Source organism: Tauraco erythrolophus, chromosome 8 (assembly GCF_009769465.1).
Source record: "Tauraco erythrolophus isolate bTauEry1 chromosome 8, bTauEry1.pri, whole genome shotgun sequence".
Taxonomy (NCBI): domain Eukaryota; kingdom Metazoa; phylum Chordata; class Aves; order Musophagiformes; family Musophagidae; genus Tauraco; species Tauraco erythrolophus.
In genome coordinates this window covers 28,045,770-28,175,808 of record NC_141472.1, presented here as the reverse complement: position 1 = coordinate 28,175,808, position 130,039 = coordinate 28,045,770, and the positions used below count along the sequence as shown (strand labels likewise).

At 50.2% G+C, this 130,039-nt stretch overlaps 2 protein-coding genes across 2 annotated transcripts; one reads left to right on the top strand and one right to left on the bottom strand.

Moving 5' to 3' along the window:
• Positions 1 to 29,953: 29,953 nt before the first annotated feature.
• IGFBP2 (insulin like growth factor binding protein 2) lies at positions 29,954 to 90,824 on the top strand. The gene is made up of 5 exons (XM_086616161.1): positions 29,954 to 30,356; positions 85,592 to 85,815; positions 87,282 to 87,422; positions 89,681 to 89,855; positions 90,805 to 90,824. Exons 1-5 carry the CDS (start codon positions 29,954 to 29,956, stop codon positions 90,822 to 90,824), a joined length of 963 nt encoding a protein of 320 aa, XP_086472287.1.
• A 9,483-nt stretch (positions 90,825 to 100,307) lies between these two features.
• Positions 100,308 to 120,313, bottom strand: IGFBP5 (insulin like growth factor binding protein 5). The gene is made up of 4 exons (XM_086615796.1): positions 119,983 to 120,313; positions 101,141 to 101,367; positions 100,867 to 100,986; positions 100,308 to 100,439 (listed from the first exon to the last, which is right to left on the bottom strand). Exons 1-4 carry the CDS (start codon positions 120,311 to 120,313, stop codon positions 100,308 to 100,310), a joined length of 810 nt encoding a protein of 269 aa, XP_086471922.1.
• Between the last annotated feature and the right edge of the window lie 9,726 nt (positions 120,314 to 130,039).

The following is a 130,039-nucleotide window of genomic DNA, read 5'->3' as shown; positions in this document are numbered from 1 at the left end:
TTTGCTTACCGCATTCAGTATACTTGTTGCTGAGCCTTAGGGACTTGGATAAAGTTGTCTTAGGTGCTGTAGAAGCAAAGTGCTGGCACTTATCTTGGAGAGTGTGAGCTTATGGCAGTGTCTTACCCATCTGACTGCTACAACTATGGGAACTAGAGGAAGATTTGATGGAAACAGAGACTTTGAATTTGACTTACTGTTCTGAAGATGTGGCTGATGTTGGTTGCTTTTGAAAAGCAGGTGGGAAGGGGACCTCTTTCTCAGAGTAATCTATCCATCCCACGGGATTTTTATGCTGAATCAAGGATATAACCCAAAGGGATGGTGGCTGTAATCAAAGTGGCATTTCAGGAGCCCAAAGGAACTTGGAAACCAAAGATTGAAAGAGCTCAGGACAACTATCCTCATTCTGATTTCTCTGTTGTTACCATTTACCTGCTTCCAAAAGAAAATAATAGCTTTAGCCTTTCCCTGTTTGCGTTTCCTGCTCACTGACAGCCTGTTTGGTCTGTAGGGGATCATGATATTAAGCCTTGGGAGCACCGTTTGTGTTATGCTACATATTAAAGACTATTGGGGCCTGGGGCTCACAGGGATGAGAAACCTCAGCCACAGGTGTTGATTGTTCCTTCTGTGCAGCCTGACTTAAATTAAGGCAGTGTGGACTGAGCCCAAGTGCAGGTACTCCTTTTTGGCTTTGTGTCTTTCTTAGGGATTTGACTGTAATAGAGCCTGACAGTTATAAGTGATGGGCACCATGTTTTAAGGAACCTAACCCACTGTGATTTTTAACTTCCATGAACAGTGAGTGTCTTGGCCTTACTGTATGGTCAGCTGCCTTCATTGCTGAGCACGGGCAAGGGCTGCCCATTGCCTTCCTGAGCTCCTTCATGCCTCTTCCTTCATGCTGCATTCCAGGGAGATTCCCAACGGCACTTCAGAAACAAGAGTGACCAATGCAGGTGAGTTACCTTCCTGGGGCAGATACACCCTGTCCTGGGAAAATTTTCTAGGCCTTTCCCTAGAAAGAAAGGAGCTTTAGTGATGCAGCTTGTTGCTGGCTTTGCAGCTCAGAGCGTTGGCCAATAAGAGAATCAGCCAGAGCTGGGGTATGGTGTGAGCTCTGCTTGAACGGACTGCAAGTCACCATCTCATTTTATTTATTGTCCCAGCTTCCACCTGCTGCTCATCTCACCTGGATGTTCAGCAGCTCCCTTTGGGGAAACAGAGCATCACAGAGCTGGTGGTCCAGCTCACATGGAAAAAGCGGGCAGGCAACACCTCTCTGCTTCCCGGCAACGCAGCATGGCTCACAGCTTTTCTTGGAGAAATGATTCCTCAAAGGATGCTACAAAGTGATGCACAGTGGCATGAGCCTGTGTATTTCCAGTGGCTCAGGGTAACAGAATCGCATGCTTGAAACTGGCCCCAGTGCTCTGGAAGTGGGCAGTTGCCATCAATAACATATCCTTCCTCCGAGTATTCAGTCCTTAGCGGATGTCTTTTGAGGCATGGAGTGTGGCGGAGTTGTGGATATGCCTCAGGTGCCCTTATTAAATGCCTGGATGCATTTTGAAAATGGCTGCTTAGAAACTGTCTAATTGCTATTCCACATATTCAAAGTGTTTTTTTCTCTTGACAAGCCTTTGGCATGCCTTGGATTGCTAAATATACTTTCCTCTTGCAAATTCTTGGCAGGAATCTGTGTAAGGAATTACGCCAAGCAGTCTCTTCAAATGTTAACAAGCTCATCGGTGTGGCTTTCCCAGCACAGGGTTTGTGCTTTTTTTTTTTTTTCCACCCCCCTTCCCAAAAAAACCCAACCCTTCTCCTTTCTGTACACTGTTGCTCTGAGCATATGAACTATGGCAGCTCTGCAAGAAAGGATTTTTCTAACCGGAGCTGACAAAAGTGCTTGTTTAGTGTTCAGCAGTTAGATGTTACTGCCCTGCTCAGCCTCCCGGGGCTCCTGTTGAGTTGAAAGTGTGGGGTTTGGGGTGCCGGTGGAAAACCTAATCCATTTCCTCTCCTCCTTTGCCCTGTCTTGCTTTTTCCTCTGTTTTTAGCAAGTTGGACTGTATCCTTGCATGGCAATCATAGACTTGATGTCTTTCTTTCACTAGCCTATTAGCAAGTGAATGAGGCTGTCGTGCTCCCTTTTTGTTCCCCCCTTCCCAAGTGCTTACACTGGTGTAGAAGCAGCCCTGGAGCTGGTGCCTACAGCCAGGCAGGGACCCGCAGACACGCAGGTCAGAGCTTCAGGCCTGGGCTGCCTCTGTCCCTCTGCCCCAGGCAAAGGGCAGTGCTGTTCCGGCATCTGAAACTGCCAGAGCAAAGGAAGGGGCGAGAAGCCAACAGCATCACCGAAACCCCCATGTCTCCCTAAAAGAAACCTTCTCCTAGGACTCTGGCATCCGTCGATACATCAGGCTACAAACCTCCCCTGAGCTTCACCGGAGACCATCTTGCATAAGCATTTGGTGAGCCAAAGGGCCGACTTTCCCTCAACCTTTGCCCACCTCTTGTTTCTTCTCTTCTCCTCTATTACTCACCTCCTGACCCAGCGTGTGAGCAGTGTCCCTGTGGGAAGGTGTCCAAGCTTCACAGAGCGCAGCCAGGGGCAGAGGCTGGGGCAGCTGGGGCTTTGCTAGCAGCATGTCTCCACCTGATTTCTCAGGAGGCAAAAAGTGTTGGAGCTGCCCTCACCAGCTCTGCTGTGGTGTGCATGGTCATGGCTGCCCCTTGTCCCTGTGGCAGCAGAGTTTGGCTGGCCTGGGTTTCTTATTTTTGTGCAAGGAGAAGCACAACATTGCTAGGTTAGACCAGCTGAGGCTTCGGGCTGCGCTTTTGAAATGTGAATTCTGTAAAAGATGTCCTGGGCTTTGCTTCCGACTTACTGTCCTGGCCTTCGGTCATCTGATGGACACACCTTGGGAGCAAGTGTTCGTGTTCGGGTTAGAATGTTAGATTCCCCACCCTGTTCTCAGAGTCCTACCTGCTCTTCATGGAAAGAGCTCAGCAGGGGACTCAGGGAAGCTGTTGCAGAGAAACTTGAGTTGTGGGGCTGCAGAGCCTGCGTTCGTCACGTTAGAGCCCGGGATGAGCAGAGGGCTGGAAAGACAAGGGCAGACCTTGGCCCAGAAGAGGCCATACTTGAGACAACTGGAAGCATAGTCCAGGCCAAGAGATGACTCCCCACTTTTCCACTAAGATGCTTCTTGTTCACACTCTCTCTCTGCAGAGTGTTGTGACTTTGGCTCGCTCCTGTGGAATGGGCCCATTAACCTGTAGAGTGGAGAACTGCCTCTCCTGGACCTGGTAGCCCTCTGTTAATGATGACTTCTTTTTTGTATTTTATTCACCAAAATTGAATATTTTCAGCTTTGATTCAGTGGGCTTTTTTGAAGGGACCTCTGTCCACACCAAGGAATATTTATTTATAACTCATGAGTTTGGTTTCAGGAATTTGCTCTGTGACCCCTCTGTTTCTTCGGTTAAATCTCATATCGTAAGAGGAACATTCTATTCTGCAGCCCCTGCCCACCCTGAGACAAATGTCCTGCAAGTCACTGTTTTGCTCTCCCCTTTGGGCAGTTCTGGAATGGCTCCAGTTCTTTGAAAGCGTGGAGAGAGAATATTATTGAAATATTATTTCATGGGAGATGCGAAGTGGTGGAACAAGAGAGCACTTGCCTTTTTTCCCTGAATATAGTTCTTCCAAGTCACCACCTACTTCTGGGCCTCACCTTTGAGGCAAAGCAAGATTGTCTCCAACAACCCAGCTGCGGAGCTGAATTGATTGCTTGAAGATTGGATCTTGGTCTCTATCAATTGTGTCTGTTTCCATTCAAGCTGTTGGATTTGAAACTGATTTTACTGTAACGGATTGGATTTGAGATTAAGGCAAATCTGTAAAGGGAACATTTGAAAAACCCTTAAATGCAGAGTAGACCCAAGTCATGCAAGGGAAGAAGAGGAACAAATAAATAATCTAGGCATTAAACAACTAATTTTTAACCTTAGTCAGCTGAAGATGTGTTCTTCTTTGTGCATGAAGAATAAGAAATAAATAAATGCAACTTCCTGTAGCAAGTGGAGCTGTTTATTCCGCCTCAGACAAAAATGTTGTGTGTTCTGTGACAGTCCTTATGGACCTCAGATGAAGACTATGCTTGTACCTATCAAAACAAAGAAGAAAACAGTCGAAGGAAAAAATAGAAGATGATAAACAATCAGACAGGTATGGAAGCCTAAAGAAACTGGTTTGTGATTTGAGCCCATTAGTAGCCTGGCCATTGCCAAGAGCTTTGGTTTGGATTGTTATTACCAAATCAGCGGTAATTATTGCCTTAAGACAGTGATGGTTTTTACAACATGGACTTTAAGCGCTGATAAGTCATTTCACATTGCTCACTTGGAGAATCCAAGGCTTTAGACATGGTAGTAGAGCTGCCAGTTGCGTTACTGCTTTTGTTTCCAAAGGTTGAAGATCAGTGATCAAAGTGGTTGTATGTGGGGATCAGGCTACTTCATCTGGCCAATGTACTGTCCTCCCCTTTCCTCCTACTTCCCTTCTTTTTTTGTTGTGCTCTCACTGTACACGCACCCTCCTGGATCATGTGAGATCCTTGAGGCGTGAATGCCTTGAGGCATCTTGTTTTGCCCATCTGTGGAGAGCTGAGCACAGAGGACCCTGCATACTGCCTTTTCCCTCTGATGTTCATCTGTAGGATACAAATCACCCAAGCCTTTGAGAATACATTTCAGGAGCATTCCCTGCCATCACTGCAGGAAGATGGTACCTTTGTCACAGGGAGAGCTTGTCGTCACTTGCAGTAAAAGGGATTGCATGGAAATGAGAGACTGTGGGTTGTGGTCTTGCTCTAAATCAGCTGCATTTTTAACATTCACAAGCCAACAAAGATGAAAGACTCCTGGTCAACCTCTCTACTCCCTTGGAAAAAAAAATACAAAGACTTGATAAATATTTTGCATTAATAAATTCCATTTGTCTTATAAAACAAAATTTGCCAACTACCAAAGCAGGGAAAATATTTTACATAACTCTGAGTGCAACATCTAAAAGGTTGCTATGAGCCTGGTTTCAACAACTCTTTCCACAACCCAGAATGTGAAGGAATGCTAAGCCTCACCCAGGGTAGGACTAAGCTTGCTGCCTGTGTCTGTGCCATGGGTTGACTCTGGCTGGATGCCAGGTGTCCACCAAAGCTGCTCTATCACTCCCCTCCCAACTGAACAGGGGGAGAAAAACATGGTGAAAGGCTTGTAGGTTGAGATAAGGACTGGGAGAGATCCCTCACCAACTACTGCCATAGGCAAAATAGACTCAACTTGGGGAAATTAGTTTAATTTATTAGCAATCAAATCAGAGTGGGATAATGAGAAAACAAAACCAAATCTTAAAACCCCTTCCCTCCACCCCTCCCTTCTTCCTGGCTCTACCTCCACCCTGCCAGCGGCACAAGGGGAACAGGAAATGGAGGTTGTGGTCAGTTCATCACATGTCTCTGCTGCTCCTTCCTCCTCAGGAGGAGGACTTCTCACACTCTTCCCCTGTTCCAGCGTGGGGTCCCTCCCATGGGAGACAGTTCTCCATGAACTTCTCCAACATGAGTCCTTCCCATGGGCTGAAGTTCTTTACAAACTGCTCCAGCATGGTCCCTTCCCCGGGGTGCAGTCCTTCAAGAACAGACTGCTCCAGTGTGGGTCCCTCATGGGGTCACAGGTCCTGCCAGCAAACCTGCTCCATCCTGGGCTCCTCTCTCCATAAGGTCACAGGTCCTGCCAGAAGCCTGCTCCAGTGTGGGCTTTCCACGGGGTCACAGCCTCCTGCAGGCATCTACCTGCTCCAGTGTGGGGTCCTCCATGGGCTCCAGGGGCACAGCTTGCCTCAGTACGGTCTTCACCACAGGCTGCAGGGAATCTCTGCTCTGGCACCTGGAGCACCTCCTCCCTCTCCTTCTTCACTGACTTGGATGACTGCAAGGTTGTATCTCTTGCATATTCTCACTCCTCTCTCCGGCTGCAATTTGCACAGGTGGTTTTTTTTCTCCTTCTTAACTACATCATCCCAAAGGTGCTACCACCATGGCTGATGGGCTCAGCCTGGTCAGAGGTGGGTCTGTGTTGGAGCTGGCTGGCATTGGCTCTGCCAGACATAGGAGAAGCTTCTAGCACCTTCTCCCAGCAGCCATCCCCGTAGCCCCCTGCTACCACAACCTTGCCATGCAAACCCAATACAGTCCACATGCCTTTCTGCTGGCTGGTGGGTTTTATTGCAGTGGAAGAGACAGGCTGACTGCCTCCAGCGAACGGAGTCCAGCAGGTGAGAAGTAGGCCATGGAAAAATAGATGAAGGCATGAATGTGACCCAAAAGCTGTTTGTGAACCCAAAACAATGTCCCTCGCTGTGCTGTGGGAATGTGGCTATAAAAGGCAGGAAAAGCACAGCTGTCTGCTATTATTGTTTTGTTATTAAATTTTGAGGGTGATGGTGATTAACCAGTGGAGCAGATTCCTCAGGGATGTTTCTTGGTCTGGACTACTGACGCTTTCTGATTCTCAGGGCAGGGACCGAGCAATGGCTGTTCCTGCGAACCCCGGCATGATGGTTTGCGTCATCCTGCCCTGGCTTCGTGTCGGGCTGTGGCACGGCAGTGATCAGTGCAGCGTCTGGGGGAACTGCCACTTGTGAGGCCGCACCCTCGATCTTGTTTAGCGCTTCCCGGCATACAGAAATACGAATTGTTACGGGTAGCAGAGGGAGGGGATGCCCAAGCCTGAGGTGAGCAGCATGCAGCTGAGATCTGCCTTCAAATGACAGTCCCAGGACCACTCAGGATTTGGCACTTGGAGCACTCCAAGCCAAATGTGCTCTTTTGGCTTTGTAGGATGCGCATCATCACAGATGATTGACCTCCCTCCACACTTCTCACCGGGCCTCTGCCAGTCTTCTCGCAGGTCATCAGCTTGGCTTGCAGGAGCTGGAGTTGTTTCTCTGCTCCGTTTCAGTTCATCTCCTGGTCACCTCAGCCTGCCTCCTTGAAGATGAGCTGATTGCAGCTTTCTACATGCTTACACTTCTTGAGCCTCCCTTTGCCCTGGGCCACCTGCCACCAGCCAACCTCTTGGAGGGGAGGAGGCGACTAAAGGCTCCTAAGTGTCTGTCAGTGCCAAGGCCAGGCAATGCCGTGAGTTAAAACTCGCAGAAAATGAGGGATGCAGCACCTCGGGCTGCACAAGCAAGGTCTGGAGCTTGGCTCCTACAACCATGGAAGCCCTCCAGCCCTGCTGCCTGAAATATGCATGCCAGGAAGATACACCATGGCTAGAGCCACGTGGGAAGTGCCCATTCCTGCTTGGAAAAGCATCTGAAACAGTCGACTACGGATTTATTCTGAATTAGGGTGAAAATTTATTTGTGAGTCCCAAACAATGTCTCTCGCGGAGCTGTGGGAATGTTGCTATAAAAGGCATGAAAGGCCAGGCTGTCTACGATTATTGTTTTGTTGTTAATTTTTAACAATGAGGGTAACTACCCATTGGAACAGATTCCCTCCCCCCCCACACACACCCCCCCCGGGATGTTTGTCGATCTCGAGTATTTAAACTATGAGGTCTTCTGAGCAGAGACGTGTCTAGGGCAAAGTGTGCGTACGGCACCGAGAACCCGTGCCTGCAGCCACGGCTTGTGCAAACCTACTCTCGGTTGCGCTGCAGCAGTCTGGGAGGACACACGTGGCCAGACAGGCTGTCTCAGCAGAGGGGTGTCAGCTCCCGATGGGCTGTCGGTGGCTCTTGGGAAAACCTGGATAGCTGGGTAGCCCTGAGCGACCAAAGTCTTTCTCAATTTCATCAGATCAGTATTTTACAGCAGAACGTCTTCAGTCAGACTATTTCTAGCCAGCCCCTAGCTAAGAACATTTACTATTTGTTTTAATAGCGATCGAGGCTCTTAGGAAAGAGTTTCAACAGCTACAGGATCAGCTCTTGGTTACCCAGGGTGGGGGTTTTTTTTGGTTTTCTCTCCCCCTCTATAGACTGTGCAAGTGCCTCCTCTGTTAGGAATCAGTTCTGGAGCAAATGGAGACTCGTCACTAAATTATATCTCAGGGCAGAAAAGCAATGCCAAGCTGGTCCGTTGATTTTGTAATGTAGGACACAGCCCCCCTTGCCCTGCGTGCAGTCATGCACAGACCCCTTTGACATCTAATTAATAATTTTCAGTTAAGCAGCGGCTACTTCCTTGCATCATTTCAACGCGGTCGCCAAGTGGAAAATTGAAAAGCAAGAGAGAGCCAAAGAAATGACAACAACAACAACAACAAAGGTTTAAAGTTCTAGGAAATTTCACTATGTGAGGTCAAAATTCCTTGTGCGCTCAGGGACTGTGCTGCTGGCTGGCAGGCACCTCCAGTTAACATGGCAAGACTCTTTCTCTTCAAAGCCCTGCTCTCCCAAAGCAGCTCCTGTTTGACCGGAGTTTCTCAGCCCTAAAACGCGAGTGTGTTTGGGGAGAGGAAGGGAGAATGCAGGTCAAGGGCAGGTTGAAGAGAAGTCGAATGAGAGTTTTTCTCATGGTTGGGGAGTTGACAAACTCTCTAGGGGATGAAGATAGGCAAGAAAGGATGGTGAAGCAGAGCTCCCAGGATAGGGCTATGAAGAGGATGGGGTGATGCAGGTAAGGGATTTGCAGAGCAGAGGTTATCCAAGAGTGGTCTTACAGCCAAGAGAGACCTGGTCCTAACTTTTCTGGAGTTTGAGGAACATATCTTGCCATAGGCCTCTCCTCCCAGTCAGTCTCCTCCCGGTCAGCAGTTGGACTGTGTTTGGCCTGTTCGTGGCACAAAAGGGCTTTCCTCCAGGTGGAGGGTTTTTTAGCACGACCCTGTTAAAAGACAATAACAGTCATGTCTCATGAGTTAGGTTTTCCACTCTTTTATGCTGCTAGCCCTGGGGAAGAGCTGGGGCATGCAACATTGTTGGCACAGCGAGAAGTACCACAGCTGTCAGCAGCTGAACTGAGCATTTGGGGGTTTTATGCTTCTCCATGCTCGAGGTTTTCGGAGACGTGAGGAGAAGGGGCCCAAGGGAAGGCTGGTGTTCAGAGATCTGATGAGTTATTTCTGCTTTGCCTGTCTTTCTTATGTCTTCTCCTCTCCATGGAGGAAGCCTGTGGAGGCACGTGCTTCTAAATCTTCCCATTTACAACCACAGTAGTCTTCATGAGGTTGGCAGCTCTGGGATCTGTGTGTCTGGAGACTAACAATTGTCTGGGGGAGGCAGGCATAAAAGATCAGCAGTCTCAAAAACATGACCTATGAGGAAGAGCTGAAGGATCTGAAGAAGGAAAGGCTTTTTGAAAACATTTTTTTAAATACAAAAAAGATTTTGCTGTGAGATGAAGGAGCCTCATTTGTTCTCCATCCATGGCAGATCTGACAAGAAATGATGGTTGAACTTGCAGCAAGAGAGATACAGGTTAGATGTTGGTGGCCAACATCTGGCCAAGTAGATCTGCCGGCCTTACTTTGAGTCGAAGTCGGAGCAGAGACCTCCAGAGGTCCTTTCCAGCTCCAAAATTCTACAGTTCTGTGACAGGAACAACTTCCCTGCAATAAGGAAGGCTATGTAGTGATGAATTGAGGTGGTAGTAATGTCATCTCTGGAAGTTTCAAGTTGGAGATTAGGCAAACACTTGTTAGAAGTGACTTCGGTAGAGCTGACACTGTTTAGAGGAGTGAAAGCAGATTGTCCTTCTGAAGCCCTTTCTGACTTTGGCTTTAAAAACCAGCAGATCCTACCTTTCCAGCACTGAACATCTGAGGGCATCAGGCTATGTATCCTCCGTTTCTGCTTGGAGGCACTTGAGGCTTACAGATACCTGGCACGAGAAAAGATAGGAGTACCTGGGAGGCTGAACGATTTCGTCAAGAAAAATGATGTTCCCTTGTGTTCACCCTCCTGGGTTGGGGGTTTTCTAAAGAGGGAAGGAACCAATGGTGCGGATGACTCAGGGCCTGTTTCTGAAAAACCCAATAATGCTGGGTTGAATCACCGAGCAAACATGAGCAGAGCTGCAAACAATACCCAGAAGTCTTGGCCTCCTTCCTCCGCTCCCATTTCACGATTTTTATTACTAAATCTAAACCTGGGGAGGTATGTTTAACAGCACGCACGTATCATCGGCCAGATCTCTTCCTCTTTGCCCTGAGCCTGTGTACACAAAGCGATGATGGGGGGCCTGTAGCTTCTTGCAGTTTCTTGCTTCTGTGGGATTCCCGGGGGCTGACCGTGACTGAATGGCTGCGGTCCTGCGGATGAGAAATGCCTCACACCCTGCTGGCATCGAAAAAGGATTACTGTTCCCCTGCCTAACGCGGTTGTTTAGTGCCCGTTCCATGAGGCTGTTTCTCAGGCTGTTTTCCTTGCAGGATATGTCTCTGTGTGTGCAATTAGCCAAGAGACATCAGCTTAATGACTTGTGCGTGTCTGAGTTAGGCTCGGCCCCATCTCGATTGCTGCCTTTTCCCTCACCTTTCTCCTGTCTGAAGACTTTTAATTCTCTGCAGCACAAACTGCTCTGTCATGCTCATCCCAAGGGCTGGCTGCAGACAGTGACTCTTGCCGGTCCCCAGCCAAAGAAACCCTGCTATCGCTCTGAATTACCTCCTTGACTCATCATGACTTTTATTGCCCTCCCCCCTGCTTTTTTTTTTTCTTTAATAAGTTCGATTTGCTCTTTCGAAGCTGTTGTTTCCAGCCCTGTATTCCCAGTGGCCCCGGAGGACTGCAGTGTATTCATGCAGGAATTCTTGGGGCGAGCTCTGTGGTCTGTTTTGTGCAAGAGTTCAGACTGAGCGATCGTTTTGGTCTCTTCTGGCTGGTTTCTGAGCTGATAGGTTAGGCAGAGGGAGAGAAATATCTGGCCAGCAAGCTGCATTGTTCAGGAGCCTGATGCTGAAGCAGAGAGTCCTTTACCAAAATGTAGGTCATCAGTTCATTTTGGTGAACTGATTGTCTTGGTCATCTCAAGTGGCCCACAGCAGCTGGCTGAGCAGTGGCTCAGGTAAGATGAAGGGGACACTGATCACCCAGTCTCCTGAGCAGTCCTAGTGCTAGAAGTTTTCAGGACCACGAGAGCAGATCTCATAGGGAAAATCCACCCGTCGTTCTTAACTATCAGAGATGGAGAAGCCATCATAGCTGTCGATGAGTTGTGCCAATGGGCAATTCCTTCTATCGAGCTTATTTCTAGGCTGAATTTGGCTGGTTTTGCTGCTATACCATGGATTGTGTTATGGTGCAGTCTGTCAGGCTAAAGACCCCTCATCTATCTGTTCTTTTCTCCATGTGCATAATTATTGCCTAAACCAAGTCACCCTGGGGTTGTGCCATTGACAGGCTGAATGATTCACGTCACACTTCCAGGTTTGAGGTTACATCTCTGAGCCTTTCCTTCCCCTCCATCTTTTGTTCTCAGTCATTTTCTTTCCCATATGCTTCAGCCCCAGCTCCAAAACTAAACCCAACAAACATGTCTATGAAGGGCACTGGTAAAAGACAGGCTCCTCTTTCTCCGTTCCTGCCTGGAGTGGAGCTTGTGCCGTCTTAGCTGGCTGGCTTCTCCTCTAGGCACACATGGATGAAGTTTCTAGAGCCACAGTGTGGAACTGTTTGCAGTGGTCAGACCTGCACAACAACATTTATGGGAAGAAAGGCAAGCAGATCTGTGTATCTTGTGGGCTTGCTGATAGGTAAAAGCATGGTCAGAGAGTGCTTTTGAACCGGGCATTGTCTGCCTAATGCAACCTCTGGTCTTTTCCTTAAATGTGGGGGAAGGAGGGGTGCTGTAGGTTTTGGACAGCAATAAGTTACTTTATCTGCGTCTCTGGCCTTAGGAAAAGTTTCATTTGGCCTGCAGAAGTGTCAACATTCTTTCCAGTTCCTGCTTCCTCGCTCTCCTACCCATAGGAGAGTCATCACCTGCAGCTCACGCTCAGGAGAGACCTGTACTCACTCCTTTGAAGGGAGCTGAGGAAAAAAGGGGTGTTTGGGTGGACCATGATGGAAGATTTACTTCAAGGATTTCTCTTTGGATAGGATGTGTGTGCCGTAGAGCTAGCTGTTCTGGAGAAGGTAGTTTGTGATCCTGTCTGGAGCAACAGGAAAGTAAGTGAGAAATTCATATCTTTCATTGTTTTTCCTCACCAACTTGCACTTCTATAGTAGATTTGGCAAGGCATCAGCTTCAGACCTGACACCAGGAGGAGCAATCGGAATTAATTTACCTTATCGCTGCTTTAAAAACTCCAAGGTCTGTCAGTTTATTGTCATCCTGGAAAGCACTGTGACATTTATCGTATTGCTGAATACATTGTTCCTGTTAAAAAGTGTCACTCATGACCATTTTTGACATAGATGGATATAAATCGAATGCATTCCTTTCATTGATGCAATTAATGAGCAGAAGGTGTGGGGAAATCGTTAAGCCTTTGAATGCTGCAAACTAAGGCCTTCGAGAACAACAACAAATCCCTGTCTATAATGAAAAGAGCAAAGACATGTCAGTCTTGTTTAGCTACCTGGTTATAGGATGCAACATTTTACTGACAGTTTCAGAAAGAGTATGACAGGGTAGCAGTATAAGAATACCAGATCTAGTAGTTCCTATTGAACTGAACCCATATGAACTATCTCATCAGACATGCTTCTAATTTTCTTACATAAATTGTTTTTCTATGATGAAAACCAGTCCTTTTTGTGAAACTGAGCATTTCAACAGGACACATCTCTGAGGACTTTTTCCCTGAATTTTTCATGGGAAACTGACCAAATAACCCCAACTCGGAGGTTATTTTCTTTTAAAATGAATTTATGTGCCTTTGCTGAAAACCTTGGAGATTTTGTTCTTCATCCTAAACCTGAGAAACATGTTAAAAAGGGGTCGAGGGTAATGACATTTTTTAGCAGGGAAAAGCAACAACTTTTTAACAACATTTCTTCCTGACCATCTTGGCTAATTGTTCATTAAACCACTGTTAAAAGCCTTACAGAAGAACAAAACCACCATGCTTAGGTCCAAAGCCAGCTGCCTGGAAGGTCCCTCTCAAACATCCTGGTGATGGTGCCAAAACCTTGCCAGTCCAAGCTGGCCACCCCAACTAATTTAGCTGCCAACTCCCATGACTCAAACCTTTGGGTTTTGGCCTCAGTGGGATTAATTTGCACAGAGGTGAGAAACCCCAGGTTGCACATGACCTCCAGTTTTTCTGCATCTCCAAGGGAAAGGGGTTGAGGATGGCTCTCCTGGGAGATGGGCAGGGAAGCCACCAGGACCACACAGAGCTAGGACTGGACTCTGATCCTCACTTGCTCTGTGCATCTTCCTCCTGCAGAAGGCATTGAAGGTCATCACCATGCTCACTTCTCAGGGTGTGATTTTTGTTGAGCACATAGGCTTGGGTTTGCTATCTCTGACTCCGCTTGCAGGCTCTCCCTGACCCCTGGACCAAACTCTTTCTGCAAAGAAAAATCCATAAAAGTCCCGTGAAAAGGACTCTTATGTCTTTCCCCTTTTAGCCCTTGAAGACAAAGCTCCATCTGGGCCTGTGGCCATGTTTAAATAATCAGAGTTTTGTCAAAAGCTGGGTACATCCCTTCATTTATCAGACAAAACAGCCTGATCTCTCTGTCTTTCAGGTCTTTCAGTAAAGCTTCACAAGAGTTGGACACGGCTGGCTGAGCTGGCATTGTGCCTGGCCTCACTGCTACCGTGATGTTTTGCGTTATCAGTGAAGAAGTGATAACGTTGGATGCACATGAATGCACCTGCACCCAGCTAATTCCTGCTCCTGCAAACACCACGGGCCAGGTCACCCTGCTACTGCTGGGTTTTCTCTGTCAGGCTCAGATGGATGGAAAGGGTAAAAGGGGTGCCCAGGCTGCAGTGATCCAGGGATGGAGGCCAGCTGTCCCATGCACAGGCCTCCAGGGCTTTAACCTCCAGACCACAGTGCTCAGCTCCTTCTGAAAAAGGACAAAGCTGTTCAGCAAAACTGTGGAACTGGGAGGCTTGAGGGCTGAAACAAGTCCAAAAGACATATTAACAAGCATGAGAGGCCTGTGATGAAATAGCTAAGGTATTAATGCAGCCAGAGGCTGGTAATGAATACGAGAAATGCCCACGTTTACCCAAGAGGTCCCAAAGGTCTCTTGGCCAGAACATTGTGATCCTTAAAGGAATCTTAAGAAAGTTAAACCGGAGGGTTGAGGCTCCAGGAACGAAATCTAGGGTAGTGTGGTCTCTCAGCTGCTCTGACCTCTTGTCTGATGAGACCCTATTTAGGAGCTTTGTGCTTTTTAAAGAGCATGGATACTACCCCCTGGGGCTCTTGTCACCCAGAGCTCTGTCAGGTGCGGGTGCTCCCTTGGCCCTATGGATGGCACAAGTCTTCCACTGTGCCCTGTGGCTGCGATGGAGGTAACAAAGCTTAATTCTCTTTTTTCAGATGAGGCTCTGTCACCCACTGACAGGGCAGTCCTGACACTCAGGTATTACCTAGTGATGTACAAAATGCCCTCCTAGTTCTTCGCTGTCTCTCCCCATCTCTCAGCTGCTGGAGGAAATCTATGGGGTGGAGAGCATGGGCCAGTGCAGGCTAAACTGCCATCATCACATTGTGACCTTCACTTCTCCTTGTTGGCTTGTCACAGTACTTCTCTAATGCGTGGAGGGCCTGGAGGTGGTCCATCAGTGCTGAGCAGAGCTGGGCTGCAAGGAGAGCTGGAGGCTGATGAGAGCAGGCAGTTGCTGGAGGGCTGAGCATCCCTGGTGCTGGATATGATGCAAACACCGAGGCAACGAGGAAGTGAAAGCAGGTTTGATGAATCATCCTCTAAAGTTATTTCCAAAACAGCGCCCATTCAGCCGGGTTTTTGAGGGGCCATTTGCTACAGCTTTTAGGAGTCATTTGCTACAGTTGTGCATCTTTTTGACCCATACAAGGGAGATAGTCCCACCATTGGTGTGGACAGGTCCTGCCTGTCCCCAGGGTGAATTTGTTCTTTTTTTTTGTGCATGTACTGTTTCTCATTCAGGATGCCCCATTGAGGAAGGGCTGGGGAGTGGAGAGCTTGTGGCACAGTACTGGGCCCCTCGGCATGAAAATGTCACCATTCTGTCATTATTTTGTACACCTGATGGGATAGTCCTTACAGCCATTCTTTGCTTCAACCATTTACAAGACCTGATTTTGGACCAAAACAAGCTTCCTTTAAATAAAATAGTCATTTTCCAGTCTTCCTGTAGAAGCCAAAAGTATTTTAAGTTGGAATGGACTGGCCTAAACACAGGGTGGGGAGGAAGTTGGTAGATGGGGGACATTTTAATAATGAAAAGAAGAATGTGAAAGGAAGGATTAAACCCAGTGTTTTATGTGTATTTGTTGAGTCAATTTATAAGGTGCCTTTTGCAAAATATCTTGGGCACTGCGTGAAAAACCACAAAGCAAAATATTTGAAAAATTTGGACATGAAGCCAGAATGTCCCAGCATACAGCCAGGCAGTGGAGGAGAACCTGGCACCAGGAGCAGCTCTCAAATCACCAGGCGCTGGCAGAAGATCTATGTCTGTAGGGCAAGGTGAGCCATCAAGGGAAGGGTCTGCTCCCTGTGGGCCAGCCAGCCACTGTTGGATCTCTGTGGTCAGGCTGGAGGACGGGGTGGCTCAGGCCATCAGATTCTTCTCCAAGTGGAGAGCCCTGGGGTGAAGGACCTTGTTGGAGATGAGGAGACCCTGGCTGAGCTGGGAGGCCTGGAAATGACCCATTGCAAGCCCAGCTGGTGAACACAGAGTCCCCAGGAGTAAGTCTGCGTCAATGGGGAGCACATTGAAGAGTGCAATCCACTGCTACTCCTGTGCTGCATGATCCACGGCACCGCCATGCCTGGACCAGTTTCAGGGAGAGGCCAACTAGCAGCCTGTTACAGTAATTTCACCTGGCCACAGCGAGAGCACAGATGTTTGTGGCACGGTCTCTGTTATGGGATTTTCTTTCTCACAGTTGAAGGTCAGCACAAATGTTGACTCCGGCATGCTGCTATGCTTAATGGCTTTTTCCCATGAGACATCCGGAGCTTCCTCTCCAGCTGCGGACCTCTGCTCAGCCCTGCCAAAGGACGGCCTGGGGGTGGCTGCCTCCCCAAAACCTTTGGGAAGTGTGTGGGACACCTACATGGTGAGGAGCACTACAAAGAAAGCCATTAACAAGAGTGCTTTGCAGTCATGGAGAGCTGGGTAAGCTCTTGAATGGTGGAATGCTTTTGGACAGGCACGTGAAAAATATTCTGTTGAGAATTTAGCTGAATTGAAGAGCAGATAAAGACCTCAGGGCAAAATTTCAGGACCTCTATTGTGCACCTTCCTCAATCTTTTTTAAGGGTTGCAAGGAACTGAAAATGGGTACAGCAGAAAAATGACCATGCTGATTGCTTTGAGCCATACAAGATACATTTTTTAGCATCTGTAGCGTAGTTAATTTCCTGATGTCGTATTTTTCCTGAAAACAGTTTACTATAACAAAAATGAAGAAACACCATGCCCAGAGGACAATGATTAATCTGCTGTACACAAGGACATTTCTTCAGGGGAGGAAGCATACCTACAAGATGAGGTTTCATTGCAGGAAATACTGCTCACCAAAATGCTGAACTAAACAAATTTCAAGAGATAACTTTGTCTTACCCATCAAACTTATACAGTATCTTCTGTGGCTCAGGCTGGGAGAGATGAGTGAGATCAACAAAACATCGTGAGTGGTTGTTTCATCACTTCCTTTGCTACAGTTAATCATTTGCCTTTCTTCCAACGAGGAGGAGAGCAAAATACTTAAAAAACCCAAGAAAAACAGCTTATAAAACTACATCTGTTGTTAGTGGGGCCCAAGATAGGCCTTTGATCTGATTTCAGCTCTTGCTTTTGTCAACTGACTGGAGCTCAATCCACAAAATAGCCCTTTGGGTGCTCGGGATAACTACTACAATTAATAAGGCTTTGTGCAATCTCTGTTGGGAAAGGGGTTTTGGATAGGTGTGCCTTGAGAGTGGTCCAGGGTCCTTCAGGTTGACTTCTCAGTGGAAAGAAGACTGTGGGTGCTCTGATTGTGATCCAATTTACTGACATATATGATCTGCTTGTCCACCTGTCTGTATCAGTCTTGGAAGAGAGGTGATAACAAGAATTATGAAGGTCAAACCTTCTATTGGGATCCTGAGTGAGAAGCTTAGGCTGATGCACTCACATCTCAGAGTGAGAAAGACAACATCACCTGGCTTTCTGTCACATGGTTTTCAGGTATTATTTGGAGACTCTCCTTGCCTTGAGGACTTTACCAGCTAAGAGTGGGGCTGGTTTACAGCCTGATCTTTTTCAGAATTATGTGTGTTCCCAAAGGTGAGAGGCACTTGTGTGGAACATGTTAGAATAGGAGCTAATACTTGACACTGCTGCAAAGCATTGCTGGAGGAGCTGGTTTGCATGCAGGAGGATTTGACCTTGAACTTTCTCCTGCAGTTCAAGCCAATATCCTCTACCCCCTAGGCCTGAAAATGTTCCTCCCCCTTGTTTTAAAAATACATTTGTTATGTCTAATGTTTCTGGCCAGAGCCATGGTACAGACTTTTACCCGCAGAGCTATGCGGGTCAGGGGTAGGGGGTGATGTGATTTGTGAGTGGCTGTAGCTGGGCTCACTGAAGTCCCCAGTGCAGTTACACCAGCAGAGCCGTTCTTTTCTGGGGACAGTTTATTGCTGTCCCAGGGGACAGTGGCTTTATTATCCCAGTGTGCAGTACAGCCCTGCTAGACTTTTTGGGCTCACACAAGCTAGCTGTGGCATCCAGGCTGTCAGTTCAAGAGTGGATTTGAAAGCAGATACCAGAGCTCTGACCTGCTCAAGTTCAAAGGACCTGCCAAAGGGCTCAGGCTCTGGATGTCTGTCCAGGACAGGAGCAGTATCTCTGATCCACCCAAAGCATGTGAACCAAGTGTCCATGTGTGAGTAATTTGGCTAGCAGATGAGTCCCATTTTGGGGACAAGCTCTCAGATAGAGTAGTCATGCCCCTTGTGATCCCACGAATTAGGTACAGAACAAGGCATGGACAGAAGGGGTGATGGAGCGAGTTTGTCTGCCTGTGCTCTCTGAGCTGGGGGCAGAGGTTGCAACCAGACTGCCTGGTCCCCAGCCGGAGCATCTCAGCAGCCAGGACCATCTGCAGACTGGTTTTCCTTGGGATCACGCACACAACCTCCTCCACCCCAGCTGTCGGGTTTCATGGGAGAGAGTGGAGGCCACTGCCAGGTGCCTGAGGTGAGTCACGGAGTGCAACCCCCCCTTCCCCAAGTCAGTCTAGACACAGGGGAAGTCCAGCGGCCTGCAAAAGCCCCATCCCATCAGCTTCCCAGCCAAGCTGCGCTGTCCTGGCTGGCTTGGGTAATTTGGAAGGACTCCAGTGGAGGATTTGGCAGTCTGATCTCTCGCAGCTCTTCCCAGTTCAGACCGATGTGGTGAACTGATTTACCGAGCTCTTCATACCGTTCACCACGCTTTTGCCCTTCTTTGAGTAAGGACTGTGTTTATTGGCAAAACGGCAACATGCACGCAATGACGCCCCTTGTCCTCGTGTGAGAGGTTACTGCCATGCTCGAGTGTGAGCATCTGCTTGCTTTTGCGGGAGAAAAGTGGGTGTAGAGGGCAATCGTGGTGATTTTGCAAGCAGCAGTGTTGGGTATAGGAAGCCACATTGTTGGGTCCCATCTATGCTACCCCAAGGTGGATTTTCCAGTGAATTTCCAGGGAGGGATCTGCGAGATGGCCTGAGAAAGACTGTACCTGTCTGGGAGGATGCAGGTGAAAGAGTGGGTATCATGGTGCCATGTGGATCACGCTGAGCTTGCTATCAAACCTTTCCAGGTGCTTACTACTATTGTTGATTTTTTTTTTTTAATGTGAGTAGTTTGTCTAGAGCTGACATTTTCCCACAGATCATGATTTAAACCTCGTAGGAGCTTGTTTGCAGGCTCTGGTGTTGTATGTATACAGGAATCCTGGCTAGCTCCCATGCCGCTCCATGCCCTGACCTGTCCCATGAAATTAAGGGACATAGAAGCTATTTCCTAGGAGATCTTTTGTGTTTATGCTCTGCTGGGTCAGGCTGGCCCATGAAAGCCACCGGGCTGGGAGTCGTTTCGGCAGTGGGTAAGTGGCTGGAGAAGTTTGAAAGCTGCACGTCTTCCCATAGCTCCAGCCATGCCCCTATCTCCTCTCCGTGGGGCAGGGCAGGTCTGCTTGGACAGAAGGACGGCAATACCTTCCTGACATCCACCTCTTGCTCTTTTAGGCATGTCAATGCAGCACTTAGAAAGCAGTGTTAATCATCTCCTTCAGGAAAACAGACACTCAAATCTTGAGAACCTGAGCTAGAAAAAACTTGTTTCATTGAGACATTGGGCAATTCAGAGAGGTACAAGTGGCAAGAGGAAGATGTTTCTTTTCTTAACTCGCCCTCCATCACTTTCTGTGAAAAAAAAACCCTTTTTTTTTCCCCTCTTCACCTGTCTGCGACTTGCCATGTCTCCTGGTCGGTAACACTGTATCTTATTCTTTCCTAAGATTTGGTGTGCTGATTGGTATCTTATACTCAAACTTTCTAGCTATTTTCCAGCCTTAATAATGTGACCACATACAAGAAGTTTTTTTTTTTTTGTATGTTTTTTTTTTTCCCCTGTGTCTGTTTCCTGCTGTTTTGGAAGACATCTTCCTCTTACATCTTCCTCTTTTCCTCTGTCCATGTTGGAGCACAAGCCCTGGGGTCTTGAAAGCTGATTCCCTGGAAGAGCTGCTGTTTCCCCAGCCTGCCTGCTACAAGCAAGGAGCAGTTCTGCCCAAGGTGTGCACAAACATTGCTCAAATTGTGCTTGCTGTTCCTTTATAGCTATAGTGCATCCAACACATTCACATCATTACCTGTTACTGTTCCAGCTGGCAGGTATACAGTCCCATGTGCTGCAGGACAGGAGAATTTTCCTAATCAAGTTCCTTTCTTTCTGGGGATGTGCACTGTTCACCCTAGGACCTGGCTGAAGCTTAAGATTTAAGATTTAACCAGCAAATTAAAAAAAACCCAAACAACCAAGTTTGAAGTGAAGCAGATATTTCTGTCTTTTTTGTTTGGGGATGGTCTCTTTTTGTTCTCAGGACAAATTAGCGTGTGTGCATCATCAAAGTGATTTAAAATGTGGTTCAATTCTCAAAAGACGCTGTGTAAAACCAGCACCAGTTGTTGTGCATTTGCTTCCTTTGAAGGGTCAGAATTGAGCTGTACTTGCTGCAGGCTGGGAGAGTCAAAAATGCTGGAGGAAATCATATACTCGTTTGCCTTTGAATGCCCGTAGTGCACAGGCTCCTGGTTCTCTTAGGTTTCTCTGACAAATCCCAGCAATGAAGATAAGTAGGCTTCACTCCAGCTCACAGCTGTTCTGATAGGTAAAAAAAGTGAGTAACTGGTTTATTGCCTAAGCCAAGGGCTGTGTTTTCTCTTGATGGCCTCCCCATACCCCCCTGCAGCCACACCAGCTGCACCCGCAGGACAGAGTGACCCACAGGAGAGGCAGATGCTGGAGGAGAAGGATGGATCCAGCCCAGAGCAAGAAAGTAGATAAGCAGGTTCTGGCTGGGTGGATATTCCAAAAGCTAGGATGTTGCACAGGGTTTGGGGAGGTGGATTTGGCCCCTTCGTTTTAGAGTTGGTGGGTGAAGGAGGAAAACCTGTGTTTGCAGAAGGCTCGTCAGAAAACAGCTCTTTTCGGTGGGATGGGTTTCATCTGAAATCTGCGAGAGACAATAAACAGGAAGTCCCGCAATGACATTTTTATAGAGCTGCTCTGCAGAGAGGGGCTGTGCTTAAAATCCAAATTTAGTTTATTTAAGTGGGAGCGTCCTTGGCTTTAATGTCCGCTTACTTTCAAAGCAACATGATAGAGTTGGGCTTATGCAGCTCTGATGTCCAGGCAAACCCATGATCTGAATCCCTCCTGCTATCTTCCTAAAAGCCCTCTGCTCTTTCGTTGAGCTACGTTTACGCTCATGCCTTGAGACGTTAGCTGTAGTTTTTTTTGTGAAGGGTTAATCAGCAAGCTGTATACTGCAGCAGAAATTACTTCATTTTAAGGTTTAAGCAGCTTTGTACATCAGGCCAGTAAAATATCCTTGGAAATAGACACAGAGCTATAAACCTAAAATTGTGCTGTACTGCTGAGTGAGACACCAGAATCTTTAATAAAAGGTCTTGTTAATAACTAGCATGTGATAGCAAGTGACGAGGAGAGGCTGTGGGCTGGGTTTGTTCAACTAGGAGAAGAGAGGGCAAGAGCTAATCGCTATATTTGACTCAAAGGGAGGGTTCAGAGAAGATGCAGCAGGTCTCTTCTCAGAGGGGCACCACGAAAGGACAAGAAGCAACAAGCATAGGTTGCTGCCAGGGAAGTTCTGTCTCGACAAAAAGAAAGTTCACAGTGAGAGTGCTTTAGCCCAGAAAGCCTATGGGATCTCCATCCCTGGAGATATTCAAAACTGGACCGGAACAGACCCTGAGCAACCTTTTCCAGCTCTGAAGGGGACCTCTGGAGGTCTCTAGCCCAACCCTCTGCTTTGCACAACATCCGTTTGCTTGTGGTGGGGGCCCCAGGAGGTACTGGTTTGTGGGGTCACCAGCGGACCTTTTCTTGGGGTGGGAGGAGTATACAGCCTTGGGTAGTGGTGGCCTATCCTTGTTAACTTTTGTAAAGAGTTTTCTTTGGCAGGGTATGTGTCAGCAAGGAAGGGGAGAGCTTGTTAGCCCGGCTCCTTCTGTGTCAGAGGAATCAGCGAGGGTCCAGATGGGCAAGCCAGAAACGAGCAGTGATGCTTGGGCAGAAGGTTTCGGAAGAGGTCTTGCTTGTGGGCTGCATGTCACTGCTTGTGTTCACAGGCTGGTATATAGACATGCTGAAGGAATGCAGAGACTCACTGCTGTGGGAGTGTCCTTCAAGGGGAAACCCACCCACCGGGCTGCCCGGCTGTCTCGGCAGGGCTGCACCAGGGCAGGAGGGCTCACCACGGTACCTTGGAGTGAGATCATCCAGATTACCTCCACCCACACCTGCCTTGACAGGTAGTGTGCTTTAAAGCATATGATTAAATATTCTGAGTCGAGGGCCAACGTTTTTCTGCTGGCTTCTTGGTTAAGTACCGTTATCAGCTGAACGGCTGTGATGCCCACAAGGGATGTTCATCTGTAGCCACTAGCAGAAAAGGACACCTTCATACAGAGTTGGTTCCTCAGTCTTTCTCCTGACCTGTTACTGAGGAGGGCAAGGGGCTGTGTTTGGAGGCAGAAAGGCAGAGCTGGTGGTACTCCAAGAAGCTATACCACTGAGCAGGGACAAAGGTGGGATAGAGCTTGTCTGAGGCCAGGTGAGCTGGGGCTTGAGGACCTGTTTCTGTAAGATGCTCTGTCCCCTCAGCTCTTGGCTCTGTCTCTCTCTGTGTCGGCCACGTCTCCAGAAATGAGTCAGACCCAAGAGAGGTACAGACACAGAACCAGGGAAACAGGACTGGGGAAATTCTTGGTTCACAACTTGGTAGGTGGTCAAAGGCAGCACAGCCCTGCGTGCTCCCTAGTCCTGAAGTAGCTCCTGTTCCCTAACAGCCAGGAGATTGCAGGGGCCTGGGGTTTCCTTTGTGTTAGGGGTAAATATCGGTGCACCTTCGAACACTTCTCTTGCCCTAAGAGACCTCTGTGCTCTGGGTTAAGATCTGAATGGTCTGTCTTGTCCCCTGCCAACACAAGACTGTTCCCTGTATTTTTTCCAGTACTTGTTTTATTTGCCCCATGAGACAAATAAAGTTACTTCCCCTAGGAGGCTTTGACACAGGCAGCTCTAGACCAGCAGCTGGAGTCTTTTCTTGATATGTAGTCGCGCCACACTTTCCTTTCCTTCATCCTGTTCCATCCAAGAACTTTCCGTGGACTCATGTAAGCAATCCCTGCTCCTCCTGGGGCTGCAACCCCTTTCCACTCCATTCCTGCATGCAATGTTGTTACTCAAAGCAGTATCACAGCGTGGTGCCTAGGAAAGAGCTGTTTTCTCTCCTGAGTAGGTTCTCCAAAGCTGTTATTGCTTTTCCAACAGCAAATACAAAGCAAGTGGAAATGTTGGCTGATGCTGCTAATAAAATTCTTGAGCATCTACGTGTGCTTTGAAAAGCTTTCATCCCACTGCCCTGCTCAAGGGGTACCAGACACCAAAGGAAAGCCTGTCAATGTAAATGTCCAAGGGATCTTTGGGTTCTCGTATTTGTCAGGGGGATTCTGCCCATTTCCCATTCCCCTTGTGTCACACGGCTGGGAGGTTGTTCCAGCTCTCTCCAAGGAGCTGGACCCTCTAGCATCTGGGCTTGCTGAAACAAAGGGATTTTGCATCCAATTTTTGTCTGGGGATATAAATTCCCATGGAATCCAAGGAGCACTGTCAGGAGGCTCAGTAGGTGTAAGCAGTGTGGTGAGCTCAGGAGCTCAAGAGCTTGTGAGGGCACTCCTACTACTAATCCTACTACTAATCAGGGTTGAGTGGCCTGAAGAGGGAAGGCCTCTGAGGCCAGAAGAGCAGGTCCTCAATTAAGAAGCTAGGGCTGTTAGCCACCAAACCCAGAAAGTATTAATCCCTGCTCTTGATACGTTCGGGCTGGGACTTTGTGATGTCTGAGAAGGTGCTGAATTTTTAGGGTCTTTGCAAAGAGGTCACTTTCTGTTGATATCCTGAAGACTGCAACTGGGAAACTGTGATACAGAAGCTGTGGGTAGTACCATGTCCTTTAGTCACCTGAGGCCCACTTCAAACAGAGATTTGTTTAAAGTAGGAATATCTCTGCAAAGATGTGCTGCTACCTTGGATTGAGATAAAGGCTCTTCCTTCCCCTCCCTCAGCTACATCTCCTTCATCCTTGCTGGGTCCTCTTCCAAGAGCAATTAACCCCCGTACCTGTTGAAGTCAAGGACATTCTCCGCATGAATCCTCTCTGCTCTTGTTTTATCATCGCTATAAGCTGAGTCATTGTGCCTGACCAGCGTAGGTCAATATTCAACCCTTTTTGCATCACCTCCTCCTGGTCAGTTGCTTGGTTTCAAACTGCTTTGTACACTTGAGATGTAATGAAGGCTTCTTTGAGGGATGGTTAGGGATAAGCAAGGAGTTTGGCTACCAGGGTGTCCAAATCCACAAGCCTCTGCTATATATAGCAACTGCAGATCAGACAAACTCACAGCACCCTGCCTCCCTCCCCTGCACCTTCACCAAAAAGTGGTGGTGCCTGGGAGACAGCCAGGCACGAAACACCTGGCCCCTGAGCCTGAAAACCACCACTGCTTCATGCCTTCCAGCTAATGAGTGGCTTTAGCTCTGCTAATCTCTAATCAGTGCTGGAGAAACCTAAACAAACTAGCCTGGACCACTCCAAAGCACTCATCATTACTGGATCAGGCTCATAGATAATGCATTTAGGGCTGCTCTAAAAACATTTCAGATAGGGTAAACATAAAGAAAGTGGTTTGTAATTGACCTTTCTGCTGACATCTGAACTCTGGCTGGGCTGATGCAGCTGGGGACAACAGTTTGAGGAAGGAGGCGGGGGGGCCTGGGGTGTCAGGCAGGTTCAGACCTACCTCTGAGCGTGACCTGCAGAGCAGCAGAGCAAAGGGTGTGGATGAGAGCAGCAGGAGCTGGCGGGGCACCTGTGCTCCTTGCACCGCAGCCAGCTAAGCTCCAGAGAGCAAGTGCTGAGGGAAGCATGAAATGTGGTGGATGAGTTCTGGTGGGGGAGAAGGACAAGAGGCTGAGGTGTAACCACAGGGCAAACAAGTGAGTCATCACCAGGAGCGAAGACTGGAGGGCAGGGACAGGCTAAGGGTGCGCTGGGGAGACGTGCAACCACCCAGGTGGGGCAGCTCGGTCCCTGCCTCCTGCGGGAGCAGGGGGAGTGCTTGGGGCCCCCTCACTCCTCCAAGTGAGAAAACATGAGCTTCGTTTCAGATGAGAACCATTCCTGCTTCCATGCTCAGCCACTTCTGCTGACTGAGCCTGGCAGGTGGGCAAAATCTGGTCTTGCACCCCATGAGACTTTGCTCTCTCCTGCCTGCCCTGGCAGCACCACGTAGGGTTTGCAGCAAACCTCTGGGCACCTAACCCTGAGGAGGAAGGAGAGCTGATGTTGGCATAGTGTCAACAGAAACAACAGCTGATTTCTGACCATTCTTTTCTTCCCTTGGAAGCCGGTCGTGTTCAGCACGATTGCCTTGGGGAGCAGCTAGTGCCGTGGTCAGGCTGGCTCCAATGGCTCTCACAGTGCCTCCCTCCTGGCAGTGCCCTGCCCAGCTCACTCCCACCACCCCGATTCAGTGGGTGAAGCTGCTGAACTGTGGAGTCTGGAGGCAGGTTAAGTTCCTCCCTCCCTGCCTCTGTGACTGGGGGGGACAAGGTGGCTTGGGGCTCGAACATCTGGGACTTATGGTCCCAGGGATTGTGTAGGAGGGGATAGGGAGACATCTCCTGAATGTCAGCATAGGGAAGGAGAGCTGGGATTGTGGGCAAGGTGGAATGTCCTCTGAGAGCGTGCAAGGTGGGGATCTGGCCCCCAAAGCTCTGGCAGCATGCTTGACCTGCTGCTGGGTGAAAAAAAAAACATCCTGGTTGGCAAGGGCAGGGCATCACCCAAGACCGTGAAAGCACACGTCTCACTAAGAGACTTGGCATCTCTGTAATTGGATTTTAAGGCTATTTTGTTCCTTTTGAGGGGAAGTCGGGGTCCCCCTGCAGAGGACAGAGATCGGGGAAGAGCTCCTTCTGCCCCCGCCACTGACTCACTCTGACCTTGGGCACGATCCCCTGCCACCCCCTGGGGAGGGACAGGGGTGAGGGAGGGCAGACCCCTTGCTGTCCCACCCTGATGCACTGCGCTATGAGTCAGTGGCAATTCCCAGGTCCCAGCCCCTCGGCAAACCTTTACTCCTGGCCAAATTTGCCGATTCTCCAGGGAGAACGCGAGATGCTGGCCACCAAATATTCACATCAGGCCCAGCGCACATCCTCGCAGCCTTCCTCCTTGCAGCCTTCCCTTCCTCATCACCTGCCCCTCACCATGCCAGCTCTGGGACATGGGAGGCTTTCTCCAGCACTCACTGCAAAGCACTTCGTGTCAGTCTGTTGAAATGGAGGCCTTTAAAAATAGTAATACTGTTTTATTTTTCTTTCCTCTTTTTCCGTCCCCCCCCCCCCCCCCCCCCCGCCCCTTACCCACTGAGGTAAAAATGAGGGAAAGAAAAACAGAGGAGGACACATTGTTTGCTTCCCCCACACCCGGAGCTGTAAAATACTTCTTAACCATTGGGAGCAAGAGGATCTCTGTGCTGAGCCTCCACTTTTTGTTTGTGAGTTTATTTTACCTAATTCATCCTTGACAAAGGACAGAGCCATAAAAGAATCGACCAGCACGTCTGTGGGAAAAAACTGCCCTGAAAAGGGTCGGAGGAATACTGTAGCATTTCCAAACAATTCCAAGGGCTAAAGCCTCTGTGAGATGCAGCTTCAGCTATAACTTGCCTTTCTAGGAACAAGCCTACATCTGTTTGGCAATGCCATATTTTGTAGGGTAAAATAAACCCTTGAGAACAAACAGGCCAGCTTATCCGGAGGGGTAAATGCCTGGGAACAGAGCTCACTTGTTAATCCTAAAACTGTCAGCAAAGACCCACTGGAGAAATTATAGCTGGCCACGGGCACTCAAGCTGTTTTCCCTCTGCCTCCCTGCCTCCCCCCATCCCCGCAACAGCTGTAAAATCTTCTTTATTGTTCTGCTCGAGTTGGAGAGCGGCACAGAGAGGTCTCCCGGCCGAGGGCTGCAGCAGCCCGGGCAGGGGGAACATCTAATCCATTGTATCCGCACCGGCGTTATTGCTTCGGTGGCAGACAAAGAAAATGACGGCGATAAAAGAAGGAGAACAGCCCGAGCACCTACTAAAGAGGCATATGAACAGGAAATCCTGGCTCGTTCCCACATCTGAGCCGCGTACGGTTTCTTTCCCTCCAGGATCATTATGTTTAATGTCCTCCTGCAATTCAGGCAGCTGAGCCGATGGAGCCCCTTCCCTCCCCCTCCTCTCTCCCTTCCCTTCTCTCACCAGATTTCGGGCCTTCCCTGTGGAAAATGATTTGTGCACAAGCAGCCTACACAACGGTGCTCAGAAGGAATTTGCCCCTGCCAGGAGTTATTAATAGCACCCCAGTAAATGCCCCCAGCAAAACGGGCCGCTGCAAGCATCAAGTGCGTGTTGAAAAATCGGGTTTAAATCGTCCCTTGGGGAATGACCTATTGGCCACCTAAAAAATGCGGGACTGGTTTGCTGTATAATTAAGTTCAGGCCATCTCTCGTGCTTACACACGCAGAAACCCAGATGTCAGCTTGGTACGAGTCAAAGTGCCGGGCTGCGTTTAAAGCCCCAGCAGAAGACAGACCGTGGGGGCATAACATTTGCCACTGGAAGAATATCTATTTTGAATAGTTGGAATATTTAACTGACTGCAACAGATAATTAGCCAAACCCTCTTACGCCTCCAAATATAGATTCATTAGTCATATGAAAATATCTCATTGGAACCAAATGTGAGTCATTAGTGAAGTCAATGGCAGATCATAAAAAAGGTACCGAGATCCTCCTTCCCCCCATCCCCGAGAAGTCGTGAGTGTGCGGTGAAAATAATTCACTCCATTTTCTATTGAACATCTGCTGGCAAATCTGTTTTAAAGGGAGGCTTCTGAGGGGCTGCTTGTGTGCAGGGCTCTACATCCCGTTTTCCCACTCTGAGATTTGTGGGAGTAATGAATGTAAAGTCTGTGCTGGGATTTTTTCTGGGTTGTTTTTTTTTTTTGTCTTCTTGAAGAGACTTCCTTGAGTCACTCAGGCTAAAATTCAGGTTCTGTAATACAAAAAGTGATTTTGCAACATGAAGTGGAATGAAAATCTCTTTGTTATTTGCTTCTACTTTCAGGTGAACGTTGTTGGCTTGGAGTTTCAGAGTCCCCTACACTCAGAGCAATGAGTGCTGCTGCCACAGGGACCCCAAAACAAACTGGATTCTTCCAGAAGAGATATGGGGATGGTTAAAATCACCGCCCAGCTTGATTGAGGTGCAAACAAGCAATGGTACATTTTTTAAAAGTACCATTTTTTTGGTATTTAAAAAGTAAAGCAAGTGGGCAGCTCTTCCACAACGAGGTATCTGCAGCATGACGACAGTCAGAGAAAGGGACCATGCTTGGTTAAAAATTAAAAACTCTTGTAAAACTTGAGTTATTGCTTGGGAAGACCCAGGGACTGGGATGGGACCACATGCTCGGTGCCAGGATGTATCACGGGGATTTCATGGAGCGTGTTGAACGCCGCAGACCATCGTCCCACCCCACGCTTGTTGATCCCACAAACAAACATGTTGTTGTTGTATAACTCCAGAGCCGTGAGTAATCCTCTGCCGAAAGTTATGCTGCACGAGTCATCAACAACAGCAGCATTTCGCATTTATCTTCATTTGAAAAAAAACAAAACCAAAAGAACAAAAAACTACAGCAGCAAATGTTAACTTTAAGTGCCCCAAAGCTGATGTTCCTGCGGCTGAGGGAACTTGGGCTGCCTCAGTGCTTGACTTTAACCATACAACGCCACGACGATATTAACCAAGTTTTCCAGCTTCATTAGCTTAGTTGCTTTCCCTTGGCTTTGTTGTCATTATTTTTTGTTAGTGAAAAAAGTCACCTCCAGTTAACACCCTTGGTACTTAGAGTCCTCCGCGTAGCCTGTGACAGTCAGGCAGCAGGGAGAGGACTGTGATGGGGTTCGAAATGGGTATTTCACACCAAAACCCCAAAGCCCAGAGACCTCTGCCTCTGCACCGCTGCTTGTACCCCAGCTTTCGGGCACCCTCGCAGGGCAGTGCTGCAGGGGAGGTGCTGAGCCTGCTGCAGGTGGCTTTGATCTGGGGGTGTAAATGCCCTGTGGGGAGCTGGGCTGGAGGTGCGGGCAGCCCTATGGGCACAGAGCCCTGTGTCTCCAAGAGGGCTTACCCAACCTCAGGGTCCTGTCCTCATGGAGGCAGGGTAGCTCCCAGGCCCAGCGTTTGGTGAGGGAGTGGGATGGTGAGACTGTCCCTCAGCCCAGGGGGATGGGACCTGGCCTGAAACATGGCTGCTGGGTGCCTGGCCTGGAACCTGTGGGGCAGCGGGGTGAGAGTGGGCCCCCATCTGCACCCCAGCCTCCTTCTCGGCTCTCTCTGGGGGTGTAGAGACCACACAGCTCCCCTCTCCAGCACTGAGTGTCCCTGTGGGGAAGGACCTCAACCCTCTTGTGGGGAAGGATCTCCGTCCCTCCCTGTACTAGGTGCCTCCACGGGGCAAGTCCCGATCCCTGTAGCGGGACAGGCTCCCTCTGGGCCGGCTCCCCTCTACCCAGCAGGGCAGAACCCTACCCCGGTGGGGCAGACCCTGACTCCCATTGCGGCAGACCCTCGCCCCGTGTTGGTCAGACCCCCCATTTCCCCTTTCGGGCACCCCTAACCCCCTCTGGGGCTGACCTCTTCTCCCCTCCGGGGCAGCCCCGACCCCAGCGGAGGGGCGGGCGCGGGGGCGGCTCTAGGACCCGGCGGCGCCGCGGCGCGCCCGGCCCCGCTCCGCGCCGCTCCGCGCCGCTCCGCTCCGCTCCCCTGCGCGCCGCGCCGCGCCGTGCCGTGCCGCGCCACCGGGGGGCCGAGCGGCGTGTCCACCTGCCGGCCCCGCCGCCCGTCAGTCCCGCCATGGCGCTCGGCGGGGTCGGTCGCGGCGGCGCGGCGCGGGCCGCCTGGCCGCGGCTGCTGGTGGCGGCGGCGGCGGCGGCGCTGGCGCTGGCGGGGCCGGCGCTGCCCGAGGTGCTGTTCCGCTGCCCGCCCTGCACGGCGGAGCGCCTGGCCGCCTGCCCCCCGGCCGCCCGCCCGCCCTGCCCCGAGCTGGTGCGGGAGCCGGGCTGCGGCTGCTGCCCGGTGTGCGCCCGCCTGGAGGCCGAGGCGTGCGGCGTCTACACGCCGCGCTGCGCCGCCGGCTTGCGCTGCTACCCCGACCCCGGCGCCGAGCTGCCCCTCCAAGCCCTGGTGCAGGGGCAGGGCACCTGCGCCCGCCGCCGCGACACGGCCGAGTACGGCGCCAGCGCCGAGCGCCCCGCAGGTGAGCAGCGCCCGGCACCGCGCAGCCGGCACCGGGGACCGCGGGTCAGGCGCGGCGCACGGAGAACCGCGCACCGGGGACGGGGCAGCGAGCGCCCTGCGCGGCGCGCTGCGGGCTCGGGACCGGGCACCGCGCACCGCCACCGCGCTGGGCGCCGGGCACCGGGGACAGTGCGTTGTGCGCCGCGCGCCGGGCATGGGGCGCTGGGCACCCTGGACCCGGGACCGAGCGCTGGGCGCGGGATACCGGGCACCGGGTGGGCTTGGGGTTTAGCGGCGGGGGCAGCGGGGCACCGGCACGTCCAGGAGACAAAGGGATCTTCAAGGGTGTTCTAAAGAGGGTCCTGCCGGAGCAGAGGCGCCCCTCGGGAGGGCAGGGAGGGGGATCCCTACGGGAGAGGAGAGAGAGAGTCCAGGGAGAGACAAAGGGGGCAGAAAGGAGGTGGGGGGGAAGGAGCGGATTGCATCCCGGGAGGAGTGGGGAAAAAGGGATATTTGGGGGTGCAGCTATCTCCGGGGGTAGAGTGTGAGGTTTCCCTGGCACTGCGGCAGGAACTCCAGGGGTGGGGCGTAGCATGGGGGAATGTGAGGACTAACCCGGGGGTCAGGGTGAGGATTGACGTCCTCCAGAGAAGAAAACCCACGGGGGCAGATAAGGGTGAAGTATGGGGAGATGCAGCTAAGGAGGAGTCCTTCAGAGAGCAGAGGGAGGTGGAGGTGCAGGTTTGGGTTTGGTGGGGGAGTAAAAGCACCCTGAGGGGTGACGGATGCCCCAAAGACACGGGGAGAGGCCGTGTGGGAGGACCTTGTGCTGCCCGGTGGGAAGGGGGTGGCTGGGGGGCTGCGGGGACCCTGCTATGTGCAGAGCCCGTTCCCTACGGCCACCTTCCCAGCAGAGCCCACCTTGGAGCTGGGGTGGCCGCTGCCATGGGGGTCCTGGCAAGCGCTGGTTGCCGGGGGAAAGAGGAGCGTCCCCTGAGGACGCAGCCCCGGGGACGGGGACGGCAACAGGTTCCTGACCTGTTGCTGCGGTTGCTGTGGGAGGGAGCGCTCCTGGGGATGCCAATACACCAGAGCTTGCTTTTATTAATGCCCTTGCGATCGGCCGCAAGCTCTTTCCCTTTCCGTGGGATGTTGAAAATTGTCGAATCGGGTCTGGGAGTAGAAACCAGCACTTTCTCCTTTGAAATCGCCCCTCCTTGCTGATTTTGGTCCCCTTTCTACAGGCTCTGACCCTGTTTGCATAACTAGCTCAGCAGCACGACTTTGAAATCTCTCCCTTCCCGCTTCTTGAGTCTTTATTTAAAAGCACTCTGAACCGGGCTGTACCTCTCGGCTTCACTCCTCGGGAGGATGGAGCGCAGCCGGGTTCTTGCACACGCTGCTCCGCTCGAGGGGGAGAGGTGGAGAGGGGGAAACGAAGAAAAACCAGCAGCAGGGAAATCCTTTGCACGTTGCAAGCTGCTGCTTCTGAGCACCGAGACGGCGACTACTGCGGTCACTGCTCCTGTCCCCACTCCTGTCCCCCCTCCTTTGCCCAGTTGCAAGGGGCTGTAGAGAGCCGGGAGTCTGGAGAACATGTTGCTGTGAAATCTTGCTTGACTACAGAATATGAGCATCAAGGGAATGAATTTTACACTCTCCAGAAGAAGCCAAGGGCATTTAGATTTAAGGAATCTAGCGCTGACTTCCAGGCTTATGCTTTTACAAGAAGTTGGGGCGGGAGAGCATTGCAGTGATGGGTCGAGAAGTGATTTTCTGAGTTAATGCTGCTTTTTTTTTTGCTTTTATGGACTTTAGTTCAGAATTTTTATATTACTTCGCTGGATATTTTGCTTGATTTTATTATCCTTATTCTTTTACAATGCATGTGATTTATTTGGCTGTATCTCTGTGTGTAATACGCACACGTGTAAATAGCACAGTTTAAAACACTTTAATGTATGTAGTGCTCTGTAATGTCCATAGGGGGTGAATAATAAAAATACTGGCACATCCTTAACCAGCGTGATGTGAAACATGCAGCTGGAATATTCACAGTCGAGCATGTCTTGGCAGAGGAGCTTGGATATCCAGAAAAGGGTTTGCTCTCTTCAGATTACAAAACTTTTAACAGGTTGTTGTAGCCATTAGAAAAAAAAAAAAAAAGAGAGAGAGAAAACCCAAACCCACAACAAAAACAAGACCCGAATCTGCCAGCTTCCCTTGATACTCTTTTGTTCAGACTCACTTCGTCGCTTCCCTCTGCAGCCTGCCTGCAAAACATAGACGGAGAGATTGCTTTTCGCTGAAAGCAGTGACAGGGAAAGCAGTCTGGCACTCGAAGAGCAGGAACTGGAATTCCCTTTCAAATGCTGATGTCAAGCTAGTTTCAAGAGTCCCCCGCGAGCAGGTTTTTGCCTGCAAAAGGCAGGTGTTGAGGCTTTTTTTTTTCTTTTTCTTTTTTTTTTTTTTAAAATGTGCTTAATGGTATTTGCCCTTTTTCCCCTTTCCAGCTTGAAAAGGCTCCTTTGGCTGATTCAGGGCTGGAATGCAGAGCTCGTGCTATTCCTAAATTAAGAGGTTGGCAAGTTTTTTTGTCCCTGATGAGAGGCTGAAGGATTGCCCAAATGAAACAAGGAATAAAATTCTGCAAATTCTCCTGCTGTGGCTTCAGCCTTGTTTAGTCTTCCACTTAAGTCTGTAAAGCCAATCCTGAAATGGTTGTAGGCGGAAAGTAACATAAACCACCATGTAGCTAGGAAGCAGGGGATGTTGCTCATTGCAAAAGAGGCTTTGGGTATTTTGAAGATGTTGGGAATGTTGGAACAAAATAGCAGCAGTCTGTGAAAATCAGGCTGAGAAGTTCTACCCCCCTCCCCTGGGAAGGCGAGTGCATGAACTCCCACCGATGGTGGGAGTGAGACAAGAGGCTCAGCACCTCCAGGGATCAGGGCCTCTGAAATAGTTTCGATGCCACTGGACCACACTGTTGTGCAGTTTATTTCAGGTCATTGTGTAACAAACTTTACATACTGCTGACTGGAACCGCCTGAGCTGGGGACAGAGGGTTGTTACTGTGCGCGTGAAGCTCACGGAGAGTTCCTGCCAGTCTCGAGTGTGTTTATTCTTTCAGCACCTCAGCAAGATCAGCATGCTGCTTTGCAGATGGACTGAACGACGTGCGAGCAGAGTGAGGACTGTCTGTACATTGTGTTAGCAGTCTGTATCCTGGTAGATGATGTCTCAGTCCCCAATAGCTGTCTTCTCTCCAAGCAGGTCTAGGGCGGCCCATGACCAAATGTGTCCTGGAGACACAACGTGCTTTGAGAGGCGTTTCAGGTAGCATTGGGGTTTTCTCAGCCTCCCTGGTCTCAGCTGGAGGGTGGAGTTGCTGCCTTCTGCTTTGGCCGTCATGAACTGGAATTGGGGGCTTGCATGGTCTTGTCCATCTCTCAGCTGCAACATCTCTCCCCCTTCCTTTGCTGGGTTTGGCTCTCACCTTGTGTCAGAGTAGGCTGGTTCAAGAGCTGATTGTGCAGAAAGCCAACTCCAGGAAACGAGTCAATGGTTTTCTGTCAGATCAACGACCTGAACTGGCTCAAGGTGCAGCAAGGTGCCAGTGCCGCTCCGAGGGGAGAACTTGTGCCAGGAGGTGAAGCAGGGCAGATCTTAGCAATGTCAGCAAATGTCCTAAATTGTCTTGCCTGAGTTATGGGAGCAGCTGAAGAACATCGATTTTCTCCTAATGGAGACAAGGTCCTAGGAATAAAACTTGTTCCACTCAAAAAAAGTTCATGAGCCACTGTTCAAAGCTGACCAGATAAGGGAATTTTTTTTCCCTTTGCCTGCGCAGTTCAGTTGGGTTTGTAGCATTGTTTTATTTTGTTGTTGGGGTATTTGTACTAATTCAGTGGGATATGCCTCAGAACCCACTGCTGGCAATTGAGTCCTGCTTTGGAATCTTACTTCTTCATTAAAACAAATGTGGTTTTTTTATTCCATGCCAGTGCAAAGCAACTTTTCCAAATGGAAAGAGAGCTGTGCAAAGAACGCAGCCCTAGGCAAACTTGAGCTTGCAGGGCTGGGATTGTCTCATTCATCTGGTCAGGGACTCCATTTTGAACTCCCATGGTACAAAACCAGTGTCAAAACAGTTAAGTGTTAAAAACACAGGTCATTTTAGCATCCAACTAAAATCCTTATTTGGGTAGCCCCAAATGCCACACATCCTTCCTTATGGGTCAAATGTCAAAACCTCCATTTCCCCTTGGCAGGCAGCTGCTAAAAGACAGTGTAATGTATTGCTCCAAAACACAGAAGACTCTGAGGTTGGAGGTAGCATAATATAAGTGGAATTTTAACAGCAACTCGAAAACCATGTCAGTAATGCTATGAGTGCATTTTTCACATTCACTGAATGGCCAGGAAGACTTCTGCTTTTCTCCTGCTTTTGTAACGAAATGAAGCATCCATCATGATCTGCATGTGCTTACGTGTATCTGTCCTTCCACTCCCGTGTGTATCTGTCCTTCTTCCCCCACAACTTCTGACCCCCGGGCTGGCCAGATCTAGCACAGCAGTGGAGGTCCTGAAGGCACTGTATTGCTAAAAATTCGGTGAGGGGTAGAGGAGATCCAGGCTATGGGTGTCCCCCTTGTCCCGTGTTAAACACCTTTTGAGGCGGAAGCACATGAGCAAGAGCGAGGTTAGTTACGAGTGCTGCAACCAGACATTCAGCCTGGCTTATACAAGCTTGGACATTACAAGACACCAGAGAAGCCAACTGCAAGAACCAAATCCACAGGAGTGTGTTAATGTGTCTGGAGCCACTATGGCAGCTCTGCCCAGGCTAAACCGAATGTCTGCAGAGCTCCTTGCCATGGAAGAAATGATTAAAAGTGAAATGCAATTAATAACAGCTCTAAGGATGATATGTGAGTGAAAAAACCCCACACAGCTCATCTGTCCTTGCTGCCTCTGGGGCTTTGCCAGTTAGGTAGACCAGGTCTCCAAGCTCCTTCACGGCAGCTGGGTCTGGTCAAAAGCTAACCTGGCCAGGCCATGGGCTGGCTGTCATCTTGAAGTATTAAGACAATAACACCTTGTGGAGCTGCTTCTTGAAAATAATACTACCCCCTGCCCTAGTCCCACTTGAGTTTGCTGTAGGGGGGGTGATGGTGGTGGTGTGAAAATGGTCCTTTGGAGGGAAGGGGAAGCCTGGGAAGATTTCAATGCTCTGGCCCAAAGCAGAAATGTGTTTTCATGCTGTCCCTTGGCAAATGATCCATTTCCTTCTTGCCCTTTGCAGTTGTTTCCTTTCCTCAGGGTTTCAGGCTCTTACTCGCTGAGCATGGTATTTGTCAAGGGAACAGCAAGAAGCCCCGTCTGTGAGAAAGTCCATGTCGTTTGTTTTATCCACATCCAGGAATTGAGCCGAGATAAACAATTCAGGAGGCAAAACAGTGAAAACTGGAATGCGAGAGGTGTGTTTGTGTACGGCTCTGTACTAGACCTGGCTGCAGTATTAGCTGGGGCTAATTTATCTGCCTGAGAAGTGGCTGTTATTGTCATCCACAAGCATGACTCGGTTTGTGAAGACAGGATTTTATCCCAGTGGCCAGCAGTACTCTGGTCCCTGTTTTCCTGGTCTTGTGTTCAGCACCAGGGACCTGGGAGGAACAGCAGGTTTTTTTTTGCGTTTCTGCTTGGATTGGTCAATTCCAGCTTTCTGAGTGTGGTCACAGCTGCTTTCCGTGCTGAGGTTCTTGATTCCTTCAGTCTTTTGCTTTAGGCAAAGAGTAAGAGGAAGGCCAAGGGAAAAGGTAAAGATGCTTTTAAAGCATTTTTGTTACAGGAGGGGGGCTGAGCTTGGTGGTTTCCAGGTGTGGGAATTCCTGTTTTCTTTCCTTGAATCAGGGAAATATGTAACTTCCATCCAGGTGCTTAGCAGACCCTTTCCGTATCAGAGGGTTGCAAACACATTGTCATTGCATGTGCTTCCACTGTCGCTTCCACCCATCTTCACCCCTGGCTCTTCCTTGAGGAGGTGCTTCATAAATCGGTGCATGGGTGACCACTTTTGAGGATATCCTTTAGCAGCACATACCGAACACATGGGCTTGGCTTTCCAACATGTTCTTGCTGAGTGTTTGCATCTGCCAGAAGAGGCAGGTTTGTCCTCAGTGGAAGAGTGAGGTTTTGCCAGATGGCATTAGCCTTGTGGAGAAAGCTGTGTTAGTGCCTGTGTCTGCCTGGGGAAGGGAGTTGTGTTGGGTGTCCCTTCACTGCGTGCCATGCAACGACATGCTGCTTCATGGGTGTCAAGTCTGCTGTGAGATTTGGAGGCTAACTGTGGTGCATGCTCCTGGTGTGGACCTGGGAGAAGGAAAAGTCCTTACTCTGGGTCTTAACATGTTGTGCAGATTATTCTTGGCTGCCTTTCATCCCTGCTGAGCTGATCTCGTGGCAGTCATGCCACACTCCCTCCCTGTCCTAGTGCACATCTTTATGGTCCATCATACAGGTCTTGGTCCTTGTCTGGACACTGGGTGAGCCATGATGGGGAGGTTAACCCAACCAAATCTTCCCTTTTCTGGAATGGTGAGTTTTCTGTCAGTTTAGCAGATTGCAAATCCAGTCCTATTACTATTTCCACAAAGAAAAGCTACCTTCAGCAGACTGAATCGCTGACTGAAACATCTTTGCTCACCTTCAGCAGTCACTGCCAGAAAGCTGGAAGGTGTTTCTCGTTCACAATCTGGCCAAGTGTGACCTCATTAAACATGCAAGTTGACATCTCATTACAAGCAGACGTGATGTGGTGGTTATCCTGGGCAAAGGCTGAAGAGAAAGGAGTTATCGGAGCTTTGCTGCAGTCTAGCATTTAACAGCGTGTTGTAACTGCGTTATTGATTGTCTTCTGTTCGGTGTTTTGCCCCACATGTAATTTTGCTAGATACCAGTGGGGAAGATAAAGTCTCTTGCTGCATCAGCTTATGGTAGAAATAAATTTTTTTAGAAAGGAAAGGGTCAGTAATCACGTGCCTCTCTTACAGACTGGAATACTGGGAAACATCAGGTCACTTTTATAAGCCTTAAACTATCCTTTGACATTGCAGCTTTTATTCTGAAGAAAGCTGCACTGTGCCTCTTGGCTGGTAAGGGAACAAGTTCACTGCCTGGTGCTCTGTGTAGTCAAAGATCCCATTAATTCTGCCGGCCGCGAGGAACGATTTCTTGGTATTTCATTCTGGACTGTAATTGAGAGTGACACAAAGCGCTGGTGGGAATTGGACCATGTTGAAATCCCTGCTTTTCCTTACAGTTCTCTGCAGATAAATCAGCTCAGGTGGGATGAGGGGATTGCTAATGCTCTGCCCTTGAAACTAATCATGTCTCCCACACCTTACTGGCTGGAGGTGACTTTAGAAAGGAGTTTGTGCCTCCTTGCAGCTTGTCCTTGTAGCCAGGTGATGTGAGGTATCTACAACAGTGACATGCTGTTGCAGTCACTTGCATGGCATTGTCCATGGGAGAGTCTTATAGTCCTATAATGTCGGGAAAATTCACAAAGCTTTGCCCAGTATTTCTGCTCAAGACAACAGCAAGACTTCGTTGTAAGATCTTGCTTTTCAGACTTCAGCCGGGGCAGTCTGTTCTCAGCTCTTCTGGCTAATTGTAGAAGATCCAATCCATGCTAATGGACTTCTCTTGGCTAGGTGAGGAAGTTGTCTGATGACCCTCCCACGTTTTCCTCTTGCTGTTTTGAAACTAGAAAAGGGTGAGCACCTGATATCCATGTCCCACGAGTGCTTGATGTTCAGTTTGGGGGGACTGGTGGGTGCAGTGAGTTGTTGAAGGGGTTTTTTTTGTAGTTTTGTGTGTCCTCCAAGACATTTTTGGTACCTCCGAAGATCAAGTGTGTGTCCCTCAGTGTGGCCTGTCTTCTGTAAGGTAGGGAGTGCTTTTTATTTTAGAAGTCCCAGATTTTGCTCTTGAGGGGAGCAGGACAGATCCTGAGCAGCTCTAGTGAAGGCAGAAGAGCAGAAGCAGTGAAACTGGCCAGAATCTGATCTTTTTTTTGCATTTGGAAAGCTGCTTGGGGATCATTTTCTGTTTGAATCCAGGAGGTTTTGTCTGTGGTGCTTGGTGCGCCGTTGGGCTGGGAGCTTGCGCCCAGCACAATGGCAGCCCTCCCACATAGCCCATGTGGAAACGCTCGCCTCCAGTTGCTTTCATCAGGTGAGTGGCTTGCCTCCATCTGGGTCTGTTTCATCTGGCACTTCAAAAGCAAGCAGAAACGGGGAGGGGAACTCAGGTTTAGTGAAAAGGAATGGCAAGAGGAGGAAGAGCAGGAGGGGTGGCCGGCGTGGGGCTCCATCCTCCCGCACCATGTGTAGCCCAAGGCTGGCATGACGGCTCTGCCTTATAGCCCCGGCAGGGATGTGGAGCTACTGAGGGTGTGGATAATCAGGGGTGCCTGGCCTGTGGCCCCGCAAGGTGTCTGGTTTGTGTCCTCTGGGTCCTGGCTGCTGTGAGAGTTCAGTGTGAGGGTTGTAGGGTCAGGATGGTTGGCCATTATGGTGTTTCTGTTTGCAGTGAGGCTCACCCAGCAGCTCCAGGGCTTTCCGTGGCTATTTTCTGTTCCTCCTTGTCCTCTTTGCTCAACCTGCAGTGCTTTTGCTAAAGACAAATTCCCGGTATGCTGGTGACATTTGTTAAAGACAAATTCCCATCTTGCTTCTTTGAGACACTTGTCAGGGATGCTGCAGTCCATCCTCCACACAGTGGCTAGTTTGCTCTTGCTAGGTTTGCAGCTGAACCAGTCTTACCACTGCTTCTGAAGTTTGGAAGAACTGCTCCAGGCTCCATCCCAGGCTCTGGCAAGGCATCTCTTAGTCCAGCTGGTCAAGGACAACGTTCCTGTGGTGGAACCTTCTCTGTCTGCACTACTGGGCTCCAACAGCCATTCTTTTTCTAGCACGGTACCCACCACTGACCAAGGTCCGTGGGTTTGATACAATCCCTGATGTGTAGAGGGCACTTTCCATTTTTCTGAACATCATATGAACTGGATTGATGTAATGGCAGGGAAATCACTGCAGCACCGTCTTGACCTGACGATGGTGTGAATGGACAGATAAATCATCTGCCATGATGGAAGCTGGGATGAGGTGGCCTAAAGCAATGGGTGACTGTAGTAGGGGACATTTTCTTTAGGCCATGGTGAACAGCGCTGCCTCCATGGTTTGTGCAGAGGTGGTTTTGGGAGGATTTTGTTTAGACTGTTAGAAATCCAGGTTGGTACAGGTAGTCCATTACACAGGACATCTGGGGCAGAAGGTCTGGATTTGTAGTGGTGTTCAGAGAATATGGCCATTTCTGGGACTGGATGGTGAGACAATACTAGAGGTACTGTTTTGAGGGTAACCTTCTAACTCATCATTGAATTTAAAGAGCAGTCCAGAATTGGGGGAGAAAAATGAGACTATGGCAAAACGGTGCCTTCTTACACAATAGGTTGGCTCCCTGTGGGTATTCTGAGTAATTTTGTTGTTGATTTTAGTGACTAAAATAAGTTTATTCCATGCTTTTTTTCCCTGCCAGGCCCTGCAGACCCTGTCACCCCCAGCTTGCAGGCAGAGAGACAGATTCCATTAATTCTTGTGCATTATTGAGGGATTTCGGTCGATGAGATTCTTGCCTGGAATTTCTCTGTGAAGGAGTCCAGCTTCCCACTGCCTGCAGATGGGACCCAAAAAGCTCAGCCTCCGAGCACGCCCAGCTGGGTTGGAGGAGTACAACTTCTGACATCTCCAGGACAAATTCAGTACCCTACTCCCCTCCGGGCACCTGCCACTGAGGGCATCACCAGGGCTGGGCAGGTGAAAACAGCTGGTCTGCAGAGCTTTGAATAACGCAAAAATGCCTGATTTGGGCTGATTTTGGAGGTCTGGACCTCTGTGCACATGACTGGGGTATGCTTGGTCTGGGGGCACTGGGAGGAATTTGGCATGGAGCCCTCTGAAGCAACTGGTTTGTTTAGTAAAACTTGGGCTGTGGGAGTCGGTGTGAGGAAATAACAACATCCACTTTGGTTTCGGCAGTCTCTGTCCCGGGGGCTGGTTGGGTGTTGCAGGAGGCCACAGGAATCCTGCTTGTGACCACAGCCAGATTAATGGCTGTTTTGGCAGCTTTTCAGGAGCGAGGAATTTGGCCACTTTCACAATAATGGCTAGAAATTCCACATGAATTAATTAGTTTTATTACGGGACATGTCCTTCCTGCTCCTCCAGGGCTGCCTGAAACACTGAACTCATTACATGAAGAGATGAAAATAGTACTAAAAATAAGAACTGGTATCCCAAGCCTGTGTGAGGAAACATGCAGAATATACTGACATCCTTCACCAGACGCGCTTCCTAAGCCGTGGCTTTTGGCCAGATGAGATCTAAACCCGAGTTTTAGATCAATTGCAGCCACTAAAACGCCCCAGCCTGCTCCACGAGGGTGTCTTCTGTCAGCCTCTTAGCCCTGGCTCGGCTTGAGCCATCCATCTAGGCTTCTTAATTACTCCCACAGTTCGGTGCACTGTTCAGATCTGTACCTTGGATGTTGCACAGTGGAGGCTGCACACCTTCAGCCTCCTATCCCCATAGGATGGGTTTCCATAGGGCTGTTCCTACCTTGCAAGGATGCTGTTTGCTCCTATGGTAGTAAAGTGCTTGGAAATGCCCTTGGGAAAGAGTGCTCTGCATTTGAGTTTTGGTCAAGGTATGCTATAAAAATGATAGCATGGGACTTTGGAAAAATCTGCTTGAGAGTAGTCAGAATAACATTAGATTGAGTAAATATTTTGGGAGCCCAGAACTGATAACTTTCCCTTGCTTACGTTTGTGAGGAGTCACCTTGTAGAAACTTATTGCCTCTCACGTGGCTTTTAAACAAAGGTTGTCTGTGGACTCAGTGTGCTTTTATTTTAATCTCCTTTTAGAAGCACTGATGTTTTGAAATTTACCTGCTGGTAAGGGACAGGTGTGCAAAATGCACACTGCTTGCCAGTCATTCCAGTGTTTGCTTTGCGAATATTGCTTCGGATAATTGTGTTTGGACAGGGAGTTCTCCTTTTGAGTCTAACCTCTCTTTTCTGCTCAACGCCACCTTTGTGAACCAGGGCTTGACTTGTTTGCTTTTCTTTCTCCTTGTTTTGGATGAAGGGAGCTCAACAATGGCAAAGCTGACCAGGGAGGTCATAAGGTTCCTGCAGGTCCTACTGCAGAAAGCGTGGTTTGGTTGGTGCTCAGCCCTCTCGGGAACTGTGACCCTCACGCTACAGGGACTAAAGCCAGCTGAGCTGACAAAGGGCTGAAACACTAAATTTTCAGCATTAACAAAATGTGCCTGCTAAAAAAGAGTGAAAAATTATAATGCAGACGTAGATTCTTCTAATCTCAGACAGTTGGAAAGCTTCTGTCTTTCTAGTAATGTTTGTTATTGATTTCAGTCATTGCTTTCCTCCATTTTTCTGTTTATTCTTTTTATCAGGCTGGTTTCAAGGATTTGTTACCTTAACCCCTGGCCATTAGGCTGGTCCCGCACCTGCTGAAACCGACCTTTGCGAATTCAGACCACACTGAAAGCACTTGGGCAGTGCGGATATGACCGGGCAGCAGACCAACCTGGCCAAAGGTCCATCGAGTGCGTAATCCTGCTTAGGTGGTAGCCAGCAGAGCAGAAATTGAGAATTTATGAAAAGAGTGTGGAGCAAGCCTTGCGAGGTAGGAACAGTGCTGCGGAAACCCATCACGCTGCTGACACTGCTCAGCCCGCAATTTCAGGGTTTTCCAAAGCACGGTGGGGTCTGCCGGCTGCTCATACAGGTACCATCTTCGTTGCGTGAGCTGCCCTGCCGACTTCTAGCAGCAGGGATTCAAGTGCTGGGGGGAACAAGGAAACCGTTGTCTGTGTACATCACTGCGGCATCTTGAGACTTCGGGACAGGAGATGTCCATGTACAAGACCAATTTGGAGTTGCTCTTACAAATACAGTTTGCTACCTATTCCCTTCTCCTGGGGAGAAGGGAGGTCTCATCCCTTGGGCTGTGCCCAGTGGAAGCCCAGCCCTGCCCAGGTCTGTTTTTCCCCCTGAGTTATGTGCTAGGACAGTTCAGCCACTGCGTTGTGGTTGTCAGCAGCGTCCCATTCCCTGGAACTGATCTGTCCTAGCAGAGCTGAAATGTCCCTGCTGACCTAAAAAAACCACTTGCAATTGAAACGCAGTGGCCCTCTATAAATATTTAACTGAGTCTGTGTTTTTTGTTTGTTTTTTGTTTTTTTCTCCAGTTCTTCTGTTTTCCCTGCTTATGCAGGGATAGTCAACTGAATGCACGTCCCCTCCATGGCATCTTGTGATGAAGCTGTGTTTTTGGCAGTTAAATTATGCATCTTGCTTGTCTCCTGTCATCATGACTCGTGTTCAGGACTGACATCGAGCTCAGTATTAAGTGTGTGAATGCTCGTGCGGGGGTGTTTACAACCAACCCACTATGGGCTGCCCACTGCCATATAAATTACATCCTGAGAAACTCTGCAGAGCCTGCACTAAGCTTTTGAAGCTCTTCTCTTTTGAAGCTCTTCTCTTCTCTGACTCCCATCAGATTTACGAATATTTTTAATGGGGGAAGTTCCCAAAATTTTGTCCAAGAAAGAGCTGTGAGTGGGTGCCCAACGCAGCCCAATGTGTAGCAAATGCAATGTCCCCATCATGACGGTGGAGAATGGTTGCGTTTCAGAGCCGGAGATGTAGCGTTGGTTCTCCTCCGCTCCGCACCTGACCTTGCGCAGCACAGGGGCTGGTGCGGCGCCGCGCTGCTGTCGTGTGCCGGCTTGCACGTCGGTCGCTGGGAGCAGCTGGTGAGTCAGACTCTGAGCGGCCTGGGGCCAGGGTTGTAGGTTTGCTCTTTTTCCAGCTAGGCACTTGCCTCTGTTTTAAGGCAGCCAAGACAAAACTGAACCTCCCTGAAAACCCCGCAGCTGCCCAAGGAGCCAGCACGGGGACCTCGGAGCGGGTTTGGACACCAACGTTTGGGCCAACACACATTGCAATGCTGCCCAGAGACGCTTCTGTCCAGGGGCTTTCCTGTAGAGAGACATAACCGGGAAGCAGAAATAGCAAGTGACTAAACGTCACGGTTACATTCCTGCCATCTGAAAAGAACTCCCTATTTTCTTTTGGCTGTGAAAATTAACTTCCCTTTTTTCATCCCCGAGCGGGCGAGCTGGCTCCCGGCGGCCGTGCCCTCGCGGCGGATGCACAGGACGGTCCAGGTCAGGCTGAAAGGAAAGCTCTCCTACTGGAGACTTTTCACTGTTGTGTTCCTCTCTAAAGAAAATGCGCAGGACTTTTCCTGGCCTTTGTGAAGGCCAAGATGCAGGTCCATAGCTGGAATTGGGTAAGACTGGCCTCATTTGAGAGCTCGTCTGGGTTTTGAGCCGCTCGCTTCCCTCCCGCATGCCCTGTGCTGCTGTCTGAGCTGCGTGGGGTCGGGGCTGCCATCCGACTGTTTGCTATTCATGTAACTAATCTCATCTCTCCCTGACTTGTGCTTCTGCTGCCCCCAGGCACAGACTGGCCTAAAGCCCCACCTGGAAATCAAGAAAGCTGAGGCAAATACTGCTGGGTGCGTTGTTCTTGGGGATACTTATCCTTTCTCCTGGAATACCCAGTGGTGAGATGGTTGTATCTCAGGAGAGATACTTTCTTAGACTGAACAGCTTGCTAGTTGCTCCAGTGATGAACAGTACAGGAACCATGATGGTGCCACATGTCGCCTAGTTTGAAGATGCCAGGGTGAGGAAAACACTGAAAAGGCTCCAATGCAAAATCCCCTGGGATTTTTTCAAGTTTATTTTATTATTCTTTCCAACAGCAGAAGCTTGGACTTTTGTGGGATGAGAGCCTGATGGGTAAGGAATGATCCAGCAGCCGCTGAACCGAGGAGAAGTGAGGAGCTTGGTCCCGATTTGCAAAAAGCTTTTGGGGGCCCTCTGGGATTTCCTGGGTGCCAAGAAGAAAATAGGCACTGTTATACCCGTGCTGACTGTGTGCATTCAGACCAGGGTGTTCATCCCAGCCCCTCTTGCCGCCTCCTTTGCACTGTTTTTTCCCTAGAGCCCTATACGTTTTTCCCATTGTGGTTTTTGGTCAGCAGGTTTATTTTTTTCCTGCTCTAAAGCCCCGTGCTCTCTTTTGTCCTCTTGTTTTCTCCTGTTGCATTTCTGCCAGCCTCACCTTCTCTCCCCGTGCCTGCTCTCAGGTTTACTTTGCATATTTTCAGCAGGGTGCTAGCAGGCTGATTTTGACCTGTCTGGCTTGGTGAAGACCTGCTGAAACCTGCCATTGCTCCAGAGAGAGCAGCCGTCAGGGGCTATCCCGCCGGGGTGGGAGGGTCAGGCGCAGAGCTCTGCGTGAGCACGTTTGGGAGCTGTGGAGGTGACACGCTCTGGGTTTGGAGTACGATGGAGTCCAGATGTTGGTTCCTGCTTGGGGTGATCATTTCCATTTGGCTGCCAAACCATTGAAAAAAAAAAAAAAGACGAAAAAAAGAGCCAAGTCTAGGGTTTTATTCAGGTAGCTTTGAAATATTGGCATTTCTTCTTGGGAGCACAAAGGAACCTCAAAATAAGCTTGCAAAGATGTTGAGGGAGACAAGCACTAAAAAAGTTTCCCATTTGAGCGTTTCTAAAGAGAGCAAAGGGAACAAATAGCAAGGACTCTCAAGAGCGGCCCTGAAGAGCATGACACCAGTTTACCCAGTGACCCAAAACAGGCAAAAAGCGGCCCCAATCTCTTCCTTTGCTCAAGACATGAACACAGGCGGTCTGGGCTCCCGCACCCTAACACTTGGGTCTTTTCAAACAATGGCATTTCAGTCCATGTAAGCAGCTGATGGTGTTTGCGGAAGAGATTGGAGGCGCGCAGTGATCCCGCTTGGCTTGGTGAGCCTCCTGGGCAGGAGCGGCAGGAGCCCCAGGATCTCTGGCTCAGTGGGTGTGGAAGAGTTTAGTCTCAAACGGCTGGGCTCTTGGTGGCTTGTGTTTTCATTGCTTTTCCAGTTCTTGCTGAAATTGTGCCATAAACGTACCTCTTCAGTGGAGCTGCTGGTACACGGGCTCCCCTCCACCCAACCAGCCCTGGTACTGACCACAATCTTCTGTTTCTTTTTCTTATAAAAGGACTGAAAGGAAGCCTTGGACTTGACCATAAGTAGACCTTTTTGACTTGGTTGCTGTCACTGCTGTGCGTAAACCTAAACAGAACCAAAACCTGGAATGTTTTCTATATGTCTGGTTGTATTTCCTTTTTTCCAGGTCATTAGCCAAACCAAAAGGCCCCAGACAGACCCCAGGTGTTTGCACAACCTTGCTTTTCACAGAAACACACAGTTGCTTTGTAAAAACGTGAGCATGACTTTGAACTACTTGCTCTCTTTCTCAAGGGCATTTGGAGAGAGCTTCTCTTCTCTGTTGCAGCTGTACTCAGGGGTTTTAGTCCTGGCTCAGGAAGCCATCAAGAAGCTATGGAGAGGGCAGCATGACTGTGAAGCCAAGTGGCCCTTGGAGGCAATGGAGCAAAGCCCTACAAGTAGGTTTTCTTGGAGGTGTCATTGACCCTCTGGATGGGTTAAATGTCAGCATCTCTAGTCACCCCTTTTCCTCCCACCTGCAAACTGAACAGGGCTTTCCTGGAAGCCCATCCCAAAGCTGGGGCTAGTGGCTGGCTGTCACGTAGAGCGGCACAAATCCAGCGCCTGGACTGCACTTGGACTGGTGCCTGTCCGGTTTCCAGAGGGTGGGGGGCAACCTCGCAAGGAAAGTTTTCCCAGGTTTCTGTGAGTCGAGTGACCATCAGGGCACGCAGGCTGAGACGCATGTGGACCTTCATCTCTTAGCTCTTTTCTTCCCTGTTACCTGAGGCGCTGTCTGTCTCCTCAGCATGCAAATTCCTCTCTGCTTTGCATTGCCCGTAATTCAAACCGGTGCAAAATGCTTTCCTCCGCCGCTGGTCTCTGTTTTCTGACTTGGCGTTTCTGCTGTCGTTGAGTTTTGGCCTTCACCCTTTGGGGGCTGGCACCCACTGAACCCAGCTGAGAATGTGGCCCTTTGTGCGGGAGCCGGGGAGCTTTGCCTTCCCCTGCTGCGAGCCTTTTTGGCTGGCGAACGTGTGCCCTTTTCTGGTGGGGAGGGATTTAGGGGTGAGGGGGAGGTGAGAGCGCTCCTTGTGCTGGAAGAAAAATGATGAATGACTCTCTTGTGCTTCTGAACAAAACCAGGAAATCAGAGGGGGGGGAAAAAAAGCAAAAAAGGAGGAAATGAGAAACAGTAAAGAGGCCTCCCCCGCCTTCATATAAGCAATCACTCCACAGCATCTGGAGCCCAGTAAAAGGGCCGTTCCCAGGAGACCTCGCACTCGCCAGCCACACAGATCTCCTTTATTGCAAACTCCCGGGGCTTGCACCCCCACCTCCTCCACACTGGCTCGAAGAGCAGCCCCGTACCCAAAAACGGCTTAACGAGGGCAAACCAAAGCTCGGTTCCCATGGCTGTCGGCACTGGAGATGCGCGTGTCCTGCTCGGCTGATGGGCTACGGCCGGGATCCGTCCTGAGGACACGGTTGCGTTGCTGTCGAAGCAGCCGGAGCACCCGGCACAGTGTTTGTGCTGGCACGCTGCCGTGCAGCGGCGGGGCTGACGGAACCTTACTGGCATCACGTTTCAGCGGTGCAGACGATGCAATACTCTATCCAGCGTGAAATCTGCTGGCACGGATTCGCCCTCCTGCCCTCTCCTCCAAAATTGTTTTGGACGTATTAGATGCAGCAGGGATGAGGGCGGAGCGAGTCGCTGGCTGTCGTGATTTGGATCTGATTTTAAGCACCTTCAGGATGGAGACAGCATCTTGAGAAACCCCGGTATAAGCTATTTAGTTAAAATGATGCAGGAATGGTGGGGCTGGAGGTGATGGCACTCCAGCATGAGCTGAGGCCAATGAGGTCTCCATGCAGAGAGCGGTCCAGCAAAGCTCTGCTGTGGCTTGTTTGGATGTAGCCACATCCACCTCCATCCCTGTGAGGCGTTCAAAGCACTGGTGACTCAGTTTAACGAAGCTCCTGTGCTGTTAAGAAGCATATCTGGTAGAGACCTTAACAGGCGAAACTCTTCCTTAGTGTAACCTCACTGGTGTTACTGGTTTACTTGCTATGGAGCGGGCATGTTGGCAGTGGGAAAGCTGTTCCTGAGCATAGCTTTAAAACCATAATGCTGGTTTCAGAAATGGAGACCCTGTGAAGGAAGTGGCTCCCACCTCTTTCCAGCTGGAGATGATCATGGTTGGAGCAGCTGAGCATCCTCATCATCCTGGCCCAAACACCAGCTACTAATTTGATTGTAGCTCTTCTTCCTCTGTTGTTTCTATTAAGTCCCACCTGAAATTAAATGTTAGGTGGAAGTGAGCAGAAGTGCTGTTTGTTTTTTCCTTCCCAGGCTCAGAGGAGCTCTTTGTCTTCTGTGTGCAGGTCTGTTAGGTGTGGTTTATCAACTGTCGTCCTCTGGTATGAGGATGATGAGTGTTCCTGACGTGGTGTTTGAGTCCTGCCTGAGGGTTTTCAGTATTCAGGGCTCTGTAGGAGAGTTGTTGGTAACAGCAGTAATGCAGATGCTGTAGACCCTCTGTGCTGATGGATGCTTTTTTTCTTATATCCAGAGATTATATTTTCAGCCAGGGCTTAGCACAATGGTTGTTGCCTGCTCATATGACCCTACTTTCATTCTCAGAAATCTAGAGGATATGGTGCGTGTCTGAAAAATACATTTGCTGTCCTCTGTGGTCATGGGGAGAGAAAGTTTCCTCTTGTGAAAAGGTCAGTCTAAATCTTGGATATTTGCAGCTACTTGTGCAGTGCTCTCTTACCACCTTGTGAGCAGAAGGGATCCTTGTCCCATTTCACAAATGCAGTGTCCTCAACATGTAGCTCTGCGTGGTACGTTCCCAAAGGAGCTTCCTCGGGAGAGCGATGGCTGGGCTCGGGGAAAGGGTTCCTCACACAGAGGAAAGGCAGAAACACCCTAATTGCAGAGGAGTCACGGACACCCTGCTGCTGTGGGGAAAGGCAGTGAATAAGATCGGGTTGCATCCTTGGAAAGTGTTGTCCTCAGGTTGCATCCTCGCAGAGCGTCTTGTGATGTTTTCCCTGACTATTTAGTGGTGGGGTTGGAGGTGATGCTAGGGTTTTGGGCTTTTCAGCTGGGCTCAAGAGGAAAACCACCATTGCTCTTTAGTTTAGAGCAGCTCCCAGCGTTGCTTAGTCTCTGGAGGTGGTGTGCTAAGAGGGACGATATTGTAAAAACCCTCAGCTCTTCTGCGTGCTACCCCCAGGTTAGTGCATTCCTGAACTTACTCACCCCCTCCCCTTGTGTCCTCAGCTCTGTGCACTCAAGGAGGGTTGTGGGAAGCCAGACAGTGCCTCCACTCTTTCCACGGCCTGTGTGGACCCCAGGGTCGGCTTTGGAGTGACCCCTGAATTGCACAGATTTGGGGGCCGTGGTCAGAAAAGGCACCCTAAGCCCTGCACGCGAGGTCTGAGCCGTGCCGCTGTGGGCTCCTTCCCTGCAGTGGGGCGGGTGGCATGGCTGAGTTCTGTGTTTCCTTTAGTTGGGAGGTGGGCGGTCTCTTTCTTTACAGCAGTTACATTAAAATGTGTGAGGAAAATACAGGTCTTTCTCCTTGTGCTAGGAGTGCCCATAGGAGTCCGGTGAGGAGTGTCTGGTCCCTAGAGGAGGACGGCTTATAATTCACCCCGTGCCACCTCTTGGGTTTGTACCAGTGATGCTTTCCAAGCAGGGTGCTTGGGTGGCCAGGGAGAAGGGTGTGCTGGGTCAGTGCTCCTTCTTGGTGCTGCATCAGACCCCAGGCAGGGATGTGAAGTTTTGGGGAAGCTCTGGAGCATCGCAGCCTCCTCTGCTGGCCACCCCTGTGTGAAGGGACCCTGCGCTCTCATTAGCGCTGGCACAGACGGGCGGCATTTAAGCCTGGAGAGTTTACTTTCTCTGGAAGTCACTTGATCGGAAACCCTGGGCTGGTTGGCTGAGTGACTGCTGTATTTTGGTTCCAAACTCTTCAAATTAGCTGGGTCCACTCAAAGGGTGAGAAATCTTTGGGCCCATCTTCCTTGGGAAAAAGCTCCTGAGGGAAGTCTGACTCCTCTGTGGTTTCCATAACACCACAATGAGGTGTCTGCGCGTCCTGATGTCTTACTAATTTGCCAGTGATGATTTTTTTGGAGTTATTTTTAACAGGCGCATTGTGCAACTAATGGGCTTTTTATTGGTGGTAAACAAGCCGAGCGAGGCAGGAATGCTGCCGAGGCTAGACTGGCAGACTTGCCTCCCAGTGCTGTAGAAATAGCTTGTTCACTTTTTTCCTTTTTTTTTTAAAAAAAAAAACAAAACACAACGAAAAAAAGAGAAAAACCTGTGGCTCTCCTGCTGTCCAATGTTGCTGCTCCCACCTGCCTTCCCTGGTGGAAGCAGCAGCATTGCAGCCAAGGTGTCTACTCTGCACCTCGTGGCCTGATTTTTGAGTCTAAAACTGCTCTTTAAGGGGCTGTAGCCTCTGGCGGGGAGGTAATGGCTTTGCCTGCCACAACTGGATTGCGCAGGGCACAATTTTGCCTTGGTACAAAGGCCAGGCTGCAGCTGGGATGCTCGGGGATAAACGTGTGGAGCTGGTGGGTCTTGGCGGGTTCTGCGGAAACCCAGTATTCCTTACCGTGCATCTTGCTGATAACCTCAGAACTGACCGTGGATGTACACTATGCCAGAACCCTCCTGGGACACAAATCGTATCAGGAACTCGTACAATCAGGGGAAATGCAGGTATGGCTGTGAAGCGTGCAGCCATCGCCTTGGGCGTGCTGGGCGATGCTCGGTGTGTGAGCCCCGACCCGTCACCACGGGGCTGTGCCGGGGGTACGGGGGCTCGCGCTGAGCTGGGAGCTGCCCATGGGCTCAGCCTCGGTCCCTGCAGCGCGTGTGCCGCCACTGTCCAGGCTAACCTCAAGTGGAAAGTATCAAACTTCAGTGGCCAAGAAAAGAGTGCTGACCTATTTTGGACACTTATTTATATTCAAGTTGCTTCTCTCTGTCTCTGTGAAAAAGCTGTTGTGACTCCAGTACTTTTTTAAAAGTTTTTTCCCCTCCCGTAGCTTTTGTTTTCGACAGGATATAATCTAAGACTAACATCTGTATTTTCCAGTAGTCGGAATAAATGTCTTTTTATCTTCTAGTTTTCTTGCTGAAACAACACTTTCACAGAGCAAAGCCAGCTCTGTAGTACAGCTAAGCCTTTGGTTACATTGTGTCTCAATTTTTGCAGGTTCTCTTTTTATTTAAAGTCTTTGCTACAATTCAGTTTTCAGACCAAAATGGGAAAAAAATTGAAATTATTTCACTGCTGTCTCTGAAAAGTCATCTAATGTAGAGTCACAGAAATTATAGAAAGCTCACATTTTTTGTTTCTGTTTTTTTTTAAGTACAATTTCCTTCTATCACTTACTGGCTGTATCACTTTGCTGAAATCTTGGTCTTCTCCTGAAAGATCTTCCTGGTGAAAATGTGACTTGGTTTCTTTTTGTCTTGTTTTGACAGCTAGCTATTCTCTGGCTTTACATGCTGCAGTTCACAGCTAATTTCTGACATCTTTTAAATTGAAACTGTAGTGTCTATGACAAAATTGTATTGTTGGAATAGTCATAAAATTTGAGCAGCTCGGTCAGTGCAGCCATGTGCACTGACCCTAGCTGGGTACTTGTCATCCTGCGTATTTTAGGATTTGCATTTATTACTGTCAACAGTAGGATTATAAGTGGGATATTTAACCAGCAAGAAAAACAAAGACAAACACTACAGATATGTCATCCGCATGTGCGATGTTTTAGTGACGGTTGTTTTGGTTCATTCTACTCCATGATTTTTCCTACTTTAATGTAGGAGCTTTTTGTGTGTATCTGTTTTCTTTTTTTTTTTGTCTTTAAGACCTGGAAGAGCAAGAGTGAAAAAACTGGGAGCGGCTTGATTTGTGGAAATTGCAAACCCTTTGGCTTCACTAGCCAAGCTTGCAAATTCACTGAATGTATCAGCCTTATGGTTAACTGGCTGTGCCCTACACCAGTGCATCTACATGAAGATCATATCCAACTCCCAGAAGGTCAGTGGGAGCCTTTCCATCGTCCTTGCCTGCAGTTGGATTTGACCTAAAGTATATCTGAGAAGGATAAGGGAAGTTTCTTTGTTGACAGTTGTGATATGTGACTTTTGTGTCTGTCATACCTGTGCTCCTGTTTTCAGAGTGTCTGTCACAAAATTGCCAGTGTCATGTGCCCAGGCAGACACACAGCCACCTATACTCACATGTGCACTGAGATGACTCTGTGCATCAGTGTGGCTGGAATTCAGACTATGCTATTGCACTGTGGCAGAAAGGCTGTGCTGGTTGGTGTCCTAGAAAGTGCTGGTCCCATGGGCTCCCAAAGCTGATGGCTCTGTGGTTATCATCAAACATAGTTGCTCCCTGAGTGTGGCCAGGGTAAAGTTGTCCTCTGCTCACAGGGCTGATCCTGTGCAAGGCTTTGGAGAGGTGGACTGGAGCCTGCCTTGGCCATACATGCTATCAAAAGAACTTTTTCCTCAATGTTGCTCTTTGGGCAGCAAGATGCTGTAATGCAGTCTTGGGGTGCTGAGTCTGTGGATCATCATCCAAAGTCACCAGGGAGTGGAGAGCTGTAGACAGACGACTCATGATACAGCAAGGGAGAGTTTTCTAACTTCTTTCAAAGAGGAACAGCAGTTGAGGTCTGTAGCCTCTGGTCTTCATGGTGCTGATGGTGTTGCGTGCGCGTGTGTTGGCTCCACACCTTACACATCAACAGGGTAGATTTTTGATAAATTTACCAAGGGAAAACTTCTGGTATTCTGGATTGTCAGTTTCTTGGAGAGGTTTGGATCCAAATGTGAGGCTTAGGTGTTCTCCTTTCCCTGTATTGCTGCTGCCGTATTTGTCTCTAAGCAGGAAGACTGATTAAATCACAGTGCACCTCTGTTAACGTGCAAGTATGGCAGCTCCCTTAAGTTCCTTATTAGTTTTATTTTTCATGTGGTGAGTAATCATGCTCACACATCTAGAGGGTTAAGGAAAGAGCAGTGCACAGCAATTGCTGGATATGCATTTCAAAATTCCCTGTGGAAGACTGTCTAATTAGATTTAATGAGCTGGCTGGTGAGCATGCATGTGCGTGTGTGCGTTCACCGCCTCTCTCTCGCTAACAAGATCAGAAGTGCTCATGTGTGTCCGAGGTAAATTGGATGAGTACGTGGGAGAGATGGTTTTGCACTTGCAGAGCCCAGGTTTGAAGCAGACTTTACCTGTGCCGTCATGAGAGACTTCCGTCGTGGAGGTGAAGTGTTTGGTGATGCACATGGTAAATTGGAAGTGAGGTTCGCTGTGTTCGCTGCTCAGGTGAGGAGCGATGGGAGCAGAGCGGCTTTGATAGTTGGTATCCCGTCCTCCGTAATGCATTCCGCAGAGCCATTGGTGCCAGGGGTGGCAGAGTGAACAGCGGCTCACGGGATGTGTGCCACCAAGCTACCAGGGAAGGTTTGATTTAACATTTAGCTAGAGACAAACGGTCAGTGAGGCTGGGGTTTCAGTCAGTGGGGTGGATAACAACCATCGGGTCTGCACCTTGCTGCGTCCCGGTTGTGCTGTGCAGGCTGCTTTCCCACCCCTCCATCACTGGAGGAAGCCCTGAGTTTGCTGTGTGTAATTTGGCTTTTTTGCAGGGGTCATGGCCATGGGTCAGTGCTCCGCTTCCAGGAAGGACCGGTCTGGGTAGAGAGCTGTGCTGAGAGGGTGGCCATTTTAATGAGGGATTTCTCTTTGTGTTTTTTCTTTTTTTATTAATTAACCTTTGTTTTCTGTCAAGAAAGCTGTCCCGAGGCACGACTTAGTGAGGCAAACATGCCTGGACAAAGGGAGCATTAAGCCTGCACAGAGGGAGGGGAGAGGGTTACACCTCTAATTACTTTGTGTGCATGTAATTCCCCCCCCCTCTGGTGACTGATGGGTCTTGAAAGGACTTGCCGGGGTTTAGCGCATGATTCACTGGGGCAGAGCCTGTTCTGGGCTGAAGCTGTGGGCTGTCTGGGTCCTGTATGCTGAGGGCAGGTGATGCCCTCGTGCCTGAGTCAGCCAGTGTTGGTGCAGCACAGCTGCTCCCAAGCCAGGGGTCAGGCTGTGGGTTTCACTGCTGGTGCCCCAGCCGAGCTGGATGGGAGGATGGAGAGGCTTGGTTCTGCCGTGCGAACGCTGCCTTGAGTGGAGTGGTTTGGGAACATGTGGAGTGGCATCTCCTGGTAGCGACGTACCTTTGTAGGTGCTCAGAGCCATCCTGGGCAGATCTGAAGCGCTGAGCTGCAAAACTGCCTCTGCCAGCCTCAGGGCCATAGGAGGAGACAGTTTTGAACCTCTTTCATGCATCTCTACCCCCAAACAGAAACACAAGGAAGGAAAAAAGGGATTAGTGCTCTCTCACCCTCCCAATGAGCAGCAGCCTCCAAACTGCCTGGCCTGCCATCCTGTCCCTGTCTCTGATCTTCATGCCTGGCCCTGGAGCTCATAATAGACAGTCAGGCTCTCCTGAAGAAAATGGGACATGGGTTTGGTCAGGCAGGGAGTTAGAGCTCATGATGTTCATGTGGAAAGCAAAAAGAGGGAGGAAGGGGAACTGGGGTGGAGATGGAAAATGGTGAATAAGCAGTTGTGGGGCTGGTGTTCAGGGAAGAGGAGAAGTGGGGACTGCCCAGGAGCAGGGATGAGGAGGAACTTGTGGAGTGGGCTGCAATCTTGACCTCGAATCTGGTGGGTGATGAGGGCTTGGTAGGCAGTTTGGGATCTGGTTTTAGGCAAATAGTGTAAAATATGATGTGGAATTCAAGGAGGGAGCTCCAAAGCCAGTGGTCTTGGCTCCTAAAGATCTCACTGGAGGGAATGCATTTTAGCCTGATTTCTATAAAGGTTTTCCCTTTCCCACTAGTTTTTGGATCCATTGACCTGGAGGTGAGGTGGTGCAGAGGTCTGGCTGATTATTTCCTTCCTGGAAGTTTGGCTGGGTAGAGAAGGAAAGTTAGTGCTAGTGCCTGCTTGGAAAGGAAGGCTGTAGTGTGGGTTCAACTACCATATTAGACATCAGGGCATCTACGTGGGTGCTAGTGCCCAAGATGCACTCATGGGTCACATTGCTTCTCAGATGGCTGGCTCTCCCTTTGGGAAACAATGCACTTTCTGTGCCAAGATCATGGAATCAGTTAGGTTGGCAAAGACCCTTAAGATCATTGAGTTAAAACGTAAACCTAATGCTGCCAAGTCCACCAGTAAACCATGTCCCTAAACGCCACGTCTACGTGTCTTTTAAATATCTCCAGGGATGGTGACTCAACCACTTTCCTGGGCAGCCTGTTCCGGTGCTCGATAACCCATTCAGTGAAGAAAATTTTCATAATATCCAATCTAAACCTCCCCTGGTGCAACTTGAGGCTGTTTCCTCTTGTCCTATCACTTTTTACTTGGGAATAAACAGTCACTTTGCTACAACCTCCTTTCTGGTAGTTGTAGAGAGGAATAAGGTCTCCCCTCAGTTGAGGGATGGCCTCTACCCCCTTCTTCTACCTCCCAATTTCCTATAGTCACCAAGTGAAATGCTTTGGACTCCCCCTCCTCCCTTCTTGGGGATGCTGCCTTTGAAGAAGGGTCATTTTGGTTGTGGCTGAGAGGATACTGTCAGCCCCAGTTTGGGCTTTGGGGAGGCTGTTGGTCTTGCATCAGTTGGCCCTGATAGGAGACAGGATGCAGGGCAAAAATGGAACTTTGGTCAGAGTCAGTCTGTCTGCTTTTAGGGTTGTTTGGTAATATAGTGAGACCACTATCTCTTGGAGGCGATGTGGCCAGAAGAGATTATTGCAGGGTTAGATTTTGCATATGGAAAAGCCTAACCCTGCTGTGGCAGCTGGGAAATGCAGGGGAGGGGGCCCTTCCTCCTGCTAGGTGGTTCCAGGTTTGCATCCTATAGCTTTAGAGATGGGGCTTCCCCACTTCTGGGCATGCCACTCAATAACTTGAGTAGATCTTGCTGCTGGGACTATTTTTTTGTCCCTGCTTTTCCAGCCTTCCCTTCTTCATTTCCTCTTTCAGTTCCTCTTTCCTGCTGAGAGGAGATCCCATGCTTTAATAAATCGCAGTGCTTTACAGAAACTTTTTGTCAGCAGGTTTTTTTACCCCCTCTCCTACGAATATCTCTTACGTTGGTTTCATTAATGAAAAATTGTCTCTAGCAAAAGGCAGAGAGCATGTTTGCCATTTCCTGCAAGTTTCTTGTCCAGCCAGGGTGGGGAAATCTGTCTCCAGTGTTCCTTGTTTAGTTCTCCCAGCTCTTCTCTGCTGATGGAAGATCAGTTGCATCTTAGAGCTTGCGACAGAGTTATAAGCATTTTTATTTTGGGGGAGAACCAACCACCCAACTATCTGGGGGTTCTTTCATTAAGTGGAGCCAAGGGACTGCTGCAAACTACCTCTTTTGCAGGAATCCCTTTGGGCTTGAAAGGAATTATTCATACAGTTATGAAATCCATGTTGAATTTTCAATTCGTCACAGTTTTCCCCTGCCCCCTCCCTTTTGTCCACCATCCCAACTAGGCTCCTGCTGAGTCTCTTCATTGACTGACGTGCTTTAGAAAGAGTCCTAATGTGTAGGTGCAGTCCTGATCTGGCAGCCCTCCGTACTCTGAGATCTCTGCTTGGAGCAAGCGGCTGTGGTGCAGAATATGGCCTAGACCCTAGAACCTAACATAAGGTTACTCCCGCTGGGAGGGAAAGCCGTCATTTTTCATCACAAATTCTTTTCTGAGAGGCTGTGGTTGCCTGGTGTCTCAGCTTCCCTCCCTGCATCCGTGTGGGAAAGCCGCTGGTGTTTCCGAGTGGTTCACATTCCTTACGGGAAGAAATCTCAGAAGCAGAGGACTGCATGATTCTCTGCAGCCGTGACCTGAATGTGTTCCCAGCACAAAGGTATTGGGAAAAGCTCAGGAGCCTTCACTTCAGTGATATCGGCTCAGACAGGCAGTGGCTGAGCTCAGTGTTTTACTTTGCTCAAACAATTTCAAATGCAGGATAGAGGTGTCCACTGCTTATCCTGATGTAGGAGAGCTCCACCATTTGCAGTAGGAACCTGAGCTGCTGCTGGAACCTGTTAAATCTCAAATAGGAGCCTACCTGTGCTACACATCAGTTTAAAATCATAGTTTGGCGTGGATTATTGCTTCGTTAGTTCTTTGTAAAAATAATCCTGTTTCCAGGGAATTTGTGTGGGGCTTGAGTCTGTGTAGGCATGAACATCAGCACCTTGCGGGGCAGAGGTTTGTCCTGTTGGCAGAAGCAGGGCCGTTGGGCACAAGCCTGCTCTTCCTCCACTCCAGCTGTGAAACAAAATGGCTTAGCCTAGATCACCCCAGATGCTTGAGTTCCTTATGATCTGGCTGAAGTGGTGGTGAGAGGCCGGGTGTGTTGAGGCTCCTGGGAGCACTCCATGCGGGTGGCTGCCATGGCTCAGCTGGTGGCCCAGGAGGCTGCTGTGAGCAGGGTGCGAGTGCCCTGTGCTGCCCCAAACGTGCTTGCACCAGTGCTGCCTTCGGGTCAGGGGGATCCCCTGCATGTGCACCTTGGTGGGATGGTGGGGAAGGCTCCTCCTGTGCCCTTGCTCTTGCTGCAGGGCCCGATGGTTGCAGAGTATCTGCAACAGGAAAATGGGAATGGGGTTGCCCTGGGAAAATGGTGAGCGTGGCTCCTGATCACCCTCACTCCCACGTGCTTCCCTTCTGGAGGAGAGGGGCTCTGAGCTGTGGGGCTGAAGGAGCCATACAGCCAGCGATGCCTGGGCAGCACCGACGTGCACGTTGGCTCTAATTCACAGTGGCGATGCGAATGTCTGTGGGGTGTGGGCTGGAGCAGAACTGCTGTGAGATGGGGGAACGGGGCTTATTTTTTTCATTTTACTCCTCCCGTTCAATACTTTGCAAGGATCAGTGGAAGGGACTACAGAGAACAAAGCTTGCTGTTGCACTCACAAAACCATTTTCTTTCGACTCCCTAAAAGCTCCAGCAGAGAAAATAATAAAAAATCACTCGCTGTTCCTGTTTCCAGGGCGTTCATGCCTTGGAGATGCACCAAGATGGTGGAATAGGAAGATCTAAGGGAGGGTGTACATCTCCTGGGGCTCTGCAGGAGTCTGAAGGACTGTTTAAAAAAAAAAATAAAATAAAGCAGAACAAAGCCAAGCAACCCTTCCCCAAAGACCGCTTTCGCCGCTCTCCCTTGGTGCAGCACAGGACTTGAACCTGACACCCCATCTTTCCCTGCGCCGATTTCTGTTACTAATTTCTCTTGTGGCAACAAGTGTGAAAGCCCCAGCTGCTGCGCGGCACGTCTGGGCTGCGCTTCGGCCCCCCCTTCCCAGGGGCTGTCGACGTGCCCGTGCTTGCATCCTTTGTGCTGTGTCCTCCATCCTGACGCAGCTTTTTCCTTTCTCTTTCCTCTCCCTCTGCCTCTCTCTGTTTTGAAGGGCTCAGGCCGGGGATGTGAGGTGCGGCGGGGATTTTTAGGGGTGCGTCAGCCTGGGCAATGTTCCTTGAAAACCATCCCAGCCTGAGGAAAGCGGAAAATGTGCAAGAATGTTTGAATTGCTGAGTAGTTCAATGGCCTCTTTGGATGATGCAGCACAGGGGCAAATACAGCAGACGTCAGAGTGGGGAGGTCTCTCACCTGGAGAAGGTGCCCCTGAACTCCTCAGCTGCGGTGTGGGCAGCTGGCACGATCCCCCTCACCCCCTCTATTTTGTTTGGGTCCTAAAGTTTCTTTAAGTGAATTCAAACTTAATTCCTCCTGCTTGATCCAGCCCTGTCCCCTGCGTTTCCTCCGCATGGAATGTGCTGGAGTCATGGAGACGTGGGAACACCTCCAGGTGTGGATGGTGTTTAGGGTAAAACATCCCATTCCTCTGTGCGGGGCTGTCCATCTCTGCCCCTTCCCAGGGCCATCTTCGCTTCATGCAGGTGAGTGCGTGCGTGTGCTTTGTCAGGCTGGGTCCACTGTGCTCACTCTTTGCCTCTCCCCTACCCCTTAAAATTCCCAAATCTTACATTTTGGATCCCCGTCACATGCACACACAGTTCAGGAAAGTGCCCTGATCATCTTATTACAGCCAAGCGTGGGTCCTTCCGCCTGAACGCCTCTGCAGTGTCCCATGCCATGCTAACTGTCGGGAGGGCATCGGGGCAATAAAGTGCAAATGTCGTCCTCGTTTAGCTCTTGCACTCAGTAAAGACTTCTCTTTCTTGTTTTAAAGCACTGGCTGTCCCATTTTGAGCCTGGCCGTCTTCCAGACAAGCCTTGTGTGTGGGCACGTGTGAATTATCTTTGTCACTATGGCTACTCTGAAAACTTGCGAACCGGAAAATTCACTGGAGGGATCGAGCTCTAAGATACTGGTTTCCTACAGCTTTTATGAAAATAGTTGCTGGGTGGTGGGACTGTAGCTCGTTCATGTGTCCTGATGGTTTGTAGCAGAAACTCAGCCAGTGTTAGACATCAGAGAACCAACAACCAACTCTCAAGCACAGTCTCAGGAAAGAGCTACATAAAAAAAAACTTAAAAATCAAGCTTTGTTAGTTCTATCACTCCAGTGTATTAATATTAATTAGGTCATTTTACTAATTACCTGTTCATCTGTATGTTAAAAGGCAATTGATAGCTTGCTGATGGGTCCCAGCTGGAAGCTGTAGAGCATGAGGAACAAACCTTGAGAGTCACGTGTGGACAAGAGGGGGTTGATTATCACCTCCAAGAGCTCTTGTTTGCTAGGGTTTTAAATCATTTTGGCAATCCTTAAGGTTGCCTGTGGGATGGAGAAGTGCTCTCTCTGATGAGGGTTAAACATGTGCTTTTTAAGAGAGAATTAGTGCATGTAAGCTATTCACTGGTGCATGCTTGCTAAAAGCTGATGTCAACGTTTTGAGAAGATAACAAGTAATAGCCGTTACAAATATCATCATCATTATTATGTTTTGGCTTTTTTCAGGCATCTCCCCAGTTTGGGATTTAAATATGTTTTGAATTAGTCAGTGTTTCTGGCTCTGGGAGATGGCTTGCTTAGACTGCTGTCACAGGGATGTCTGTCTTCTGGGCTTCTCTGGAGCTTATCCTGGGGTGAGCATCATCTCTGCTCCTCTCATGAAGGTCACGCTCTCTGCAGTGAGCATGAGGAGCTAAAGCAGGGGCCTGGGAGGGGAACCTGGTGGACCACCTTGTGTTGTCACATTTCCTGCAGGTGTGAGGACTCTTACAGGGGAGACATTCATTGGAGACTCATTGGCTCGTCTTGCACCATCAGCTGGATGTGCCAAGTCCTTTTTTGTTCTCTGCCTTATCCAGCCACAGTGGAACACAGCTACTGTCTGACATCAGGAATTTTTCCAGCTCCACCTTGGTGCTGGGTGCTTCCATGCTAGGCTGGACTTTGGGAATGGGCAATGCTCAGAGAGGAAAGATTTGGTGGTAAGCAAACTTAGAGTCTCTTCTCAGTCTTTCTAGACTGACTATGGGAGTTGGGTCCTATGGGTGACTTCTCAGCCTTTTTTTAAATATAAGTGTTTAAAACTCCATGTTTCAGTTGTTCCATTGCATACCTGGTGTAATAATCTTTGAAGCCATTTAAGCTATTTGTTATTCATTTCATGAAAATTGGCAGGGATGAGACCCTTTTGATACTTCGTATTTGACATCAGAGAGCTGCATGGAAAGCATTCATCCATGCTGGTCCCTTGGACAACCGGCCTCCTGGTTCTGCTCCCTGGAGGATCCACCAGTTCATTGTCATTTTGGGTAGAAGACATGCTGAAACTGGCCTCATCCTTCTCCAACCCAAAAGTGTTCTGGTAGAAATCCGGCCATTTTAAGACAATTGTTCCTTTCTGGCTTGTCAAACCTTTACTTTCCTATTCTCTGCATTCTCCTGAGAGCTGCTGCTGCTGCTACCACCCTTGCTGATGGCAGGTAGACATCTATCAGACCTTTCTGGTTCCTTCCTCAGCTCCCTGAGGCCCATTCCCTTTCTCCAAGTGTTTCTTGATCATGCAGCACAGCATAACCCTCAAGTTCAGAGTTAAAACTGCTGTAGACCCCAGAGGTTCATCCAGGTGGGAATCCTCATTATGGAACGGTGCTTATTTGGCATCGGAGCAGGAGGAAGGACAGAGTCACAAACTAATGTTGTTCTCAGGAGAGAGACAGCAAAGGCTTCGTCCGAGATGTGGAAACGTGGAGGGGGAACAAAGAGAAGAGGGAAGAGTGTCCTTCCCTGAAACAAAAGCTGTTGTTACTCAAAGCAGGGAGTGAAATGACATTAGATATAACTGATGTTGTGGCATAAGCGGTGGAGATGAGGCAACAGAAACAGGGAGGTAGCTGCATCTGGACATCTGTAGGTGAATGAACAGCTGTTTCAGGAAGAAACTCATTTGCCCTGGGAAGAGATTACTCTGGATGGGAACTGGTTAGGGCAGGCTTACTTCAGCACAAGGTTGCTCCATGTAGCCTTCCCCTCCCCCTGCCCTCCTTAGGCCATCTGGGGATTTCCTGGCCAATCCTGTTCATGGTGCTTTCTCTAGGTGCTTGAGATATCTCTAATAGGTGCTCACAAACAGCTGTGGTGGAAGAGCAGAGACCTGGCTTAGCTCACTAACAGAAAATGGGTTCAGAGCAACTAAGGTGATTTGGGGGCATTAATCAGTGGAAGATAAGGGTTGGGCTTTTTCTTTTCTTGCAGCAGCCTGCTGAAGGCATGGTGGCATCTGGTGAGATAGGTAAATGGCTGCTGTGTTCATGGAAGCAATGAAATAAGATTCTCCACTGCTGTTGTCAAGGGTGCTTTGCCCTTCTGTGTTTCTTCAGCACTCTCATCTTCCAGTCATTAGTCATCTTCTTGTTATTTCGTTTTGTGGAAGAGATTATAACCAGCTGAGAAGATAGGACAGTGTGAGAGACCAGGCTGTCGTCTTATACCACTGTATTGTTCCTTTGTCTTTGCCTTGTCCTCCTTCCAAACCCATGGCCATCGAGACCATATAATGGAGAGCAGGCAAGAGCATTCTTTATGGTGGGAAGAGAAGCCAATCTGGACTTGCGCAAGTCAAGTTGCCTAACCCTGGAGTTACACTATCCATTGCGGAAAAAACAAGGGCTGATGTCTGGAGCCTGGGACTCTATTCCCAGCTCTGCCACTGATGTCTGCATGATCTTGAGCAGATGACCCTCAGTTGCTTCAGCTTGCCTGTCTGCTGAATGTAAGCATTGCAATGGTGCAGTGTTGATTTCGGAGAACTTATAAACCTTCATGGATTCAAGGACAGTGAAGGCTCTGGGCTGGAGGTTTCTCCATACTGTGGCTGGTTGCTGCAGCCATTGAGTCAGCCAGGCCCCAGGAGGTTCAGCAGGAGAAGGTGGAGTCGAGGGAGCTCAGCTTCAGGACCTGAACGTGAAGATCCGTATTAGCTAATCCAGTCATGAAGCAATGAGATTAGTTTAGCTGAAGGTGCTCAGCTCTTCCCTTAAAGCCTGTTTTTCTTTGATGAAGAAGTCTTTAGGAGACAAGATTATCTCTAAATGAGTTTGTTCAGCAAACTGTATGCTGGGACTCTGCTGTCCTGAAGAGACCTCAGGTCAACATGTTCATCTTAAGTGATAACAATAGCATTTGACAAAGTGGCTCAGGTGTAGAATTAGATTTATCATTTCTAGGAGGCAGAGTCTGACCTTTGCTCCCTGGGTCTTACAGTTCTTTCTGGACCAAACCTTGCTCTCTCTGAAGATGTTCACTGACTGGGATAAGCTTTCTCCCCATGAGAAAATAGCTCATTACTGCCTGACTTTTCTCAAGGGCAAGTTGGAGACTACTATTGCCTCTTACGTGCCTAGGCTCACGTGTATTTTGGCACGTACACCTCTTTGATATGAAAAATGACTGGGTTGAGAAAATGCAAATCACTTCTGCAAAATTGCTGATTCTTGTTGTATGGCAGAGAAAAAAAAAAAAAAGACGCATAGAAATCTTTCCTGAAAGTCCCGAGTTTGAGGAGTGTCCAACCTGTGCCGTGCTCAGTAATCACATTGCCCGGTGCCAAGCCAGAACAGGAGTTTTTCAGCAGGTAATGAGGTGATACGGTCAGGTGGATTGTGCTTGGTGCTGTGGGGAAAACAGCTGCATTTCCCCCACCCTGCTGGGTGGTTTGGGGTGGAAGCCATGTCAGGGTAAGCATCCTGAGGCAGCTGTCTATCCTGGGTTTTTGCATGGGGTCAACTTTGCTTAATCTGCATAGCCTGAGATAAAAAGCAAGTCAGATGCACAGCTCAGGGTTCATGCCTGGGGTTGTCTCAGTTTGGGCAGCTGCAGTGCATGAGGTTTTTTGTGAAGAGGCAATATTTGGAGTGAGGCAGGTGAAGTAATTTACCACAATCCTTTTCCTCTCAGGTTTCACTAAACAGCTCCAGCCTTTGCAGGGCTGAAGAGAGAAAGAAACCTGACTTTTTGGTTTTTCTCCATTTCACTTTAACTTGTATGTGCAGAGATAATAGCTTGCCAAAATAAAGTGGAATTATTTACGTGGCACTAAAAGCACGGTCAGTGTCAGAGCAAGAGACTTGCACCCAAATATCTATTCAGTGTGGCTATATGACTGTCCTTGCCACAGTTACAAGGACTTCCTCCTATCTGCTGGCTTGATGCTAACAGTCATTCTGTCAAGGATGGCATTTTTATGATCCCCTTTTTATAGATGTATACTACTGGATAGACTGATAAAATTATTTCCTCAAGGTCTCTTAAGGAGAGGGAAGCAGGGTAGGAGGGCTTGAATCCAATTCTCTTGAATCCCAGTTCACGAACTTGGCCCTGAGACTGTTTATGGGACCTTCCTGGTGTCAGGATTGACTTCCCTGAAGTCAGCTATATTGCACCAGCATAAACGGATTATGGCCAGGGCCACATTAGCTGCTTTCAAGGACTGTGCTGTGAGATGCAGTGCACAAAAATTGGAGTGGGAGCAGGAACAAAGACAGTACTGAAAGCAAAGCTCTTTGGCCTCACAGTCAGTGAGGCACTGAGACTTTCTTACTCTACCAGAATCATTTTTGGCTTAATTCATCCTCTTTCATTTGCGTTTCCCCTTTTTTTAGATAACATTGGTTTTGTTGAAGAAACATGCCAGAGCCTGTGACTTCCATGACAAGTCCATTCACAGTCTCTTACATTGAGACAACACTCCTGACTCCATCTCAAACAGATCAAAGATGAGGACACCAGTAGCAAAGACTTAAATGATCTTCAGTGAAGGGTTTTTGTGGTGGTGGTGTTTTTGTGTGGTGGTGTGTTTTGTAGTATCCTCAGAAAGGAGGAGAATCTGGGTGGTTGTGATCAGAAGTCAAGGAACTCAGAGTTGGTGACACCACAAGCACTAGCGTGTAGACTGTGTGGACTGGTAGTGATGTTGTTCTAGCTGTAGGAGTCTAAAGACATAGGCAAGACAAGGTTTGTGGGGAAGGGTAACCTCTCTTAGTAGGCTGGTGGCCAAGCTTTCAGGTACAAGAGCTGAAGTCTGGAACAGAGACGGCAATCTTCAAAGCTACTTTCAGTTTGAGAGCAAATACCCTGAGCTTAATGAGGTAGGTTGATCAGGAAGGTTGTTGGAGAGAAAGATAATTCACACCTGCATATGAGAGAGGTGTTAGCAAAAAAAAAAAAAAAAAGTGAAATTGAGGAAATTACCTTCTACGGGGAAAGAGAGAGAGAATTTACCATCTGTTGAACATGGGACTAACTGCGAGGAGGCAGGACAGAACTACAGCAGGCAATAAAGCCAATCTGCCTTTTGAAACCAGGATTTCTAGTATCTAGCAGAGTTATAAATGCATGTTTCCAAGCTCGCCTTTGGAAGGTGTTTCATGGGTCTCTTTTGAGGACCATGGCTGAGAGGTCAGAGGCTGCCCAAATAAAGGGATCTGCCTTTTCATGTCATCAGTAACTGAGTTGTGAGACTACTTTGCAGAGGATTCTGTGAAGGCTCAAAATTTCCAAGTTCTCAAGGGGAGACTGGGGAAGTTAATGGGCGTTAAAATCCCCTCAGTCTTTGATCTCCACCCACTTTTGTCTACTGTAGGAAATGAGGCTATGTGGACCTGTGGTTTGAGCCGGTACAGTTGTTTCTGTGATGGGCTGGTTGTTTTGAAAGAGATCCTGGTGACAGGACCCCTTGAAGGTATTCACAAAATACCTTAGAGACTGCAGTTCATCTAAGTACTTTGGGAAATAGCCATGGGGGGATGGATAGATAAATAGATAGATAGAGCTGCAGACTGTGAAATGAGGGGTGGCAGGGGTTGTCTGGATAAATCTCTCTGTAATGTTATTAGAAAGATAAATGTTACCAAAATAATATTGCTGTGGGAACTTAGGAATGTATCTTAATATCTAGGAATACATGTTGGCAAACACATTGTATTAATAAGGTAAAACATAGATGTTCCTGGATGTTTTCCCAGGTTTTTTCATTAAAGAGTAACAGCACCAGCAAATGGAGGTGCTATTTTAGGTTTTGTTTTGGTAACTAGTGTTGATGTTACAGGAGGGCCTGGTTGTACAGAGGAATCTTGGACTTAATGCTCAGAAAATGGATTCCTTTTAAATTAAATGGAAGCCTAAACAAAAGTAGGTTTGGGACTAGGATACTTGTCTTTGAAAGGGCAAACTTTGAAAAATGAACAAAGCTGGTGGGTGAAGTCATCTGGGCAGAAAGCATGAGAACTTGAATACAGAGCCTCTCTCTAATTCAGAGGTGCGGAAACTCTCTGCACCAGAGATCCCAAGCAAAGGGGGAAAAGAAGGCAGGAAAGGGCTCCAGGCTGAAGCTGGTGAATAGCCACCTTAAAAAGGATAGTTGAGATTAAACAGAGAGTCTGTAAGGAGTGGAAAAAAAAGACTAATCGGCAAAAAAGCAATGTCTTAGAGGTCAGGAGGGGTAGGGATAAAATGAGAATTGCCAAAAGTCAAGCTGCGTTAGGCCTGGCAAAGGAAATTAAAACAAATAGCAACAGGTTTCTCAGCTATATAAATAAAAAGAGACTTGAAGCCGCTGTGCAGTGAAGACCAACTGGAGATTAAAGATGATCTAGGTATGGCTCCAGTATCAACCGAACTTCACTTCAGTGTTCAGTACAGTTGGAGGGGATGAGGACATGGAAGCCCAAAAACTGAGGGGAGAAAAAACGAAAGTCAAAGAACTAAATTGTTGGAAATCATTTGGAGAGCAGAGACCAGGAACACTGACTCCACTTTCTGAAGGGACCAGGACCAAAAAAAAGAAAAAAAATCACTGTTGTAAATAAAAGTTTTTAGGTCGTGGTGGCAAATAGGAGACAGGGACCCAGTTGTTAAGATTGCCGGTGATGAGGGAGTGATTCAAACAAATACAGACCCGTTAATCTAACTGATGCTGTAGGTGATCTGGAGGGCAGAGTAATAAATGACTTGAAGGTAAATGCCAAGCAGATGAAGCCAAGGTGGGTCATGCCAGGCTGAGCTGATACTTTTGCCTGATACACTACAGTATTTTTCTTTTCTGAAAAATCAGTTATCTGGTCTGTGTGGTCTCCCGTGGAGCAGTAGATACAGATGCGTGTGAGAAAATATTCCTTCAAATGGGGACAAGGGTGTAGTCAGTTTGAGAACTGATAGGTGAGGGAGTGACAGAGGCATGTGTGGGGATGGTGGAGTTTGGCTGCAGAGGATCCCAGCGATCTGATGTGAGGTGTACCTGGGTGTGGGTTTGCAGTGATGGTCCCGATGGAAACGGTAGGTGTTGAACACTTGTGATTGCGCTGAGTTAGGTTTCTTGTCATGGAGGGAGAAAGCTCACGAAAACTGTTTAGGATAAGTGATGTGGAGGGGTGACAGTGTCAGGGATGGGATACAACTGAATAGCATAGAGTGCTGGGATGGGCAGTGAAAGACCAGGTGGGAGACTTTGATGAACAAGACTTTTGCTAGCAAAATCTGTCAGTGGACAACTAAGACCTGTATGTTTTAGTCAATCCCAGGGTGGACGTGGACTGCTACTTGGGCCATGCTTTGGAAAAACCACCCTGTCTCACCCTGTATCCAGGGAGAAGCGTCCCACAGAGGGAGCGAAGCTTTAACCCCTCTGAAAGCAGCTGGCAAGCCCTTGGCTGCAGTTATGAGCTTGAAAAAATCGATGTGGGCAGGCGCAGGTGCAGGGACGAGCTCCAGGAGAGCAGGAGTATGTGCCACAGGGAGGGCTTGGCAGAGGAGGACTTGGCTGCTCCCTCGAAATACAGGAGGCAAACAAAGACAGGGAGGGGAAAGAGCACCATGAGCTAGAGCAGAGTGTTGGCACAAGAACAGCATACCATAACTCGGCCCTAATAATATCCCGTCTAGAAAACACGGCATCTCCTGCTGGCTGGAGTGCTGTCCTTCTAGGACATGTTCTCCAGGTGAAACCTCGAGGGCAGGGCAGATGTTTTGCTGTTCTCAAGGAGCGTGGTGTGATGTGACTGATGGCAAGTCTCGCATCCAGTGGCTCAGGAGCCCTCGCACGAATACCAGGGAGGATCTTGTCTTTCCCTTAAGCAAGATTATTATTTTTAAAAATTTTTTTAGTTCTGTTCATGAGTCCAGCAGGATTTGTCAGTGCACAGGGAAATGTAGGGCCAATCTTGCCACACTAATGTTCCTTCAGCTTGGCAAAGGGGAAGTTTTGCTGTGGGGGAGTGGTTGTTAAACATCAGTATTTATCCACCAAATTCGAAATAAAATTGCGCTCTCAGAATTTGGGGTCTGGTTCAAAGTGCAGTTGGATCTAGGCTAAAATACTGTTCCTCTGTAACATTAAGTTGTTGTACTGAATTTTCAAAGGAAATGAAAAGATTTTTTTTGCTGTCTTTGTTAATAACTGTTTTCTAGGTGTGGGACTCCAGTCTGTCTGTCTGTTTTCTTTTTTAAAATAGATTTTATTTTTAATTGTAGCAAACCAAGCAGCATGACATACTCTGACCTAAAATGAGTTTCCCTGTATTTATTTATTTATGAGATTTTATTGCTCAGCATTTCAGGGTAACAGAAGTGTCCTATGTGTTTGTTTTCTGTAGGCTCTGGAGATTGCCCTGCAGCCAAGCCAAATTACTCCAGCTTTGGGGGAAATTGTTGTGAGGAAATCTGTACTTTGTGAACTCAAACTTTCAATGAAAGGGGATTTGGGGAATGGAGAAATGGCAAGTGCTTAGAAAATGAATATTTTCAATGGGGAAATGGGGGAAGATTTTAAAACAAAGCCCTTGTACAATGCTGTTAACTAGATAATGTGGTACAGTTAGGAAGCCCTTTACAAAGAATAGTTGCTTAAGAGGAGGTATCAGGTACCTCATCTGAGGCGGACAGCCCCCGAGAGAAACAGGGAAAAGGATAGCTGGCATCTCTGATACTTTAATTGCAAATGAAACAAAAGCTGGCAGGAGAGAAATTGAGAAGCCTCACATGCCTTTAAGGTTTCCAGAAGGCTCTTCCCCAGCTTACAGTGGTCCTTTGTAGATTGCTGTAGAGTGATTTATAACTGTGACTTGGTGAGGGTTGGATTTTAGGCGTTTTCTTCTCCCCACCTCCAAGCTCCCCCTGCGCAGCCGTGCTGCCTTTGGGGCAAAGGAGCAAGAGGCACTTTGGACTATTCATGGCTCATTTTACGGTTTCATTCTGGGAACATCCCAGGGAGGCTGATGGCTCTTTCGGCGCCAAATATTCATCAGCCTTCTGCCATTTTCCAGTTAATTTGTTTGGATGGCTTCTCACATTTTCCACCACCTGATGCTCTATTAAGAATTTGTTCCTTTGTCTGGCTATGGGGCTGTTTCGTTCTGTTGATGCTGCCTCTATTGATGCTGCCTTGTTTCCTTTCTGATTTAAGGATTTATGCTGACCTCATCAGTCGTGGCAACTAGTCAAGGCCACTTTCGTAAGGAATCATCATCTGGAGACCTCCATCCCATGCTCACTAGCTCCACAGTAGCAGGTCTGATTTGACCACTGCTCATTTCTTTGGTGGAAGTACTCAGTTTTGGGGTCAGCCCATGCGATGTCAGGTCTTCTAAGTGCATCCATCTCTGGTACTTTTGGGTTCATTTTCCACAGCTTTAAGGACAGAAAGAGGGTGTCCCATCCTTAAGCTTGACTCTTAGTTCAGTTCAGACCACAGATTTTTGCTGTGTGAATTGCTGTTTTGACTAGAGCATTACAAAAGACATTAAATTTTGACTTTAAAATCACTTACAACAGGCAATGCTATCACAACCCTTTTGTAAACTGCGCCAGTGACTTGGATCATCCATGTCTGTCTCGTCCAGTAAAGTCATCGTCTCAGTAACAGCTGACTATTTGCAAGTGTCATTAATTCCTTTCTGTTCTTTATATATGCAACTATAGGTGAAATCAAATTTTCCTTGGTTGCTCTTTTTTCTTTTTACTATCTTATGTGACCCATTTATCCTGCTTTCTTCTGTGGCATTCCATTACAGCTGTATTTTAGGAATAAATAAGAAGCTTGTGGGGAATTTTCTCTGCAGGTTTTATTCACTTTTGCTTTTCATTATTGATTAGTAGTTTCCATTCTGCTCTTCTCTTACATTCCCTTAATAATAAATATTTATGCTGCTCCATCAATTTACATAGTATTCTGCAGACATCAAAAGAGTTAGATCTCACTGATCTCTGGTCTTTCCATGCATCTCCCATGCTGCTGGACAGGCATTGGGAGCAGAGGTGATACAGCTTTGCTGAGGAGGACTCATGCTGGAGGTGCTCAGTGTGTTTTGCTTCTTTGGAGCTCCCTGGGAATAGAAGACCTTCCTACTTCTTCAAAGAGAAGGGAGGACATACCTGCTGGTGATATTTCTTGCAGGGAGAGTGGAAGTACTCTGATGATTCACTTGGCATGTCTGGAGGAGGTGGCCCATGCAGTGCGTTATGCGTTCTGGTCTGTATAAACAGCAATTGCCATTGAAAACCCACTGATCTTTCGTTCTCTGCGTGTTGGGCTGTCGCATGATGAGACCACTGACAAACTTCACAGGAGGACCCAGCTGCTTCCAGTGAAACTGGACCTGCCAGCTGCTGCCTTGGCTGCCGTAACATATCCTCTCTCTGAATGCTCCCTCCCTGCAGAATTTGCATTACTGCTCCTGTGAGGTGTTAAAATGCCACCGGTAACTCTTCACTGCTGACTGCAGACACTTCCCTCCAGGGCTGCTTGTCTGCTGCTCCTCCAGGCACTCTTTCTAAGTGATACAGGAGGGAGACGTAGTGAAACGAGTCTATAACTCATCTATTGCATCTTTAGGAATGTCTCTGGTCTGGAAGTACTTGTAGATTAAGAGATCTATGGCTGTGTAGGAACCAGCCCAGTGAAGCCAGTAGAAACGAGATCAGCCCAAGGATTTTCTTACCCTGGTGTTCTATAGGAAGAGTCAAATGCAAACATGATGTTTGCAAGTGCATGTGGCTGTCCATCTTGAGGCCTGTTCAGTGAAAACTGAGTTTATATGTTTGCCAAGAGCAATATGCTTTTTTTCCCTTTAACCCTCAGCAAGCCTTCCAGCTTTAGCTCGGCCGACACCATCACAGTTTATTTAGCAAGGCAAAGCACAGTGAGGCCGATGGAGCGGTGTGAGAGGGGCCATGGCTGAGCTTGGTGAAAGGCAGGCATGGGGCAAGACAGAAAACAATTAGGAAAACAAGTGTTTTGGTGCAGGGTTTTAGAGTGGGACTTGTAATGTTCAGCAGTAAATAGCCAGTTAATCAATGCCAGATCGTCTGTTGGACGTCCTCTTAATTACTTCAGCCTGTGCCAGACACTGATATCCTTGAAACCTGAAAAATCCCATTAGAAGGTGCTTTCATTGGGGCCCAGCCAACATGTTTGCAGGCTTTTGAGAAAGAGCAGCCTGTGATGACAGCGAGTGCTGATGGGCTGGGGCTGTCGAGGCAGCAGCAGGGGTGGCACTGGAGGGGTCTTTCCTGGTGCTGGGGTACCATGTGCAGCTTGACATGAGCTTGCACTGAATCTCTCGCTCTGGGGTGGTGTGCTGGCTCTCCAATTAGACAGGCAGCAGTAAGAACTGCTGCTGCTGCTGTTTTCCATGTGCTTTGGCTTTGTTCCTGTGCCCTCAGCTTGTGCCAAGGCCTTCTGTATTTGTGAAAAGGCCGGGCATTTTTCTTTCTCTTTAAAGAAGAGGTGTCCTGGCCCCTCGCGAGGGCTGCGGTTGATTTTGGAGGCGTGACGGAGGTGTGCGTGGCACATAGCAGGTGCGCGTTGCTTTCTGAAGGTCACCCCTAGATTAAGAGGTCTTCAAAACCTGTCTCAACAGAGTGCGAGGACCTGCACTTTGATGTTTAGGTCTTTCTGCTGACTTGTTCCTGTGGGCTGAGATGGAGAGCTATCAAATTTTGAATAGGGGGAGGAATTAGAAGATTACTATTTTTCAATTTCTTTCGGCATCCCATGAAAAGATCAAGCAGCACATCTGGTGAAGCAGGGCACAGAATTAAACCTTGGAAGTCATTGCTGTAGGAAGTTGGAAACGTCCTTAATATAAATGGCTTCTAAAAGGAAGTATAGAAATTCATAGAGGGATGGCTGGCTATGAAATATGAAGATCCATTTACAGCCTCTGGCTCAGAAAGTCCTGCTCCATAGGTTTCTAGAAGCAGAGGAAAAGATCAGTCCTTACGCTTCTCCTAACATCTGCTGCTAACCACAGCTGTAGCTGCTGGTGGATCGTGGAGATCACAGCCCAGTGCTGGAAGAGCACACTGGTGTCTTGGCAGGGAGATGTGAAGAAGAATCATGTGCTGGGGCCTCAAACAAGCTGCGTACAGCTGGATGGGTCTGCTCTGCTACTCCCTCAGCCTCTGCATGGATCAGCCTCTGCGTCATGGTCAGCTTGTGTTTTGGACTCGTGACCAGGTTGGTCTCTGCACGAGGAACCTCCTCAGCCTGCTCCCTCTCTCACTGGCGAGCATCGCTGCAGGTGCCCTCTGCTGTCCCCTCTCTAAGGCTCTTAGTTGAAGGGAGGTTAACATGGGTTCCATGTAAGCCATGCTCGGCTCATGGGACACATGGACCCTGAGTGGGGGACACACAGTCAGAGGCTCCGGTTGCAGGTTTTGCTTTTTATATACTGCGTTATCTAAATTCTCTGCCTTCCCCAACTTTGGAAGACGGGGTGTCCTTGTGAAGATGACTTGGGTTGATCTTCCCATGGGTAGAGCCCAGCTGGGTTCAGTTGGAAAGCCTAAAGAGGGATTTTTCAGTAGGAAAGATGTCTCTGCTTTGTGCATATGAGCTTTGCTGGAGGAAGGGAAGAGGACAGGGGGAGGTTTAGAAATTGTAATTTGCTTACTGCCCTCCTCCCAAGGAATCCAGAAGAGCTTGTCTTGTTAAAGACAGGACTGTTTTCCTCTTCAGTGAAACAAGAGTGCCTGAGTAACTCTCAAACCCACAGCAACACCCACTAACAGTTTGGGATAGGAAGTGCAGAGCTTAATTACGTTTTGACCCTCTTTCACTTCACTATTCAGATGTTTCTTCTCCTGGGCTTGAAGTCTTGTCTGGACTGGGGCAGGAGGGACCAGGGGAGCTCATTTGGCTGCTGCTCGCACGCCTTGCTTTCTGCTCGCTTCAGGGGTGGCTTTTGTGTTTAGACATCTGAGAAAAGATACCAGGCAGCGGGGATAAAAGATGGTTGGACTCAGCACTGCAGCATGAAATCAAACTGGAACATGGCATTGGGAAAGCTGACAGTGCTTTGAATATCTTACTCTCGTAGAAGGAGGACAGGCAGGAGACGCCTGCTTCCATTGGAACAGTTGAAAACCAGAGCTTACATGGTGTGATGCTGGCTGAACAGGACTCCCTTGTGGGTGGGGGGCAGAAGAACGAGTAGCTGATAGTCAGGGCAGCACATTTAGGGAGGGTAAGACTGGTGGGGGCGAGGAATGCACCTGACAGGCATGAAAATCAAGCAGTGTGACTGAGGACCTTGCTTCTGAGTGTCCGAAACAGACTGTGGGGATTGCCGCCTCACTTTTCATCTAGCCACTTACCCTGAAGCTGCAGTAGTCCTTGTTTCAGCAGGTTGTACTGCTTTTAGCAGGTATAAAGCCCCTGGGCTATATGCATGGCTTGTGTCCTGTGTTAGCATCAACAGCCACAATGCATCTGCTGTGCCTTCGGCACTCGGTGAAATCCGGGCTGCCTGCTGAGCCATGCTAGCCTCAGCCTGCAGTGAGAGAAATACTGTCTGGGGCAGTGTTTTAAAGCCAGGCTTTGGAGATGCTGCTGGTACCTGCCTGTGCCAGATCATGGCCTGAAAGCTGAGGAAAGATGCTGGGCACGGGTCCCTGGGAGGATGCTGCAGCCCAGCAGCAGTGTCCTGACTCCTTCCTGCAGGAGGGACCAGTCCTGTTGTTCACCCAGTGGCTGGGAAGCACTTGGGGTGGCTTAGTGGGAAAACAGCCAACTTTGCAGCCAATACTCCTCGCTGTTCCCAGCTGCTGCGTGCCTGGCTTCTCCTTTTCACAGGGAAACACAAGCATCTTCCAGCGTAGGAGCTGGCAAAGGGGCTCGCAGGTAACCTTTCCTCTGTCTGTGGGCATGAAGGACCTTTGCGCTTCCTGGAAGGGATTCCAAGCACCCCATCCATCGGATGCAGGCTTTCTGAGCTGGACTTTTCTGTTGTTCAGGCCACCTGGAAGGATGTGTCTGAGGAGGGTTGCAGTGTGATTGTTTGTGAGTGGTAGCTGGCACTAGTGCAGCTTGTGGTGGGTGGATGGAGGGGGACATGGGGGCTGTGTTTTGATTCTGCTTTTCCTGTTTGTTGTAATTTGGCAGAGGCAAGGTTTCAGAGACTGCAGGGGCAGCAGGATCCTTCTTCTTTTCTTTCTTTTCTCCCTGGCACGTACTGCGACACCTTCCGCCAGTAATTCTGATTTTTTTTTTTTCCAGGAGGGACAGAGGGAGATTGGGAGGGGAGGATTGGTGCATTGAGGTTCTGCAGCCTTGGAGCACATAAACCAGAATATTTAGGATGGGGTTCATTGTGTAGGGGTGACACTTTCCTAAAAGCAGCTCCCAGCATGTGAGCAACTGTCACAGGGGCTTTTGTTCCTGCTTCAGGTGGGATTTCAGCGGAAAAAAGTTTTAAAAGGAAGAAGGAAAAAAACCAAACCCAAACCGCACAAAACCCTTTCCCCAAGGCCTGTTCAGAAAATGGAGATAAAGCAGCAATAAAGTCAAGTGCTCAATTAAGCCAGATGTACGTGCTGTAAAGCACTAACAGATGTGGCAACAGTGGCTCTAATGAAGTGGAGTTTTATGAACCGAGTGCGATGGAGGCGGGTGCCTGTGCCCGTTGCTTCGCCGCGGGGAACGGCACAGCAGCACTTTTGTTCTGGGGCTGATGAAAGCCCTCAGAGGGTCTGTGGGTGCTCAGGGCTGGTGTTTCCCTCTGTCCTCTCCACCCCTGCCCCCTTGCCCCTGGGACAGCTGTGGTTATGGCACTTTCAGTTGCGGTGGTCTGTCTGAGAGCAGAGGGTGGGTTAATTGTAGCATTCCAGGGCAATTTATCTAATCACAGCCTCCCACCTAAGTGCTCCCAGGAGGCTGCGGTGGCCCCCTTGATGTGCTCCTTCCCCAGACCCTATGCCTGGGGAGTTACGTGCCCTTAAATGACTGCCACATTTTGTTTTGCAAATTTGGGGGTTCAAAAATGCAACAGAAAGCTGTGAGATGGTTTCGGCTGTAAGTGGATGGATAAAGGCCAGGTAAAACCTGTTATTCACATGCTGTACAACACCTGCAACGTACAAGGTGAGTGATACCTGCTGCAGAGCAGCCAGCTGGGTTTTGGCTGGGGAGGCTCACCCCTGGGAAATGCCTAGACCTTGTGCAGGATTGGTTTGGAGAAGGACTGAAACATCAGTATGCCGCAAGCCAGCTGAAGCTGTCCAGTGTTTTGGGGTGAACTCCATGCAAACACCCATCCTTCTTGAAGCCAGGGGATTCCCTGGCATTTTCTTTCAGAAGCTCAGTGTTTTAACTACTTGGCTTGTTAACACAAGCATGGGTGGCTTGCTCGAACTTGGGGACTGCTCCACCACCATATACCAGCAGCTCCCCCCTTTAAAGGGCTCTTTGCCACGAACCTGGGTATCTTCCAAGCCTTTAGGTGGTAGCCACCAAGAAAGGAGTGCTGTGCGGATTAGGTGCACAGCAAACACACCAGGGCACTTGGTGCTGAGCGTGCTGGCTGGATGTACATGAAGTGCTTTCTGAGGCTGTTTGAGCAGAAAGTTGACTGTTGTACATCTGAGCTTCCCTTCCAGTGGTTCAGCTGGCTTATCACATCTGTCTCCATCAGTCTGTGTTTTGTGGTGGTCTGTTTTTTAAGCTTCGCAATGCCTCCCTCCTCCTTGGGAATGCCGCCGACTGATCTTCCCCTTTCTTTTCTTCCTTCCTCTACCACAGTTTTATGACTCTCTCTTCCTGCCTTTTGCTCAGTGGGAGCCTGCGTACTCCTGAGGTTGGAGCTTGGGCAACTTCATGGGTGGCCCAAAATACAGAGTCGTTTGGAAACAAAGTGAAATCCAGCCCTTTTCTCTACAAAGGCAGGAGACCAAAGCAGCGATGCAGCAGAGCGAAGCAGCAGGCTGCCTTGTGCATCTTCCCTCCCACCTGTGTGGGAGGAAACGTCCCCTTCTGAAGGCCAAGTGACATTGATCTGGCTGTGCTGTAGGCTCTGGAGGTTGGAAGTCAGTGAAGGGCTGTAAAGATAATTTGCATTACTTGCATGTGTGTGGCTGTTGTATGCCATAAAGGGTTATTACAGATCAGCTGATCTGCAGTAAATTGCTGCCTTCTGGGAGCCTGTCCATGAGTCTGAGTCCTTCATGGCGTTACCGTGTGTGTGCGCATGTTGTTCAGCAGTGGGGCAAATCCACAAGTCTTAATTTTGACAAAACTCCTGTTTATTTCAATAGCAGCGTTGTATCAATAAAGACTTCATGCCTGGAGAGTGGCAGTTGCCTTATTTTCAGTAAATGCACATAGTAAGATTAATAGTAAATGTGCATAATAAATACACAAGCAAGACCAGGTAAGTCCCTTGTCATGGTGTACTCTAACATGAGGGTTCAATTCAGCTCTGCCCCTACCTGGGAGAAGGATAAAACAAGGGTTAAAGAAATCCAGCAAAGTGACTGCAAAACTGAATGAAATATTGCCCCAAGAACAGATGAGTGAAGTGTTTTGACATAACCTGGAACATTCACTGTTGTTTAGCTTGAACATCAAATGAGAAAAATCTGAAATCTGTGAACAGCTCAACTCGGGGCTTAAGTGTGGGATATGGTGACTTGGTATTAGTCCCCACCAGGAGGGCAGGATAATGTCTGTGAGTGCTGGAGGCAGCTGGGAGATGCTGGTGGGCAGAAGAGACCCACAATTAAATTAGGGCAGATACTACCTCTTTCCACCAAGACTTCAGTGCTCTGGTTTTATTTGGAGGCATTTGTGCTTTGTCCGTGGGGAAAAAGCTGTCGCAGGGTTGGCTTGGAGGGCTGGTGCTTGGCTAAGGGGCTGCATGAGGACAGCAGGTCCAGCAGACCTCGAGGGGACACTGGTGATAATTGCAGTTGGGATCTGGCAGGGTTTCTGAGGAGAAGGTAGAAAGGAATTACCGTAATAATAGCGCGTGTTGAAAAGGCAGACTGAGGAAATGCTCAATGAGATTTGGGTGGGTGGTGAGGGGAGCCCTGGACTGAGCTGCTGTCTGGAAAATCGACTATGGAAAAGTGAGATGTTATTTAAAAACTAGTAATACAAATGGCTGAAGTTCATTCCATTTGCATGCAATAGTCATAATAACCAGAGAAGCCAATGTGGCTGAGAAGGGAGTGGAGCAATACCGGAGATGGGTGAGAGACGGCTCTCGCAGGCAGGGTGGGGCACTGCTCTGACCTTTTGGGAGATTTTTTTACTTTACTTGTGTTTTTTTCCTCCTGATTTTGAAGCTTTTCCACCTTTCTGCAGGGTGGAAGGTCAGGCTTTTGGCCACTCTGCACACAGGCTTCCCAAAAGGCATGCAGAAATACACTGCCGTAGGCTCTTCTGGTCATTCCCTGTCCAGAGCTGCTTCCCTACCAGCCGTTGATCTCAGTGGGGGTTGTGATCAGGCACCAAAGGGCACAGCTGGGCTTCCAGAGCCAGAAGATGTCTTTCTGGTGAGCGAAGCCATCCTTGAGGAGCCAGAACAGGCAGAGGGCATCGCCAGAAACAACCCCTAGACTGTCTCCCCTAGCATATCATATGGTAACGACCACAAAATTTCCCTCAGCCACCTCTCCTTCAAACAGGATGTCTTGTATTTGGCTAAAACACCCTATCCAGGAGACACGTTATTTGAGTCTGAAGACCCAATGCCTCCAGGAGCACATCTTTCCTTGGTGTAGGTTCAAATTGTTTTTTGACAGTCTGTCTCCAGCTAACTTGGTGTTTGCTTGTCGCTGCCTGCACCTAGAAAAGTAATCATCTTAAAACAGGAGAAGAGTCTGAACAGGTCCTGTATAGTATACTTTTTTGAAAAAATGTCTGAGGGAGGCAGAAATGTTTACTGTGAATTTGGAGAAGAATTCCTTGTTTGTGATTGTGTGTGTCCATTAGATTGTGAGTCCTTCATCAGCCGTTTCTGGTGAGCTGCAGAGTGTCATACCTGGGAATCAGCCATGTTAAAGAGTCACAGCTCCTGTAACTCTGCCAGTCTCTGGCTCTCCTGCAGGAAAGAGAGGAGCAGCATCCCTATGCCAAACAGGGATCGTCTAGATAATAATTAACATGCCAGCAACCTCATGGAGGCTGCGGTAAGGAAAGCTCTTCTGTGCTTGCATAGTCTGGACTGTGGGATGCAAAAGCTCCAATGAGCTTGGTCTCTGGGTCAGAGATGAGCATGTGTTTCCTAAAATAAAATGGAAAAATAAAGGTAGTTCAAACACAGCAGTAAAACCTGTAGGAAATGAATGAGGTGGTTTTGTGGTCTGGTTTGATTCAGGAAATTCATAGGAACTGAGGATTTAGGAACTGAGCTTATACTAGAAGTCAGTGCAGGCTTTTTGGGATGGCTGGGGCACTGAAGACCACATAGATGCATGTGAGTGACTGGGAAAGGAAAGCGGAGACCTGGCCTGGTGAGATTAATGGCTCGTTTCATTCAGACAGAAGCCCCTAATGACTAAGTAGCAGCTACTCTGGGAATTTTATAGACGGGGTCAAGGTCAAATCGGGAAGCTGCAGTGCAATTAATTTAAGCTTGGAAGTGTTTTCAAGTTAATTCATTTGGTTCTGCTGGGAAGGTTGCAGCTTTGCGGAGGGCTGATGGGGGAAGTGTGTTGAAAGGGCTGAGATACGGTTCGGTAACAAGGGGGAATGCTTTTATGGTGGCAGGGAGCTCGGAGAGCCTCACTCAGCAAAACCCTCTGAACACGTTAAGGTCTTTCCTCTGAGCAAGCTGCCTTTCCACATGTTAAAGTTAAGCACATGCTCAAAACCACTATCGACAGCCACAGGATGAGACCCTCTGGCTCCTCAGCTTTTAAGAGAGTCCAGAGAGTCTCTGCTGTAGGTGCACGTTGGGATGCTGAGCAACTCCAGGCTCGGGGGAAGAAGTGGGTGAAAGAAAAGCAGAAGTGGACGTTGGGTAAATGGAGGGGACTTGAAGTGTTCCCCTGCATTTTTGAGGGACCCGAACAGCATTTTCCCTTATCGTTCTTGGCACGCGGCGAATGGCTGGCGCCGGAGGGAGCAGGATGTTGCAAACACCACTTGCAGACTTGCTGTTGGCAGGAGGAGGGCTGGAGCAGACCTTCCCCAGCAGTGGTTTGTGCTCCGCTGGGCCCACACAGGGTGGGCTGGTGATGTGCTACACGGCCCATCAGTTGAATCGTTTGGAAAGAAAGCTAACAAAACAAACCCTGCTATTTTATCTCCCTTCAGCCTGGCTGCACGTTTCCATGAAATGGTGGAAACTTACTATTTTTGAGAATTCTGTTCCTGTTTGAGATGTAGTTGGCATTTGCTGACGTGTTTGTAGATATATCGGGAGGTGGAGGAGGACTAATAGGGAGACAGGCAGTCGTGCAAACACATGCACATGCAGGAACACATAGAGGCAGGCTGTGTTATTGCACAAGTTCTATATCCTTGGGAAACCAGTCTACAAACATGATTTTTTTTAAAAAAAAAAGATGACTGTTTGAAGTAAAGCCCAGGGGAAGGGACATCTCGGTCCCTCTTCTTCCCTCATTTGACATCAGCTCCATTTCAATATCACTTCTGTGCTTGCTCCAGGGTGCCAGAGGATTTTGTGTGTGATTGGAGCACAGGTGCACTTATGGGCACTGTGTGGAGGTTAGGAGGTTTTTCTTCGGCTCTGGACTGAGAAAGATGGAGAAGGGAAAGTTGCTCTCTCCAGGCACCAGGAACGGGCAGAGAAAAAGAGAGCAAAGCAGGCTGCCGAAAGCTGCGTGTCCCAGAGTCAACGTCCCCGGCACTTTGGAGGAGCATAAAGCATTTCCTGCAGGACGCCCGAGCCAAAGGAAGGCACTGGGTGCCCCTTGGATCACCTCTCGGTGCCAGCTACTTAGGGCAGGGAGAGGAGCTTGCTAAGCAATCCCTGGCCAGAACATGCCGTTCCCTCCCCAGTCCTGCCCTCCCAGCTGGTAGAGATGGGCTGAAAAGATCTCACGGCAAAAATAAAGGGTGTTTGCAGAGCCCCAGGGCTCTCAGCCCCAGGGGATCTGAGTGCTTTGTGGACGGCTTATCACGGAGGTAAAACGAGCTCTTGGAGACGATGCAGGAATTTTCTGGCTGTGGTGTGCAATTGCCTCGCTGTTACTGGGCAAGCCGAGGTGATGAAATAACCCTGGGAAGCGCAGGCAGGCAGAGGATCCCGGGAACCCGCCCTGAGGAGCTCATTGGCAGATGGAGAGGTGCTCCCAGCTGGTCTCCATCTCTGTGTCTCATGGGAGCCTGCGATTCTGAGAGATTTGGGAGACCAGCTTTCCTACCAACCCTCCCAAAAGCTGGGCAGCACAGCAGACACCCCTGGGCTGCCCAGGAATGCTGATTGTGTGTCCTCTGCAAACAAATCAAGTTGGTTAAACGTCCACATGTTGCCTATGCAGAGCTGGATGAGGCTAAGCAGAACAGGCTGCTGGCTGGGGAGAGGCGACCAAGAGGAGGTATGGGGGGTTGTCCCTGTAGTTGAATCCAAAAAGGGATCACACAAGGCTCCTCCCCAGTTAGACCTGTCAATGGCTATTAAACCCAGTCTAGACATAACCTTTGGCTCCTGAACTGCAGATTGCCAGGAGGAGAGCTGGGGAGGGATGGCTCTGTACTTGTGTCCATCCTTCTGCTCCTCCCCTGAGCATCCACAGTTGACCTCTGTGAGAGATGCTGTCCTGGGGCAGGGGGGTTGCTTCTCCGCTCTTCATCCCATCTTCTCCCATCGCCCCCTCTCCTACATGGCCTGTTGCTCCTGCTCCCTCTGTGCCATTTCCCAGTCATGCTTTTATTTTTTTTGTGTGTGTGAAGCAAAGAGTGGAACTTGAGCGGCTGCTTTGGTTTCGTCTGCCTCCAGAGAGCTTCATCCAGCCCAGCTTGATTACGCCTGGGGCCAGGCCATGTCCCACTGCCCCCACACTGACGGACACTGTGCTGTGGCTCAGCGCTTTGCAGTTTGGCAGCAGTGACCAGCAAACCCTGGGTCCTTTTTGGGGTGGGATGGGCCAGAGGGCCTGGGGGGGACGACTTGTTCTTGTTCTTGTTCTTGGCGGCTCCTGCTGCAAGGAAATTGCAACCCTGGTATAATCCCTGCTGGCAAAAGTTTTCTGAGGTATCCGAGCTCCAGGTCAACAACACCCACACCAGAACTATTGCACAGGAACCTTTGCCCAGGGCTCTCCTAGAAATACTTTGCAGACTGATGAGGCAGAGGTCACCAGGGCTGCGGTCCAGGATTGTCTGCTCCTTCCCCACCTGCCTGCAAGTAATTCTCCGGCCGTGGCTGTTGTGCGTGTTAGCAGGCAGGGTCTTTAAACCTGACCTTTCCAAGGCTGCGAAGGACAAGTGCTGAGCTCCTGGCAGCCTAGGACAGGCAGCTCTGCTCCTCAAAATAAAAAGTGGCAAGCAAAACCCAGATCAGGCACTTAAATCATCCTGAAATGGTAGAACTCGCAGCCACAAGAGGCTAAAAGTATTGGAGGGGGAAACAAAAAACAGCTAGATGAGACACACAACACTGCTGGGGTGAAAAATCACTCTCTGGATGCCGCATTCCTGCAGCCCAGGTGCTGTGGCTCCTGTGCAGTGTGCGGTGCTGGGGCAGGAGCACAGGCTCCTGGGTTCGCTGGATTCCCTGTGTGGCTTTGGGCAATGCTTTCATTTTTTTTCCATGCCTTTGTTTTTGAGCAGGTGCAAACCAGGATGAACACCTCTCTTTCTGGGATAATTAATGAACTGCAAAGCACATTGGTGTCTTCAGAGGGAAAGTGGTGACCAACAGAGGCTTTGAGAGGGAGATGTAAGCCCCGTCCAGCCTGGGACACAGCCGGGACCGAGACTGGTGGGGCTGCGGGCAGGTTGTTGAAGGCCACTTGGGTGAAACTTTATGTGGGTCTGGGACCTTAATCAGCACTTAAACGCTATGCAAACACCCTGGGCAGATAAGGAAATGCATGTGAAACCCTGCGGGCAAGCTGTCCCCGAAGGAAAGCAAGCACAGAGAGAGAGCAGTGCTGGAGAAGGCGGCTGCGGTCCTTGGCATGGTGCATGCTCCCTGTGATACAGCCTGGCCCTCTCGTGATATGTGAGTGCTACTGGCTCGATCCTGTCCCGCAGCCCACATACGCTTTGGGGCTCTTCAGAGGGATAAAGATGTATTTTTAACTTCAGGCAGCTGCTTTTTTTTGTGTGGTGCTTTTTTCTTCTTGCAGCTCTGGAAGTGGCAGGTTGTTTTTAAGCCCCTCTGTTTCTCCACTGTCTGGGCGGAGGTGCCTAGAGGTCTCAAACCAGATTCCCGAAAATTTCAGCGCTGGATATTGGTAGCCACTTTTGAAAATGTTGGTGAGGCTGTGCAGCTCCTTACAGACGTTAGCTGATGGCCATTTGAACACGCTTTCACCTCAGCCAAGTCCTCACCCCGTTGAAGCCAATGGGAATTTTCCTTGAAAAAGGCCATAAAGAAATCATTTTCTTGGCGTGGAGAGAGGTGTTTCATGGGCTCCACATCAGTGTTCAGGAGAACTTCAGCTATCTGCTTTGATTCCCGCCACACTTATCCCACCCTGCGCAAAGCTCTCTTACCTTTTGATCTGAAATAGCACAGGAGATGTTTTCCACATGCCATAAGAAAATGGAAGAACTATAAAACCTAATTGTTTTGGAGTTTGGCACCACTCTGTTCACAGATATATTTAGTGTGAAATGAAATTGGTCAGCGAAAAGGCATTTGCCAGGATGACAAACGGATTAGGGTTGTATATCTGAGGCAATTGCATACCTGCCCATCCCATGCCGGTAGGGTTGGTGGGTGGCTGAATTGGTTCATGGATAGTCATAAGCAAGCACGCACAACTTGCTCCTTCTGGGCAGTGTTAAAAAGCATTATCTGGCTGTAGAAGGCGTCGTTTGGCTCACAGCATGCTCTGTGTTCTCCTGACCTTGAGTCTTGATGTCTCCACTCTTGTCGTTGCTACCCAGCCCGTTTGCTCTTTGAAACGTGGTCCGTCACACCTGATGCTCAGCCTCCTCCCGTGCATGCAGCTTGTCCCTGAAGGAAACACTGATGCTTTGCACGTGGAGCCGGCCAGCCTCTTCTGTCTCATCTCCCTTCCCCAGCCGTTCAGCCATCCCTGCAATCACCAGGTCAGGAGAGCTCCTCCTAAGACCAGCACCAGATTTGGGAGAGGGGAAAGCTGTGATGGGGCTCCAGCATCAGCCCTGGGTGGATCAGTCCAGCCTGGCAGCAGGGAGAGGGTATGGCTTACCGTGGTTGGCTTGGCCTTGGAGTTTGCAGTCGATAGCAGCTAGACCTTCCTTGTCTCTGCTCCTGTGATGGTGTCCAGAGAGCCAAGACCAATCTCTTCTGTCCCTGGGTGTGTTCATGCACATGGGCTTGCACACTCTGCTCCCGTCGGTGGTTTTCTTTGGGCTGATATTTGTTAGCATTGGAAAGTGAGAAAAATGAGTGAAAATATTATCAGAAGCAGGTTTTGTGAATGAATCAGCCGACAAGAGGCTTACCAGCTCGCCTTCATTTACTAGTGCTTATTTGGGCAGATGTCTATATATTTTAGTTGGAGGCAGGAAAGAACGAGAATCGATGGGGAAAGTCACCGCTTCCAGTTTGCTGCTTTTCCATCGATTTGTACCATTGGTTTTCTGAATGAAGCAGGGGACTGCAATGTATCTGAGATGCTGCCCTGCTGCTGCGCTCGTCCTTCTGCTGTTGTTGACAGCTTGGTGGGACACCAAAGAGAGGAGCACAAATGACGTCAGAAGACTCAAACCCTCCTAAGCAGCTCGTTGAGGCTCAGAGCCTGGCCAGCCTTGCCCATCTCTTGCACGGTGCTTTTTCATTTCATCCTGTCTGAAGGGCGGCTCCATGGCCTTCTCTCTTCTCACTATGTGTTTCTAATTAATGGGGAGACTGGTGTATAAACAGAAGATTCCTGCTCAAAATATTCCTTGTCCGGCTCCTAGGATGACGGCCAGACGACAATCGCCAGGCAGTGGCCCAGACTTTGAGCTCACCCATCTGGCTATCAAACCTGGTCCTAGTTCTCATCTGGAACTAGTATTGAGGAAAGTCGTAGACTTTGCCAGATTGGTTTTGCCCCATGTTTGCTTTTCAGTTGCTACCTAAGCAGCTAAAAACCTGCAGACCAAACATATTTAGTATTTCTGGGAAGTGGGACAATCCCAGTATTGGGAGATCTGAGGCCAAAATGGTGAGGAAGTTCAAAAGGATATTGGAAAAAATCCATTGAGGGATGGGTCTGTTGGTGGCTTTTAAATCCTGTGGGTCAGATAGAGTCTCCAGCCATGAAAGTGCTTTTACTGCTGGTCTGCAGCACAGATTAGGAATGGTCCTTCTGATGTGTGTCCCCAAGCAGCTGCTGCTGGTCTCTTGTGGATGGCATGCTCGTCTCAGGTGGCTTTTTGATCCAGCCCACTTGGGCCGTTCTCTTGCCATCGACCTGCAGGCAGGCGCATGTTTGCTAAGTTCAGACAAAACTGTTCTTGCAGTTTCCCCTGTGTGAGCCTGGGTTTGTAACACCTGAAAAGAGCTTGGAAAGCTGTGCCAGAAATAAAACACTTGCTATTACGATTTTTCACCCTCTGTCATGACAGTAGAGCTATACCCTCACAAAACATCATGATACAGCTTCTGAAAAAAAGAAGTGTTAAAATCTGTAAATGCTCTGTGTGCTTGGTCTTCCAAGAAGCAGGAGAGATCCATGAATTAAGCATTGTTACAAGAACTAAAGCCTTGCTTGGCCTCTGTTGCGCACAGTTTGATGTGTTTTCTTTACTTCTATATGAGTGCCTGAGTTCCGGAGTGCTGGAAAGCTGAAATCCAAGGTGCCAGAGAGAATGCTGATGTTGGGATGCTGGGTGCTACAGTTCCTCCTTGGCGTATGCTAAAAGACACTTCATGTTTGTCACCTCTGTAGGACCAGAATGCCTGTCACTGTTGTGGGACCAGTGAAGCTGCTGAAGAGCTCCTATACACAGAATTATATACAGAAACGTACTTAGCCTGGGTTGTTGCAGTGAGAGGTGATGTGCATGCATGGGTTGAATCGCAATTTGGGCTGGAAAGGACCTCTGGAGATCTTGGTCCAAGCCCCTGCTGAAAGCAGGGCCAGCTTCAATGTTAAATCCAGCTATGGTGTTAGATGTGCTTGCTCAGCCAGATCAGACCAGGCACCAAGGAGGGGTCAGCTATCACCTTCTGGGCTTCTGGAGCAAGCAGGAGGAATTGAGATCTGTCCTCATTGCCACCGCAAAGTCCAAAGGGACTGGTGCCTGAAGCACCATCTTACCCTGCTTTGGCAGGGGTTGCTCTCAGAAACGGCACCCAGTGAGCTGGGAAAATGCACAAAGCAGAGAGTGGAGGAGGTGGACAAAGTCCAGTGTTTATCCTCAGATTTCTGCTAATTTTGAAATGGCTGAATTAGCTGGGGGTCTTGGGGCTTGCTGCAGTGGCAGAGTTGGGCCTGGGACACGTGGGGCTGTTCCACGGTCAGCAGAAGTGGCCAAATGCAGAAGTAGGTAGAAGCTAAATGAGTAACGCGCTTATGACAAATGATGTGGAAGACGATAGGGCAAGGATGATCACTGAAATGGCAGGATCTCCAAGGGAAATTAGGGTGGCCGTAAAACAGCGGCAAGGTATTTTTGAAAGTGGGCCTGAGAATTTATTTAGCACATTAATATTGAGTAAGTGTTCCTGGAGATACTCTGGGGGATGATAGATGGACTCAAGGTGTTGTTACTAATCACTGTGGTTTTAAGTTTTGGAGGTGAAGTACACTTGGCATCCCTAACCCAACTGGACTTCTGATAGGAAAATTACATTCTTTGGGAAGTAATTTAGAAGGTCAGAGAAAAAACAGAAAGAACTTCTCCAGCAGTGATTTCCCCTGCTCTCTAAACTATCTTTTAGTGTGGTAATAACTCCAGAATGAAAGGATCTATTCTCACCTTCCAGATGAAAGGGCTAATGCAATTTAAATTTTTGCATGCAAAGATTTTATGGCTTGGTAACCAGCCATGCTGAAAGCGATCCAGGATGGGATGAACATGTGAGAGAGCGCCTGGCTGAGCTTGACCCTTTCCTTGTCTGCCCTGTCTCCTGCAGATAACAGTGATGACCGGTCCGAGAGCATCCTTGCCGAGAACCATGTGGACGGCACCACGGGGATCCTGAGCGGAGGTGGCGGGAGGAAGCCCATAAAGACGGGCATGAAGGAGCTGGCGGTTATGAGGGAGAAGGTGAACGAGCAGCAGCGTCAGATGGGCAAAGTCGGCAAGACTCACCACAACCACGAGGACTCGAAGAAGTCACGGCTGTCGACAGGCAGGGTGAGAGGGCAGGGAGCATGGGGGGCTAACGGAGGCATCTGCGGGCATGCTGGGAAATGCTGAATGCAAAAGCCTTAGTGACATCTGCAACAAACTGTCTTAAAAAAAAAAAAGAAAGAAAAAACGGGGAGAGGGGGAGAGACAAAAAGGAAAAGCAAACATTTGTTTTGGCTTGAAGCTGGGGCCGAACACACCATCTGATGAACTTTGACGTGCTGGCAAGGAGGCATTATTTTCATTGCAGCTTCACCTCCTGACAGCAGAGCCGAGGAGGGGGGGTCCCGCTGGCTCGACACCTACCTCCACAGGGGTGCTAGCCTGCCCTTCGCCCGCAGACCGGCTTTCTCACACCCTTTTTCCCTAAGCGAGTGCCAGGGATGGCCCAAGGGGATCTGGGAGGTGAAGGGTGTCTGCTTGCTGCAGGGCAGCCCTAGTCCAGGTTGAGGCGGGGGCCCAGAGCCTCCGAGGATGGGCTCTGGAGCTGTCCCATAGCGGGAGGGTGCCCGGAGTCCTCCCTGTCCCCTTCTTCTCTCTCCGTGTTTCTCTGCCCGCCGGTCCTTGGCCGTGGTTTCCCTCTAGTGGGCAGCTTGGTCAAGGCAACTAGATGGAATGGGGATGGAAAGTCACCCCAGAAAGTCTGTAATACCCTGTATGAACATAGAGGGTATTCATATCTGGGGAGTGCGGGGAGAGAAGGGGGCTTTAAAAGAGAGCCCGAATCCCCTCCAAGGAACAGGCAAAGTGGAGGCTCAGAATAAGGTGCAGGGACTGCCAGCTTAGAGAGCTCCCATGCTGCTTCTGCTCCTTTGGAAAGAAAATAGCAACTGTGAAAGCAGAGAGGTGCAGACTCACTCCAGCTCACATCAGCCATAATTCAACCAGGCTGTCTTGGCTGGGAGCACTGGCCTGGGGTTGCTGTGGAGCAAGGAGGATGCCTCCAGAGGCTGGGTTTGCTGGGTGCTCTCCTTCCTGGGGCTTCCTCTCCACTCCCATGTGGTCTCACATGCTTTGAGTTGCACATGTGGGCCAAAACTGCATCACAGATGTGGGATTATGGGTTATGGAAACCCTCCTGGTCTGTCAGGATTAGACCTGCTTCACATCACTCGTCGCCACCAGCAGGACCCATGGGAGTATCTGATGCCTCTCCACCTCTGTGCCTCCAGGGCCTGTGACCTGGTGTCATGTTGGCCCTTGGCCACATGAGGCACATGGGAGATACGTGCATGTCTCCCTGTGTGGATCTCCACACATCGGCATGTGTGTACGTGCAGCACTCGGATTTTGGGTGCCTGCAGGTGAAGTCTGCAGCGGGACCCAGTGGCAAGCCTGTGTCATGAAGAGATGCACACAGATGTTCATCCTTTTTGCTGTTTCTGTTGTTCAAACTGTTGACATTGAATGGTCCCATTGCCCTGATTTTTGTTTTGTTTTGTTTTTTTTTCTGCTTTCTGGGCTCTTTTCAGACCCCTTGTCAGCAAGAGCTGGATCAGGTCCTGGAACGCATCTCCACTATGCGGCTGCCGGATGAGCGAGGTCCCCTGGAGCACCTCTACTCCCTCCACATCCCCAACTGTGACAAGCACGGCTTATACAATCTCAAACAGGTAAGTGGGGAGACCCAGAGCCCAGGGCTGGCCGTGCTGCCACGTGACCCGCCCCGTGTGCAGCCATGGGTTCACACACAGCTCAGGGCTGGGCTGATGTTGTGTGCATGGTGTGAAGTGTGGGGTACACGGCAAACATTGCACATGGCCTGTACAGGTTAGTAACACCCAGGTGCATCTGCAGCCACAGACTAGCAAGTGGAGATGAGACCCGCATCCCTGCTTGGCTGCGGGCAGCCCAGAGATGGAGAATCTGTTTAGTTCAGAGCCTCTTCTTCCCTGCGAGAGCCGCTTATCTGTCCAGGTCTATTTTCATGTGCTTTGAGCCAAGCCTCGTCCTGGGCCCTGGGCCCTGCTACAGGGCAAAAGCAGAGAGGGGCTGAATGCTGGCCAGTCCTGCGGACAAAGCAAAAAGCACTTCTGGGGTCAGGAAAGTTTCTAGTACACTTTACTGGTTTTCCTCCACAAATTGAGGCTGGTCCCACAGTTCCAGGAGAGATTCCTTCCAGATGAGGTGGGAGTTGGGGTGCAGCATCCTTCTGAAAGTATTTACGGGGCCCTAAAGGACTCAGACAACCTAATGTACGTCTGAATTTTGACTTCTTGGCTCCATTCGTGCAAAACCAGCAGGTGTCAGTGGCTGAGGCATGGGGAAAAAAATGCCAGAAAAAACCTCTTGGGCAGCAAAACACCAGCTTGTCCAGGGTTGACCGGCAGCCATGTGTGAACAGTACTTGGATACGAGCACCCCTTACAGCGATGCGTAACTGAGCCTTTGGAGGGGACCCCAGAAAACCTGCTGTTTTCATGGCTAAGCCTTTTTCTCAGAGCTACTTCCACCCCTTGATCAGGAGCATTAAAAAAAAAAATATTTAAAAAGCATTAAAAAAAGTAAGATGCTCTGAGATAATCTCCCTCCATCCCTCTGTCATCCCTGTCCTGCCTGGACCCTCACCACCCGCCTCTCCCTGAGGAGCCTCACAGGCTGGCTGGATCCCCCCAGCATGAGCACACTTGGAAGGGGTGCATGGAGCAGAGCTGGCAAATTCCCTGTAAGGAGATGAGCCGTGTCTGGGGAACGAGCCTGGGCAATGCAGTGATGCATCATGTGTTACAAAAGAAAAGACAGTCTCTGCTGCTCCTTGTGCCTGGGACGCGAGTCAGCCTGCACTGAAGGGTGCAGACGGGTTATACGTTGGTCACTGCTGCAGCAAAAGAGAGGGGCTTTCTCTTCTCCCCCCTACTCTGCCCTGGTTAAGGGCAAACAAGGCAAATATGAAGCAAAACCCATTTCCCTCCATCTGAGTTTCCAGAGCTGAGTATTAGCTCCTTTTCGTTTGCTGGAAAGCAGATGCCAACAAAAGCATTCCCAGTTGCTCCCACCTGCTGTGGGCCAGTGCCTGGGTGGAGGGTGCCTGGATACATTCTCCTGCTGGGGAGGCTTTTTCTTCCTCTCTTTTCATGCTTTTTATTCCCATGAACAAGGCTGCGTTTTGACCTCAGTCCAGCTGCAGAAAATGGCTTGAATTCAGCTTTACAGAGCGCACGCAGAGGCTGGCCTGCTGGATTCAAGCCTCTGCATCTCCACTATGCCCTATTCAGAGATGTATCTGCTGGGGATGGAGGGACGAGCATCAGGTTCAAAGTTTCAGGGCAAGAGATGGATGATAACCATTAGAGCAAAAAACTTCTCTCTAAACAGACCAGGCTGGGAGGGGCAGAGTCCAGGTCCACATGCACCATGATTCCTACCTCTGTTTTTGGAATGGAGTGAAACCCTCTTTGGAAGTACCGTTTGTGTCTGGCTGTTGGGGCCTTGCTCTCATGTTTCAGTTTGTTTAGCCAATTTGCAGGTGAGAAGAAGCTTACACAGCTTCTCTATCCGTCTGTCTCATCCCTCTTCCCCCAGGGATTTTGACTCCATGGATGCTTTCATCCACAGTTGACAGAGCGCGATGCATCCGGGGGAAGTTGTCCTCATGGTTCATTCAAATTGGCTTCTCGATCCCTGACAAAGCCCCTTGGAGAAGAGGTCCAGCCCTCAGCCTGGACCTTTGGAGCAGTGCTGGTGGTGCAGCACAGACCCTGGGGTGTCCGAGAGCTGCATCCTTGAATCCTGCCTAAATCCAAACTAATGCCTAATCACTGGAGAAATCCCAGCTCTGCCTGTGTTCAGGCTTTGGACTGTGGGGCTGGGAAGCGGGTTGGTTGGTCCCCCCATTCCTCAGCTGATGTCTCCCCTGTCCCTCTCCATGCAGTGCAAGATGTCGGTGAACGGGCAGCGTGGCGAGTGCTGGTGCGTGGACCCCATCCACGGGAAGGTGATCCAGGGCGCACCCACCATCCGCGGGGACCCCGAGTGCCACCTCTTCTACACAGCCCATGAGCAGGAGGACCGGGGAGGACATGCCCTGCGGAAGCCAGTAGATGGATGTGATCCCACTCGCTGGAGGCGGCTCGCCCTGGCCCCAGTGCTGGATTTTACATGGTTTCAGCGTGTCTCTTTAGGCTGGAAGAGACTGGGGTTGGGTCCTGCGGGCTGCCCTCCTTCCCCCGCTGCCCAGCTCCTGGGGAGGGGAGGGATAACGGGAGGGGAAGGGAGGTGGGGGGGTTGCAAGGAGAAGGGACTGCTTTCCTATAGTCTTTCCCCCAACGTAAGCCAGAGAACTGGTCTTTTTTGCTCCTCGCCCCGCGGCCCTGCCCTCCCTGCTGCTTCGCGGCATCTTCCCTCACCCTCCAGCACAGAGCGCCGTGTGCTCCCCGGCACCTCCTGGGGGACAAAACCCCTCACCACGGGCGGGGAGGGGGGACTAAAAACAAAGGAAAAAAAGCCCACCCTTTCCCCCTCTTTCCCTCCCTTCCCCGAGACCAAAGACTGTAAATACTGTGTCGCCTGCCTCTTGTGTCCTGCCGATCCCCTGTGCCCCAGCCCGGCATCAGTCCTGGCATAGGATGCGGTCTGGGAGGGTGGGAAGGAGGAAAGCCCCCCACTTCCCAGCTGGAACGTGCCGGTGTGGTCAGGATGCATCCTCCAAGGAGTCATCAGCAAGGGAAAGGGCTAAGGATGAGGCAGCTCCCCCCTACCAAAACACCCCTGGGTGCTTTTGTTCCCAGTGCTGGGGCACAGCCGGCCTCGCAGGGAGCCGGCTCCAGCCACTGCTCCGGGAGGATGGGGCCTTTGGGTGATGGTGAAGCTAAACGCTTGGTTTTCCGATGGGTCTGAAGGGCTATTGCCCAGTATTTCTTAGGATCAGCTTATGCTGAGGGAGCTAAAGTGAACTTCCTGGGGCTGGGTGGAAGGATGCCTGCGTAGATTTAGGATAACAAGCCAGGGAGTGTCTCTTTTTTTTTCCTCTCTCTCTCATTCTTTCTTTGTTTCTAGATAGGAAAAACCCCATCTAAAACCTGCACTCCTAAGCAGCTGCCCCTGTCCCTCCATTTCGCTTGGGACTGGAGTGAGCACCTGCTATTCAGCACACACTTTTTCTTTTTTTTTTTTTTTTTTTTATTGTAAGTAAATTACAGTATATATCTTGCTTTGTAAAGACCCTGACACACATGCAGCCCTCTGCCCACGCACACATTTGTATAGGTTAAATTCAAGCAGTTCCAGGTGCTGAGAGGTTTTGCACTGGACATGCCGCTCCGAGGAGAGATGTTTCTCTGCTGTTACTTCACCTATTGATTTCTTTCTGTACAGAACACACCAACGCTGAGAATAAATAACTTCCCCATCGCCTAAGCAAGGAGATTTATTATTTTCTTCACTCTCCTTTTTTTTTTTCTTCCTTTTTAATATGGATACCATTCGCAAAAATCCTCTCCTTACAGTAAAAGTCTCAGGCTTTCCTTAAATGAAATCAGGTGGTGGGGGGCAGGAAATAAAGCATCTCCTGATTTCTGGTAGATGCTTCTGAGTAGCAAACAGCCTCCAGATCGCAGGTTCTCCATGGGGTTAGGTGGAATAGGGTGGAGGAAGGAGGTTCCCTGGCCAGCATGGTGTCTGGTGGGGAGCACCCTGTGCCTGCACCGCACAAGCCAGGCAGGATGGGACCAGCCCCTGCTCACACCACGTCGGGGTCCCCACTGCTGATACCTATCCCCATATAGGGACTTTGTTCTGAATAAGGAAAAGCAAAAAGCCCAACAGGCTCTAGGGGAAGGAGAGCGGTGGGGTTTGTTGCTTTCTCCCGTCTTTTTGGCTCCATATTTCAGATCCCAAGTGAGAAGGGCACTGGTGGTCTCTGCAAGTTAAGCCCCTGATGACTTTGCAGGGGTTTGGATGTGGCAGTGGAGGAGATAGGGAAAAGATTGCTTTTGGAAAGTCAGGGCTGGGGGTGTGTGCACGTGGATGTGTATGAGAGGGAGCAAGAGTGCACGGGAAAGAAAACACACCTGCATGCAAAGTCAAGTAACTGTAAAAATTATGCTACCTGTTTTCTGTTAACATCTGAGCATGTTCTGCTTTTTCATGTAAACCTTGCACACACTGGCTCTCATCTACAGTTTGTACTTTTTGTTTTGTTTAGGAATCAGGAAGTTTTCTTTTGTGTTTTTCTTTTTTTTTTTGGAAAAGCTGAGCTGCATAAAGTTGGAATAAATTAAATGGGATGCCAGAAAACTGTCATCTTCCCCCTCCCCATTCCCCTCTGTTCATAGGACACGTTTCCTGATGCATCACATGCAAATTTGGGCCTCCTTAGCTTTTGTCCTGGGGCTATTGTAGACACCGGACCTGACAAGCGGCAACAAGAGTTGGGCCTTTCATCATTACTAGTCTCAGTTGTATGAGCAAGGAGGAACTGATGTTGCTCGCCCTGTTGTCCTGCTACATTCCTGCTCCACACATGGTACCTTGTGAGTCTGCAAAACACAACTGTGCCCTTGAGTCCTCTTGAGTCGATGTCTGGCCAGCACGTGTGCAGGGGACCATCTCCCCACCTGACAGCAGCTAGATTTGCTGGAAAAGGGTGGCTGTGTCCTGCTTCACTGGGTGGAGAGGAGGGCAGTGTGAATGCCCTGTCGGGTGTGATGCTTGTGGAGCTCCCTGAACTGCCAAGAGGCTGCATGAGAGCAGTGGATTCCTGCTCCTTGAGTAGGGAAGCACCTTTTCAAGGGACGGTCTCTCCTACTCAGTGCAGGGACCTCGGCAGATGCTTGGGCAAAGGCTATAAGAAGGGAGGTCTGTTCTTTCCAGCTTCCCAACCTTGGTATTTCAGGGTTTTCTTGAGTTGGCAATTGCATCCAGCCATGCTGTTCATTAGCCGGCAGATGGACCTGTTCTCCATGAATCATCCCAGCTCCTTTAAGCATCTCGCTATGGTTTTGGTCTCCTCTGCACCCCGTGCAAAGAGTCCTCAGCTGAGCAGGGCATCGCAGGGAGAAACTTTCTGTGGGTTTCCATGGAGGACCCTCCAGGGGCTCTGCCCTTTGCTTGCTCAAGGAGAGCAAAATTTAAGCCAGCTGAAAAGCCAGTCTTAGTGTTTCTGTGTGAAGTCTTTACCCAGAACAGGCTGCTGGGAAGATGCAGCGAGGCCTGGGCTGTGTGTGGGATTGGAGCTTGGCTGAGCTGCTCCACTCGTGGGGCCATGGAGACATGTCCCTTGAAGGTCCCGTGCCCTCTTGCAGGGTGAGAGGTGCTGCCTAAGGGAGTGTGACAGCACAGCTCAGTGTTTGGGGCACCACAGAGAGGATAATAAGGATAATAATAATAAAATACCCACGCTGTATTCAATTAAAAATGCAGCACTGAGGGAGAAGCCCTGTGTGGCCCCGACCACCAGCATCCAGGTGGCTGTGGTTTGCCTTTGGCCTCCCCATAGAAAGGCAAAACCACTGGGCTGTTTCCTCATCTGTTCTTTCCTACCCCATGCCAGGATGTTGAGTGGGACCAGTCAGTGTGTGTCGAGGGGCTGGGCACTGGTGGGGGAGCACCAGGAAAATGTATGGGGACGGGAGGCAGCGAGCACATGGGGCTGCAGGGGATGGGGGCAGGACAGGCAGGATGGAGGATGGGATGTGAGCTGGAGAATAAGGGAACAGGAGCAAAATTAACATTCAGTAGTATCCTGTTTTGTGCCTTTGGGGGGCACCTGAAAGCAGCTCAGAAGCTGCTGCAGAGGGTATGCCAGTAGTACTGTGGGGCACGAGGCTGCCACAAGCCAGGTGTTGCCCAGGGAGGGCTAGGGGTGGCAGACGTGCCTGAGCCCAGCACCCAGCCATGCCTGGGGCCACCTTCCAGTTCAAGGGCTGAAGGTGGCCTTTGCACCTGAGTCAAGAGCCTGAGTGCGACAGGAGCCCTCAGCCCAGCAAAGGGGACTTGCAGATGGCCAGGCGCCTTGCAGAGGGGCAGAGGGATAGCAGTAAGGCAAGGGGAGCAAAGAGCTTCTGGTTAAGTTTCCCCAGGGTTGCAGCATAGCCTCGGAGGCTGCATGTGTGCGTGCACGGGTGTCACTGCTTGGATCCTGGCCCTGCAGTTTCATCTGGGCTGCCTCTGTGCCTCCTGTCCTCTGGGTAATCAGGTGTGCAGCTGGGCATTGGGACATGACCAGCAGCATGTGGAGTACTAGCCAAAACCCCAGCAGCTCTGGCGTACACACGCAAAGCTATCCATGCTGGCAAACTACACTTTTAGTATAGCATAAAAATTATACACTAGTATAAGTAATAATATTTAAGATAAATAATATAATTAGTATATGACTGTGTGGCTGTATCTATGTACGGCTATAGCTATCTATATAGAATCATCATAGAATTGTTTAGATTGGAAGGGACCTTAAAGACCATCTAGTTCCAACTCCCCTGCCACAGGCAGTGACACCTGCCATTAGATCAGGTTGCTCAAAGCCTCATCCAGCCTGGCCTTGAATGCTTCCGGGGATGGGGCATCCACAACTTCTCTGGGCAACCTGTTCCAGTGCCTCACTGCCCTCGGAGTGAAGAATGTTTTCCTTGTATCTAATCAAAATCTCCCCTCTTTCAGTTTAGAGACACTGCCCCTTGTCCTGTCACTACATGCCCTTGTCAAAAGTCCCTCTCCAGCTTTCCTGTAGGCCCCTTTAGGTGCTGGAAGACTGTAGAAGGTCTCCCTGGAGCCTTCTGTTCTCCAGACTGAACAATCCCAACTCTCTCAGCCTGTCCTCATAGGAGAGGTGCTCCAGCCCTCGGATCATTTTTGTGGCCCTCCTCTGGATCTGCTTCAACAGCTCCGTGTCCTTCTTGTGTTGGGGACCCCAGAGGTGAACACAGTACTGCAGGTGGGGTCTCACCACAGTAGAATCACCTCCACCTGCCAATAGCTATAGCCTGTGGGTAGGAGTATGACCTGCCAGCCCACTAGCTGAGGGGGAAAAAAAAAAAAAAAAGCACTAACTTTTCCGGGGGAAAGCCCATTTTCAGTGCCTGTGTGGCTGAAAGCGGCCGCAGCGCCGCGCAGGCAGCGCCGGCGCAGTGGGGCCCATCGCGCCGCCTGGTGCCGGCCGCGGCGCCGTGCGGGTCCCGCCCCGCGGGGTGCCCGGGGGAGCGGATCTCGCCTCGCGGGGTGGCACGGGGGGGCAGCGGGATGCAGACCCCCCCCACCTCGCTCGCTCGGGGCGGCAGGTTTGGCCCCATCCGTGCCATGGAGTGAGGAAGCCACCGGGGAGCAGGTGGCTGAGCCAGCCCCGGGTGTGCAGACAGGATGAGGGGTGTGTTTTAGCACGCCCCTGGCAACCCACGGTCTCCAGTGGGGGCCAAAGAAGATGTTTTTGCGTCCCACCCTGGTCTGGGTACATGGGGTGACACTGGCAGGTGGGCGGATGGAGGAGATAGTGGGCACAGGAGGCAGGGGATGAGGGGTGATGGCTGTGTGGGTGGAGGGGGAGGCTGGATACGACACTGGGGAGGACACGGGGCAGTGGGAAGCACCACCAAGGGCCACCATGAGGTGCCTGAGGAGCACGGTCTGGCTGGACTGTCCAGCAATGGCACAGGGATGCGCCTGCACACTGGGGCACCTCTCCCTGCTGCCCAGAGAGATCTGAAGCTCAAACATGTGGGGCTCAGTTTGGGATAGCAGCTGGGGGCTCAGCTGCACCAGCAGCCAGACCCTCTCCCCACATAACCCAGCTGAACACGGTTGCTGTGCCCCACTGCCACATCATGCAAAAAATTGCTAAAAAAATCAAACCATGACACTCTGCTTTAAGGATGCTCTGAACTCAAGCTTGCAATTTTACCACTGCCTTAGCATACAGCTCTGGTATCAAAAGCTCTCCAAAATATGCCCCCATGTTACTCTGTGCCACATACCTCCCGCAGCACCCTTATGGATCTGGCTGAGCACCCAAGCATGACTGGCCGGGGGATGATCTGGGCCGGAGCAGCTCGCTGGCAGGCCTGGCAGGCAGACGCTCCACGAGGGTCAGGCACAAGCTAACTGAATGCATAACTTTATTAAATAAATGCTTTGTCATGAGAAAAGACAAAGATCAAAGAGTAACATAAATTATAAGTTGAATAAATAGTATACAGCAATCTTCACTTTTTAATAAATGTGAGATTTTTTTTTTAAGTACAAAATGCTAAACAGAGCATTAAGCTCTTCTTCCATTGTCAGTTTTTCACAAACTGCTTTTTTTTTTTCCCACCAGTAAGATTATGAGTATTTCTTGTTTACTGGAAAAAAAAGAAACAAAACAACAAAAACAAAACAAAATGAAACAACAGAGCTACCGTATGTATGTAAAGCTATAAAAAGCTACCGTAAAATGTGTAGTGAGTATTGCTTAGAGATAAAAACCAGGCAGGAAACTCGGAATCTGGTGTGTTTTAACAACTGTGTTACAATGGTGGGTAACGTGCACGGTGACGTCTGTCCCGGTGGCAGTGGCAGGGGGCTGGTGGGGCTGGGGAGGGGGGCACAGTAGGCAGGGCTCCTAGCCAGGACCAGGACAGCTCTCTGGAAGCGAGGTGAACTGTCAGTCGTTAAATATACAATGCTCCGTTTGGGGAAAAAAAAAAAATCAACAACAAAAAAAATCAACCCAACAACAAAAAGTAAGTTTTCATAGGGAAAGGGGAGGAAAAGAAGGGGGAGGGAGAGAGCAGAGAAATAGTGCAAAATGCTCTTGTACTAGTGGTTTTCAAAGTCCACTGCAGTACAGACAAGGGGCAGCCCAGCCGCTGAGTGCCGCTCCCCAGGAGATGTGGTGGAAGGGCTGTTCCTGACCCCTGCGCCATCCTTGTCCTCTCCTTCCCAGCCAGCGTCCTGGGTACCAGCACGAGCTCGGTGCAAACGCCATGGCCAAAGACTCCCGAGCCTTGTGCCTCCCCTCAATGCACAAATTGCCAGCACTTCCCCGTGTGCCTCGACTCACCCCCCCGCTGCTCTACCCAGCCCTCCCGAATTCCCAAATCCGCCCCTTTTGGTTTTGTCACCCCAAACGCAAGGGGTCCTGCTGGGCACTGAGAATGGGAGCACCTCGTCACTGCCACCTCTAGGGGGGTCAACCCTCCTGAAGCTTCTTTTGCCCCCGGCTCCGACCCTGGTCCTAAATATTAGTGCAGCCTGCAAACAGCCTCGTCCTGCCGGGAATCCTCGAGGGAGCGGGCGGCCAGGGGGTCGCTTGGTGCCATGTCCCGGGAGCAGCTGAGGTGTCTTGGGGTAGTGAGGGTGGCACAGCCTCCTCCTTGCATCTTCCTTCCCCCAGGCTGGTGGGGACAGGACAGACAGTGCTGTCCCACCATTGGATGTGTAAGGGGGAAGGAGGCTGTGTGGGATGGATTTTGGTGCTCTGGGCTCCTGGGACCACAGCTGAGACTCACTTTGTAGAGAGAGGTCAGAGAGGCCCCTGTGTCCCCCTCCCAGTGTCACTGTGGTGGCCATGTCATGAGACCACCACCAGACCCTGTGAGCTGACCCTCACCCTGCAAGGTCCATGGGGAGCTGCTGTCCCTCTGCCCGCTCCCATCCCGCCCTGGCAGCACGTCTCCTTTCTCTGCAGCCAAAGGCTTTCAAGTTTTGGGAAATCAAATGACAAAACAAACAAACGAACAAAAAAGCAAGAAAGAGGGAGACAGAAGGAGGGAAGGGTCCTGGGGAAGGTGGTACTGGCCTGTAACAGTCAGGAGGTTTTGCACGGGGATCGGCGAGCAGAGGAGACGGGGACAGCATCAATGATGGTGACCAGTGGCCCCTGGGGTTAGCACAAGCTCCCGCTCCTCCTGCCACCTTCACCGCACCATTAACCCACCACCCTGGCCAAACTGACCCCTGCACAGCCTGGAGGGGTCCCTCCCCCAGCCCCGGCACCTGCTGTGTTCCCCTCCAGCAACACAGGGGTCACCTCGCTCTGGCAGGTTTTTCTGGGGGGGCAGATCTGCATTTGGTGGCACTCTCCCTTCTCTTCAGCAAGGGAAGACACCTTGCCCCCAGGTCCAAACATGCCCCACTGGGTCTCTGTGGAAGTCCATCAGCAAAACCTGCCCCTGCTGTAACTCCAAGGGAAATAACTGCGGGGCGTCCAGTCCTGCCCTCCATCGAGGCAAATGTCCTGGTGGGGGGCTTGTGGGGTGCTCAGGAGAGTGATGCCACGCCGTGGGAGGCTATGAGGGTGCCTGACTGGTGATGGAGAGGAGCCTCCACCAGACCCCCTTGGCACTGAATCCCCCTTGTCCCATCCCCGCTGGCGGGGACCCAGTGGTGCTGAGGGCCCCCTTTCCTCTCTGCTCAGGTCCGGGATGCTCCAAGGGGCTTCAGTGGTGCAGAAACCTTCCCCCTGAGACCAGCCATGTCCTTTGGCCAGCTGCCGGCTCCAGCCGTGGCTGTGGGATGTGGTCCCCGGTGGGCGTGGGTTCGCCCACTGGGACCGCAGCATCCAGACCCCACAGCTCACTTTCCTTTCCTTCCTTCCTTCTTTCCTTCCTTCCTTCCTTCCTTCCTTCCTTCCTTCCTTCCTTCCTTGCTTCCCTTCGCTGCATGATCTCCTCTGGGCACCAACATCCTGGAGACCCTTGTCATGGGGAAACGAGAGGCAACAGTCTCAAAATCGAACATAAAAATTAAAAACAACAGAAAAGTCAGGAAGGAAGCTGAGGGCTGTCCCAGCAGGCCTGAGGCAGTGGGTCTCCGTGGCATGGTGGCTGCTGTCACTCAACAAGGAGCTGGATCCCAGGTTAAAGGCGAGGGCCCGTCACTGGATCTATTGCAGGGTAGCGGGAATCAGCCGTGGCAACGTGAGCAGTATCCTCAATGCGAAAGGATGGAGATCGGCATTTCCCTACCCACAGGGAAGGCTATAAACCAGCCTTAGCAAAAATCCAAGACAAAATGAAGTGTAGGCTCGTTTTTTTTTTTCCCCTGGAGCAAACCACTTTTTTGGCTGTGAAAAAAAAAAAAATTAAAAAAATCTCCATAGTTGATCTTCCTTGCAGCGGCAAAGGGTGGTGAAGAGTTTTGGTGTCAATTCCCCTGTCCCCACGTAGGGATTCTTCAGTCTGGACAGCGATGGAGATCAGCTCGGATGTAGCCCTCGGCGTCGGCGGGGCCCTGATCCCGCAGGCACCGATGCTCCTCCGTAGCTCTGCTCCCACACTTAGTCCAGCAGGTTATTATTATTTTTTGGGAGGGGGCAGCATCTCTCCCCCCGCTTACAGTTAAGCCCTCCAGGTTGCAAGTTTTGAGGAGAAGTTCTGCAAGGAGGAAAAGCGACGTCCATGCACACACACGCTTGCACACACACACGCAGGCGACAAACGCTTGCACACCTGGATGGACAACGGTCAGAGTCTTGCTTGTCCAAAAAGGATTTCTGACCTCCCGTTCGAGAGGAACTGGATGGAGAAGAGTATCTTTCCTTTTTGGATGTTTCATTTTTGAAGTCCATGAATATTTCTGCGGGGATTATTCACACTGTTGCAGGAGCCGTGTTTCCCTCCCCGGCCCATCTCCAGACACGAAGCCAGCAGTCCCACGCCTCCTCCTGACTTGTCGAAATGTGCCTGGATCCAGGGCGGTCGTTTGAGACTGAAGTCAATTCAAATCGACTCGAGTGAGTCCCGGTGATGTGGGGAGGAGACTCCGGAGGACCGCAGTGAGGAGGGGTAATGCTGGTGGCCACAAGGTTTTCTCTCGAGATCTGTTATAAAATGACTGGTTAACCCCCCTCCCCTCCCAAAAAAAAAAAAAAATTAACCTGCCCAAAACCCATACTGGAAAATCACCAACTCGGAGAGCTTCCCACATCGGGGTGGCCTCTGCTTGCAGCAGGGAAGCAGGTGGCACTGGGGAGAGGCGCGGGGAGGCGGCGCAGCCGCAACTGGTTTATCTCTGGCTCTGTCCTTTCCTTGCTGAGTCCGTGTTGTCAAGAGGCTGCTGTAGATTCCGAGTCCTCAGTTTCTTCAGGGTTTGTTTTTCTCTTCTCTTTTTTCTTCTTTTCTCTTTTCTCTTTTTTCTTCTTTTCTTTTTCTTTTCTTTTCTCTTTTCTTTTCTTTTCTTTTCTTTTCTTTTCTTTTCTTTTCTTTTCTTTTCTTTTCTTTTCTTTTCTTTTCTTTTCTTTTCTTTTCTTTTCTTTTCTTTTCTTTCTTTTTTCTTTTCTTTTCTTTTCTTTTCTTTTCTTTTCTTTTTTCTTTTCTTTTCTTCTTTTCTTTTCTTTTTTCTATTCACTTTTCCTTTCTTTACTTCTTTCTTTCCCTTTCTTTTTTTCCTTTTCCTTCCTTTCTCTTTTTTCTTTTCCTTCCTTTCTCTTTTTTCTTTTCCTTCCTTTCTCTTTTTTTCTTTCCTTTCTTTTTTTCTTCTTATATGAGATGAAAGGAATCGGATTCCCGGGGAGCAGGGAGGTGCGGAGGGGAGGGTGGAAGGGAGCCTGGGTAGGTAGTGACGGGGCAGAGGGAGGGGATGCGACTTCACTCCACGTTGCTGCTGTCGAACGCGTGGCATTGCAGGTCTCCGCTCAGGTAGTCAGTCCCCGGCAGCTTCATGCCGTACTTGTCCACACACCAACACAACCCACGCTTCCGGCCTCGGGATGGCTTGCACTGGGGAGACACCCAAGGGCAGAGATCAGGAGATGGCCACCAACCGCCGCGCAGCTCCCTTGTGCTGGGGATCAGGATCAGCCCTGCGCTTTGCCTCCTTTATCCCAGCAATGCAATTCCCTGGGTAGGATCTAGCTCCTGCTCTCTGCTTTCAGTGCATCTCCATCCCTGCTGCTACCCTGGCCTGGGACTCTGACTTTTCCTTCTCCCTCACCAGCTCCTTCAGGATGCTTGCTTGGGGCTGGATGGCGCTTGGGGCTGGATGGCACTTGGAGCCATCAGCAATGCCACCCACCACCAACCGTGCCTGGAGATGCTCACAGAAACTTTCCCACTAGCCTAGCAGAGGAAAACCTCCATCCTTTCCATTCAGGGCAGCAGACCCTCCCTGCGTGGGAAGCATCCCTCCATGGGGCTCTTTTCTTACCTGCTTCCTCTTGTAGAAGCCCTTTCGGTCGCAGTTGGGGAGGTGGACAGCACGGGGGACCATCCGCTGGCTGCTCTTGAGCTCCTGCAGGGATGCCTCCATGTGCCTGCGGCAGGGGCCCTGCAAAGGGAGAGAGGACGGAGCGTGAGAAGGAGAGAACCTCACGGCAAGGTCCCCTGTCCCCCACCACCGGCACCCCCTCTCCAGGGGGGCAAAGCCTTCCCACAGCCCCCTTCCCACGGGAGCCCCGTGGAGGGAAGGTGAAGGCACCCACCAGCTCGAACTCTTGCCGGAGCTCGGGGATGACGACGCGGGGATGCGCCGTGTTCTCGGCCATGCCCACGAACTTGGCCAGGGTCAGCTTCTTCCGGCGATCCTTCTTCAGGGCCTCAGCCTTGAGCTCGGAGAGGCGCCCATGCTTGGGCCGGTAGGCCTTGGGTGGGTAGGTCTCCTCTGTCATCTCTGATGTGGTTGGCTCCTCATGCTCTCGAGACTCCCGTTCTGGAAGGAAAGGGGTAACAAACCGTCAGGTCTCCATGAGCTGACAGGGTTGCTTTTGCACAGAGAGCTTCCCGCTTGACTCCAGAGGACACTTTGCACAAGGCAGGACAGGAACAAATGTCCAAAGAAATCCCTTTCCCAGTTGCTGCCTACAGCCCTGGCTTTATCCCACTGTATGGGACTTGGCATGGCTTTTGTGTGACCCCTGAGCTCAGGACAGGAAAGTATCTGAGGACATGGAGGATTTGGGGGTCAGGATGGGCTCCTACATACAAGGCCACCATTGTTTGCAGTGTGTCAATGGAGAAGAACTCATGGGAGCGTTATCTCACACCCAGAAAGGACCAGATGACACAAAAAACATGGCAGGCAAGCCCCTCTTTAGCCATGGTGAGAGGATTAAGTGACAAATTCACATCCAACCCTGCCTTGCAGATGGAAGAGCAAATGCCAGGGATGCTCAAAGATGAGACAACTCCAAAGTCAAGGTCAATCTCACAGCAGACCCACCACGTGGTTGGGCAGACACTTCGGTAGCGATGCCAAAGATGCGTCTGCAAATGCTGGGATCTCCAGGGTCCTCAGTCTGCAGCCCCACACTCATGGGACTAAACCATCCTCCATTTGCTGCACCCACCGAGCAGGCAGCAAAGCCCAGGGTAATGCTTCCAAGCGGTGCTGCCTGACCGTAGCTGCCACGATGGTACCGATGGCAAGGGTAGAATGCGTTCAGGCTTTGCCCAAGGCAGTTGCCTTCCTATAGAGCCCTCGGATCGCCCCAGCGTAACCTGTGCCGGCAGGATGCAGTCAGGAGCCCTGTGCGGTTATATATAGGAGAGAGCTGGTGACAGTCTAAACTTAGATGACTTGTGACATTTAGTACAGCCGCTGGAGTGAAAAAGGGTTATTTCTAGACTAAATTTGAATAGGGTTTACAGCTCCTGAGGCTTCCTGCTCTCCCAGTCCCTGGTTCCCAGCAGCCCTGCGCTGACACCAGGTTTGAGCTGGGGCTGGCGAACAGGCATGGGGGAACCCACTGCGGCAGGAGGAAAAGCATCAGAGCAGGTGAAACCTCTCCCTGCATGGTGTCTCCTGCGATTTCCATGCCAGTGAACACAGCTCATCCCCTTCTGCAACCCTACAGTGAAGACGGCGGGGTACCAATTTTGCCCCTCCCTGCAACATCACTGTTTTGTTGGGACAAAAGAAAAAGGCTCGGGATGAAAATAGAAGCGGATAAACCCTCCCCAACAAGGCAATCAGGAGTTTCCCTTTAGACTGGCAGCTCCCTGGAGCCCAGATACACCAGGGGGGAGGAGGAGGGTTCTGCCCCTCTGGGCTGCCTGGGGGATGCCCAGAGGATGCCCAGTGACAGATGGCATCACTGGCCTGTCACCTCTCTCACCAGAGGGATGGCCTTGGAGGTGGCCAAGGGGACAGGCTGGTTGCTGGACCCCCAAGTGTGATAGCTGCCAGTCTCTCCTCCCTCCTTGCCAAAGCAGACCTGCCCTCTCCCAGCAAAACTGCTTATTAAAGCAGCCTTTTTTTTTTACCCTCTTTCCACAAGAACAGAGCTGGATCACCATCCCAGATTCAGCACCCTCCAAACTGCCTGCAGCAATGTAAATGACGCCATGCACCATCCCTAGGACCCACACGTATCCCCAGGACAGGATCCTCTTGCCATTTTGCCCCACAGTACTCTTGCTTGAGTTTTTTTCCTTGCTGCAAGAGTTAAAAGGCCTCCACAGGACAGGGCTCCTCTATTATAGGGGGACGACAGACAAGGGACAGGGAAGAGATTGATTAAATTGGGAATGATCTTGTCCCTGAAGAAATGACACTAAAAGGTGCAGTAGAAGCACATCCTTTGCCACGAAGATGTTGCAGCAATCCGAGGTCTGAAAGGAGACTGGAGACATCCCCAGTGACTAAGCCCTTCCAGGGCAATGAAACACACTGTGATCTGTCCCAGGAATTCCCTCTGGCAGCGAGTGACAGGGCTGGACAAGGCAGAGCCAGGGTATCTCCCGGGGCTGCCCTACAGTAATGAAGGGGAGGGGAGGATTCGTACTGGTGCAGGCAACCTACAGCAACGCAAGAGAGGCACAGCTCATTACCTCTGCAATAACAAATAAGAGAGGCACAGCTACCTGGACAAACCTGAAATAACAAACAAACGGGACAAAGCAGTGAGGATTCCGCCAGAAAAACAGCACGGCGTGTTCCGTCCCCAGGACCTGTGGTGCAACGGGTGTTTGCAGCGGCTCAGCAGTTTCAGCCTCTGCAAACACCTCGTTGCTCTGCTTCCTGCAGGCTGCCAGCAAACCAGAGTGAGCTGGAGCTGGGGACGAACACAGAGCCCTTTTGGCAAGGGGAGATGGGAGCCACGGGAGCCCAGTGCTCTGCAGATGGAGCCAAGAGCTGGCGCCCACCGAAAGCTGCCCAGCTCCCAGCCCAAGTCCAGTGCTTCATGCAGGGCTGAAAAAGCTCCTGGAACTGATGCCCTTCACCCTCCCCCAGCACGCACGGATCCCTGCTCAAGTAGCAATATGACAAGGGATGGCTGTGGTGGGACTCCTCCGTCTGCTGCTCAGCAGTGCTGGCTAGTTTGGGTGTTTAATTCCCAGAGAGAATCTCATGGATGCCTTGGAGGGATCCCTTTCCTCCACCCTCTGATGATTTCTAGCATGATTTCCTCCAGCGACAAGGCTGAAGCAGTCCCTGCTCATGCACTCGACTATCTGTTCCCTAATTTGATACTAACGAGACAATTTTGACAAACTGAAGGGCAGAGGTCTCTGACACACAAACTGCTGACAAGCTCTGGGCAGCTGGCGAGGGACCTTCCTGGTGCCAACAGGAGAGGGAAAGGCAGAGCCGGGGCAGGCAGCACCCACACAGTCCCTGCCGTCCCGTTCTCCTCCTGGCCAGCTCCAGCAGCCGGGACCAGACACCCACCTCGGCGTTTCCAGAGCCCCTGCACCCACCTGCCCCTGCTCACCCACTGACTCGCTCCTTAACCTCTGTCTGCCACCCTGGGGCTGGCTGGTGGCAGGCAGCGCTGGCACCACAGTACGTCTGCTCCCGAGGAGATGCCGGCAGAAGCAATGCCCAGTTTCCCTGAAGGAGCCCTAATTGTGCCTGTCTGAGGCTCAGGAAGGAGGCTGGAGTTCCTACTCCCTTGCCGTCAGGATCTGGCCAGCTGCACAGCCCCTTCCCGCCTGCTCCCATCTGCCTTGCCAGCCTGGTGACTGGGTTTCAGGCAGGCAGCTGTTTGCAGAGGCAGAGGATGCTACATCTCTGTCTTCCAGCTACAGGCACAAGGCATGGGCAGGAAGGCCCTTCTCACCAACTCCTCCAGCCAAGGGACAGTGAGAAGCAGGAGGTGGGTGGCTCTCACATCTCTATCCCTTCTCCCCACTCCTCAGGAGGAGGTGAACTCTCAGCAGAGGTCCCAGGCTCACTGGCCACACAGAAGAATGATGTTGGTGGCCAAGCCAAGGATGCTTGGCTAGCCTGAAGATGAGACCTGGGCTGTAGCCTCCCCAAGGGAATGTTGACCCTGCAGCCAAGGCAGAAGACTGAACTCAACTTAGAGCCACCCCAAAGCTTCGTGTCTGGTCAGATGCTGCGGTGCCCATGGAGGACCCAGGGAAAGAGGGCCGAGCATCTGGAAATGCTCCTGACACAGGTCAGGCCAGAAAGATTGTGCTGTTGACATCCTAATCCATGCAGGCTCCCATGAGCCCTGGAAGGCAGAAAATATCCATAGCAGAGCATGGGCTGTCCTCTGCTGTGGGGCTTAGGGCTCAGTGCCCTCTCCCTGCTCCAGGCTGGCTGGAGGGAACTCCCTAGCAGGAGCCACTTCCAACCCTTTTCACCCTGCCCCTACAGAAGGGACACGAAGCAGCAAAATACCAGGCCTGGTTTCTAGGAAGCTGCAAATAGCTCCCGTCGGGCTGCCTGCCCTCCTGGACAGGCATCACCCAGAGCAGCCCCTGCACCGGGGCCAAAACCCAGCCTGGGTGCTTCTGTGCTCCAGATGTTTTGGCCACCTGTGAGGTCCGCACAGGGTGGGTACACCCGTGGGTGTGGGGCGTGTGGGAACACCGTCTCCCCGCTCTCTGACAAGACAGCAGGAAGTGTTTTCCACATGGCTAGGAGGCTCAAATTTTTGTAACACGTTTTCATCGGTTTCTGGCAGGAAGGTAGGAAAAGTATCTATTGACCCTGCTGCTAATGATCCGTGCTCCTTACGTCCACAGCCCACTGCTAGAGGACTTGCTGTCCCGTTCAAACACCTCCAAAAAAGCCACATGCACCTAAGAAGGACAAGCACAACCTTGCTCAACAGCCCTCTTGATTATCCTCATGTTTATTACCATTTACAGCATGAGCACTCACATAATACACCACTTAAGCAGGAAGGTGTTGGAGAAAGACGTAATGGGGACCTCAGTTAAACCTCTAGCATAGGAACAGCAGCAGATGCCACTAGTGGAGACCTCGAGAAGCTGCCCAGTCCTTCCTCTGCCCCCAAACTGGGCTGTCTCTGTTCAGAGGCACCCATTGCAAGATGGAAATTATGGTTTACGTTACCTAGGGCTGAAACATGGCTGGTTACAGGGCAGCAAGTGTCTCCCGCTAAACAGCACAGTGCAACAGTGTACAACATCTCTGCTCTCCACCCAAGGAGGACTTACCCCCAGGATGAAGTGCCACCTTCCGGTAGGACCAGGAAGGGAATGTCCCCAGCTGCAGGACTTCACAAGTGACCCCCACCCTGCTTTTCCAATGGGCTCCTTGTGACTTCGGGCCTTGGTGGCAGCTGTCTTTGGAGAACCCTAGTTTCTATCTCATCGCCGCTTACAGCAACATGGCGTTTTCCAGACCTGGCTGGGTGATGTCTGACACCTTGGCTTTCTTTTTGGGTAGAGGGGCAAGATTTCAGGATCAGATACCTAGGCAGTCGACGCTGGAGATGGAGAAGGGAAAAAAATTCCGGGAGAAGCTAGGGGGTAGAGAGAGAGAGATTTCTGCAGTTCACATCCATCAGGACCCCAATCAGAGCCAGATCCAGACACTCCCTCTGAGCTTCACCCATAACAACAGATCCCCGGCACAAACAGCTGCGCAAGACTCCTATCTACAGCGGCTCCATTATCTGCCCAGCCCCACGCTGGCTTCTTATGTCCTTCTGGACTTTACATACACATGCAGGCAGAGGCAATGACGGCTGGAATCAGTGTTTGCCTTCTTCCCTCTGCCTGCCAGAGGGACAGGATCCTCCCATTTCTCCTTCCTCCTCCATCCTTTATGGTACTGGTTCTTGCTGGGCAACATAAAGCAGCTTCCCTGGGCTTCCTGCAGCTGGGAGAGGAGGAACGTCGGTGCTGTCCCTAAAAACAGCTTTTGCACTTGCAAATCACGTTAGAGATGCACCCATTTTCCTTCAGATTTGGTCTTATACAGGAAGTCTGTGCTCAGGTCCCTGGCTGGTAAAAACTCGCACGGTGCATTTCCCCCAGCTGCCCTCCCACTCAGCCCCGCTCCAGAGGAGGGGATGCATCTGACCTACGCCGAAACCTCCTGGGATGGGTGGGCAAGTTCCTCCCCAGCCTGGACTTGCACCCGAGACCATGACAGAAAACCAAAAATCCCTCCCTCCTTGTCAGCACACATGGACAGCCGCTGTGTTTGCATTCCCGAAATGCAGGCAGGGAAGGGATACTGCAGGCAGGGGAGGGATAAAGCAGGCAGGGGAGAGATACTGCAGGCAGGGGAGGGATCATGCAGGCAGAGAAGGGATAACGCAGGCTGGGGAGGGATAACGCAGCCAGGGGAGGGATGCGGAGCAAAAAGGGTCATCTCATCTCGTGCCCTTTGGCAGCTGGAGAGCACAACTGAGCAAAAGCATTCCTGAGCTCCCAGGAGGCCGCTGGGATCACCCTGGACAGAAGGGAACTTTCAGAGCCCTAACGAAGAACAGCTCTCGTGTTTCCGTCGCAGGCACAACCCCCCAGCATGGTGGCGAAGGACCCCCAGCCCCTCATCACTGCCCTGTGGGAGTGGGCGGCAGAGCCGGCTCCGGCGCGATGCCCGAGGCCGGGGTCACTGCTCTGGACCACCGCCCCGGTGAAGTCAGGCGGTGATCTCAGGCGGCCGCCCAGCCTGAGGCCGTCTGGCACCCACCAGAGGAGAAGCAGCCAGGGCCAGGGATGCAGGCTCTGGCCGGTCCCTCCGCTAGCCCAGGGCGTTGGCTGCCGCAGAGCCAGCTGCAGTGCGCCTTGGACTTTCGACGAACTTTTGTGCTCTGGTGGGGACTGGACGGCAGGCCAGCGCGGCTGGGCTGATGGAGACTGGCGAGGGAGGATGCTGGTGATGCTCGCAGGCGACGAGAGACTGGGAGGAGACACCACACACTGAGAAGGACAGAAAAACAGCAGCCCTGCTTGGACTGCCACCCCACCTCCTCCGAGTCCCAGCAAGACCCTGCAGGCGTTTACGATGGATCTGTGTCAAATAACGCCCGTCCGCTCACGCAGAGGTGTTGGGGCTTTGCTGGATGGCTCAACTCCATGTCTGCGTCATTACAGAGATGCTGCACCCTCCGAATTGTGACCGGCCCCATCGTTTGGCTTGGGTGACAATGTTAGGGTGGAATGACGAATCTCTGGAGGCTCCAGTTTCTCCTCCTGTGACTCCAATGGTTTCACTTAGGCCTCCGAAGGTCTGAATTAAGAAAGATAAATCCTACCACCTCTTCAGTACTGATCCCCTTGCAGCCTGTGGCACAGCTCTCATGGGTGGCAGTGCCAAACTGTTTTACAGGCACAGGAGTGATGGTAAGAAAATCCAGGATCTTTTTCCTTCACTGGGAATTAGGTACTTCAACAGCTGACAAAGGTAGCAAATCACCTTTGTGATTTGTGGAGCATGGAAGGAAGGCTTTAGCAGTCAAAGCATAGTGGAGCACCCACAAAAACATTCACCCTGCCCCACGGTGCCCACTCCCCTACCAAAGACATATGATCAGAGTCCAAATACTCCATGGCCCAAGAGCCACACAAGCTTTTGAAAGCGAGCTCTGCGGTGTCCCTGTACCTTAAATCCCTGTGACAGCATGGTGGAAGTTGTTGGGACATCACTCTCTTGTCCCACAGAGACATTTTTAAAGAGGAGTATATGGATCAGTGGGACCAAGCTCCTAGAAGAGATGGAAAAGCAGCCAGAGGGCTGGGAGGACTCAACTCTAGGTTAAGACTTATCTCCATTTTATTAAGCCAAGGCTCAGTAGGATGGTTGGGAATAGCTCAGGAATACCTGAAGAGCCTTGGAGAGCAGGGATGGATGGCAGAGGGATGTGCTATACTGTGGGCTTTTTTTTTTTTTTAGGTTATCATTTGGGCTTTGCTGAACTAGCCTGGAAGACCAGCTCTTTCTCAGGAGATATTTGTCTCCTCAGCAGAAACCTGCGGATGTAGATTCTGCTGCATCAGCCAAGGCTCACCTGCAGAGCGTGAATATCAGGTGCTTGGGCTGCCCCCAGGTTCATGTAGGATTCATGGGAAAGGGAGATCATCATCCTGATGACCTCAATGTCCTCATACAGAGCTGGATGGGGGAGAAATGCAGATCAGCATGTGGGAGAGGAGCTCTCAAGAGAACCAGCTTATGTTTTGGTCTGCTCTGGAAGCACAGGCCTATCTGTAGGAACAGATCTCTGGGTCAGCACCACTTCGCTGCCGTGCCAGCAAGTGCTGCAGAGATGGGAGAGGTACGGCTATGAGAACTTGAACCGTAAGGAAGGCTCTGCATCGCTGTGTGCCAAATGGTACTTTCCTGAGCTGCCCCTCCTTGCTGCAGCCACGAAATAAAACTCCCTGAGAGCAACTCTCTAGAGCAAGGAGAAGAGCAGGTTTAGAGATGGGGAGCTCCATGATGCAAGCTCCTTCCCTACACATTGCTAGCTGTTAGTTCAGCAGGCTCCAAGCATCTGTGCTGTGCCGGAACAGCCACGCTTGGGCATCAGCTGGAGGGCTGGGCTCATGTTGACCTGGGATGTACAAGCAAGGACTGGGGCTCACTGTTGTCTTTGACCTGTCTCTCTCCAGATTGCTCCTAAATCTGGCTATGATCTGTTCTCAACAAAGGCTTATATACAGGACATATCAAGTTCATGTGAAGGTCTGGGTCTGTGGTGGACAGGCAGCATGCCCCGAGACTTGGGGTTCCCAGCAACAACCATTTTGGTGCAAGAGGGAACCCAAAATGTCTAACCAGTAAAAGAGTTGGGAAACTTTCCAGAGTTTTTCCCTCCGGTAAGATGATGAACAAACATCCATCCATTACAATTAAATGATGCCGACGTGTGCCATCTTGCAAAACTGCAGGCACTCTGTTTCTAGATAGCTGCTCGTACCAGCCTGACATTTTCTGAACAAAGTTATCTTCCAGGGAACTGAACTGGCAAGTGGAGGGGAAGAAATTAGATTTACATCAAGAAGCTCCTGTTGCTGATGCACTGATGATAGGAAGATAAAACATGTTTCCTTCACATCATCTGGAGACTACAGATGTTCCCCATTCCATATGCTGAAACTGCAGAAGAAGCTGAGAGCTGAATTGAAGAATGACACAGAGAAATCTAAATAAATCATCTTTCAGTATCATAGTGACCAAGACATACTTTTCTCTCCTGGAAAGGATGAAATCATTCAGTCTTTCTTAGTCTTGCATCTTTTCCAACAAAGCCATCCTAGCAGCAAATTCCATTGATTGTAATAAAGGTGGAAAAAAAACCCACCAGGCTGCCAAGGAACTAAGAACAGAAAAGAGCAAAGAAGGAAAACTCAGGGAAGAAGACTGCATGACAGTCTCTGCCTAACTGACAGTAAAGGTGAGGAAAATCTAAAGTAGCTCCTGACAAGCATCATTTAATTGTTTACCAGCAGTTTCACTGTGGGGTTTATCTGTGGCAAAAAGACAGGAAAACCCTTCCTAGAAAACAAACATATTTTCAGGTCTTCTGAATGAAAACAAAAGGGTGTGAACTGCTCATCTGGCCACCAGGTAGGAAGAGATCACCTGAAAAAAATCTCCCAATGTCTATAGGAACGAAGGTGGTGTGATGGGTTGGAAGAGAAGCCTAATAGCATCCCTCAACTATCATTATTGTACGAGAAATAAAGGGACAAGACAGACTTTTTTGGATGGAAGTGGCTCAACAGCAGTAGTGGAGGAAACATCACTACGGAGGAAGAGTAAGTAGGTTTATCCACTTGGATTATTTGGGGCCTATCTTCAAAACTCACCTCAAGGCAGCTGTCAATATACACGAAACGTCAAGAAAAACGGACTTGAAAGCAGGATGCTGCCAGGACGCTGATACTATTTTGATCACTGAAACCCAAACATGACAAATAATAGTAGAGGCAGGTGCTAAAGCGGCCTTAGAAAGAGAACCATAACCAGGAAGAGTGTTGCTGGCGGCTGTCAAAAGCTGGGATATCACTGTGGATATTGTAGCATTTTACCCTGAGAACGATGTGCGATTAAGAGGAAACCTCTATATTAAAAGAGATGATCCTGAGAAGACGATGTCCTACCAGAGACGTAGCCACTACAGTTTATGCTAAGCTCTCTGGCCTGCTTATGGATGAAGGTAGCTTTTGCCTTCTAGTCAGGGTTTTGAGTCTGATTTAGTTTCATACCGAGCAGAAGCTTTCAACAACTGGCCTACTGGAACTGAATCTGAGAGAGGCTGCTCCCACTGGAGGCTGGTGGTCTCCATCACAAGACCCATCCTGACCTCTGTTAATGAGGGTCTCTGTCAGCCTTAACAGCAGCCACTAACTGGAAGAGCCAAGAAAGTCAAACCCTTTGCCTGCCCCAGAGAGAAGTGAAGGCACACCAGGTGGATTCTGGAGATGCACCTGTGTCAGGTGCTGGACAAGAACTGGTCCAACACTACAAGTGTTTCAGGTGTGCAGCTGTGACTGCAACTTCCAGCCTAGTCTGGATTAATTTCTAGCCCTTCAGTCTGACTTTCACAGCTCTGCCTTAAACCAGATGGAAAAGATCTGTGAGATCATCCATTGCTCATCTGTGTGTCAGCACCAGATGACACATCGTCACATGTACTGTCCAGCCTGACTTTTACAAGCTCCAAGTGATGAAATTTCCACCTCTGCCCTCAGGACTCCCTTCTGCTTTCTTAATGGCTCCTTCTCTCAGAAAGCCTTCGCATGGAGTAGGTCTGGCCATTGGCCATTATTTAATTTCTCAGTCCACCTAAGTAGTACCACAAAAAAGTACCAGAAGTTTGATGTTCACACTCTGACAATATTAATAAGCAGAAACTTGCCCAAGCTTGATCCTAACAGACGACTCTTGTCTCTCCTTGCCATTTCCCTCCCCGCATTGTACCACTGCATACCCAACTAATTCCCTTCAGTTCAACTCGACGCAGAGATGCTTTTCAATGTTAAAAAAATATCACGGGTACCTTGATGGAGCAAAGAGTGCAGACTTCCATTTTAGGGTCTGAAACTCCAAGAAAGACAACTGATCGCCCTTTGCCAGAGGTCTGGAGCCTTTCTGGAATGATAAAATCCTTGTTGAACTTCATTGCTTTTCCTGCAACTTCAAGCCTACTCTGCTATTACAAAACCAAATAACCGAACACTGCAATGGTTATGAAATGATGTGGTAAAATTTCACCCGTTTCTGCTATTTCTTCAGGAAAGCAGGAGTCACAAGTGAACTGTATGTCACTTTGTGTTTAGACATTATTAAGGTATATTAAGACATACGTGCGGCTGTGGCAGCACCATAATTGACTGCTGAACAGGTATAAGACATGCAGTCCCTCCCTAATAAAACTTTTTTCTTTTTCCAGCATCTCCTTTAAATTAAAAAGTGAAAGCCAGGTTCCACAGTTGTTCACTGGCTTATTTAATTACTAGATTTTCATAATTAGTCCAACACATAACATCTGATTTCTTAAGCATGAATAACAAATGGATCTGTTGATTTAATTGTCTTTTGAGGATGAATGGCATTTTAATTTGGAAAAAGAAAATATCTCTACTGGTTTTCTACCAAAAGAATTATGACTACTAGCCAGCTTTGCCCCCAGAGTTACCTTTAAGATACATTCCCTCTCTTGTTTAGCTAGAGGATCGTTTCCTTAAGTATCTGTCAGGATTACCTTCTTGCCCTTAAATAGCAACCAGACCAGTTATCTCCATCAACATAACAATTATCGCCATCAGTGAGCCAGCTGTGTCCATCCAACAAGCAAACAAACCAAACTGCAATAACAGCCCTCAAGGCAGGCAGCTGTTAAGAGCTTTCCAATCCTACTGCAGCCAACAGCGTTTGGGGCTTTGGCTTCACAGTCCTTCGAGGACTGAGTAGCTGGCTCCCACGGCGGGGCTTAGGTGTCTGAAAGCCCGTGGTGCTCTGGGTCTAGCCAAAAGATACTCAGCATCTTGCAGGATCAAGCCCTTCCAGGCTAATAGGGACCGATGTGCCAGTTTGCTGTGGGGGTATTGACATCCCATTTCCACACTCCGTGTGAAAAAGGTGGAGGAATAGGGGAAAATTATGGGAGTTTCAGAGGGGTCTGGAGAATGAGGACAATAGTGAGAGAAACGCTTTATGCAAACACACACAACAAGTGCCCATTGACTCCACAGGCATAAGTTTAAGATGCCTCCTCAAAGTTCAGCCTGTTGACCAGAGCCTTACTGCAGCCAGGGAGGCTTGGACCTTCCTGCAGGCATAGCTTAAGGCAGGTGTGATCTCGCAGCCAGAAGCTGATGGTTAAAATACATGGGCTGATGGTTAAATTACATGGACTGATGGGCATTTAGCGCACTTGTCCTGGAAACATCATAAACAGAGAGGAGATCCACCAAAATAAGCTGAGAAATGGCTTCCTTGAGAGCAAATTTGCCCACATCAAATCACTGAGAGTCCCAAATTTCTGCAAACACATCACTCTGGGATTAACTGTGAGCCATGGATTGGACTAAAACACTAAGGGGTCCCCTCAGATTCCTAGAGTCAAAGAGCCACCTCAAAACCAACATCTTGCTGAGAGTTGCCTTGGCTATACAGCTGAAGGGACAGGGAATGTCTTGTGGGGGTTGAGTGGTGAGAGGATGGGGGATTTCATTCCTTCATTACCAGATGCGACACAACCCTTCCCAGATGGGCAGAGGCATCAAGCATGACCCATGCCCAGTGATCTCAAATGGGCAGCCCCGGGGTCCAGGAGCGCTGGCACCCCACTCTGTGACCCACGGGCAGCCCTGCACATCACGCCGGGAAGACCTGGCATGGAGGCTTTCGCTAAACGGGTCTGGGGATCCAAGTCTTTTGAGGATCACAGCACATGGGGCAGGGTTCCCTCTCCTCCTCACCAACAGAGCCTCCTCATGCTTTTGGCTACACCTGCGCTGAGGATAAACAGATAATATCTATCTTTTTACCTGTAAAAAACCTCCTTACAAATGACTAGGTGGTTCTTATGCTGGCTGCCAGTGAGTTCACCCAGGCCGAACTCTTTGGATCATCTTTGACCTCTGCATACACCACGTCTTCAAGTCCTGCTGCTTCATCCTCCTCAGCGCTGGAGGTTGTTTCTCCTGCCCTCAGCTTTCCACATTTCAGTAAATTTGCCATCTTTTCCCAATTCAGTTCTTGTTTCCCACCTTCCCACAGGCCAGTTGTTGCTGCCCAGGCAAAGGAAAGTTTGCAGGGTCCCAGGGCACTGTCTCCTCAACTGATGCCACCAGGCACCGCTGTCCCCCGCATGTGTCCTCCCGCCCTGGCACATGGCAGGAGGATCAGCTTCCCTCTGCAAGCGACAACCTATCCACACCTTCGCTGGGATATCTCTTGGGGTATTTAACTAACGTAGACTTAGTCGATCCAGAAAATACAGCCCACCCAAAGATGGGGGTGAGCTCAGATCCACACAGCTGGCTAGGAGGAACATCTTCCCTCTATCTCCTTCCTTGCTTCCCCTTCTTTGATATGCTCACCTGACGCACCTCGTTTCTCAGCCCTCGGTGGGAGGATAGGGTGAGCTGGTCTGTACGCCAACATCTGATCTTGACGGCAAAATACCGATGTGCCAGTCATAAGCAGAACCACGGCACCTAAGAGAGGTTTGTGTGTGCTGCTGGAAACTGTTCTGCCCCCAGAGACAAACATGCCCCGTGTGTGTGTGTTTGCACGCATTAAATGCTTGTGCAGGCGTGCGTGGGTGTGCGAACACGGGTACACGCGTGCGTATGTTCACACACGTATCTTCCTTGTGCGTTATCGATCCCGCTGCCCTGCAGCCCACATTGAGGGGCAGGTGTGTGCCCACCAAAACTCTGCTTTTATTTATGTCTGACCTCGATTTGCACTACTAAGTGCTCGGTAAAAAAACAGGCAGGATCTGCTGTGCCAGGGGCCCTTTTATCTCCCCTGTGACTTAGCACAGGTGGAATGAGCTGCGACTGTTCTCAGCGGCTCACCCCTGCTGAGCAGAGGACGAGCCCCAGAGGCGATGAGGTTCCTGCTCCCCTTCCCAGACTGCTCCCAGGCTTTCCAGTTCGGGCGGAGAGCTCTGGGAACCACCACCACTATAACAGCTCCCGTAGCTGCTCCTACATCCGCGACGTCTATCGGCCCAGCGCAAGTAAAACTTCCAGCGGACGTTAGGAGGAAGCAGAGCACCGCGCTCACTGCTTCTCCTCCTCTCCTTCCTCCCCGGCGGCCCTGACACACGTGTGCCAAACTACGCGACCAGAAGAAACCAGGGGCTGTCCCAGAGCTGGCACAAAACATACCCAAGCTCTCCCGCCCCTCTCTTCCGAGCCTGACGGGACACCTCGCCCCGCAGTCGCGCACGGCTCTGCTCACACCGCTGACGTGCCAGAGCCACGACGGCCATCCGGGGGCTTAAATATCAACACAAGGAGGCACGCAGCCTTCCTCCAGCATCCCTCAGGTTTGCAGAGGCTCCCATTTAGGGCCAGCCCCCATTCTCTGCCGCAGTGGTGCAGGCTCTGGAGGGGCTCCCTTCGTTCCCCGGGAGCGGGTCCAGAGGGAGTTCGGTGCGCAGGAGCTCAGTGCCAGCTCTGTCACTCACGCACGCGCGCACGCACACACAGAGCCACGTCTTTTCTCCGGTGAACTCTGCTGGCACCCGGCAGGAATTTCATTTGGATCAACTACTTAATATTCTCCCTCCTTCCTTAGAAACCAGGCTGCCGAAAAATCTTTCCAGCCAAGGCCCCTCCTTTCCTGTTTGAACCACCCCATCCCTCCCTCCCCCGTACGCACACACCGCAGAAACCCAGCTCTCTTGCTGGCACCTGATGGATTTCACTCTTTTTTTTTTTTTTTTTAATATATTGTTATTGTTGTTGAAACTTCAGATCAAAAGAAAAATGGAGATTTTCCTGTTTCGGATCTGAGGCTTTGCGGGCCTGTTGCTACTAGCTTTCCCCTCGTCAGCTCGGGATCTCCTTCGCACAAAGGACCCGCGGCTCGCACCAGCCGGGTCCCTCCCGGAGCGACACGTGTGCGTGGGCCAGCGCATCCCAAGTGCCCCGCTCCCACGACCCCTGCCATAACCCTCACCTTCACCCCAGACCTCGGCGCGAGACTGCCCACCTGCCCTGCCGCGGCCCCACCGCTCGCCCCCGGAGCCCCGCGTCCCCGAACGGAGAGCAGGAGAGCACGGGAAGGAGAAAACAGGGTCAGGGGGAATATGTCGGTGAGGGGTAAGGGACTGCGCCTAACGCGAGCCGCAGGAAACCTGGGCTCGGCAGCGCTCCTCCTCCGCCTACATCCAGCTGACGCAGCAAAGACGATTTTCTTAGGGCTAATTCTGCAAGCCCCCCCTTCCCTTTCCCCTCCTGGTTATCGTTGGCTCACGGTTTCGTGAGGAAACTTGCCAAGTCTTGCTTGCTTTCTAGAAAGAGAGCAGGAATGAGAGAGGAGAAGGAAATATTTGACAAGCTTTGTTTTTCCACCAGCCTTTTTAGGGCAGCAGGCTCCAATCTGTGCCCTCCGCTCCCCGGTGCTCAGCCTGACCTTGCTGTCTCAGCAGGAGGAAGTCTGGCGGGAGCACGGGGGAGAAAAATGGAAAGAGGTGGTGTATTTCAAAGGAAACCTAAACAAAACAGAGAAAACCCAGAATCCTGCAGCCTGTGCCATAAATGAAGCTCATTCATGTTTTTTTACCAGGAACAGTCAATTACAGCCGGGGTGTTTGGCTTTCGGTAAAGGACAGTGTCTGACTGTTGTGCCAGGAAGGACTACAGGGACCGTCCCGTCAGTACCTACACATCCGTCTACTTAAAACAAGCCTTACCAAAGCCCGCTAATCCCACACTTGCTTTCATTTCCGACCTCTCAGCAAACCAGGAGCACGTTCTGTCCAGTAGCTCTGGCGTTTCTCAGTACTGCTGTGCCCAGCTTACAGATGAGGAAACTGAGGCACGGTACGCAGGAGCATTTTATCCCCAGGCGAGACATCTGGCCTAGAGGAGAGCCAAGCCCGGCCTCCCAGGCTTGGACTCTTGCAACACCGCCTGTTGCGTCTCCACCTCGACTATAAGGAGGAAAGCATCCGCGATTTTAAACTTGGCCAGCGCAAGAGCAGAAATAGATAGAAATGCAGTCTGATCTAGTCCTCGCTGCTGTCACAGTTTATTTTGCAGAGTGCTGATTTTTTCTCAGCGGCTCGCAACTCAGGGCCAATTTTGGTCATTGATAGATCGGAGGGCCAGGCCAGCTTCCCCAGCGCACGGTCCCTGCACTGCCGGCCAAACTGGCAGAGGCCAGAAAGTTCAAGTCAAACTTCATTTCTTTCCTTGCCCCGTTGCTTAGAAACACGCCTATGAAAATATACTTTGTTCTCACACGCTACCAGTCGAATGCCAAGAGAGTTTTTCCCTCTCCCGTCCTCAGGAATTCCTGATTTATTTTTTATTTCTTTTTTGCAATCGCGCAAATCTCAAGAGGAGCTTGCTGGTCTCCCGTGGCTTCCTGCAGCTGCCTTTCTGACCCAGGCTCATCTCCCGGCTGTGAACAAAACCCATTGAAAATAGTCCCCTGCGGCACCCAGGGAGTCCAAACTGGAAGTGCAGGTGGTGCCAGGGGGGTGGTTTTGCAACAAACCTGCAACCTCTTTCCTATCCCTCTCCTTGTTCATTCAATGGGTGCACCTCATCCATCCCAAGGAAACCAAAAGTAGCGATGTTACAAGGGGATCGGCCGAAGTTTTCCTGCAAAGCACCTGCTGAAGGACCAGTTTCCTTGGGAAGAGCAAGGCAGGTGGAACGAAAAGGAGATTCATGCTGGGAGCCAAGCGCCGAAGCTTTTTTGGGTGCCTTTGGTCTGCATGGGCACCCTCCGTCCCCACTCTCCCAGCCACCGCTGGGTTTCGGCTGCACAGCTTTGCCTTCCTGACCACACCGCCTGCCCCCCGGCCGCGCACACACACGCACAGAGTAAATAAACACCGGGGATGACGCGCTCCGGGATACTTCACACAGCTCCACTGCCAGCGGGTTATTGCCCAGCTTCCTGGGCTCCGCAGCAGGAACACGGCTCCTGGCTTCACCCTCTGCTCCCCGTGCAGGTCCCCTCCCAGCCCTTGCCCCTTCCAGCTCCCCTTCAGAAAATCAAGCTCAGCTTTGCTGTTTCTGGCTGATTTTAGGGGAATTTGGGCATTTGTTGTCATTGGGGGTGCGGGGGAAGTTATTCACGCAGAATTTGGGTTTGCTTTGAAGGATGGAGCGTAGCAACGCAACCACTGCCTGCAAGCAGCAAAGAGGAAAAATAATAAAAGCATCAAGATTTATTAGGTGCTAGAAAGGAGAAACGGATTCCCATTGCGCGGGTATAAGCAGAAGCTTGCTAACAAGCAAAAATGACTTTTTCATAGACCAAAAAAAAGTGGGGGCTTGTTTCTGGTGTGGTGGTTTGTTTTTTTTTTTTTTTTTCCAAGTGGTTTCCTGGTCCCCTGGACATGCGGAAGTCCTCCCTGCCTCCCCTTCACACCATGTCAGAAATACAGATGTATTTGGAAGAATACAGGGAAAGCGTCCTTGCACAAGCTAGAGGATCCAGAAAAGGGAGCTTAACGCGTGCCAAAGAGAAGGAGCGCTTTCTTTCGTGCTTTTGTCACGTGCAAGGTGCAAACATTTCAGCAGCATGGCTTTGCACTGCTGCTACCATGCCAGCCTTCATGATGGCTTCTTTTAACCGATTCTTTCTGATTATTAGCAACACCGTCATTATTTTTCACTTTCCGAGGTTCCCTGTCCCTAATGCACCTGCACCTCCCTAAGCTAAAACCCATTACCCAACAAAGACATCCAGCTGCAGCGATTGCTAGGAGAAAGCTGGAGGCTGAGCAACGAACCTTAGTGGGGGGCTGAGGACTTTGGGGATGGGGCAGATGGTTGCAAGGAGGTGCCCTGCCCTTCCCTGTTATCCCAAGCTGCAGAGGCCAGCTTGGGCCCCAGAGCAAGATGAAGGATATGGTGAAAGGGGTCAGGGAGTGGATGAAGACAGGGATGCAGGAAAGATGTAAAGGATGCAACTGGGGAAGGACTGAGATGCAGCTGTGACCAAGAGGGTGCATCTGGGAGGTGGAAGGAAGAAAAGCTTTCCATTGGGGATGGGACAACGCAGAGGCAATGATGGAAGGGGAGGTGGGGGAGGCTGTGAGATGATGCAACAGGAGGTTCGACCAGGGCATGGATGGAAAGAAGGATGGGAAAAGCGGCGGGGGGGGGTGGATAGAGAACAACTAAGGGGATGGAAGAGTCCATGCAAAGATTGAAAAGCAGCTGAGGGGGATGGAAGAGCAGCTGTAAAGACAGAAAAGTAGCTGGAAAGGGGGAAAACCAATAGGGGGATGGCAGAGCAGCCAGGGGAAGTGGCGGTGGTGGAGAAGCAGCCGGAAAAGATGGAAAAGCGACCAGGGGCTTGGAAAAGCTGCCAGGGGAGGGGGTGGGGAGAGGAAGGAATGGGGAAATGGCTAGAAAGATGGAAAAGCAGCTGGTGTGTGTATATATGTGTGTGTGAGAGAGAAGAATCAGGCAGAAAGATGTAAAAGTAGCCAGAAAGATGGAAAAGCAGCTGGTGGTGGTGGAGCGGAATGGAAGAGCAGCCAGAAAGACAGAAAAGCACACGGCAGGGGAGAGGGGTGGAATAGCAGCTAGGGAGGATGGGGATGGAAAAGCGGGCGGAAAGATGGAAAAGTAGCCGGGAAGGCAGAAAAGCAAGCAGGGGCATGAAAGAGGACCTGATAAGACGGAAAAGCAGCCGGAAGCATGGAAAAGCAGCCGGGAGGCAGGGAAGAGCAGCCAGTGGGAGGGAGCAGAAAAGCAAGCGGAAAGATGGAAAAGGAGACGGAAAGGCAGAAAAGCAAGCGGAGGGGCATGGAAGAGCGCCCGGAAAGAGGGGAAAAAGCAGCCGGCAGGCAGCGGTGGGGTGGAAAGAGCAAGGCGGGAGGATGGCAAAGGAGCCGGCGAGGCGGAAGAGCATCCGGGGAAGCCGCGGAGGGGGGAAGCGGGGGTCACTCACCGGCCTTGGCTTGCTCGCGGTAGCTCTTCTCGCTGAGGCAGACGGCGGTGCCGTGGAGCAGGGCGTGCAGCGGCTTCTCCTCGCCCTGGCGCGGCAGGCAGCGGAGCCCGCGGGCGCAGCGCTCGGTGTAGACGCCGCAGGGCTGTCCGGCGGGCAGGGCGCAGGTGAGGCAGCAGCCGCAGCCCGGCTCCTTCACCAGCTCGCAGCCCAGCGGCGGCGGCGGGCAGAGCGACAGCGCTTTGCCGTCGCAGGGCTCGCACTGCACGAAGGAGCCCAGGCAGCGCGACAGCCCCGGGCAGGCGCCCAGCAGCACCAGGAGCCGCAGCAGCATCGCGGCCGGGGGGATGCTGCGGGGACGGGGCGCGGGGGGCTGCCGCCGGCGGGGGGCGGGCGGCGCTTGCTTTTCCGCTTGCCCCTTCGAGGGGGAAGGGGGTCGAAAAAATAAAATTAAAAAATTTCAAGAAGAAAGAGGGTCGGAAGGCGCAGCCCCTCTTGCAGGCGCCTCACTCTGGGGTTTATTCTCGGGGTGCGAACCCGTCCTGCTTTTCTTTTGGCGTTGGGAGAGGGGGGGCGTCTAGGTTTACTTTTTGCCCTTTTCTTCCCCCCCCCCCCCCTTTTTCTCCTTCTTTCAGCTTTTTCTCGCCTCGAGACGGGGAATTCGCACCGCGATCCGCGGGAGCGCAAAAAGAGAGGGGGAAGGGAAGGAGGGGTAAAGGGAGAAAAGCCTGCAGGGGTTGCACAGCCTACAGGTTGCAGAGGGGGAGGCGTGGGGGAGCAAGGGGGGTTTGGGGAGGTGGGACGGCGATTTCACACACACGCGCACACACGCACACACTCTTCCCAAAGGGCTGGGAGGAGGCAGGTTGGGAAGGGAGCAAAGTTCCTTGAAAACCAGTGTCCTGCTATTAATGCATCAAAGCAGTCAAGAAGGGGGGGGGGGGGGGGGGGGGGAAACAACCGCAGGAGAAGGAAGAGGGGATGCAAAGCTCCCCTTGCCTCCTCTCTTCCTCTGCAGGAGGAGAAAAAGTCCCTCCCGACGCAGCGAGCTGCTGGGAAGCTTGGTATGAAGCAAAGTTGTGTTTCGATCGGTTCTGTTCAACCCTCTCGCTGTCCTCTTCCAAGATTTGCAAAGGCAAAAAAAGCAGGAAAAAAAAAAAGTAAAAAAAAAAGGCAAAAAGAAAAAAAAAGTTTTCTGCAAAGTTAAAGTGTTTTGTTGCAAAGTCTGCAGAGGAGCGTTAAAAAACAGGGAGAAGAGGGGGAAAAAAAAAAAAGAAAAGAGAGTTAAGAAAAAAAAAATCCACTTTGTAGATCTCCCAACACTTTTCCCCTGGAGAAGTTTCTAAAGAGACTGAATACTGCAGAACAGGCTGTCTTTTAAATAGACTGCCTCTGGCTGCCTGCCAGCCCCTCGCTGCAATTTGAGATCCCAATGACACCTCAGCTTGACTGGGTGCCAGCAGCCAGGGCCCTATCAGTGCACACTCGAGGCGGTGGGGGTGGGGTGCAGAGCTTCTGACTTCTGGGCTTCAAACCCCGGGCAGTGATCAAGGATAATATTATGAGGAGAGACAAGAGGAGGAGAAGGAGGAGGAGGGAAGCCGAGGATGGGGAGGGGAGAGAGAGAGGGGTGGAGGGGGGAAGTTCAGATCTTCACGGTTTAAGAGAAAAATGAAAAAAAAGGTGGTTGCAATCGGGTTGCACGGCAGTCAGGGCTGCAGGGAGTCTGGGAGGGAGAGGTCAGGGCTCTAAGTTTAGGGAGGAAGAAGGATTGTAGGGGGGATTGAATTAGCAGGGCCTGATCCTGCAAGCTGTATCCTGTGCTGGTGGGGCAGAGACTCCCTATCCGCTGCCTGGGCAGCTGGTGGGCTGGGGACCCTCAGGAAGGGGGGAGTCGGTGCACACACCTACCCATCAGCTCCGAAGGTGAGCGCAGGAAGGAGATGGCAGGATGCGTGCCAGGGAGCCACTCTCGCCTGCCCTGCTCCAGGAAGGAGCCTGTGTGTGTGCAGGGTGCCCAGCTCTGCTCTCCTGCCCCTCTGCCCCTGGGTGAGGGGTAAAAACACAGTGAGGCTTTGCCCAGTGCCAGGGTGCACCCCTGACACCCCCAAACAGCAAGGGTTAACACAGCCGGACAGTGAGCAGGAGGCAGGGCTGGGCTGCTTGTAAGAACTGTGTTAGATTCCTCCTTGGAAAAGTTCACTGTTGCTTAGGGCATGCCAGAAAACAAGGGGAATTTTGCCATGTGAAGTCCAATTTGCACGTTTTAGCTCATTCTTCTTCTGCCTCTTGCCCTGCACAAAGTGGGGAGGGAGAAGGGAAAAAAAAAAAAAAGCAAAAAAGCACTTTGCAATGCTCATCCTCTGTCCTGGACAGATTGGGGTTTGTTGTCTTTTGTTCCACCGCTGCATTCCTAAGGGTTACAGCTCTCCAGGCCCTGATCCTTCACACTTGCCTCCCTCAGTGCTCATTCACTGCTGGGAGTGGGGAAGCTGGAAGCGTGGTGAAGGGAATCTCCAAAATTGCAGTGTGCAGCCCTGTGGCCCGCCCAGGCAGCTGTGCACGGGGATGTTACACCTGGAGCAGCAGGATGAGCTGAACCCAGGCGGGAGGAACAGCCTGGGCGAAGAAGGGGTGGGAGTTCGCTCAGGAGCGAAAGCACAGGGTTATCTGCCAGGGGAGTGGGAAATTAAAAGGGATCAGCCAATTCTGGGTGAGGTTTACATGGGATTCAAGTCAATCCCCCTTCCACATATGCACACACTCCTCCAAAGCCTCATATTTCCCAGGTTTTCTTTTAGATCAGTCATCTATGCAGCTGCATTGCATGGATTTTGCCACTAGAATGCACCCTTATCTATGGTAAGAGGGCGGATGGTTGCTTAAAAGCATTAACTCCTTCTTCTCCAAAATTTCCACGCTTAAGGCTTTTTTTTTGCACCTCTCAGGTGTTCCTTGTTTAACTGCCTTCCAGCCCCGTGTGGACTCTATAGTAAAGATCAGGTCCCTCCTGTCCTCCTTCCTCCTTTTCAAAACAGAAATCCGCATTTCTAAGCTTTTTCTACCAAGAGGTTTTCCAGAGGTTTTGTTTAATACTACCTGAATCTCCACTTAGATCACAGTTAACTGCCAAAAAATAGGCACCCTTAAGGTAAGAAAAGCCACCCCCTAGGATTCTATCTAGAAGTGTTTTTAAATGGTTTCTCCAGTTGACACTTAACGACTTTTACAGCATATTAATTGCATCCTGCCGCTCATTTTTATGAGAACCTGCCGCCGGTCTGAATGGGTGCTTTGCAGAAAATAACACCAGGCAGAGAACGAGCACTGTTCACCTGGAGATCTGGAAGCACTTTGTGAGAGGGCTTAGGGCAGGAGAGAGTTTGCCTTCCGCATTCTCTCTACCACCCCTTTAAGAAACAGTGTGCCCCGTGTATTAATACCTGGTACAGAGACAGTGAGAGTATCTGGAGGGGTGGAGGGGAGGTTTCACTCCCGCTCCAACCTGTGAGACACAAAATGGTGAGTGAGGCGTGTAGAGAACTGCCTCCATCGAGCCCAGCTGCAAGCCCTGGCATAGGAGGCTTGGGCACGGCTGGATCGCCCTGGGGCAGAGATCCTCTGAGGGATCCCTGAGGAAGCTATTCTAATTTAGGTCTTCCAGGGAACTTTCTCCTGGGCTTTTGGAGGAGACCAAAATCCAGGTGGTGTAAGCTGTCTAGCAGCCACCGTCATTTCACCCCTATTCTATTCATGCTGCGAGGACCTTCGTCCATGAAAGCGCGCCTGGAAACTGAGCCATATCCTCAACCAGAAGACAACAAGGTTTTAGCCATGAGATGTGCTGTGATGGTGGGTTTTCTCTCATGTCTTGAAAGTAGCCTCAGCAATGGGGATCTTGGGGCTGCTGCCTGCACTGAACCGCTGAGCCCTGCAGTCAGGATGGAGTTGCTGATGAATGCCTGGTGCATGCTCCTCACCAGGGCTATTGTTTTGGCATCTTTTGTTGACACTCCAAAAAACTCCCACTACCCTGGGAAGGCAATGGGGCAGTGTGCAGCATACGGCTGGTCATGAGCTGTAGGAGAGCCTGCAGCTAACAAAGATCACATTTCTCCTGGCTCGTGCTCTTCCAAGGGAGATCACGATCATGTTTTATGTTTGTAAGACATGCTTTCTTATTTTGGGGGAGTGAAAAGAGAGCATTCAGAGGAAAACGAAGTTTCTATTAGCGTCTTCTAACATACTGCATTGTTACAGGCTCTGTGTGTTACAAATGGCTCTGTTGCAAAGAATGAAATAATTATTTGGAAAATAGTTACCATTCTTTACATCTCAGATACGTCACACTTCATTACGATACTCTCTCTAATGTGCAAAAGCACTGACTTTCCTGGATATGATAAAGAGAATGGAACATATGCTTTAATCAGTTTGGGCTAATCTGTGTGTTTTGGAGGCACTTAGTACATCAAACAAGTGCAGGTAATCGAGAAAGATTAATAGCTGAATCACAGATAAGAGAGTGAGATTTTTTTCTCTTCTACCTCCAAAACCACTGTCCAGTTTGTGTAGATCTGAAACTCATTAGCAAAATAATGCTTTTGCAGGAGAATGTATGATTTTTTTCTCATGTGCGAGTATTAAAAAACACCAACAGGTTGTGAAATCGGGTGTCTGAACCATTGTTATGGAAAAAAGCGCCAGTATTTCGTCCCTGGAGGGAAAGATGACAAGTGGCAACAGTGGAACTGATGGGGCAAGTCTGAGACAGCAGTGCAGAAAAGGAAGATGGGCCAGGGCAGGCAGTGCAGATAGTGACAAGATATTTCACTTTGCATGGAGACCGGGTTCAGTGTCAGAAGTAAAATGTGATTTCTTCCCAAGGTATTTGTCCTTCCCTTGGACAGTGCCTTCTTACTTGTGATGATAACCCCAATGAATGCTCACAGCTTCATGCTGGGAGCCCCTTTCCAGCAAGCGTGACCATCCTGCAGCGGTGGGTGTAGTAGAGCTAGCGAGGGCTAGGTGGCATACTGGATACGTTGGAGAGTCACCTCCAAGGACTTCCTTCCACATCCAACAAGGGCTAGGCTGAATGAAATTATCTCTTTGCAAGCAGCTTTCTGTGTCATTAAAAAAACAAAGCAACCGATGCTTCCAGTGAAGACAGCATCAATGTTTTGCTTTCTAACATGCCTCATGGGGATATCAATTTTAAACCGCATGTAGAAATGGAGTCTCCCCTCACCAGATCAGTGCCTGGGTGTTCTGCGGGGCTGTGTTGGCTCTGTTTCACATTAACAAGGCTCAGCTGCCAAGATTTCCAGTGGTGACTGCTGACTGGGGTGCCTCCATCTCCCCGTGGCCCACCCGAGTCAGCCTGCAAGGTGAGGGGATTCAGCAACTGAGGGGCGGCAGATCCTGAGCATCAGGAGGTCCGCGGAGGCTTTCGCAGGGCCTGAAGCATAAAGCCTGTAGTGGATGTTTAAATGATAGAGGCAGAAATGGCTCAGGGGACAAATTCCTCTTGCCTGAGACAAAATTAATTTCTTCTACTAATGGGGAAAAGATAGATGTTTCAGCAGCAGCGGACAACAGAGGTTCCCCATTGCACCTTCCCGGACGGAGCGGAGGTCATTGCATTACTGGTGGCTCTCGAAGGACCTGAGAGCGGTCCCCAAGTGCGGGGCGAGTGGCTTGACGTCCCTCCCAGCACACGTGTGTGGCCCAGCAGCAAGCGGGTGCTGCGACTCTCCCAGCCTGCTGGCCACGCGTGCCACGGGGGCATAGGCCTGTGGACTCAGCCATGTTTCCTTGGGGCATCAGGAAAGTGCAGTCTGGCTCTGGGGAGGAGGCTGGCCCTCTGCCAGAGGCTCTGGAAGACCAGGGATGAGTTGCAAAAGCAGCATTGGTTTCCCCTATCTGCACAATGGGGCTGATGAGGCTTCTGTGTCTCGGAGGGGACTGGGTGGGTTTAAAGGGCTGTTGTCGAAAGCAGTTGTCGAGAGCTCATCAAGATGCTCTGCAAGCTGGAAATATCCCCGGGATTCACTTGCTTTCCACCTCCACCTTCCCCCGCTCCTTACTGCCCACATTCTTTTTTTGTTATTAATTGTTTTAAATTCAGACAATGCCTCTCCTTTGGCCTCAGGCAGGCGCACTGGCTGAATCACTAAAACACTTTAACACACATCTGCTGAGGCAGCAAAACCCGGTATCTCTCTCTTTTTTTTCTCTCTCTCTTTCTCTGCCTCTCCAGTATCACAGTCAAAAGGTGACCGAGACACAAAGTAGATCTGGAATTGGCTGAAAAGGGAAAGTGCTCCCAGCTGAAGTGCAGAAAACACCTGCATCTAATAAAAACAAATGAGAAACATCATCAATAACCAAAAGAAAAAAATGGTATAAATAAAAGGAAGAGTATAAATTCAGATGGTCTCTGGGAAACTTGAACAGATGCCCCAGCCTGCTGTCTTCTGGAGGTATTGTCTAATTATTTACCTTGTAGAGCAATAAAATACAGGGGGTCGCTGTATCTTTCTGGCATAGACTAAGGAGCTTTAGAAGCCTTGCTGTGCAGATGGATGCCATGGTGATGGGTGACCCAGAAATACAATGGATTGTTGCTGTGGTGGGAGAGGGGCATCTCCTGGAAGAAGCAGTTGTCTTCAGAAGGATGCTTCTTTCTGCCTTGTAAAGTTTTGCAGGTTCTGCTGTGGGCATTAGGATAATGATTTAGTGTAGAAAATACGCTTAGAGTCAACTGAGGATCCAGAGGTCCCTTACAGGGTGTGCTGGGTGTGACGTGGGATGCCCATTGCCTCTGTGATCAGGTACCTGCTGCCTGGCCCTGTGAACAGGCAATGAGCAGTGCTTTACCTGGAAGAGATGACCCCTGACTGTGACCATCAGCTCACTCCAAGCTGATGTGCACATTCATTCCTGAACCTTTGCATAGCACCTGAGGAGTTGGTGTGAAAATAACCTCTTGGGCCCTGCTGATTTTTTTTTCTTTTTTTTTATCTTTCAACCATTCTGGATTCCCTTCTGCTCTGTGCATAAGCCAAGATGGATTTGGGATTTTAATTTCCTTTTGCATTGCCACTTGTCTGGAAATGTTCTTGTCTGAAGGGGTATCACCACCAGGAACACACCAAAACCCCTCTGCAAAGGACAGGGAGGTGTAATTTTCACAGAGAGCACTATGAGTGGGTGTCTGGCTGCACCCTTGACAAGAGCGAGTGAAATGGTTGGAGACTTTCTAGAGATGGGGAGACATGATCACTACAACCTGACTCTGAACAGCACTCAGGAACCAGGCTGTCACTTCTGCTGAGGTGCCACAGAAGTTCCCAGGGACATCCAAACTACTCTGGGATGTGCTGACAGGAAGATCTAGCTGTTCCTATTTACAGCCCTTTCGACTAGGGAAAAATGTCCTTTCTCCTTCCTTTGACTATCACACCTTGATTTCTTGCAGAGTTTTCTGCTGGTGAGATGTCTGTGTGCAGCCTCCTTCATTAAATACCCACAATTAGTAGAGTAGTTGTGTCATTCAAAGGACAATTAAGATCCTCACTGTTCTAATCCAGACTGCAGCTTAGACTCTCAGCTTCCCCATTGTGAAAGAGAAATACGCTGTCTCCATCCCGTTCCCAGACACACGCATGGAGCTCCATCCCTGAAGGTCTGCAGAGCGCTGTAAGGTCAGGAATGTGTGTAGCATTTCAAGGTCTTGCTGAGACACTGGGGACAACAGCTTCTGTGATGGGGACACAGGCTCATGCAAGACTGGATGGAGACAGATCCAAACCAGAGGGGCCCTCAAGCACTGCTTGGATACTTCTTAGCTACCAGTAACTGGCCTGGATGTGGGCTTATGATTATATCCCTGGAGTATATTCCCTGGACTTCCCCTTACCCCAACTCTGTCATTATTCATAGTTATTTTCTAATGGCTGTCCTGCCACTTGTTTTCTTTCTGGCTTTCTTCTTCCGCGTAACGAAAGCACATCAATGGCCTTTCTCCAAGAGCAGTTATTAAGGCAATCACCCCTGCCTATCCCCCCTCCCCTCGTTTAAAGCCTATCAAGCTCCATTGGATTTGTGGCAAGAATTTGCATCAAATTACTATTTTGGGGTTGCCAAAAAAAGCACAACCAGAAAGTTTAGAGGGGAGGTGGGAAGAAGAAAAGAGAGAGAAAGTTATAATCTTCCCAGATCGCTATTAATTACATTTACAATAATTACACTGTTCCAGACGGTTGCACTGCTGACAAGCAGAAGGATCAGCTCCTGCAGGGGAACCTGTGTGTGCACTTCGGCCGTTGCTTTTCCTCTAGAACAAGCCCTTTGTGACTCACAGCTGCTGCTGGGACAACTCCATCCGCGGTGGGATGGAGAGGACAATGTGCTGCATGATGGATGGCTTCACCTCCTCGACGGCGGAACTTGCTCCTGCGAACGGGTCCCGCTTGGCTTGCCAATTTGCCACCTCCGCTGAGGCAGAATTTCACACAGTGCTGTGTTTCATTAACCTGATCCCCTGACAGTCCAGAGCACGGCAGAGGTGGGGCGCAGGATGCGGGACTGGGGGTGATTGTCTAAAGCTGTTACTCAAGGCAAAGAAGAACTAAAGGATGCTGTCTCCCGGCTATGTGCTGAGCTGTGCCTCATTCAGATCTCCCAGGAACGTGCCCTTGCATGGATGGGTCTAACAGATAAACATAGCGATTCAGAGCAGCCCCTGGAAGTCAGACCGTTCCTGATTTATCCAGAGGGGTGTAGCAACCAGGAAAGAGCACAGAGACGTGAAAAGGTACTTGGCTCTCCTCCAACCAGCCCCTTCTGCTGGTGTCTTTCTGAGGCCACCAACCTCCCCCAGTCTCCTGCAGTGCTGAGATCCCCGACAAGTCTCTCCCTTGCACCATGGACCAAGTTATCTCCTCTCATTGCCTGTGCTTGACAGTTCCTGCTTGAAACCCCCTCTCCTGTCGTAAGCCAGAGGTGTAGGGACCCAAATACTCATCAGAGGCAAAACCTCAAAGGCGTTAAAATAACACATTTTGTCATTGACCCAGTTATCTGCATTTTCAGAACTGTCTCACTTCAGACCTGTCAAAAGCTTTGGATCCCACATATTCTCACCTGTAATGTGATATATTTTATGCCTTATACCAAGTGCCCTCCCTAAAACTGTGTATCAGGCAGACCACTTGGTGAAGAGCAGAAACACCCACTTGCCAGTGGGGGAACATTTTTATACAACATCCACTTCACCTCCAGCCTGTGAATCCTGATCCTCAAGGGTAAGCTAAAATAATACCGACTCTCGAACTAAAATTCATAACTCTCCTGGCCGTGACAAATCACAGTCTCAGCAAGAGATATTCATTTTATGGCATATTACAGCTTGCGTTATGATTTAGCTTTCCCCCAGGATCCTAAAAGCAATAGTTATCCATCTGTCTGTCCATCCAGGACCAACAGCCTTCCTGCCTCCGCTTTTTCCATTTTCCTCCTCTGCTCTCCAGTTGCTGGCTCCCTTAACATAGACAGGCATAGTCTTCGAAGCAGAGCACCACAGGTGGTGTTTGCAACAGATCTCCCTGGCACTCCTGATAAATGTCTTGCAGCACTGGTCCTCCTTGTTGTCCCATTTGTGCATTAGTAGCAAAAGTACACAGAGCAAGAGCTGTAGGGCCCCACTACCAGTCTGCTACCCTAACTCCCTCGCCTTGCTGGCTAGGGGAGGCATTTTCACCCTGCGAACAAGACATCCTTTCCCTTACACTTTGTTTTCCCTAGGAAGCATCCTGACTCCCATTTCTGCCCTGCCGTCCTTCCCAGTGGAGCGGAGCATCGCTCACAGATAACCCAACAAGAGTCCTTGCCACCCTCTGATGAACAGCCCTGGAGCACACTGGTCCATAGGGTTGAGACTGGCCCATAAAACATATTATTGTTTCACTCAATATTAAAAGAAATAATAAAAAAGTAGAATTGAAGCATACACATACAAAAGGTACTTGAAATAAAATCAGATGCAATCCAGGAG

Coding starts and splice junctions, on each gene's coding strand:
- IGFBP5 (XM_086615796.1), bottom strand. CDS start 120,313: ATGCTGCTGCGGCTCCTGGTGCTGCTGGGCGCCTGCCCGGGGCTGTCG. Junction 101,368..119,982: donor CCGCGAGCAAGCCAAGGCCG/GTGAGTGACCCC, acceptor CTTTCCTTCCAG/AACGGGAGTCTCGAGAGCAT. Junction 100,440..100,866: donor GCTTCTACAAGAGGAAGCAG/GTAAGAAAAGAG, acceptor GTGTCTCCCCAG/TGCAAGCCATCCCGAGGCCG.
- IGFBP2 (XM_086616161.1), top strand. CDS start 29,954: ATGGCGCTCGGCGGGGTCGGTCGCGGCGGCGCGGCGCGGGCCGCCTGG. Junction 87,423..89,680: donor GCTTATACAATCTCAAACAG/GTAAGTGGGGAG, acceptor CTCTCCATGCAG/TGCAAGATGTCGGTGAACGG. Junction 89,856..90,804: donor GCGGAAGCCAGTAGATGGAT/GTGATCCCACTC, acceptor CTTTGTTTCTAG/ATAGGAAAAACCCCATCTAA.